Source organism: Pollicipes pollicipes, unplaced genomic scaffold (assembly GCF_011947565.3).
Source record: "Pollicipes pollicipes isolate AB1234 unplaced genomic scaffold, Ppol_2.1 Scaffold_2555;HRSCAF=2994_pilon_pilon_pilon, whole genome shotgun sequence".
Lineage (NCBI taxonomy): Eukaryota > Metazoa > Arthropoda > Thecostraca > Pollicipedomorpha > Pollicipedidae > Pollicipes > Pollicipes pollicipes.
Window position 1 is genome coordinate 7,784,045 of NW_023596136.1, and position 131,615 is coordinate 7,915,659.

At 55.1% G+C, this 131,615-nt stretch overlaps 4 protein-coding genes across 6 annotated transcripts in view; 2 read left to right on the forward strand and 2 right to left on the reverse strand.

Moving 5' to 3' along the window:
• The window catches only part of LOC119108097 (uncharacterized), a 21,573-nt gene extending 3,917 nt beyond the window's left edge, over window positions 1-17,656 (forward strand). Inside the window, exons 3-8 of the mRNA XM_037231677.1 lie at window positions 1,300-1,419; window positions 14,114-14,223; window positions 14,657-14,789; window positions 15,321-15,445; window positions 15,815-15,931; window positions 16,527-17,656. Coding sequence (XP_037087572.1) covers window positions 1,300-1,419; window positions 14,114-14,223; window positions 14,657-14,789; window positions 15,321-15,445; window positions 15,815-15,931; window positions 16,527-16,668 — 747 coding nt within the window. The 3' untranslated portion in view covers window positions 16,669-17,656. The remainder of the gene's footprint in view (window positions 1-1,299; window positions 1,420-14,113; window positions 14,224-14,656; window positions 14,790-15,320; window positions 15,446-15,814; window positions 15,932-16,526) is intronic.
• Window positions 17,657-19,928: 2,272 nt separating this feature from the next.
• LOC119108106 (scaffold protein salvador) lies at window positions 19,929-30,262 on the reverse strand. Its single transcript, XM_037231687.1, has 13 exons — window positions 29,921-30,262; window positions 29,144-29,249; window positions 27,161-27,237; window positions 26,646-26,893; window positions 26,102-26,231; window positions 25,432-25,596; window positions 24,939-24,971; window positions 24,381-24,575; window positions 23,783-23,882; window positions 22,820-22,994; window positions 22,329-22,492; window positions 21,592-21,757; window positions 19,929-21,051 (listed from the first exon to the last, which is right to left on the reverse strand). The coding sequence occupies exons 2-13, from the start codon at window positions 29,226-29,228 to the stop codon at window positions 20,850-20,852; spliced, it is 1,740 nt and encodes a 579-aa protein (XP_037087582.1). The 5' UTR covers window positions 29,229-29,249; window positions 29,921-30,262; the 3' UTR covers window positions 19,929-20,849.
• A 2,731-nt stretch (window positions 30,263-32,993) lies between these two features.
• Window positions 32,994-59,751, reverse strand: LOC119103889 (serine palmitoyltransferase 2). The gene is made up of 10 exons (XM_037227576.1): window positions 59,456-59,751; window positions 48,603-48,773; window positions 47,727-47,881; window positions 40,503-40,648; window positions 38,887-39,105; window positions 38,406-38,569; window positions 36,917-37,078; window positions 36,095-36,360; window positions 34,174-34,303; window positions 32,994-33,371 (listed from the first exon to the last, which is right to left on the reverse strand). The coding sequence occupies exons 1-10, from the start codon at window positions 59,546-59,548 to the stop codon at window positions 33,276-33,278; spliced, it is 1,602 nt and encodes a 533-aa protein (XP_037083471.1). The 5' UTR covers window positions 59,549-59,751; the 3' UTR covers window positions 32,994-33,275.
• Window positions 59,752-72,911: 13,160 nt separating this feature from the next.
• On the forward strand, window positions 72,912-118,386 carry LOC119102483 (cell surface glycoprotein 1). Of its 3 annotated transcripts, XM_037225858.1 has the most exons (14): window positions 72,912-73,116; window positions 80,430-80,552; window positions 84,513-84,545; window positions 85,567-85,752; window positions 87,219-87,305; window positions 88,919-89,013; window positions 93,180-93,331; window positions 93,501-93,662; window positions 100,010-100,125; window positions 101,164-101,947; window positions 104,860-104,914; window positions 114,062-114,167; window positions 115,406-115,498; window positions 117,610-118,386. In XM_037225858.1, the coding sequence occupies exons 1-14, from the start codon at window positions 73,015-73,017 to the stop codon at window positions 117,760-117,762; spliced, it is 2,247 nt and encodes a 748-aa protein (XP_037081753.1). In that variant the 5' UTR covers window positions 72,912-73,014; the 3' UTR covers window positions 117,763-118,386. The 3 variants fall into 3 exon arrangements, with proteins under 3 accessions (XP_037081753.1, XP_037081758.1, XP_037081766.1); XM_037225863.1 differs by lacking the exon at window positions 87,219-87,305; XM_037225871.1 differs by lacking the exons at window positions 104,860-104,914; window positions 114,062-114,167; window positions 115,406-115,498; window positions 117,610-118,386 and adding an exon at window positions 103,614-104,792.
• The last annotated feature ends 13,229 nt before the right edge of the window (window positions 118,387-131,615 follow it).

Consider the following 131,615-nt stretch of genomic DNA (forward strand, 5'->3'; position numbering starts at 1 on the left):
GGATCCGACTCAGTGTGATCGTTAAGACTGTTCACATAATCGCGTCCCATCATGTGATATGATGTGACGCGATGTGATGTTGATGTTAGAAATCCCAGTTCCTATGCGGTTCCCGGGTCCGGATCTGTGCATGTGGCCTCATGGGCTCCTCCCCCTGCTTTGCGGGCATATCACCTGACCGACGGGCTGTTCCAGTCTTCTCATTAAAAGTTGCCCTTGTCGCAGTTGTGGGAAAACGATGTCTACACATATCGTAATTCAAGCTCTGTTTCACTGGATATGAGCAAGAAGGCACCTGAGGTGCTGATTTTTCAGCATTATGCGTTCAGAGTTCTCATGCTGACAGTGATCGGCATTGAGTATGCTATGGGGTGCTGGTTAAACGACGTTAGCAATGAATTATTCCTTATATGAAAACATTACACCAATGTTTGCTTGGAAGCGTCGTTTCACCAGTATCTCCTAGCATCATGAATGTCGACAACTCAGCATAAGAAGTCCAAACTCATATTTCTGTCGCGCGTTGTAGCCATCCAACTTTTGTCTGTGTGCTTCATATCCGGATCTGGATTGGTGACATCATAATGCGTTAATCGTATTAGGAGTCCGGTGATAGTTTTGTCACAGATTGACACTGAGATGAACTCTTTGCAGCGGACGGGAACTATGTGTCGCAGATGGGACTCTGTTCAACCTCTTTGTGGCAGACCGGGGCTGGTATAAGCTTTGATTTCTGGTGTTACATTCGTACCGCGAAATATCATTGGCGACAGCTTTTTATCGCACATGTGGGTCATTGTGATCTATGTATGACAGATGGGCGTCATTATGATCTCTGTGTGACAGATGAGTACAGGTATGATCTCCGTGTGACAGGCGATCTCTCTGTGACGGATGGGTGCCGGTATGATCCCTGTTTGACAGAAGATCTGTGTGACAGATGGACGCCGGTATGATCTCTGTGTGACAGGCGATCTGTGTGTGACAGATGGGCGCCATTATATCTTTGTGACAGATGGCTGCAGGTATGATCTTTGTGTGACAGGCGATCTCTTTGTGATGGATGGACGCCGGTATTATCCCTGTTTGACAGACGATCTGTGTGACAGATGGACGTCGGTATGATCTCTGCGTGATCGACGATCTCTGGGTGACAGATGGGTGCCGGTATGATCTCTGTTTGACAGACGATCTGTGCGACAGATGGGCGCCGGTATGATCTCTGTGTGACCGGCGATCTCTGTGTGACAGATGGGTGCCGGTATGATCTCTGTGTGACCGGCGATCTCTGGGTGACAGATGGGTGCCGGTATGGTCGTGGCCGACTGGCGGGCGGACGGCGGACTGAGCCACGGCGTGTTCTCGCTGCCGGGCCTGCTGGTGGCCGCCGGCCTGGCCTGGAACCCAGACACGCCCACCGTGAGTACGCCACCGCACCGAGCGCGTGCGGCGGCTGTGTGCGGCTCCACCGCTTCAGCCGGCCGCCCCGCCGCCCCGCCGGCATGGGAAGGCCCCGGCCTCTGTAAACAGGGCTGGCGTGTTTATGCCGCGGGCCAGGCTGCACGGCTGCACAGGCCGACGGCCGTCACCGTGCCGCCCTGCAGTGGTGCGGCGCAGGCTGGGCCTGCAGGCCGCGGTCATGACGGCGGCGGGCTGGGGCCCGTCAGCCGCCACAGTGTCTGCCGCTTCCCACACGCTCTCCAGTCAGGGCCGATGTGGCTGGAGTCTGCTGGTAATTGGTCACCACTGATCGTTTCAGCAAGGATGACCCTTATGCGCGGGGTCTCGCTGCTTTTGCTGCCCTGCGTGCTTTCCGAGCTGAAATCAGCGGAGCATCTTGCAGGCTCGCTGCAGCCTCAGCGCTGCAGTGTACAGGCGCCCGGGTTTCCCAGGCGTGGCCCTTGGATTCTGTGCGCGGCCGGCGTCTGTTGCCGAGAAGTGTCGTGGGAGCGTCACTGCCTTCCACATTGGCTGCAGACACAGATTGGTAGATAAAGGCGTTGTGAACCACATGAACCTGTCGGTTTAACTAGTTGGTTTTCTCGGGGGTCTTTCTTCAAGCCGTTGCGTGTTGGGTTGATTGATGATCCTCAAATTGACATCGGCCAAATTTGGGGTCGTTTTTCCAACACGGTCGTACTTACGTCTCATTGCATTCCGCCCTGCCATGCCATCAACCTTGGCTTCCGAGCTACTGGGGTTGCGGTGTCTGGCAAAGTGCGCTGTGTACAGCCAGAAGCTCAGGCTCGTCAGATGGGACGGATGTGAGACATTTGTACGCTAGTTTATAACTTTTTGAGCGTGTTTTTCGTGTTGTATCGCGAAAGCATTTGTGATTAGTGATATAGCGATAAAAACATACGTGCGCACTATACGGCAGAAATCCGCCTGTGACACTGGCGGGCCGGCCACGGCCGCACGTTTGCAGCGGGACCTCTGTTTCCGTGAGTCGCACGCACGCGTGCATGCGGCAGGCTTGTCTTGATGTATGCGACCTGTGGCCAGAAGCCCCAGTACCCCCGAGTGAGGCCCGTGGTCGGTCGCCGAATCGAAGGGTCTGTTTGGGGGCAGACCGTGCCCGTCGCCCCGACCGCTGGCTGGCACGGCAGTGGTCTGGTGACGGTGCGACAGCCCCCACCCCGCCCCTCCCTCCCCCTGCTGCCACATCCCGGGCTGAGAAGACCACCGAAGTCAGCCGGCCCGCGCGTCAGCCTGGTGGGCAGCTGAGCCGGGCTCCGCTGGAGGGAACTCATGTTCGACGCTGTTCTCTTAGCTGTAGTGTATATCAACGTGTTTATCATTATAACGAGCGAAATGGCACGTGTTTTGCGGCGATTGGCAAGCATCGTCTTGGAAATACTCCGTATGATCAAAGGACAGTGTTGTAAATATTTATTTTGGGACTATCACAGAAAATCACAAAAAATATTTGTCCATCTCCCCCACAGCTCTCACAACGACTCTCACTACGATCAACGAACGTTGTATGGTTGCAAGTCAACTCTGGCGTCCACTGGCCAAAAAACAAAGATGCAGACGGCTCTTAAAACTGAAGAATGTTCATCACTGACACGTATGCAGTACGAAAAATCCCGCCTCGGCCCCTTTATGCGGGGAGGTTTCCTTCACTTATCGTAATCACTTGTTCGCTCACATGCAAACTGTCTTCAATCACTCCTGCTACGAACAGATGCTTGCGTAGAGTCTATGGCTCACATGATCCGCACTGTGTTCTGTGTTATCTGCTGGCGCGACATAGCATCTGGAGGCATAGGGTTTTGATAGTTCATCCAAAATGGGTGGACGCAGCCGCCGTGTTAGACTGGTTTCAGCCGACAGTGCCGTCCTGGTCTCTGCCGAGCATGCTGTGCTGATATCTGCCGAGCGTGGCATGCTGATCCCAGCCGAGCGTGCTGTGCTGATATCAGCCGGGCGTGCCGCGCTGATCCCAGCTGAGCGTGCTGTGCTGATATCAGCCGGGCGGGCCGTGCTGATCCCAGCTGAGCGTGCTGTGCTGATATCAGCCGGCGTGCCGCGCTGATCCCAGCTGAGCGTGCTGTGCTGGTATCTGCCGGGCGTGCCGTGCTGATCCCAGCTGAACGTGCTGTGCTGATATCTGCCGGGCGGCCGTGCTGATCCCAGCTGAGCGTGCTATGGCTGATATCTGCCGGGCGTGCTGTGTCTCTCCCGGGGCGTGCTCTGCTGATTCCAGCGTAGCCTGCTGTGCTGATCTCAACCAAGGTTGCGAGTCTTATTTCGGCCGCCGCCGCCGAGTCCGTCCAGTTCCTTGTTGACGCAGCGCCCATCTGGCGTCTCGTGGAACCCGGCCGGGCAGAACTCGCGCGCCTCGGGCACCGCCACCGTGCGGAAGCCGGACCGGAACTTCTGGAACAGCTCCTCGCGACACTGACCCTGGAAGTCGAGCATCGAACCCGGCGCGCAGCGCACCTTGGGCAGGTCGAAGATGGCCGTCAAGCCGAGGTGCACGCACTCCAGCTGCAGTGTATCGACGCCGACGATCAGCCGTCCGTCCGCACACGGCCGGTCGTACTCGTTAATTGCAAAACAGGCGGGCTCCGCCGCCTCGTCCTCTCTCCAGAGGGCTTCGTCGTCGGCGCACGGCGTCGGCAGGCAGCGGGCTGACGTCTGATTGGCGGGCAGCATCACGTGTTGGCCGGCGGCACACGGGCCGCGCCGGAACACCTGGAAGCAGCGCCGCTCGGCCGGCCAGTACACGTGCAGCGCGCGGCAGTCGCAGAAGCCGTGACCGAACTCGTCCAGGAAGACGACCATGCCGGCCGGGCAGGAGCCGTTGGCGTCGGCGCCGCTCGGTCGGCACTGGCCGGCAAACAAGCGCCTGGCCGGCCGGGCAGGGCCGCGGCCGGCAGCCGGCGTCGCCGCTGTTGCGGGTCGACCACGAACCAGTAGCCGTCCGGACAGTTGTCGCCGGTCCACCAGCTGCTGGCACTCGCCGGTGGCGTTGTTGTACGCCTGGTAGGGCTCGCCGCCGCAGCGCGGCAGCGGCCGCAGCGGCGCCGCCGGCCCATCCTCGAACGTGATTGCCGCCGGGCGAGGGCCGCAGGCTGGCTGGCCGTGGCGCTGGGGTGTCCACAATCACGGCCGGCGCAGGCGCGCGGGCCGCCTCATCGGGATCGGCGCTGGCCGCCGGCGGCTCGGGGCGTGCGCTCGGCCGGTGCCGACGTAGGCCGCACGGTCCACCCCCACCGACGACGGTCGGGGCGCGGCGGCGCGCGGCCGGGCAGCACGGCCTCGTCGCCGCCGCTGCTCGGGCCGCGTCCACTGTGGCTCTTCGCCCGGGAAGAAGAAGCCGCCGTCAGTCGGACGCGACAGCCGATGCTGGCGCCGGCGCGGAAGGAAGCGCGGCACCACCGAGCCTTCCACCACGTCGCCCGGGAAGAGGATGTCTTGGGCCGGGCCGGGCGTGCAGGCTGCCGGCGGCCACCAGCAGCGTGCCGGCCAGCAGCAGTCGGCGGGCCAGCACCATGGCGCGCGGTGGAAGAGCGGGCGCGCGCGTGCGATGAGACGCGACTGACGCTTTTCGCAGGCGGGCGAGCCCGGCGCTGGTGGCTAGGGACGGCTCGGAGGCGGCCGCGGGGCGCTGGACTTCGATCTGACACGGATCAACGGCGTAATTGGCAGCCGGAGCTGGGCTGGCTAGTCGGCCGGTCGGCACTGTACACGTGTGCCGGGACACGCCGGTCGCTGTCGAAGCTCGTCCCCGCTACACGCGTGTCGCGGGATACGTCGCCCGCTTGCGTCGTCCGATCACTGAGACGCCAGCGCGCCTACCGCCGATTCATATACCTGCCGGCGGCCGCCATTCGGCAACTGACCAATGAGAACAGAGCAGGTGTGACGTCAACGACGCGACGGCCCTGCCGCCGGCGCTGTCGTGGTGTAACGTCATACCTGGCTGGGTTTTCAGAGTTCGAAGAATTGCTGGTTTCCCCACATCTTGAGCACACAGTATGGTAAGCAACAACCCACATCGCTATCAGATTACGCGCCTGGGATTTTAATAGCCCTTGAATAAACTTGTCATTAGCTTACATTCTCCAGGCCGCTCCATGGCAAAATTCAACATTTCTGAAGAGGCCTGCGTACAGGACTGGATTGATGCCACGCCTGCTGTCACCTGAGAGATTGTCAAACAGCGGCCAATGCGCCGACCGGGTCTCCGCGCGCGCCTTCCAAGCATCAATGCGCTGGCTCCCATTGAATGGCGAGATCGACAGCCAGGCGCTGCCAGGGCAAATTTGACGTAGCTGCCGACGGACCGACCGAATGGATGATGCGCCGTGTACTCTCATTGGCGGCCTCCCAGCGCAAATTTGACGTACCTGCCAATGAACCGACCGAATGGATGATGCGCCGTATACTCTCATTGGTGGCCTCCCAGGCTGCCGCACGTACACTGCCGAGTGGTTAAGGGCAATACGGACGAAGTTGTAATTTTGGCGACGAGAGAGAGAAACTGAAAGCCTCGGAAGACCTTTCTAGGTTTGATTTGACTCACATATCAAACTTGACTCTCATGCTGCATACACCTTACGGCATACTGTCGTTTACATTACGACCCATCGGTCTGTATACAGATTCAACACAGCTGCTCTTGATGCTCGCATCTGTCGATAATTCATGGCGACGGCACTGGAAGTGCTGGAAACGTGGTCCTAGTGCAAAAGAGCTGACAAGCATTGCTGTTAACAAGAGCTATTTCGCTTTATGGGTAGTTTCATAGCAGGGGGTCAGCTCACGATTCTCTACCTGGCCTGCGGTTATTCCATTCAATTTTTCTAGCAATGTTGACATTCTGGCCAGATGTGGTCGACGTTTCTTACGCGGAGAGCGTCGCCAACTCAATGGAGGCACCCCGTCTTCGACCCAGTTAGTAGATATTGTTTGCAATAGAAAAGTCAGTGTAAGCAGATGGCTTGGAGCGCCTCGTGAGGCGATTCCGCACCACGCGGCTGAGAAAAGGGCGATGCGTCCGGACGGCAATTTGGCATAGGTTTTCCGGACGGGCATTGGTGAAAGGCTTGGGATGGGAGTCCCAGGTGAGTTGGCTTGCGAAATGACCTCTTTTGAAGGGAGTGTTCCACATTGATATGAGGTTTTGAAGTGAAATAGACAATTTTTAGCCATCCAAATAATTTCACCATTCGTCGCATTTTTCACTGCCCATCTATTTATTGCCTGCCCTTCTTAAGACCTAAACCCTTCGAGTTTCTGAGCTATATACTCACGAAGTTATGCAAATTGATTCGGAGACTATTTCAAAGTTGCTCAAGCGTCCATGACTTCATGATAACGTCATTCACATCGTGGCATTCCATTGGCCTTACAGCGACCAAGACCAAGAAAATATAATTATCGGGTCGTTCATATGTGGCGTTCGTGAGCACAATCTCCGGAGATAACGGCTGTCAACTGGCTCTGATATGCTGTACAAGGTACAATGATGTATTCAAACAACCAAACAGGGGAATTGTGTTGTTCAGAGCAGACTTTTCCACTAAAAAGTGTACCGGTAGTTATAAGCGAGCTTCTTTCGTCATATCTGATGGCCGATTCACTACCTTCCGATGTGGAACATTCCCTTTAAAGACACTGAAAAGTACGCCATTTAGCCATCCATAGTATGGAAGTGATTGTGTGTTCTAGGGTGATGCGGCTTTTGTGGCTCGCCTTGGCGATATCGTTTACAAAAGCACGTGCTGCGTAGGAGCAAAGGGTGCTCTCCTGGTGCCTTTCGGAGAATCCATGGGCGCGCGCGCCCCTGATCGACCCCCATGGTGTAACCACCCGGGCAGTAACACCATGTGGGCCGTGGGGAGTGTCTCAGACAACTCTCAGAATGTGTCCTCACAACCTCAAAGAGGCCTAAATTGTCGAACGCGTGTACTCGTGTTTCAATGAAGCGGAGTAAAAGCACAGCTTATCACGCAGTGCTTAACTTACTTGACGCGACGCTTAAAAGGCCGTGAAAATAGCGAGCCGAGCCCACTGCACGCAGGTCCTCTGAATGGGAAGCTCCAGGCTCGGCACACGACAGAGGTCGCGCCCGCCACTTCGGCTCCTCGACGCATTTCCCGCCGCAACAGTAACGTATCGCTTCGTGCTGCGTTTGTCATTAGTTATAACGATGGATGCCCACGAGACAAGCGGCAAATAAACCTGATGGCTCCCCCTGGCGCACCACAGACAAGCAAATGCACTTGATGGCTCCCTCTGGCGCACCACAGACAGGCGAATAAGCCTGATGGCTCCCTCTGGCGTACCACAAACAAGCAGATACACCTGATGGCTCCCTCTGGCGCACCCCAAACAGGCAAATTGCCGTTGAGTGTCACGAGGAAGCTCAGTAGGTGATCAACGATGCGAATGCCGATCACTTTTGAAGTTGGATCCATTATGCGACTCAACCTGCGAACCTGGACCCAAACTGGTCCTTCGGTCTGGACCCAAACTGAGGACCAGTCTGGACCCAAACTGGTCCTCAGATCACTTCGGAATTGTATGTAATGTACGTCATGCACCCCGCTGGTGCAGAATGTCGTGCTTTGCTCTTATAGAGAACAATGGTACACAAAATCTATGCCACTCGCTAAAAATAATTGCTTTTTAGAGGATGAACGAGGCACAAACCCCATGTTTCTAAGGTCATAATGGACGAAAGGTTGAGGTCAAACAGAAGCTCCAATGTACGGAGCGAACATAGAGCACCCACGGTCAATCCCATGCCGTCCCACAAATTCAAAAATAAGTACCGCTGGCCATTGCGGAACTTGGTCTGCTTTTCAGCTTCAATACGCTGGAGTGTCACGACACCGTGGGGCTCTTAGTGTGCCATCCTGTGTGTTGAGCAAAACTATAAATGGGGGGGGGGGCGAATTTCGACCGGTCTCGCATGTTGTGCAGGTTCCATTCAGTCTGTTTCATTGCAGGGAAGTGTGTAGGATTTTGCAGTTACATACTCAAAGGTTTGGCAACAATTAATAAATATATTGCCCGTCGTAAAACAATATTGCATGTTTTCAAATGGCATATTCTAACAACATTATCCCGATTTTTCAATGGCCGTCAGTTATGACATGCATATGAATACGCCACAAATTTCATAGGGTGTGTGGCACGTACCAAGTATCCCCCCCCCCCCCTGAATATGCTCTCGGTCCATGGTACCTCTGCCGGTCTGCTGATATTTGTCACTGGCCGCCATCAGCGTTGTCTGCTCCGCTTACATAGATACAGCAGACCCATTTCGTACTGAATGTGGCGGCGGCCGCCAGGCGCCTGCAGAACGGGGCCTGACTGGAGCCGGCCCAACCCCGTCACGTGGCCTTAGGGCAAGCGGGGAGTGAGACCTCAGTGTTACGCACTTGATCGTTTTTGGGTCGCTAAAATGTTTACCGGAATTCCCTATTGTAAGGTTCAGTTCATATAAAATGGCGGCAACTCGCCAACAGAAATTTCATTACGACCCATTGAGCACTTGTTTGCTTGAAAGGAAATGACGCAGGCTTGTAATGACTGGTTTGGTGCGTGCAATAGGCGATTTTTTTTTACCATGGGTTTGAAAAAGTGCGATTGGTCCCGCCAAAGAGTGGTCAAACACCATCGAAACCATCGAAACAAGTAATTCAGGGCCGGACGATTTGTGATCAGCGCTCGTAGGGGGTGTTCTTTATGTCCGGCTCTGCTCCGCTCTCTTCATCGACGTCAGACGTGTGTCGTGCAGTGACACCGAGCGGCACCGAGCGGCGCTGGTTAATGTGCGCTGGACGTCAGGCGGGAAGCCTGCGACCGCGCCGGCCGACCATAGCACAGCCGCGATTCGCGCCGGAAGACCGCAGGGCGGGCGCTGTATTTCCCGCGCTTTTGACAGACGGCACCGGAACCGGTGTCCGTTCGCCGAACTGAGCGGTCAGCCCGCCCCACCTGCGTCACATGGCCACAGACGTCGGCCCGGGCCGACCCCTTCTGGGTCTGATCGACCCGCCTCTGGACTGCGGCCCTGATCGATCCGCCTCTAGACCGCGGCTCTGATCGGCCCGCCTCTAGACCGCGGCTCTTACCAGCCCATCTTTGAACCGCGGCTCTGATCGGCCCGCCTCTGGACCGCGGCTCTGATCGGTCCATCCCCGGCCGCGGCTCTGATCAGCCCATCTTTGAACTGCGGCTCTGATTGGTCCATCGCTGCCCGCGGCTCTGATCGGTCCATCCCTGGACCGTGGCTCTGATCGGTCCATCCCTAACCGCGGCTCTGATCAGTCCATCCCTGGTCGCGGCTCCGATCGGTCCATCCCTGACCGTGGCTCTGATCAGCCCTTCTTCTTGCAAAGTTGGCCTTTCAGCCAGCTGAAACCAGTTCCTGACTTCTTGGCTTTTACCGTTTTGTACCAGTTAAAACTAGTGTTAGCTGGCAGAAACTCAGAAAGCCGAAGAGTTCCTCTTTTTACGCATGCCACTGCATTGTAGCTGAAATAGTTTCTATCCAGTGAAAATGTCGAACGTTCCATGCTAGCACAAGGACAGGATAAGAATATATGGCACATGCGCTACACTAATTGGTGCACCTCTAGTGATGCTTGAATGCATAGATATATGACACCATGGAAGTTTAACTGGGATGACAATGTGCACAATTATATCTGCTTTAAGTCGACAGTTACTAGCCGATGTTTTAAACGCTATGTGCGAGTGTTATAGTCGTAATACAAAGTGATGATGCATGCAATGTTGCTGCCTTTGTGAGATGTGCATGGCCTAAATGAAGGCCAGGCACTCCCTCGGGCGTACCAGGGCCAGTGTGTCATGACGTGTGTTGGGCACCATCCAGGCCGGCCACTCCGATCAGGCGTACCAGGGCCAACGTTTCATGACATGTGACATGTGTTTAGCACCATCCGGGCGGCCACTCCGATCAGGCGTACCAGGGCCAATGTGTCATGACATGTGACATGTGTTTGGCACCATCCAGGCGGCGCACTGTACGTGCGAGCACGCCGTCACAGGTCACGTATCTATCAAGACGCATGATGTACGGGCCAGACTGCGGTCACTGAGGTCACGCCAGCTGGCGTGGGCGCCAGCTGGTGCGACGCTTGTTCTGACCGGGCGGCCTCCTAGGAGGACGGTAACGGAACACATGGGATGTCACGCCAGCTGACGTGGGCGCCAGCTGGTGCGTCGCTTGTTGCGCCCGCGCGGCCTCCTGGGAGGACGGCAGCGGAACACATGGGATGGTGGAAATAACAGGGTTTTCTGGCTTTAACATGTGTTGATGCAGAACTGAGGTTTGAGCCTTCTCCCAAATTGGATGCTGCATTTGCCTCGGTATGATTGCCGGCAGTTTGATGCTTAGTCGGTGAAACATTGAATGTCGGCCATTTTGTGGCTCTTGTTGACCAGCACGTGATTGTCGGCCGATCATGCTGTACCACTCTTACAATGCGCCGACTGAGTTGCATGAAAAATCGACCGACTGCATTGCTGGCATATTGGTAACTAACCATTTCGTGGTCTTTGTACTGATTAATTTATCTGTGCCGCTTGATTTGTGTAAACTGCAGTCTATTCCATGTACCTCCCTAACATTCTGTGGCATCCTGCAGTGTATGTCAGCCAGCCATTATCCTCGTTGTAATTTTAGCCCTGCTCAGTGTACCACATAACGCTAGCAAGGATCGACACGTAATGTTCGTGTCATTTTGCTGTGCCTCTTTAGTCCTTTCGCTTGTGACGTGTTCTGCAGTACTTGGCTTGTACCACTTTTTGCCACCTGTAGCTGCTACCAGCCGGTTTTAAGCCGTGAAGCTGGCTAGCGGAAAGCAATGCAGTTGGCTGCTGCCAACCTCTCCTGTGAACCGCGGCTCTGACCGGTCTCAGCGCCGCGGCTCTGGTTGATCTCAGCGCCGCGGCTCTGGCTGATCTCAGCGCCGCGGCTCTGGCGGTTGGCTGACTGCCCATGTATGGTGGCGCGTGCTGCCGCCGCCGCCCGCCATCACAGCCGGCTGGAGCCCGCCAACCCAGCCCGCCAACCCCGCCGCCCCGGTCTGGGTTGCACCGAGTCCAATCGTGTCCCAGTCTGGGGTGACGCCAAGTCCAGCCCGTCACGTACGCTCCGCGTAGAAAGTGGGCTCCCGGGGATCCCTCGGCCTCGACACGGGATGCCCAGTCATTTGGCTCCATCTGTGACGTCACATCCGTGGTCCAAGCGTCTACAAATAGCCAGCGGGCTGCCTACTTTGCCGGCAGATATTTTACCGTATATAGCAAGTGCAGCCGAGGAGATTGTGTGATAGTTGCGATTTTCCACGGAACAAAAAGTAAAAACACAACTGCTGTAAAGTATCGTCATTGGTATGGTCATTTGCAATGTGTCTCATTTGCCTAATGTTTAAACCCTCTGCGCATTTTTGCGCTATATTTCATTTATTGAAGCAAAACTACGGCGAAGTTTCGGTGTTCACAAATGTATCCTATGTAAATGTATGTATATGTGTGGTGGAATCAGATGGCCATTGTCGGTCGAATGACTAGTGGGGGCCAGTCGCAAATATTCCTCTGTGTGATCAGGCGAACCAGCACAAAAGGCGACGCTTCTGTATGCATCTAGTAGTCTTAAATTCAACAACAATTTTGTTTGCTCCGAATCGCGGCAGCTACACGTCACCGTACAAACGCTGCAACCCATCTTGCTAATGCTTCAAGAGAAAACGAATGGCATGGTCTCGTAGGTCGCATAACCGGGGCGTACAGTTGGCGGCGTTCACCAGCACAGACGGCAGCCTACAGATCATGCCTTTATCTACTTATCCTGTGATCCTACATTTTTGGGAAGGGGAAACAACAACGATTTAGCATATTGAGAAAGCTTGGGCATCACGTGTGGCGTTGTCTGGGGTGGGTTCTCGTGCGTCCCGGCGTCTGCCGATGCCTCGTGTGCCGTAAATGTGCCACCGCTGATGGCATTAGGCTCATCGGTCACTGTTATCTGTCACTGTCAGTGGTCACTGTCACTGTCTGGCGCTGTGTCAGTGGCGGCAGTGAAGCCTTGCGGCCACAGCTGTTCGCTGTGACGTCCGGTAGTGCAGCCAGCCGGAGTCGTGTTTGACGGCGCTGGCGGCGGAGTCGCTGCCGGTGGCCGCTCACTGCACCGTTCGGTCCGTGTCGTGCGCTGTGACCTCTGGTGACCTCTGACGGAGGCTGATCTGTGCCTGGCAACCACGCTGTGTGCGGAGTTGCCCGGCAGTGGTCGTTGCACTGATTGCACGTTACACGTGCGCCCGCCACTGGTGACCTCGGGACAGCGCGCTGGAAATTTCCCCGCGCGCGCCGCGGAATTACCACCGGATTTAGCGAACTGAAGCTCACTGACCATTTAGTTAATGTGCGCGCGCATAGTGATGCAACATGGAACAGAACAGCCGCCATGAATCACCAGGGCCTGTCAGTGTGGAGTGTAGCTGGCGTCGTTCGTGGAAGGAATTTATTATCCATTCGCGTGGTGTTCACCGGTTTTGGAGGAGGGGAATTTATATATTATGTTTATGATACGCAAGAGTACTGTCGTGTGGCCGGATTTAGCCAGTCCCGCCTCAGCGGAACCAATACCGGCTTCTGGTCGACGTGCGTGGAGTTGGACCGAATCTGATCCGCGGCGGTGTTGTGGGAGATCCGAGTCGATCACGATCCTAGCTCAAGTGAGCCGGTTCCACTGGCAGTCACTAAGAACGTAAGTCGATTGGATGAGTGGACTGTGCGTTCGGCATGCATCGGCATTCACTGCAGACTTCGCCCGTTTCTGCTGCGGATTCGAGGCTATTTGTCACAGTCTCGTGCGCCCATATTAGCTCCCGCGTCCGAGGTCTGCCGTGTTATCTGATCGGCCGATGAAAAATGTCGTATTTCGCAACTGCATTGGATTCAACGGATGGCCTGACTGGTGGAGGCTGGCCTGCATGCCGTGCTGGTTGGTGGGTGGCTCGTATTAAAGCGGAGGCGGTAATTTATTAGTTACCCATCACCCTATGCGGCGTACAATCCGACAACCATGCGGGAGACATTCACGCTATCATAAGTCATTACATGAGTGACCACATGACAGGGAGCACGAGTGATCATACGCGCAGCTTGAAATGTTGAGTATTTATAATATAACCTAGTGCGTTTGGAAGCGTCGTTCTCCTGGGTTATTGAAGACCGATAACTGCTAGTAATGAAGGACTCTGAATTGCTCAGTCCACGTCCTTACAATGAGGTTTGGTTCGTGTGTTTAGCGATGACAGTTATTCCGCCGCACATCGAGCACATGGTGTGTTTGATTATACACATGGGGTCAATGGTGTGTTTGATTATACTCGTGGGATCAATGGTGTGTTGGATTACACACATGGGGTCAATGAATGTCTACGTGGCCATTTAGGTGCATTTGCGCAAAAGACAGATCCTTGAAATGTGGGTAGTTTAATGTGTGGTGTAACCTACGCAATAATACAATTCGTTATTAATCGGGTACTTGCCCACGTGATGAGGGCAGCCGCCGTTGCGCTCGGGCGGCGCTAAACGGAGCGCCCTCTGTCGGCAGGAGTTTGTACACAGCTCGCTGGCCGACCTGCTCAGCTGGCACGTGCTGCGGGAGCCGGAGGGCGTCCTGGGACGCGCCGTCGTCGAGCTGGGGCGCGCCGAGACATTCTGGTGAGAGGCTGGGGCTGAGGCTGACGTTGGGTTGGGGCGACGTCGTTCACACGCCGTGTCATGTCTTGTAGGGTGGCCTGGTCAGCGCTGCCGTGTGTCCGGTGCCGGCCGGGGACGGGTGGTGACGCTGGCCCGTGGGTTTGTGTCTGCCCTGGCCCCGCGTTCAGGCGGGCGCAGGGCCCTTGTGCCGGCCGGTGACGGGTGGTGACGCAGGCCCGTGGGTTTGTGTCTGCCCTGGCCCCGCGTTCAGGCGGGCGCAGGGCCCTTGTGCCGGCCGGTGACGGGTGGTGACGCAGGCCCGTGGGTTTGTGTCGGCCCTGGCCCCGCGTTCGGGCGGGCGCAGGGCCCTTGTGCCGGACAGCGGCGACAGTGGTGGTAGCCGTATCTGTGTGGGGCCGGGCGTGTCGTGATCCCACTTCCCGGCCACCCCCAGCCTGAGGGCGGCGCGCGGCCAGGGCCCGACCAGCGCGGCCGACCTGCCGCCGGCCGACGGCAGCACGCTGCACCGCCTGCTGGCAGATCCCGACACCGTGCCGCTCGAGAGACTCAGTCTGGAGACGGTCAACGTGAGTCTGTCCGAGTCTGAGGGAGAGTCTGAGAGTCTGCCAGCGCTCGGCCGACGGCGGGAGAGTGCTGGCACGCCAACGCGAGTCTGTCCGAGTCTAAGGGAGAGTCTGAGGGTCTGCCGGCGCTCGGCCGGCGGCAGCAGAGTGCTGGCACGTGGCGACAGCGGCGGCGTCGGCTGCCAAGCTTTGAATTGGTGGCGGCGTGCTGTGGACAAAGGCAACGGGGGGTGTTGGGTGACGGCGCGTTTGAATTGAGGTTGCTGCAGTCGCATGTTCATTCATGGGAAGCAGCTCCAGCCATGTAGTGTGCAGTATCACTCGTTGGCGTTGTGTAGTATCGGATTTAGGACGGCTTAAAAGCGGCTTTGTCAGTTTGTTCCTGTCCACTGCAGTAGACGGGTGAGGGTTGTAAAGACAGCCGATTGGAAAAGCCTGGCGTCAGCGTGGCGTCACCATCGCCCGCACCATGCGCTGATGTGGCGGAGTGTCGATGTCTGGCACGGTCTTATAGCACGCGGCGGTGTCCCCCAGAAAACGATGAAGCGCGTTCGTCACTGCCTGAACACGCTGCCGTCGGCGCGGCCGGCGCACCCGGAGGGTGACAGTCTGGTGCGTGAGGTGCATCTCACCGCCGAGCTGATGGTCACAGCCGTCAGGTCAGTGGGCCAGCGCCGCCGGGCGAGGGGCGGCTGGCACGGGGCCGCCTCGGTCGATCAGGTGCCGCCAGACCGGCGAGCGAACGGTCTGTGTCTGAGTCTGACTCGGGAGCAGGTCACTGCGGACGCGTTGGGCGGGACAGCGGAGGGAAGACGACGTGACCGCCCGGACGGCGCGTGTCGGGGCGCTGCAGACACCGAGGCGGATCGTGCACCAATGAAGGCGTAGTGTCTGTCTCGGTGGTCTCGGCATTCGACAGATGTCTTAGAGCGTCAAGTGTGTGTCATAGCGCTAGGTCCGGCAATGTCCCTCCCGCGATAAGGGTGTGGCGAGGCGCCCTGTCAGAGGATGCGTGTTGAACGCCGCAGGATCTGTCGGGCGCTGGTGTCGGTCGGCACCAACCCGCACAGCAACATCGGTTTCTCCGTCATCAACGTGGGCGTGGCCAACCTGGCGCCCACCTTCTGCACGGACACGGCCAACAAGTGAGGGGACGTGGCCACGCGGCCCGCAGCGGTGCCGCCGTTGCACCAGCGGCGGACGGGTTCGGAGGAAATTGACGCCTGCTGTTGCAGCGAGCGTGCCGTTGCGGTGCCGTAAAAACGGCCGAGAGCGAGCGGACAGATCAATGTACTGGCGCACGTAAATGCACGGGGCGCATATATCTGACCGCGTCTCCGCGTTCCCCGGTTTATTTGCAAGTGGGATTGTCGTTCGATTTCTTCTGGATGTAGAACGGCGTCGAACTTTGGTGTTGGCTGTTGGTGTTTGAGAGTGAAGCACGCGAGTGCGTTCACGCCTGTGAATTTCGACACAGTGTAGTGCACTGCTTCTCTGGCTCCGTGGCCCGTGAGGTCGTTGTCCGCCGTGGTAGACGGCCTGCGTGACCTATGCCAATGACGTGCGTCCCTGTAACATGTGGCGGCTTTGCTTGTGCTACTGCCGCCTGTGCCAGCTGTGCGCATCATTGTGATCCGGTTCTAGTCACACGCGCGCGCGCGCGTATGTGTGTGCGCGCGCGGGCGGGTGCGTGTGTGCGCGTGCGTGAATGTATGTGTAACCGGTAGCTCTGGCTGGCAGGCTGCTGAGCCTGGTGGAACAGTACCGCACGCTCTGGCTGGACCATCACCAGCCGGCCGGCCTGCAGGCATCGCTGCTAGTGCTCACCGCCCTGCTGCAGAAGCTCATCCCCGAGACGGCGCAGACCGGCAGCCTGCAGTAGCGCCTCTTCTGCCACCTGGTGGCAGACTCGATCGTTGGAGGTTGCCGACGGGATCACTAGAAATGGTTGTGAGCGCAGTTCCGTAGCCCTCGAGCGGCCCATGTTCTCCCATGGGGCGCTTCGCCACATTCCACGTCAGTGACGACATCACCTGGAATGAACCGCAAAGATCGCTGGAATTGGAATGGAAAGAGTGGATTGGATGACGCTATGGGAGTTGTCAATGTCGTTCAGTGCCTTTTGTTGTGTCGTCGCCTTTTGCACTATATTTTATAATCCAGTGTGCGACTTCCTTGCTACCATTTGCGGGTGGCTGTTAATGCGTTACTGGGTTCTGCTGTTGGGTGTGTGTGTTATCAATGATGATGGCAGTCGTTTGGCTATGGGAGTGCGTGTGGTGCTGGCGAAGTTGTTACCCGCCGTTTGGGGCAGTCTCGATCGGTGACCCAGGAATTAGGTGATTTGCACGAAATCACTACGGAGGGCGAGCGAGGTTTTACCAACAAATTTGCAAAGTGCATTGCGAGCTTGTTGGCCAAGGTGCTCTATTTGCACACGGTTACGGACTCGGTATTCCAGCACAGGATCCAAGCACGCAGCACTGTTGATGTGGCTTACATTCCGTCTACCCCATGCCAGCTTGCGGGCGGTGTCGGCCGGCCCTGGTCGCCCCGCTGTCGGGCCGCTGCTCGGGAATTCCGGCTCCATCTGCCTTCGAGTCCCGGCCTGCGGTGGCGGGCTGCGTGATATCCGCTGTGGTCTGTGGCGGCTGTGGCCTTACTCCCGGTGGTGGCTCTGTACTGCGCCGTCCGCTGGCTCGCTGGCGTGGTCGGCACCCGTTGTTATTCACTTCCAAGTGTAATTGCAGATTTTTGTTTATTTATGCCCGTTGGGAGGTGCGTTAGCCACTGTTAACGCTTATCACCTGGCTGTCTCTCTCTCCTCATCTGCCGGTGGCGTTCTGGTTTGTAATAAACTGTCGTGGGAGTTACGCGCTTTCAGTGGACTTTGGAGTCTGGAGTGTCACCATAAGACATGGACGACTCGTCACTGACGACGCTGCGTGCGTTTGCCACCTGTCTGGCTCCGTCCAGCCGTGTGGATCGACGATGCAACGACCAGCGCCCGTCACTGCCGCCTGCCAGGGTCGGCGCGACCGTGGCAACGGTGGAAGCTCAGGTACTACGCCAGCCGCTGTCTTCACACGCTGATCCTGTGCGCTCCAGTTGTCGAGGGGTCGCCTGCCTGTCGACGAATGCGAGCTACCATAACATGGCTCTCGTTTTGAGGCCGACAGCACGCTTCGCACCGGCGGACATTTCCAAGTTGTAATTCATTGCTGACATGGATGGTGGGAACTATTGCATCATAGATGCTGCAAACGCGGGGATCCAGGTATTCGTTGGCGCATACACCAAACAGTACCGCGCCCGAGCCATATGAGGTGCCGATTATACAAGGGCTCGCGAGCCAGCCGCTCGGGAGATCACACCAGCATCGCGCCACAATCACGTGACGGTCATGTGCATCGAACGCTCCAGAAATGAGGTCGACACTGCTGCAAATGGATGGCAAATGCAAAGTGTAACTGCACCGACTAGTTCAGTAACAACGGCGTGCGTGATGAATGCAATGGCCTTCAGGTGCAATAAGCGGGTACTTCCCCCCTCCCCCCCCCCCAAAGGCAATCCATCTCTTACATTCGCGCCTGGCGCTTTGACCACCGTCTCTTCTTCGGCTGCCGATGTTCAGTGTCTTTGGGAGCGGAGTGTTCCCGCACACATCTCGACGCCCCTGCACTCCCGCGAATCGGGGCGTCCAGGAAAGTGAATCTTATTACCTGCACGGACGCGCGGACAAGATGGGAAAGACGCGTGCTACACTGACCTGGTTCGCCAGCTGTTGCACTGGCAAGTTCAGGCAGAAGGGGAGCGTCAGCTGTTGCACTGGCGAGTTCAGACAGAAGGGGAGCGCACCACAGGTCGCAGCTGTCCATCGAGCCGCGCCACACCTTCGGTGAGTGACTGCTACCGGACTAACCTGAGGACGCCGCACAGCTACGTGGCCGGTGAGCGCTGGCGGCTGTGGTCGCCTTTCGCCCCGGCCATATCAACGTCACCCTGCCCTTCCCGGCGAAACCGCCCTTAAGGAGACGGTCGCAGGGTAGTGATGCCGCTGGAGCAGGTTGTGGGTGTGCTACAGGGACGCAGATACGAGTGGGATCAGTCGCTGCAGGAGCGGCGGTGTACGGACCGGCCACGGCAGTCAGCGGGTCGGAGTGCGAGGACGCACGCTCTCACCGGCATCAGCCGACTGGTGTCGCGGTGACCGCCGACCGCGGAGGCCGGTGTCCCCCGCCCCCGGCGCTCGGCCGCGGAGGCCGGTGTCCCCCGCCCCCGGCGCTCGGCCGCGGAGGCCGGTGTCCCCCGCCCCCGGCGCTCGGCCGACTGGTGTCGCGGTGACCGCCGACCGCGGAGGCCGGTGTCCCCCTCCCCCGGCGCTCGGCCGCGGAGGCCGGTGTCCCCCGCCCCCGGCGCTCGGCCGCGGAGGCCGGTGTCCCCCGCCCCCGGCGCTCGGCCGCGGAGGCGCCTACTAGTAATGCATTATAGGAGAATGGCAGGCATGTTTCTACCCTTCGGGGCGTCAATATCACAGCCCCGGAGAATAAAAATGCTGGGTGACCGGATATGTGCGTGTAAGTTCCAATACGGACAGCCTGAGGTCATGTGGATTCGGCAGCCAAGCTGATGGGCACCTGCAATACACTGCGAAAGTTCCTTTTTCACCAAACGAGTGCTGTGGGACAGCGACACTTGAGACGACCATCCAACGCGAGGAACGAAGGAAGCCAGTTTGAGCCCTGAGTCGTGTCGTCAGTTTTCGTAGTCCAATGGGCGGTCCCTGAGCGCACCCAAGCCCTGCCCATGCCATCAACCGCGGCTGTTTGGCGTAGCATACAGATATTACAATGACGCGTCGGTGGCTTCTTCCTCGTACAGTCACTCCGCCACTCCGTAGCAGCTCGGTACTTGCATCGCCGCCCACAGTGGCGATGCACCGGCCGGTGGCCGCACCCACGAGCACGCCAAGCTCTCCGAAACGGAGAGATCGAAAGCAGTGGCTACCTCTCAGCGCGGACTTATGGCCAAGATCGCACAGAGGCGCGTGGGTGGTCAAACCAGATACCAGGTGGACCTGTAAATTATTTAGAACTTTACAACATCGATGCACAGGTACACCAGACATAAAAACAAGCAGTACACATTAAAAGCATTCCGTCTATTCCCATAAATCACAAGTATATCACAAGTGTTATCATTAAACTACACTTATCTAAAACACTATTTGCACGGGCGGCGATTCATACTGAAAGACTGGATCTGACGCCCTGTCCACATCCGTCCAACTCCCGTGGACTCCGAGCTTCACGCACGACCGCAGGTTGGCGACGAGTCCACCGCGCGCCGCGGCACACCCTCGTGACGTCACAGCGAACTCGCCCCGTCCGCCTGGAGCCGGCGAGCAAGGCGCGACGCAGCAGGAGGGGCGGCCGACGGCAGCGGCGTCAGGTCCGCGCCGCGGACATCCCGGCACAAACACGTGGTCCTCGCGATTGGTCATCTCCCTCCACGATCACCCATTAATGCCACCAAAGCTCTGCCCGCGCTCGCAAAACTCCGCCGCGCATTGGCGGCCACGCGGCCGGAGACGCGCGTCCCCGGTCCGGCCGTCAAGAGCGGCGCACAACCATTCGTAAGGCTCGACACGGCAGTTCAATGGCGTAAAACGGCCGGCGCGGCGATCGCCGGGTTACAAGGCCACAACCATGGTAGGCGACCCCCGCCACCCCGCCGCTCCGACAGGAAGACACCGTAACTCAGGCACGGAAGCAATGTTTACAGATTTGGCAGCCGGTTAGAGGCAGTTGAATGGCCAGGGGGGGGGGGGGGGGAGGGAAGGCGCCCATCGGAGCGCAGGACCGCGCCCGCGGACGAGCTCGCCCACCCTGGGCGCTCTTCCGTGGCACTGGCCGAGTCGGCCGACGGCGGCGGCTCCGGACAAAGGCACTACGGTAGCTGCGCACCTCCCCACGCCAGTGCGCCGCCACCGCGGCGCTGGCACACACACTGCCCCGGGCGCTGGCGCTGGTCACAAGCCCCGGCCTAAGCACGACCCGGGCGTCACACCTTGCTCTCGGGCGCCTCGTCCGACTCGAGCAGCTGGCGCTTGATCAGCTCGGCACTGCGCGTGGCACTGACGCTGGAGCTGGAGCTGACACTGGCGCTGGCACTGGGGGCGGGCTGAAGCGCGACCGATGCCGGACCCGGCTGCTCGGCCGCCGCCGCCAGCTGCCGCTGTTCCATCTCTCGAGCCAGCTCCATCCTGGGAGGGGGGGGGGGGGGGAGCGGTACGGCGTCAGCGCCACAAACGCGACGATCCAAGGACTGGCGGGCCTGGGCCAGGCAGCGTCAGGGAGCGTGGTGCCATCCACGCAATAGGAGAGGCCTTGAGGACAAGTCATTAAAGCCTGGCAGGACCTCAAGCTACATATGCAGGCAGCACGCATGGCAAATGGTGAACACCACGCAATGCAGGTGCTGGATAAACCTTGTCCCAAGCCAGCACAGGCTCTTAGGATTATAAGTGAGCAGCTGAGCGGCAATACCTTAGCAATGGAAAACACGTACGCAGAGCACTATCAGCTACAAACCGATTTCCCTTCTGCAAGTGATGAAACTGTGAGACGAGTTTTCGTTGGAGCTGAAAACTAGTTTGGATATTTCCGGAACTTCCAGTATCGCACGCAAACCGCAGTGAGCGGCGACTGATGAGAACGACCACCAACTGTGCCGCCATGCCCGGCCGGTGACCGCCGCTGGCGCTGACGGCCCGGCGCCGCCTCCGGACGCGTCGGCCACGTACCTGCGCGCCTCGTATTTCATCACGATGGCCTCCAGCTCCAGTTTGTGCAGCCGCATGATCATGGCGTCGAAGCAGGAGAGCTCGCTGAGCCGGAACAGGTCCCACTCGAGCTTGTGGTCGTGCTCCGGCGATGCCTGGCTGTACACCTTGAGCCAGTGCGGAATCTCTGCGGCAGGTACGGGTGGGCGTCAGCCGGCGTCACCGAACCGACGTTACCCACCGGACAGCCTCGCGACGCCAGCGCCACGCCATCTCACCGGCCCCACGCGGACTGCTCTGTCCGTACACAGCACAGCGAGGCAGGCCAATGGTGACTCCACACATTCGTGGTTGGGCAACTAGGCCACAGACTCTATGGCGGTAGTCTTAACACAGTTTCACACTGCTGTTTGGACGCCAGATCGAATGATATGCAGTTAACTTGCTTGCGGCCAAGCGAGTGTTCAGCACCCGAACACGCTGCCGGAAGTGCTGTTCATCAGCGCATGCGCCAACGGTGGCGAAGGCCATTCGTGGCCATAGCTGCACCAGTTGGCCGCTGCCTGCCAGGTGCTGTCTCTAGCCGTGACAAAACCCCCTAATCACGTACAAACGAAGATGGCGCACGTCACAGCACGGTGCAACGCGTACAGCTGACGTTCTGCGTCCGCAGGCCCCGGCGGCGCCGGGCCCGACCCCAGCGGCGCGGCCGCTGCAGCGGGTCAGCGATGCCGGCCGGACTGCGGAGCCGCACTCACCCTCGAGCAGGTAGGGACTGGCCGGCACGAGCGAGTGCGACAGCTGCGTGGACGGCCGCTGCGGCACGGGCAGCTGCGGCTGATGGCGCGTCTCGGCGTGCAGCGGCTCGGCGCAGTAGCGCGGTGCCGACGGGTGCTCGTACTGCGTGTGCTGTGTGATGTAGCTGGCGGCGCACCGGGCGGGGGGTGGGTCAGGTCAGGTCAGGTCAGGTCAGGTCGCCGCTGGTAGACGGCACGCGCGTGCCGACGGTGGGGGCGCGGCCGTACGAAGTGATTATCTCGGCACGTCGCAGCTGACGTTGCCGCATATAATACAGCGCTTACAAAGTGTTGCATGCACAGGTACGAAGCACGATACGCAACCCAGATCCAGAGTCACCCCGCCGTGATGTACAACAGCTGACGTAGCATGCGAGGCGGGTTCGGCACACCACCAGACGAACGGGCAGTTTGGGCGACGATTATGATGAACGGGAGCTGCCGCCACTCACTTGACGTAGTAGGTGCCGTACTCCGCCGAGTCGACCCGCTGCCAACCGGTGGGCAGGCCCTCCTTCTCCAGCGGGTGCGACCAGTGCGTGGTCTTGGTGTTGTGGTCGATGTAGTAGTGGCGACCGTCGCGCGTGTAGTCCACCGACCAGCCCGGCGGCAGAGGCAGGTCCAGCTCTGGGCGCACACAGACACACAGTGTCACACTCTGGCCGCGCAGTGCCTTACACAGGTAGCTCGACGGCCAAGGCGGGAGCAGCTGTGAAGATCAGCAGGCACGCCATGTCAGACACTGCACAGACAGCCGCGTTTCACGCCAGACACACAGCAGGAGTCAAGCCCGCGTACCAGAGCCCCAACGTCTGACGCCGTACACCGCAACTCACGGGATTCACCGCGTGTGGCCGGCCACATCAGCATACGCCGCGGCACAACCCCCCCCCCGCCCGTGAGCGGCCCAGCTCTGCCCGGAGCGGGTCCCGACCGCAGCGGCCCCGCTCTGTCCGGAGCGTGTCCCGACGACAGCGGCCCCGCTCTGCCCGGAGCGTGTCCCGACCACAGCGGCTCCGCTCTGCCCGGAGCGTGTCCCGACCACAGCGACCCCGCTCTGCGCGGAGCGTGTCCCGACCACAGCGACCCCGCTCTGCGCGGAGCGTGTCCCGGCCGCAGCGGCCCCGCTCTGCCCGGAGCGTGTCCCGACCACAGCGACCCCGCTCTGCGCGGAGCGTGTCCCGGCCGCAGCGGCCCCGCTCTGCCCGGATCGCTGTCCCGACCACAGCGGCACCGCTCTGCGCGGAGCGTGTCCCGACCGCAGCGGCCCCGCTCTGTCCGGAGCGTGTCCCGACCACAGCGGCCCCGCTCTGCGCGGAGCGTGTCCCGGCCGCAGCGGCCCCGCTCTGCCCGGAGCGTGTTCCGACCACAGCGGCCCCGCTCTGCGCGGAGCGTGTCCCGGCCCGTCGTCTCACCGGGCGCCTGGACGGCCAGCGGCTGCGGCGTGAGGCAGCCCTGTGGCGCGGCCGCCTGCGCCGGGCCGCTTGCCAGCAGTTCCGCGCCGCCGAATGTGTACTGAAACAGCGCGGGCACGTGTCTGAGCCGGCGCCAAGGGACCGCCGTGTGTCCGCCGTCCGCACCGGCGAACACACAGCCGGCCGGCACGATCAGCGAGCTCGCGCCGACACGGCGGTGCCCGTGTTGCGGAACACCGGTGGCCACCAGAAGCTCGCTGTCAGCGCACCGTTGGTAATGAGCATTGTTTGTGAGCAATGAGCATGAGCAATGCATCATTACCACATACCTTCGTGTAAGGTGGAATGGTAATTTGACGCGATACCTAGCTCGCCAGCGCACACCATCGAAAAGTTGCTCAGCTGACAGCCAGGATACGTAGACGAGAATTAATGGCGTACCAGGTTTGGAACGTCAGATTTCGTTACATATTTCCAAAAGTTACGAGCCACCATAATGTCAACACAAGTGTTTTCGACCCATTGCTGGGTTCTGAATAAACTCTTAATGTCCTGTCAGTTTTGGTTGGCTGGTCCTCGGAACTCTGAGAACGCATACCATCGCTTGTTGTTGCTGTTGCTGTTGTTGCTGTGGTGTGCTGCTGGAGTAGGTGCTGATGTACTGAAGTCGCTGCTGGAGAATATGCTGCTGCTGCTGCTGCTGGTGCTGTTGTTGTTTTTGTTGTTGCTGTTGTTGATGCTTCTGCTTCTGTTTCTTTTTCTGATGCTGCTGCAACTGCTGCTCCTCCTCCTCCTGCTGCTGCTGCTGCTGTGGCTGCTGCAGTTGCTCCTGCTGCTGCTGCTCCTGTTGCTGCTGCTGCTCCTGCTGCCACCCCTCCTCCTCCTCCTGCTGCTGCCGCTGCTGTTGCTCCTGCTCCTGCTGCTGCTGATGATGCTGCTGCTCCCGTTGCTGCTGCTGCTCCTGTTCCTGTTGCTGCTCCTGCTGCTGCTGCTCCTGCTGCTGCTTTTCCTCCTCTTCCTCTTCCTGCTGTTGATGCTGGTGCTGCTGCCATTGATGCTGATGCTGCTCCTTCTCCTCCTCCTCTTCCTGCTGCTGATGCTCCTGCTGATCATGCTGCTCCTGCTGCTGCTGCTGGTGCTGGTGCTGGTGCTGGTGCTGGTGGTGGTGGTGGTGCTGCTGCTGCTCGCGCTGAAAAGACATCGGCCACACATAAGGCGACAGTTGGGCCACGACAGCATCCAGCGGAGCTCACACAGAAAACGCCATCAGAGGCCGCAAACCTGAACGCACAACAGGCTTGCGTTGGCAGTCCGATGCCATTAAGCAGTAACAGCTAGCTGCACGGCCACAAAATACTAGAGCGTCAAATGGCGCGGCGGTGGCGCCATCTTTCACTACAATTTGTCAAATTTTGTTTTTTTATACTGAACGGTTCTCGTTCCAGCAGCAAGTTTGCCGCATCAATGTATGATACGTTTCTCTACGGTGGATCCGTACTCAAACATATATCGTCAAAGCACTTCCAACAGTCGTGCAGCGCGACAATCCCACATCCCCAACAAAACATACCGCCAGCGGTCCTTTTGCCGCAGACCCAGCCGGCGGAGGCACCATCACGCTCTCGGTGTCGCGGCCCCGCCCCACTCACGTGCCGCTGCAGCAGCTGGCGGTACTCCTCCAGGTTCTGGTATACGGGCTCCGGCGGCGGCTCGCCGGCGGCCGTCGGCGGCGGTAGCGGCGTGTCGGCGGGGTAGTACTGCTGGCGGGAGGGCTTGCGCGCGCCGTGCGGCGACGCGTGCCCGCCGGGCGACTCCTGCCGGCCGGCGGCGGCGCGGTCAGACGCGTCGGGCCCGGTCAAAACCCGCTGACTCACTAGCCGATTGTCGACGAACGCCTACAGCGGGGGCGGCGGGCTCGACACCGGCGCTCCGCTGTGACTAGCAGTGGCTATTGACTGGCGGTCGGTCGGCCGCTCACCTTACATCAGCCGGCAAACGTGCCGGGCTGCACTCCTGCACATGCGACGGAAGCCAGCCGGCATCAACCACGCTTCACGTCAGCCTGTGAAGAAGGCGATCATACCAGCGGCACGCCGCGTCGCACCAGTCGTCACACTAGCCTGGCTTTCTGGCCCGTCCTGGCCGCAGACAAGACACCCGCCACGCAACGCAGCCTCACGTCACGATGCGAGCGCCGTCCATGTCTGACAGACATCTCCCCGGCCGGTGTCGCGCGCCACGCCCCGGCGGCGGCGGCGGCGGCGGCGGCGTCCGGCAGCGCCAGGCGACGGGCGTGGGCCGCGGCCGGCCGGTGCTCACCTTGAGCCGGTCCAGGTGACAGTCGGAGCCGGCGTAGTAGTTGATGTAGGTGTGGCTCATGGCCTGACGCATGCCCCAGTGGTGCTGCGCCGCCGACGAGCGCTTCTCACGCAAGCTCTGGTTACCGATCCTGCGGCGCGGGCGGGGCCGAGCTCATCTTACCAGGGCGGCACAGACATCGCTGCCCGCTTCGAGAGGCCGGTACAAGTGGAGCATTGACAACCAGAGCGAGGTCCATTCGACGAAAAGTCGCTTTCGTTCGGACTTGGGCGTCGTGTAGTTCAGCTAGCTTTTTCGCAAGTCATCCAGGAAGTGGACGATCTGTGGATAACTGCCTCCTCGCAGATAGTCCTTGGCATGAACCGCACGTGAAGACGGTACTCATGACATAACAAAAGAAGGGTACCTGTGACGAGACATCCGAACAAAAGACGGCACCCAGTCGCTGACCCACCCTGGCGGCATCCGCTGACATGTCACACGCGTGGAGGCGATCATCCACGAGCGCCCCACACGAGGCGCTGCCTCCTGGCGCGAGACCCACCTGGAGGTGAGATCGGCCGGGTGGTGCTGCACGTGGCCGGCGTGGTTCAGCTGGGAGCCGTGCGGTGAGTGGGCGGCGACGGCGGCGCGCAGGCCGCCCGGCCGCGGGCTGGCGCCAGCCGGCGAGGCCAGCGCGCCAGGCCCGGCCGCCGAGTGCGGCGTGTAGGTGCCCTCGTGACCGGTGGAGACGCGCGCCTGGCTACCGCGCGCCACACCACGAGGCACGATGCTGCCAGATGAGCCCGGCGGCTGCAGAGAAACGGGCGTCACACGGATGGCGCGGAGATACAACTGCGCTCAGGAGGACCTCGCGACACAGATTGGCAGTCAGACGCGTCCCGCGAGACGGACCAGTCGTCAATCACACCCTAAGACATGGACCGGTCACCAGACGCACCCCAGGGGATCGATCGGTCGTCAGATACGTAACAGTGAATGTCTGAAACCACCTAGAGTTACGTCCAGATCAGTACAAAATAAATTTGGTTACAAAACAACATCATGCCCCGCGCGTACCTGGCTAGAAGAAAGCGACATTTTCTTCTTCCAATCATTCTTGGGAGGCTTAGGTTGCTGCGTCCACACATTGACGACTGAAAGTGCGCATTTGATTCGTTACGTGCCAAAAATACACGACATACATTTGGGATATGTTGGACCAAAACAATCACTAATAGCTTAAGTCCTTGCGTGAAGCATTTGATTTGATGCGCTGCACGTTTCCCTAGCCAATTTCGTCGGAATTTACCGCACTGGTATAGAGCTAAGCATACCACGTCGGCGTAGCGCAGAACCCATGTGCTGATAAGTGACAAGACCTGTATACAGCAGCACAAATTGACACAAACCAGCAGTCTTGACAGCACTCCCGTCCTGACCGCGCACTCTCTCACAACTTAAAGCGTCGCGTCGCCACGGCCAGTTCCGGCGCGTGGGGAAGTGGTTCCCATCCCGAGACCTACATGGCCCGGACCACCTGGTCACCTCCTCATCCGTCGAGCTCACAGCGATCGAAACGATCTGCGAGAAACGTCGGACGTCTCAGAATTCGCGAAAATAAAAACCCGAGACGGGCCCACCTGCCTCAAACCTACGCGTTGGTTCCCTGGAAGCATACTCATGTGGAACCGCGTTCATCAAGAGCCATGCAAGGGCTGCATCGGTTAGGTCGGTCAACAATGACGGCTCCGGGGAAACCGGAGCGAGGACGAATACAATGGAAGCAGCTCTGCCTTGGCTCGCGCTGTCGGTTCATGCACCTACACCCGCACTAGACAGCTGGCGTTACAGCGAAAGTCCAGCTACGTCTGCAGGATAGAAGACTGCAGCAGGACTAGCGTCCGTCTCGGTCGCTGCTGTCCTCTGCGAGCTGCGCACTAGTCCAGAGACCAAGGACGCTTGCTGAGACACAGACTGTGCTGGACCGTGCAGCGCAACCCCCGCCGACCGGGCGAAATCCGAGGTAAACCACCCGCTGGCCCCGGGCAGCCCGGCGAGACGAAGGGCACGCTCAAGACGTGCGCCCCTCGGTGAAACAGCTTCCCAGCAGCGGTCCGGTGGTGGCTGATTGCCTTCTTCAGAAAGGTTCGCCAATGTCGACACCACATCTCCATGTGGCTGGAAGGTCCTGGGCACGCCGGCACCGATCCCAACGTGAAAACGGACCGGCCGGTGTTTTGGGGTCAGAGGGTAGACGCAGCACCGCTCCAGTGGGCTCCGACGTCATGAGGCCACGTTCACAGAGCAAGGGGGACTGATTACTGGCTAACCAAGGTTGACAGCCCAGGCAGTAACCTCCATCGTCGGCATGAGGGTCTGTGCCGAGCTTGTGCTGGCGTGGTGTGGCAAGAGAACGGCCAGTCGGTCGACCCGAGGGACGACACCTCCGAAAACACGAACTGACGTCTAGACCATGTGATGCATCTGAATGAGGGGTCTATCTCAATTGTGAATGGACCACTGCCATCCAACAGTAGTAAACTGCTGACTATGACCCAGATGTCACCAGAAAAGTGTTGAAAAGATGCATGACAGCCTGGCGCAAGCCTGGAAACACTGGAGAGAGGGAGGGAGTCTCATAAGACTAGAGGCCACCCATGCTGTTAATCAGTTAGCAATTGGGTGATCCCTGAAGTCAGCTGGTGCAAGCAGACAGCAGGAAATTACAAAATGGTGTTGATTGGATGAAATACTCTTTCCACAGACTAAGTTTCAATGTAGGGGTGAAATGCCTTCTATAATCTTTGCTCTTTAGCTTCAGACACTTAAGAACTTTCAACACACCACAACACCAAGCATGCACAGATATAACATCATATGGTCATAAGACATCCCATGGCATTCATATCATGCAAGATGTGTTTTATGGATTATGAGAAAATCGTCGAGAGGTTCTGAATATTTCTCACAGTACTTTTGTATTCTAACATTATCATATCATCTTTGGACAGTATCCTCACATAAATATAGCTATCTTAGTTTTCTATAATACTCTCTCACTTGAAAGTTCTGGAGGTGCCTCCCGCTTGACATATGTTCCGCTCACTCCCTCAGTGATGGTTGAGTCTTTGTGCTTCCTTAACATGATGCCAGGTCATTACCCAGCCTGTGGAAGATGGACATATAAGTTTGGCAGGTAGTAGTCAAACATTACCACAGTTACATGGATAATATATATATATATATATATATATATATATATATATATATATCATGCAGTTTTCACTGTACCATGGCTCCAAAACATGTCATACATTGCTGATTTAAGCCTTTGCTTTTCTTTTCATATCAGCATCTATTGCAAAAGTTGTGCTGGACTCATGCAACATATACACATTGGGACAACATTCCTGACAAGTTAAAATAGCTTTGAGACAATCCACAATGATACCTGCTATTTGAAATGTCCTTATTACCATAGTTAAAACTAGTACACAGTTTTCTCAAACTAGAATGTGATGCTCTGAAAGGGCTGATTTTTTCAAAGATATGATGCAACCAATTCCTCACTGGTACTAGTACAGATTGTAAAATTACAACAACTGTGACTGGCATACCAGCAACAATTCTGTCACAAGTTCAGTATATGTACACAGTAAAAGCCAAAAGTGTAAACCCAGGTTTAGCACACAATTGTGATCAATTTCAGAGCATAGCAAAAGTTTCAAGAGATTGTTGAGTTGTGAGTGTGATTTAAGGCAAACATTAAAAAGTTCAAAAATTCAGCAGTTAAGCCTGGCCGGAATTCAACGCGCGCGAGCACGACTTTCGGCGCACCATGTCACGAAGACGTCCAACGCAGCGGATGATTTGCTGTCGGCTGGGCACTGACTACCACGAAACCAATTAAAACATGACCACTATTCGTGCAGTGCCAACAAACCTCAATACATGTACACCTGCCACCCGACCCACGGCAGGTGCGCTTTCAATGTCGCTTGATAAAAATCCCTCAAAATGGCAGAAGTAACGCGAGACATAAGCACATCCATATCCCCAGAAGCCAAAAACAGAAACAGGACCGTCGTTTCCATTTGTGACGCATGCAAGACAACTGGAGTTTAAGGCTACCAGATTCAGGAACCAAGAGATCGGTGGGCAGCAAAATCGGCAGATCGTCCATAGTTGCACCAGATTTTCCAATGCAGTGACCGTGGGAGCGACGCATGGATTTGGAGCACGGCGGACCAAACCCAATGTGCGGGGAAGGCATACTGGTGCAGGCAGAGAAATACCGTTGACTCTGAAGATTGCACAATCAAAACAATCGGATAATATTTGGTGGCAGGTACTTACTGTCCCCTCCGGACGGAACAAGCAAACTACGGATCCGAATTGCTGCCCGGATGGGCGGCAGCAACTGCCACGAATCATTGGCACGGGTAGTTGGAACGGCGGGTACATGACATTGGGAACAGTATTCAGTCCTCTATCGGTGCAACATGAGAGCAGCACACAGAAATAAACCATTGTCTTCCACATCAATGCGGGCTGGTCCACCTAACCGCTTGAAAGTTCTAGATGGCGCTTCGGTCGAATCTTCTGAACTACTTCCATGCATAAGACAAAGTTAATGCTAAGCTCGTCCGAGAGCTGCTGACAATGCCTCCCGCTGATACGTTTACCCTCACCCACCTCCCTCTGCACTTAACAATGTCCCGTTCTTTAAGACACCAAGAGAGTATCCATGCTCGGGCGTGCTAAATCAACATGGATGCATTCGGTTCTCAAAATAACAGATTTCGATCTGCAGACCTACCATGCCTGAGGCACTTCGCAATGCTATGACCGCTTCGTGTCTGCCGCGTGATTCTTCGGTGGTGCATTTCGACTCGACTTTAGATTTGGAGCCTGGGCCGAACCCCGACACCTCGAGCGGCTGATTTGGAGCCAGGGTCAAACCTTGACACCTCGAGCGGCTGATTTGGAGCCTGTGCCGAATCTTAACATCTCGAGCGGCTGATCTGGAGCCTGGGCCGAACCTTGACACCTCGAGCGGCTGATTTGGAGCCTGGGCCGAACCTTGACATCTCGAGCGGCTGATCTGGAGCCTGGGCCGAACCTTGACATCTCGAGCGGCTGATTTGGGGCCTTGGCCGAACCCTGACGCCTTGAGCGGCTGATTTGGGGCCTAGGCCGAACCTTGACACCTCGAGCGGCTGATTTGGGGCCTGGGCCGAACCTTCACACCTCGAGCGGCTGATTTGGAGCCTGGGCCGAACCTCGACACCTCGAGCGGCTGATTCGGAGCCAGGATCAAACCTTGACGCCTCGAGCGGCTGATTTGGAGCCAAGGTCAAACCTTGACACCTCGAGCGGCCGCTTTGGAGCCTGGGCCGAACATTGACACCTCGAGCGGCTGATTTGGAGCCTGGGCCGAACCCCGACACCTCGAGCGGCCGCTTTGGAGCCTGGGCCGAACATGGACACCTCGAGCGGCTGATTTGGAGCCTGGGCCGAATCTTAACACCTCGAGCGGCTGATCTGGAGCCTGGGCCGAACCTTCACACCCTCGGGCGGCTGTATTCAGCAGAAGTTAAGCACATAAAACAACACGCATTTCGCGACACTGAAACAAGGCGGGCACCCCGCAAAATGTGTTACCGACCGGCGCGACCATGACTTAAATGGCGCGCGGCGCGACGCGCACAGAGGAACTCGCTGAGACTGTCTTCTTGTAAGTCGTGCCGCACGGGCGTTGAGCGTCCAACAAAAGCGCGCAAAATAATAAACGGCGCGGTCTGCGAAACGTCTAACTCCGGCAAAAACGTTTTCACTTAAGCCCAGTGACTGACGGCACCGAGCAGGGCCAAACCTCGCGCAAACGCAGCCGGCGGCAGGCAAACCAAGACAACACACGCGCCACGAGCGATCATCTCCGCACACCGCCACACTGATGGCAAAATCAATGGAGCATAACAAAAAGGCTGGATCTAATCAGCCCGCGTGTAGGTGGTCTACGAAACGAGTCCGGCAAGGTGACGTGCTTGATATGAACAGTAATCACCACAAATCACTCACAGTTACATACGTTTTCAGCATAGGCACGACCATGTCAAGAACAGTTTCACAATAGCACTGGCCATTTATCGCAACCATACCGAAAATGTTCTCCAACGCATCTAACCCGCACTAACGTTCAACCTCGCAGGAACACTGTAAAACTTCATCACAAGCAGATACTGACAAAAACACCTTTGTGGACAATGTGACAAACAAAAGTGCAAGTGATGAAAGCAGCAAAAAATCTTCGTTTACGTAACTGCTCCATAATTTCCGAGGATACTTCGGTGCTCTCAGAGGCACGCGCAGACATGAAAATCCAAGTCACGCAGCTAGTGGTGAGGCATGGCTGCGTGTCAGGGCAAGACCCCTCGGACATCCGGGCACCACCGACCGTCTCGCGCTCCTCTCCGCCGCCCGACAGCCCGCGCAACGGACTCACGACGCGCACACTTCCGCACAGGCACTCTGGAACGGCCAGACCACGACAGCCGCCACCCCCTCCCCTCCCCCATACTCAGCGGCAGTTGGCCGATTTGTGTCCCCCCTGCCCCCCCCCCCCCCCCCACACACAGAGGCACGGACGGGTATCGCAAGCAGCCTTTGTGCAGCGGCTGGACAGACGCGGTCGGCCGAGGCCGTGCCGCGCTCAGGCACGGTAAGGCAGCATGTTGGGACGCCCAGGCCGGGCTGGCCAGTCTGCCCGCCGCTCCAGGCCGGACGACGGCCGCTGGAGGAGCCCAGAGGCGCACGCGGCGAGAGGCGAGGCAGAGGCGCGGCCGGCCCGCCGCTTCCGCCCGTCCAGCGGGGGCAGGGCCGCATCGGTGCACCGGCACACGACCGGCACGGCACGGGCGGCGGCGGCGGCGGCGGGGCAGGGCGGACGACAGAACGGGCCGGGGCGCCACCCGCCCAAACACGCGACAGACGAAGGCAGCGGCGACAATGCGCCAGGAGAAAGCCGCGCGCAAGGGGCGTTCCCGCCGCCTCAGCTCAGCTGCGCCTACCCGCAGTATCACAATAGGTGGGCAGCCGAGCGGTACCCAGCGGCGCAGCCGGCTCGAAGCCGAGCTGACGCCCACCGCTCCGAACGACCGGCACGGTCGGCGGCCGCTCCGCTCTGGGCCCGCTAGCAGCGGCCGTACTCGATGTGGACGTTGGAGCGAGGCCGGCGCGAGTACTTGATCTCCAGCTCGTCCCCGACCTTGTCGATCAGCTCCAGAATCTGCCGGACAGAGACGACCCCGTCAGCAGCCGCCGCTGGTGAACACGCTCGGCCAGAGGGGGACGACGCCCATCGGTCGTCAGCCAGCGGCGCTGCCAAGCAGGGACAAAGCGAGGCGTGAAGCGTGCACCTGACCCGAGCTGGCGAACGGCACGGAGCGCCACAAATAGGCCGCGGCGCGCGTGTGGCGTCCAGTCACGGCACGTTGAAAGCCAATGAATGCCCCACGCCGGTACGCTAGTCTGCACGACGTTTGTGGTGAATTGAGTTCGCCGCCGAGGTAATTGAGTTACGGACCACGAGCAGCAGGCGCTAAACGCCACTGTAAGGCCTATTGCGGTAGCTGGCGACCTCGTACATTGAATGCACCTCCTTTCATGCGCACTGCGTTCGCACCCAAAGACACAGCTCGCTTTTCGTTCCTTCTGGCCAATAGAGGGCCAGGCTGTCATCGGAGGCCGCGCGCCGAAGCGGCGTGACACGGATATATATATATATATATATATATATATATATATATACATATATATATATATACATATACATATATATGTATATGTATATATATATATATATATCTATACATATATATATATATATATATATATATATATATATATATAAAGATCCTCGCAAAACTCTGCTTCGCACTGACTCTGATCCGGCGAACATCGCCACAAAACATCCGACGCACATCCAGCCAAATGACATCGGCACTGTGGTCCCACATGGCAAGCTCTCCAGCCGGCCGCGTAAGTCCGCCGGCGCCGGCAGCGGCGGTGGCGAGGCGCGCGGCCCGCACCTTGTCCAGCATCTCCTTGGTGTGGGCGGCCGAGATGCAGAAGCGACAGCGCACAGTCAGGATCGGCGTCGCCGGGAAGCCCACGATCACGGTGGCGATGTTGTGCTTGAACAGCTCGCGGGAGAACGCCCTGCGGTCCACGCGCACTAAGTCAGGTCACAGCCACGACGGCACACGACAGCCGGCCACCAAACGCCAGGCGCAACACAGCGGGTACCATCTACGCACAGCCGCCACGCTCCATCACGAGCACACGCTGCGAACGGGGAGTGCGATGAACGATAGGCTCAGATTTACGTGAGCAACACGTTACTCAGCACGAACCGACTGAACACGAACAAAACGCTGCACAGCCGACACTAAGTCCAGCTCCATCGTTAGCTCCGCTCCACACACGCGGACGGCAAGGAACGTATGTGGCGTACGCGGCACGCAAAGGCAAACGATGCACGGCTGGCGTGGTCACTTGCAATGGGTACTGTAACGCCACAAACGACAAACGCATGTTGCCCGGGCGCTGTGGCGCGGTCAGGTACAAACATCGATCATTTGCAATGGGCATTGTAACGCCACAAACGACAAACGCATGTTGCTCGGGCGTCGTGGCGCGGCCAGGTACAAACACCGACATGCCATGACCACATCAATCAGACCCATCACGCCCCTGACGCCGGCCCACAGACCGCGCGTGATATGCATGTCACGTGCTGACGGCCGCGAGTGACGCATCACATGAGCAGCGCTGCCAGGCGCGGAGCTGCGGGAGCTGCCGGCTGAGCCGGCGCCGGGAGCGGGGGCTGCCGACTGAGCCGGCGCCGGCGCCGGGAGCGGGAGCTGCCGACTGAGCCGGCGCCGGAGCAGGAGCCGCCGACTGAGCCGGTGCCGGGAGCGAGAGCTGTCGGCTGAGCCGGCGCCGGGAGCGGGAGCTGCCGGCTGAGCCGGCGCCGGGAGCGGGAGCTGCCGGCTGAGCCGGCGCCGGGAGCGAGAGCTGCCGACTGGGCCGGGCCGGCGCCGGGAGCGGGAGCTGCCCACTGAGCCGGCGCCGGGAGCGAGAGCTGCCGGCTGAGCTGGCGCCGGGAGCGAGAGCTGCCGACTGGGCCGGCGCCGGGAGCGGGAGCTGCCGACTGAGCCGGGCCGGCGCCGGGAGCGGGAGCTGCCGACTGAGCCGGCACCGGGAGCGGGAGCTACCGACTGAGCCGGCGCCGGGAGCGAGAGCTGCCGGCTGAGCTGGCGCCGGGAGCGGGAGCTGCCGACTGGGCCGGCGCCGAGAGCGGGAGCTGCCCACTGAGCCGGGCCGGCGCCGGAAGCGGGAGCTGCCGACTGAGCCGGGCCGGCGCCGGGAGCGGGAGCTACCGACTGAGCCGGCGCCGGGAGCGGGAGCTGCCGGCTGAGCTGGCGCCGGGAGCGGGAGCTGCCGACTGAGCCGGCGCCGGGAGCGGGAGCTGCCGGCTGAGCTGGCGCCGGGAGCGGAAGCTGCCGGCTGAGCTGGCGCCAGGGGCGGGAGCTGCCGGCGCACCCCTGGCCTCACGGTGTGGGAGCCGCGCCTCACGTGATCGCCCAGTTAGGGGACAGTCCGCCACCGCCCGCGCGTCAGGGAAGCGCGGGAGCCGCGCCAGGCGTCCCGCCCGCTTCCTCCACCCGCACTCCCCCGTTAAGGGAGCGTGCGGGCACCTGAGAAGCTCAGAGCAAAACAACGCTGCGGGAACGAGCGCCTTCTCGACGTCAGGCGAGCAGTCCAGTCGTCTGGCCAAGGGAGGTCATTAAAGCGAGCGCGAACAATGCGATGCCGTGTTTCGTGTTCTGAGAGCGGCGCCTCCTCAGGTGCCGACCCGCAACCCCAGAGGCCCTACGGCCGGCATCCGCCCCCGAGCAGGGCCACCGGGGGGGGGGGGGGGGGGGGTCCGCCGTCCAGCACACTCACGCCGCCTTGGCCGGCAGGAAGATTAGCAGCGGCACCACCGGCGAGTCGTCACTGCCGTACAGGATGAAGCCCATCTGACTAAGCCGCTTGCGGAAGTAGCGCGTGTTGTCGGCCAGGCGCCGGATGCGCGCCAGGCCGAGGCCGGTGCCGCCGCCGCGACCCATCAGCTCGCGCACCACAGCCGATATCTGGCCGGCCACCGGCGGCGGTAGCGTCGCCGCGTAGTGCATGCTGTGGCTGTGCCGGCGCACGTGTGCGATCAGCCGCTACCGGGAGGGAGGCGGGAGGAGGTCAGAGTTGACGCAGTGTGACGCAGACGGACACGTCACCGTCGGGAGCACGTGACGCAGCGTCACGTCACGGCAGAGCTCGCGGCGCGCTAACCAACAGGGCCTCGTCAAGAGGCGCCCACATCGCATGCACACACACACACACACTAATAACCGTCGGAATGCGCTACTCAGCACACTCGACGGCTGAAACAGCCGCCAGTTGTATGTACAACAGCGGTTAACAACGGCACAAAGAGCGCCGTCATTTGCTTGCCGACTTCATCGAGAGGGCGCGGCGAGAGCGTAATCAGCAATTCGTCCAGGCGCGACAAAAGCGTCTTCTGACGTCACTGATGACGTACCAACCATCGGCCACCACACCGACCTCTCCACCTTCTGACGTCATTAACAACGTACCAACCATCGGCCATCACACCCACCTTTCTGTCTTCTGACGCCATTGATGACGTACCAACCATCGGCCACCACACCCACCTCTCCACCTTCTGACGTCATTAACGACGTACCAACTATCGGCCATCACACCCACCTTGCTGCCGGCCATGTAGCCGCCGACGGCGCCGAAGCTCTTGGTGAAGGTGCCCATGAGGACGTCGACGTCGCGCGCGTCACAGCCCCAGTACTCGGTGACGCCACGGCCCGAGCGCCCCAGCGCTCCGATGCTGTGCGCCTCGTCCAGGTACAGGTACGCCTGGCCGGCGCGGGTCAGGTCAGGGGAGCGTAACGAGGCACGAGCAAGGCTGGCGGCGTCAGGGTCGTACGCTGCTGAGGAGGGCACGCGGAGGCACACGTGCACCTAGGGCGAGACCAGACTAGGGTCGCACACAGCGGTACAGACGCAGGTACGCTTGGCTATGTCAGGTCAGGGCACACTGGGTACAGCCACAGGTGCCGCGCCTGAATAATGGCAAAGGTGTGGGAATGCAGGTGCGCGAGGCGGCCAAGGTCGGCGTGGACACCAGCGAAGGTGATTCTGGACACGGGGAATGACTCGGGCAGCAGCCACAAGTACGAACGTTTACGCGAGACCCGTATTGTCGCGCCAGACAACCACCAAGAGGCACAGCGGCGGGATGGATGTGCTATTTTGGACCACACATTTTTGGAAAACCCGTCCCGACCATCCCTTAAGTTATCTAGCCACAGGGCGATCAGTCGGCGCCGCAACCGCAGTCGTTAATCCTCAGTTTCGAAGGTATTTTCTTCTTCTGAATGGCAAGTCAGTCAGCGACGACACAGGACCTATAAACAGCTTTATGACGTACGTATTTCATCTAAATCCGCCGCCAACGATCGCCGTAAGCCATCATGCACGAGCCCGGTACCATTGTTGTTGACTGGAGTTTCAGGGCGCGCCGCCCGCTATCATTAGCCCCGCTGAGACGCAGATGAGTCCCGGCTGTGGACCAGCCGCCGACGCGACAACATGAGCCAGTCACGGACAGCCTCGCACGAGAGTCACGAGTCGTGAGCGGCGGCGCGCCGGCGCCCAGATCACACCCAGCAACTGGGTCGCGCTGGGCTGAACCCGCCGACAAACACGGCCCTATCTGATAGGGCGCGCACACCGATCGCTGCGGCGCCCCCGCCCTCCGAGGGTAGCTGACGTATCCGGTGGGCATGCCGCACGACTCTGCCCTCTCATGAGGACGGACGTCCGAGGCGGGCAAGCCCATCGGAGCTGGGGCCGCCCAGCCGAGGCCGGCCGGGCGGGTGTCGTCGCCACTGTCGAGGCTCAGAACATTCGCGGAGGCACAGCTGAATCCGGGCATTGTGAGCACAAACGATGTCTTGCGCGGCACAAACACGACCCTCGGGCGATAACGTCATCCATGGCCTAATTGACATGGGGAAGTCCCACAAATTTCCAGCGATAGGCATAGAGGCTGCACGCGAGTTTCAATCTTATCCACCAGTCTCCTCCTTATCGCCGATGCGACAGGGTTTTCCTCAGACAGAGGTACTGGCTAGTGCCTCACCGCAGCACTCCCTCACAGAGGTACCGAACAGCGCCTCACCTTATACTTCTTCTTGAGTTCGATTATTTCGGGCAGGCGGCAGATGGAGCCCTCCATGCTGTAGATACCCTCGACCACGATCAGTATCTTCTTCCACGGCCGGTGCGTGCGCGGATGACCTTCCACGATTGCACGCCGTAGCTTCCGCTCCAGGTCGTGCACGTCTACGACGTGACATCGCACGTCAACGGGGCACGTCCGGCGGGAGTGCGCCGGCAGTCGGCGCGTCTCAAGGCCACCCATGAGGGCGGCGTACCAAGCGGGTCAGCAGTCCCCGGTGACGCCCCGCCGCAGGCGGTGCCAGCCACGCCATCGGCACAGCGCGGGCGGCGTGGTCAAACGGTCGGGATGCTTGCGCACGCAAATCATCCATTAACACAGTGACTGTAAGGCCCAGCGATTTAGACTTGAAACTAATGCAGCTTCGGATCACTTCACAGTCACGGTCACCGTCTGCCGTGACGGCTGCGCGCCGCCGTACCGTTGTGCTTGAAGACGTTGATGGTGGCGCCGGAGAGGCGCAGGCCCAGGATGAGCGAGGCGTGGTTCAGCTGGTCACTCAGCACCAGGCAGCCGCGCCCCACCAGCGTCGGGATGTTGAGCGCGTTCGTGGCGAAGCCCATGGCGAACGTCACGGCCTCCTCTACGCCAAGAAACTCGGCCACCAGCGACTCTAGGTCGTGCTGGCACTGCTGACTGCCTGTCCGAGGGAGGCGACGATATGGGTCACGACGGGGCTCTGGGCTATCCTGACACTGCTCTCAATCGAAGAGAACAGTACGGGGGTCACACGAGACACAGGAATCGGCGGTGCTTCTGTATCAATGCGTCTCATCACCGCGGAAACTGGCCCCATCCAGGCTTTGAGGTATGCTCCCCACTCACATTTACGATAAACGAAATGCTACATTGGTGCCAATGTCGACACCCCTAATGTTTTCTACATTCCGATTCAGTGATGTACGCACACATCAGGTCCAGTCCGCCTTTACCATTCGTACATTTTCAACCTTTGGAATCTCCACTCCCCAATGCCGGCTGTTCGCGGCCACAGCCCACCACGTAAGCTTGTTCTCACGCTCGAACTGCAGCGACTTGCATATTGTCGAAGTCGCAACACAAAAAAACCATTAAGTGGAAAGCCAGGTCCGCCCGTCCAATGCATATCATGTTGCGGGTCACAACACAGTCACTACAGTCGCCTGCAATGCCACCATTAACCTCGCCCAAATCAAGTCCAATGCATGTCAAGCTGCAGTTAATGAAGACGTCCTTGCATAACGTTTAAACGATGTCGGTAAACAACCAGCCTGTAACGAACACGTAGACCAATGCTGACGCACATTGTCGATTGGGGGAGTACATAACGGACCGCAAGCTACACAAACGATGACGACAATAAGCGCCGAGTCGGGGGGGGGGGGGGGGGGGCGGGCTGCATACCGCACCGGGGACTACATACCGAGCCAAGAACTACATGTCGCGTAGGGGACTCACACCGCGCCGAGGACTACATACCGAGCCAAGAACTACATATCGCGCAGGGGACTCACACCGCGTCGGGGACTACATACCGAGCCAAGAACTACATATCGCGCAGGGGACTCACACCGCACCGGGGACTACATACCGAGCCAAGAACTACATATCGCGTAGGGGACTCACACCGCGCCGGGGACTACATACCGAGCCAAGAACTACATATCGCGCAAGGGACTCACACCGCACCGGGGACTACATACCGAGCCAAGAGCTACATATCGCGCTGGGGACTCACACCGTACCGGGGACTACATACCGAGCCAAGAACTACATATCGCCCAGGGGACTTACACCGCGCCGGGGACTACAAACCGAGCCAAGAACTACATATCGCGATGGGGACTCACACCGCACCGGGGACTACATACCGAGCCAAGAACTACATATCGCGCTGGGGACTCACGCCGCACCGGGGACTACATACCGAGCCAAGAACTACATATCGCGCAGGGGACTCACATCGCGCCGGGGACTATATACCACGTCGGGACTATACGCCGCATCGGTAACTACACACCGCGCCAGGAGCTATACACTACACCAAAGATTACATACCCAGCTGGAGCCGCGTGGCGCACGAAGAGACGCCATTCTGGCGCAGCAGCCGCTCGGCCGAGTCGGTCCAGGGTCCGCTCTTCTCGGCGAAGCCCAGGTAGTTGTAGGAGCCGAAGTTGGTGCACCGGTTGAGGGCGCCCGTGCGTCTGAGGGCGGCCGGCGGCGGGTCAGAGGAAGCGTCCGAAGCGCCGCAGCCGGCAGGCGCGGCAGTGACACGACATAGCCCCTCTCGTTCGGGGCACGCGACTTTTCGCAGCAAAAATCGTCCCGCGCGAGCTGCGTGGCGTCCGTGGGCGATGCGACCGAGCTGGGGCTAGGACGGGAGAAAGCCAGCACACAGAAAACAGGGCTTTAGTGGCTACGTCGCAGCTGGAGCCGGCGGAAATCCCGAGCTCCCGCCGCAGCCATACCCACGGCTTCCAGACATACACACGGTGAGCGGCACACAAGTGGGTGACCTAAGATGATGGAACACCTCGTAAAAGACCTGTGCGGCGCGGATATGTATGCACTTACACTATGGCTTTGCGCAAGACCGTAGTGAGTACCCACACTCACGCCACGAACCCTTTGCGCTCGAGCGACAAACGCATGCAGCCCCCACCAGTCCATATTGCACCGCGTGCTCCACGCAAACGGAGCGCGCGCTCGTCACGCTTCGGACCGACCCGACGGCGGGCGGCGTCGGCGGCGGCGGTGCACGGGGCGCCGGCGCGTGACGTCACCCGTGGCGCTCCGGCACCTCCTGAACATCGCGCCGTAAACACGACGGCGGACGGCGCTGAGCTCCTGGCAAGGCCGGCGTCTCGCGTGCTTTTGCTGGTTTGAGACCTTGGAAAACTCGTTCTCGAAACACCTCACCGCGGATGTTTTGGTCTGAGACGCAGCAAAGGAGCCTGCACACTACACATGCAACACACCTTAATTTTGTCAGCAAATCCATACTAATCGTACGGATTTGTACGATTGGAAATCCATCATCAGCGAGCGAACAATCGTTGAACATATTTTGTTCTTGCTGCCATTGCTGCCAAGTGCCAGTGCTTGAGGTATCTTGGGGCCTCAAGAGCGTCGGACATATCATGACTTGCTCAACGGTAAGTATGTGGAGGTATTCAGGCTCAGCAATGGATTGTACGTGCGTGGATAACTCTGGAGTGTGGATCGAAACCCAATGAATGGCATCGTTATGTTTTTTTTTGGGGGGGGGGGAGGTGGAGAGGAAGGGATGTTATATCTTTGGCCGGTCTAATGCCAGGCAGCAGGATATACGACTATCACTTAGTGCTCAAAATATAAGTATAACAGGTTAAATCAACAAATGGATCAAATAAAAAGAATTACAAACGTAGAGTAATATGAATACATGTGTACACGTACATATACAAATATGCACACACACAAACACACACACACGCACACACACACACACACACACACACACACACACACACACACACACACACACACACACACACACACACACACACACACACACACACACACACACACACACACACACACACACACACACACACACACACACACACACACACACACACACACACACACACACACACACACACACACACACACACACACACACACACACACACACACACACACACACACACACACACACACACACACACACACACACACACACACACACACACACACACACACACACACACACACACACACACACACACACACACACACAACACACACACACACACACACACACACACCACACACACACACACACACACAACACACGCACACGCACACGCACACGCACACGCACACGCACACGCACACGCACACACACGCCCCCCACGCACGCACGCACGCACGCACGCACGCACACACGCGCACACACACGCACGCACGCACCCACACACACACACATGAATATATATATATATATATATATATATATATATATATGTATATATATATATATATATATATATATATATATATATATATATATATATATACATTGTCACAAAATATAACCATGACATATATATCTAAGTCTAATTTTAGCAAATTTGAACACCTTCAAGTGCAGCATCAATGCGTGTTTAAGTGTAAATCGCGCGACCCAAACCCCGCTCCATGCTCCGGGGCCCGGCGAATCGCCGCAGCCCGCGGGCGACCGCGCCACCCGAGCGGCTCCGGTCTGCGGCCGGGGCGTCCGGCGGCGGACCCGGCCGGACCTCGCTGCGTCGTGCCGGGCGGGGGCCGGCGTGCTGAGTCAGCCCCGGACGAGAAGGCGCGACGCTAACCACGTGCGGCTCCGGCCGGCACCGGCGTCCAGCCTCCCCGCCCCTGCGGCCGCCCGGGAAGGCCGGCCGCATGAGCCGCAGAGAGACGCAGATGGGATTTCGCAGCCCCACCGCCCATCGGCGAGACAATTCGTGACGAGGCTTGAAGCCCGACTGCAGACGGTGACGTGGTCCGCAGTATCACCCCGGTGGCTGCCACCCTCGCGGGCCGCCGATGGCTGCCACCCTCACGGGCCGCCGATGGCTGCCACTCTCACGGGCTGCCGATGGCTGTCACTCTCACGGGCCGCCGATGGCTGCCACTCTCACGGGCCGCCGATGGCTGCCACTCTCACGGGCCGCCGATGGTTGCCACTCCCACGGGCTGCCGATGGCTGCCACTCTCACGGGCCGCTGATGGCTGCCACTCTCACGGGCCGCCGATGGCTGCCACTCTCACGGGCCGCCGATGGTTGCCACTCTCACGGGCCGCCGATGGCTGCCACTCTCACGGGCCGCCAATGGCTGCCACTCTCACGGGTTGGATGGCTCTCTTACCGACGACAGCAGCACTATGTATGACGTCAGCGATATCCGTTCCATCTCGAAAGTCTCATTCGCGACGCGAGTATGTGACGATGAGTCAGTTGTTTCAAGCAGCCCCGCCCCCTCCCCCTTCCATTTGTCGATAGCACACCTCACGCCACCCGAGGCCGTGTGACGCCATTTCCTAGCAACGGCGTCCCCACAGACGTGACGTCAAAACGTGACGACCGTGTCGTCAAGGACGCGGTTCGAACCGAATGCTCGTTGAGCGGTTATCAGTTCTACGAAACCGGTCCCCATACCAGCAACTCGTGATCAGTCCCAGAGCAATGGAACGCGCACGTGGAGCTTGACATCATCATGGTGAAGTTATTTCCAGCAATTTCGCAACGTATGCTTCGAACGCCGTTCCAGACCGTTTAAATAACTACATGCACCACCAGCATCGCCCAATCAATGGACACATAACTTTTCGAAAGTTCCAGCCAGAGCCAGCGACTGACCCACGATTTGTCTATCTGTCCTCAACCCCATCCAGCGCAGCCACAGCCGTGCACCACTCGACTATTATACGCCTCGCACGGTCCCATCCTCGTTCCGAACGCCAAAACCACCACGGCGGCGCTAGCGCCGGCGCCGCCGCACAGGGAAACCCCGGGACCTCCTCGGGACCTCCCCGGGCGACGCTGGCCCAGCCCTGATCCGCCGGCTGGCCGGACCCCGCGCGCGCGTGACCTAGTGGCGTGCGTCCGCCCGGGTCCGCCCGCCCCACCGAGTGGCCTCGTCTACAGCCCGGCACGTACAAATACACACGGCGCGTCGGCAGGGGGAGGGTGAGGGGGGCTGTGTTGCAGACTGAGCCCGGCCCGTTGCCCATCCGACCCGCGGCACGTGAGCGGCGCCGAGTGGATTGGGTGTCAGTGACCGCATGCTACCCCTCCCCTCCCCCTGGCTCCCGCCACCGCCTCTGCCTCGCCGCTCCAGGCCGGCTGTCCCTCCCCCCCCCCCCTGGCTCCCGCCACCGCCTCTGCCTCACCGCTCCAGGCCGGCTGTCCCTCCCCCTCCCCCCGGCTCCCGCCACCGCCTCTGCCTCGCCGCTCCAGGCCGGCTGTCCCTCCCCCTCCCCCTGGCTCCCGCCACCGCCTCTGCCTCGCCGCTCCAGGCCGGCTGTCCCTCCCCCTCCCCCTGGCTCCCGCCACCGCCTCTGCCTCGCCGCTCCAGGCCGGCTGTCCCTCCCCCTCCCCTGGCTCCCGCCACCGCCTCTGCCTCACCGCTCCAGGCCGGCTGTCCCTCCCCCTCCCCTGGCTCCCGCCACCGCCTCTGCCTCGCCGCTCCAGGCCGGCTGCAATAGCCGGTTGTCGTCACAGCGTGACGTAAGGTCCACGCGCAGCGCATCGATTGACCTGCGCGGCGTCCGGTCGCCTGCGACTGATGCCGCGCACGGCGCGGCATGCCGCGGGGCTTTTTTTCGGGGCGTAGGGGACCCATCGCGCGGAATTCGGGGCGCAGGGGACTTATCGGACTCGGAGCGCAGGGGACTCATCGCGCGGGATTCGGGGCGCAGGGGACCCATCGCGCGGGATTCGGGGCGCAGGGGACTCATCGTGCGGGCTCGGGGCGCAGGGAACTCATCGCGCAGGCTCGGGGCGCAGGTGACTCATCGCGCGGGACTCGGGGCGCAGGGGACTCATCGCGCGGGACTAAGCACATCGCATGGCTCACTCGGATTACGGCACACCCTGCGCGAAACACCGGGCGTGGGACATTATGCAACACGCTGCGAGCATGTGGCGGTGGCGCGTGCCACTGGGGGTGCAGGAGTCCGGACAACGGTCACGGCACAGGGATCCACACAAGGCCGGTCACTGAGACCGTGCCGTGGCTGAGACGCACGGCACGCGGGGGTGGCACCAGCCGTTCGGAGCCCAGCTCGAGGCCGTATGAACGCGGGACGGGCGGCCCGCGAGCCGCGCTGGCCGCAGGCGGGCCATGGCACGCAGCACGCGCGAGACAGGACACGGGTCGACAGTGCATCGACCTGGCGGCAGGCGATACCAGGTGGTGCCGCCCCGACCCTGGCCGCAGCGCCCGGTGCCCCTGACAGCCGCGGACTAATGGCGCGAAGGTGGGTCTCACACAAACGGCTATATTTCCACAGACATACGCGGCATACGCTGTTACACACAAACACGAGCGCGGGCGGTTGAATGCACATCGCATTGTTTCCATCATTATTTTCGGGCCCTTGCGACTTACTTACGAGTTTCAAAACAAACCGGCACTGGCTGACACTCAAAGCGGCGACGACCACAAAGGTGTAAAAATATAGCCTTTGTGCGGTGTCTGAAGGTAGATTTGAGCTGTTGTCGCCTATCACAGCTTCGTCGGCCACACGGCTTATATAAGGCCTCGCGGGGCCAGCCCAGGGCGATGCTCGCTTCGATACGATTGCATTCACACGGCTGTCAGCTGATCTATGGCTACCTGGTGCGAAGCATCCTCAAGTAATACCTGCTACGGCCAAATGCGTGTGACGTTGCACCAAGCACGAACGAGATCATCCACAAAGTTGACGCCGACAACGTGGGCCACCGATAACGACAACCAGCCACTTTGACAACGCCGAGGGAGCGTCTGGTTCGTGCCGCCGACACCATGCTATGAGGCTCGGCTCTGACGGTGCATTAGCTCCTGTCAAAGGTCGAGGAAATCGCCCAAAGCGGAGGGGGGAGGGGCGCGTTTCGCCAGTGTGCCATGTTGACGCAGATCGGCCTGTGACATTCACTGAACTGGAATGGCTGTATTGTGATAGTCAAATGTGCGCTTTTTTAAATAATTTGCTACGGACCCCTGGATTGGACGAGCTTCTGGAATCGCCGCCCACGTTGGCCAGTGTTTCTTGCCACAGTCCTGGGACACCATCTGACCAAAAAATTATGGCTCAATTGCAAAATTTGGCGGCGAAAACTTGACTGTCGCAATGCTTGGCACGCTCCGTTCTGCCCGATGACGTCACCCGACTTTTTCAACAGTCGCTGCCACCGACCCCAAGCCCGCCCAGACAGCGGCAAGAGCGAGCGCTGAAGCGTCCAGCTCCCACCCAGCCACGGGTGAGTGGACCGGAATGTAGGCGCTCTAACCGGTCCAGATATCGGCACGGACAAGCATGGGACATTCAAAAGGCATGACGCCGAGTCCAGTTGTGCGGTAAGCGTGGGCGCGGGATCCGCTGCTGCGCGGCGGCCCGCCGTCGCAGACAGACCGAGACAGACTCTCGGCCATAATCTCCATGCAACGTGGCTGGTGAGCGTTACGCCGCTGGGCCCGACTCTCCACCTGCGGGCCCCGCGAATGCACCGCCACACAGCGCCCACCCGCCGTTCCTCCCAGACGAGCGAGGAGGCGACGCCCGGGACGAGACGGCGCCGCGATCGTCGGCCCGCCGGTCACGTGACGTCGCCGCGCCGCGCGATTAGCGGCCGTAGTCGTCGCCTTATCTGTGTGTGTGTATGTCCGCCGGCGGCCGCGGCGCGCCCGTCTGGCCGGTGCAGCTGCACCGAGCGTCCGGTCGGCGGCTGCCCCTCCCTCCCAGCGCCGGCGACCGCTCCGCACGCGGCGGGCGGCTCCAGCCAGGCCACGGCCGAGCCGAGCGCCGCCAGCAGCCTGCTCCAGCTGCGAGTCTGCACGCGTGTGAAGGTCGGCCACTGCGTCGACGTGGTGCTGCGGATCTATCCGCGTGCACCGCGTCTCGCATACGTGCTCAGAATTCGGGCGGCATTCCGTGCCGGGAGGGCGGCGTGGTGAGCCGGCGGCGCGCTGTGCCCGCCTCCACGGTGGGCGGTGGGGCAGCCGGACCGCACCGTCGGGCCACGGATCCCAGCCGGGGACGGGTCCGGTACAGCGCGCGACCACGCGAGCCGACACGCCATGTCTCATCAATGACGACCGCGACGGCTAAGCGCCGTGTCGCGCCGGAGCGGCGTGATAACGACCGAGGTCAGCCGAGCATGGCGCGCCGCGTCCCGCAGACGAGCGGGCGGGCCGGCGTGCGGCGCACGGTCAGCAGCCGACCCCAGCCCGGTCCGACAGCGTCGTCCTGTGCCGGCCGCTCAACGAGTCAAGTCTTACTGGGCCAACGACGGCGTGCGGACCGACAAACTTCAAACACACGCGGCATGACGATGAAAGCACAGCATGTGCTACTTCTCGACCAGAAGTGAGGCAGCTCATGCAATGACGGTGGGCAGAAACACACACACGGAGCTCAAGCCCAAACACGTGAGCCTACGACGGCAAGGCAAGACTTGACGTTCCACCGGCGCGAACACGGCGCTGCCAGAGGAGTGCGGCCCCGCCCGAGCAGCGCAGCGACCGCCGGGGCGCGCCGCCCGCCCACAGCGCCCACCTGTAACTGAAGCCGTAGTCGAGCGTCTCGCGGACCTGGATGTCAATCTCGCCGCCCGGACAGCTGGCCAGCGGGTTGTTGAAGCAGTCGGACATGCGCCGGTACACGTTGCGGATGTAGAAGCTCTCGAAGCTCGAGTACAGCGGCGTGTAGCCCTGCGCCGGAGCAGCGGGTCGCTAACTCCACCGGGTGCGAGTGACGCATCGCACGGCACGCGCACGTGACGCACACAGCGCGGGGACGGCGGCGCGGACGGCCACAGGCTTCACAGAACGGTGACGAGGGCACGTGGGAGGCTGGCGGGGCAGAGCCACCTGCGTCGTGTTCAATGGGCACAAAGCTCACAGGTGTTTTGAAATGGATTATGGAGAGCAGTACGTGATGGAAATTGGGGCTGTATGGCCAAGGGATGATGGAGAACGATAGAAGATATCCTTTTAGAATGCACAAGCTCTTGGTGGGGCCTTGCGATGCATATCACTGGCAGATCAACACGAAGTGGTAGTGCAAGTGCACTAAACATACGTAGCGACAAGAATCGTGAAGGACAAGACTTAACAACATGCGTGCCATTTCTGAGGTAGTCTCGCTTGTGAGCACTGGTCGTAATGGGACGTAATGGCTCAGCCCCTGTCACTCACGCATTCAGATGCAACCTTGATCACTATCGCTCAGCTTTCGCATTACGTGATACGACAAACCGCGATACGCGGCGCTAACAACAGCCTAATGTATTCCGTCTGCCCGGGTCGACCGGTGAACAATCGCCGTGTCCGGATCACACTGCCAGGCCAGCCAGAACCGCAACCCTGATCACGCCGTGGCGCAGCCGGCGTCTTCTCGGCCCGCCGCAGAGCAGCCGGCGGCCGTGCCCACCTGCCTGTCCTTCTCCTTCTGGTGCACGGGGAAGAAGAACTCCTTGACGTAGCCGACCGTCACCAGGATGAAGTAGGCCAGGTAGGTGATGAAGGCCACCCACAGGGTACACTCCTCGATCTTCTCTGTGGAGCTGGGTCGCGGCCGGGCCGGCGGCGACGGTGGCGGCGCCTGTAGACAGCGGTACACTCAGCCCCGGAGCTGTGCGCCGGGCGCTGTGCAGCTGACAGGCAGCCCGTCGCATCAGCTTCGTGTGTTTAGCGGCGTGAGCCACAATAAACAGGTTTCACACCCCTTCAGGTAATGCATTGTCGTCGTGACGTTGCCTACAGCACGCAATCAGACGCCATGTAACCTCCAGCGTCAGGGGTGGCGAGCTCTCCAGCGTCAGGAGTGGCGAGCGCTCCTGCCATATTTTAAGTGGGAGGTCGGAAATGGGTGTCCAACGCTTTGCACCCAGCAATTCAGAATACCAAGTTAGCGCGTACAACAGTGTAAAACCCATTCATCGTGCTTTCCGAACAGGAGACACTCCAAAACGCAAAAAGTAAAACGAAGCCAATTCCTAAGTGTGATTAATAGATACGCTATTTATTTCAGCAAGGCTCTGTTCGCGAAAATAGTGGCAATACTTGAATACAACAAAATCGAAACGCAGAGGAATCGTCACATATTACTAGCGTTTGCACTGAACAAATCGCAGACCGCAATTACTGCCTGCAGTCAGTAATCCTGCCAACATGCGAATTCCAGAGTTTATCAGCACTAATCTGCGCCACGCTTCGATGTCTGCAACGACACGCAACGGAGTGATCCCCGAATAATACATAGGGCCTTCAAAGCAACAGGAAGTCTCCACGTACACAAGTCTGTCGTCACTTGGTTAGGTAGCCTGAACCAACCGATAGCGGTGTAGATAGTGGTGGTACTCACGCCATCTTACCGATGAAACTACGGGCGTCAAGCTCCATTGTCGGACGACACTAGTTCAACTCTCAGGCTGTGTTTCTACCACACGCGCTTTCCGTACGCGCTTATGCGCTTAGACACGGGCTAGCTAAGCGCTTTCCGTACCGCATGCGCTTAGACATGTATGTTGTCCACGACCGATTCAAACAGGCAAGGAATAGCTGCTTTGAATGGAACTAATGAACCTCAAACAGAACTCCTCCCAGGAGCAACCCCACGGACATGTGCTGATACGCTCAGCTCCTGCATGCAGACACGGTTTGTACGGACGGAATGCTTATAAATGCTGGGGTAGGGCAAACAAGGCCTAACACAATGGGCACCGTGATCTATTGGCCGAGCCCATGCAAGATCATTCACGAGCCCATGTGGATCATGCAAGATCCACACGTCCACAACCGGACGGTGCGGCTCATGCCGACCATGTAAGATTCACGTGTCCAAAACCGGGCGGCCCATGTGGCCACTGGACACTTCCAATCGGTTCCAGCGGCCGATTGCACGAGCAAGCACTGCTGACTGAGTTGGCGCTCGGCCAGCCGAGGCGTGGCTGGCAGATATAGTGCAGCCGAACCGGCGGCCAGAGTGGGCCGGCCTCGCAGCCCGGCCCGGTTGACAGCCAAAATACACCCGATCGCACATGCCGCGATCTGGGCCACCTGGAGTCCGGGCAGACCGATCACACATGCCGCGATCTGGGCCACCTGGAGTCCGGGCAGACCGATCACACATGCCGCGATCTGGGCCACCTGGAGTCCGGGCAGACCGATCGCACATGCCGCGATCTGGGCCACCTGGAGTCCGGGCAGACCGATCGCACATGCCGCGATCTGGGCCACCTGGAGTCCGGGCAGACCGATCACACATGCCGCGATCTGGGCCACCTGGAGTCCGGGCAGACCGATCACACATGCCGCGATCTGGGCCACCTGGAGTCCGGGCAGACCGATCACACATGCCGCGATCTGGGCCACCTGGAGTCCGGGCAGACCGATCACACATGGCCACGACGATCTGGGCCACCTGGAGTCCGGGCAGACCGATCACACATGCCGCGATCTGGGCCACATGGAGTCCGGGCAGACCGCCCGCCGGCCGGCCGGCCGGTCACGGCCAGAGCGGTGACCGGCTGACGACGTGAGAGCCGAGCGTTGGGACGCCGGCCTAACCGCGCGGCGCAGACAGCCGCACGCACAGGAATGGGATGACGATTACAATGCTTGCGGCTCAGGCCGTACCGACAGCTAACACCGCTAATGCCAGTGATGCGTGTGTCGGCAAGTGTATGCCATACGGCGGCCCCTCATCTGACGCGCTCCACAATGACTTTCCTCTCCCATGCGATCTGCCAGAGGACAACAGTCCATTGTCTCAGTTGGGCCGCTCCATCTAACTCCGATTATCGGCTGTCCGCATCACTGTTGCTGTCACTGCAGTTGCCACTGATAAGCCCCGTCAGCCTCGCTGCACCGCTGCCCACGCGCGCGAGCCGGGCAGCAGCAGGCGACCACGGAGCGCTGGCCAACGGCGCCCTGTTTACATCACACATTCCGCTGCGCAAGACGACTGGAGCGGGCTAGTTTACGTACGGCCATCTACTGAACTCCTCTGGCATTCCTGTCCGTCTGGCCAGCAGCTCGGCCGCCGGCACGGCAAAAGTAGCTCACACGGACGGGAGCTGTTTGAGCCCTGCATTCCACTACTGCCATGTACGCTGAAAATGCAGAACAGTTTAGGCTGCCTGAGGGGCAGACCGAACCTGTCCAAACCTGACCGCTGGCTGCGGCAGCGGAATAGCACAGACTCTGGCTCTCAGAGCCGGGCAAAAGAGCAGGTACGACTATGTCACTGACGACCAGAACAAAGTTGCTCAAGCGCCGTCCCGATGAGTCCGGAGCCAGGGAGAAGCGAACACAATGATAAACCTGGTCCGGGGCGGCCCCTGGCAAAAGCGCTGATCTATTAAGGTCTAAAGAGTTGGAATCGGCTCATGCCGGGCGGTGGGTTCAAGATGCACGAAACAAGTCCTACTGAGCCCGTGTTTGGTACGATCGATAGCGCGCACCCAAAGCCACGGCAGTGTACTACAGTCTCGTGGGATTTTGACGTTATCATGTCATGCCATTGTGGCTTTGGGCGGCATTCAACCGCTCAGGCTGTATGGCGTCGCCTGCCTCTCACTCTGGCAAGGACGGCAGGCACCGCGTGGAAGCGAGTCACGTACCTCTGGTTTCCCGGGAGTGGAATCAAGCCGAGGACCTCTGGTTTCCCGGGAGTGGAATCAGGCCGAGGATCTCTGGTTGATAAATTACTACTTCGCAAAGGAGGGCCAGGTACTCATAAGCCATCCACTGGCAGAAGACAACGTAACTACGGATCAAGTCCAGAAAAGTCATATTGAGGAGCAGCGTACTAACTAAAACTTCTGGAAGGCTAAACGGAGGTATGTTTTACACATCTGGCTTCATAAAACAAGATGAACTTATACTCATTTGCCGAAGTACACACCAACAACTCAATTCAATTTAACGGAACGGCAACGGCGGCAATTCTTAGTTCATCTAAATTGCATTTCGAACAGAAAGGAAGATGTTAATGAACAGGACGGATTGTTTTCAACCGGACGCGATGCTTTAATATCACGTTCCCTGGTCGTATCACAGTTAACAAATCTTTCAGTTATCAAACAAACTAAAGTGCGGATTTCATAAACGCATAAAAAGATGATTAACCCCATTCATTGCGTGGCAATGTACCTTCCTGATGGAAAGTACAGGACGCATCTTCCGAGGTTCCACGCGAGATAATGCGACCAGCCGGCCACGATGCATCAACCCACAACCGTAAAACTAGGGCAAGAATGCATCGAACACGATTAAAGAGTGCATGAAAGTCTCCAATCACCCGCGAAAAATCGACGGCTGTCGCACGGAACAGACAAATGTTTTGCCCGCTTTTCACATCCTTCAGAGCCTTCAAATAAAGTCGGGGTTACTTGATCGCCTTCATCTTGCCAGCACTCTCAGCTTTCATGTCCGATGAACTTAACCCAATTTTCGCAGGTGAAAAGCACACTGCGTAGTGGACGGAAGCATCGGAACCACGACCGATAACCGTTCCCAAAAACATTAATCTACTAGCGCAGTGACATTTACGAGGATCGATGCAGCAGTTTTACAGGAAGGCGCGGGTGCGAATGGACGTTTAATAACCGTCGGGTTAGGTATCGATCCGTTCAGCCGCTGATCGACTGCGTACCAGCTTGCAGCCTTGCTGACCGAGTGCCGTGATGGGGTCATTGAAATGAACAGCAGCCCGATACCGAGTATCAGGCCTTTGAGGTGGAGGCGACGCTCCGAGCAGACCGCCTCAGGACCACCTGCTCAACGTCAAAACGCTAACCCCCAACGCACCGGTCCACGGCTGTACAAATAGCACGCCGAAGTCAAGGACCCGGCGTCCAACGGCGCCCTAAACAGTGACATCTCAGTAAACAGCGGTATTTCTGAGCGAGCGCAGAGCGCGGTATTTCTGACCCCATCCTAGAGCCAAGCACCGGTGCGTCGCTGACCAGCTGTTGCGGAGCCGAGCTCGGCTCGACGTGCCCGGCACGCACGCTGGACGAACTCGGCACGCGCTGGACGGATCGTGGCGGCGTACGTACACAGTGCCGAACGAGCGCCGCTAACTGGGACGAGCCTGGTCGGCCCGGCCGGACTGGGTCCTCGGATACTCCGCCGGCGCGCGCTGCCGCACCAACCGCCGGACGGAGGTGCTTTACAATAGGGCGGGCACGGACAGAAACAAACATGTTGTTCGTCGGAAATTTTGGATGAAAAATCTATATTCAATTCGTTCTGCTGCGCGCGTGCGCTTCTGGGACCCGAAGACGTCGGCCAAAGCTGCCTTATACATCACGTGACTTCAAACTGGCAAACTGTGGGGACAAAATGCGTGATAATACTTCGAGGAGAAGTTGTGGGATAGTGATCGCCGTAGAAATGTCCGAATGTCCTGTTTCAACACGACAATCAGGTTTCGCTGACTGCGGCATTTCCGCGGGCTGACGCAGCCTCCCAAAAAGTCGGTAACAAAGGATGTTTCCGTCGTCTCCAATGACAACGCCCGCTGCAAAGCCCATGACATTAGCGTCGTGCCGCTTAATCGACCGGCCGGCCGGCAGCAGACCGGGCCCGCTGCACCGGCCGGCGCTGCGACGGTCGCGGCGGGTGCCTGCCGGCCCCGGCGGCGGCCCTGACCGCCCGCTAACCCAGTCGACGACCCGCGGCCGGCGCCGGTGGGGAGTCGCCAGCCGCACCGGCAGCGGTGTCCCGCGCGGCCACTGGGTCATCGACCACTCCCGGCCGGCAGCCGGACGGCGGCGGCGTATTGACTGACGGGCCGTGTGGGGTGGCCACTGCGGCCACCCGCGGGCCGTGGCGTCGTGCGGGGTGACGCAGCCGCGCTACCATGACCTACGCCTGTCGCACCAGCCGCCCACCCAGCCACATCCGCCACGCCACACATCCGTCTTCAGTAAGCGGACGGATGCTGGACTCCGGTTTGGTGGGGCGGCCACAGAAAGGGCAATCGGCAGCGTTTCCCTCCGTCGTCTGCACACATTCGCGCGGTTCGTCCAGCTGATACCCATCCTGCATCGACCAAACCCAGTGTCTAGTGGTGATGTCTGTAGTGGTGAACGGGGCGGGAGAGGTCCGTCGGGAGCGACGGACGGAACGGGAGGGGTTCAACAGGAGTAGCGGACGGGACAGGAGGGGTCCCTCGGGAGCTGTGGACAGGACGGGAGGGGTCCGACAGGAGGAGCGGACGGGACGGGAAAGGTCCGTCGGGAGCGGTGGACGGGACGGGAGGGGTCCGTCGGGAGCGGTGGACGGGACGGGAGGGGGTCCGACAGGAGGAGCGGTGGACGGGACGGGAGGGGTCCGACAGGAGGAACGGACAGTATGAGAGCGATCTGACGGAAGCGGTGGGCGGCCCGGAAGCGGCCCAGCGGTCCACCTAACAGTACCACCACCAGCGCCATACTACTGGACAGCCCGATCCAGCGCAAGGCGTCTTGCGGCCGGCCCCGCGCCTGACACGGCGCCAAACACGGCCCTCCAGGCCGACCTCTGCGTCATGCGCACCGCACGAACTCCCATGGCGCCAGAACCAGAAGCCGGAGGCCCCGGCGGCACCGCATAGAAACAGGCGCCTGCAAGCGCGGTCTGTTGCCACGCGCGTGCGCCCGCTCGCGACAACGGCAGTGCAGTGCCTCGTCCGGAGGCGTGGTTCGGAATACATTCCAAAGCTCTGTGAATCATTTCGATCGTCTCTGAACAGCTGAGCGCCGTTCAAAAGGGCGCGTAGCTGCATCACGAGCTCATGGCATCCGGCTACGTAACGAGCTTGTGCTTGATCTGCAGGATTCACACCGGCGTGTTTTGCACTAAACCGGCATTACGAGCGTCTCGAGCTGCGTGGTAAGCCGCATCAGCACGCTCTTCTATCATGCGCCAAGCAGATTACGATGAGTATTTCCATTGCATTAGCTGGCGGATTCCTAGCCAAAGAGCCCAGTGCCAGTTCTGCCGAGCGTTTCCACGTTAAGCCCTTCGACATAACAAAAATCCCGACTGCCATTGGTATTTTGGTCACACAAGGGACTCGCTGTGAATGTCCTAGGACGCCAAAACAGCACCCAACGGCCCTCGTCGTGAGCAATCCCCTTTCCATAAACGGGGTGCTTACCCGCCGCTGCAGTACGCGGGCACCAGACAGGTCCGCCGCGAGCACGTGGGCGGCCGGGCCGGAGGAAGGCGGCCGGTTCCGCCACTGCCACCGCTGCGGCGGCGCTCAAGGTCGGAATGCGGGGAAGCTGCGCCGGCTGGGTCAGACCAGCTGACCTATTGCGAAACGCGCGTCCGCCAAGCCAACTCTGCATTCAATGATCACCTGCATTGGAAAACTCCCACAGTTGCACTTTCATGCTTGGAAAGCAAGCATCCTACATGTAACAAGGCAATGTCTGACACACAAATAGCCGGCTAGTTATTCCTTTGCTTAATATTGTACTTATTTGTTGGAAAGACATCAGCATGTGGGAATAGATTTAACTTCTTTTTGTACTTAAAAACCTGAGCAGCAAAAAAATAACAATGGTAAGTTTGATTTCTTACAATTCACAGGTTATAGACCTGTGAATTTGTCACCAGAATTTGGTTTGGGCACACAGGTAATGAGAAATAACAGGCACTTGGTTTCAGGCTAACTAAGGAAGCACATAGCAACACATTTCAATGAAGTTATAGATACGATTTCTAAGAAAATTTAGCACAATTTCATCCCATCACTGTTTTCAAATTTAAATGCAGGGTTAAGGCAACTAAACATCCTATAATTATTCATACTGACCAACTTTCGCTAGGCCATATAAATGTCAAAATATTGCAGCCATGACAAATCTTGTCAAAAATCGCATAATTCATGCTCGCATATGTAACAAATCATGTCTGTACTGTTAGGTGACCAACACTCATCAGCTCCCTTTTGTGGTATCTTTTGTAAAAAAAATTCATAGTCAGTAAGTCAACATGCAGCTTTTAGTATTACCATCTTGATCTGAAGGAGATGACTGCATGGTAAATCAAGTTTACCTTTTTGACCTTCATGTACCATTTAATTTTATATTGTGAGCTAAATAACAGATAAAAAATGACCTGCCTCTAGCCCAAACCAAACCAGAGCATCCATATGAAAATATTATTCTAAAAGCACTGTCATTAGCGTGTGTTTAAAACGGAACTGTGTAGAAGTATTTTCAGACATTCCAATGTGGTGAGAAGCATATTTTTAGTCAATGTGCATAAAATTGTAGACTAATGAAACTCAGTACCTGCACAGCTAGAACTGTCACTAGCAAAATCGTTTACCCAAAAGGTTTGTCAATTTTCAATGTAAGCATCATTATATATTCACAACTCAACTGTCTAACATTTACAGCAAACTACGCACAACAAGTTACTCAGACTGCAACACATGCTGCACATGAAGCACACAAGTACCTAAACATAATCAGCCCACAGGTGAGCCATCCCACATAGTTGTTGTTGCTTTTTTGGTAATCATAACATGTCACTTAGACATTGCTAGCAACATAAAATCTGGGCAACGCCGGCGCAGGCCTTGCACTAGGTAAAACAGTGCGCACCATCTAAACCCAGCAAGCAAGCCATACACAATTGTCACCAATACGTGCGCCAGATATTTATTAATTCCTCTCACACCTTCATATAGCTCTAGGTTCCATACAATGCCAGTGAATTACGTCTTTCCTTACGTCTATCACTCATGATGTCTACAACCGGGCGTATGAACCGGCGGTGTAGCTGTCACCTAATCGTGGTAAGTTCGGTAATACTTCCAGCTGATCGTACGTTGACGTCACAAAGCCACAAAATCACTGCCGCCCCAGCGATAGTTTGCGTGTTTAAGGCCAGCAAGTCAATGGGATGGGACCTGGGCGCATCCCGTCACGAAGCGGTCCCTACCAGTCACACAGCAAACAATGATTGAAAGTTGTGTGCTGTAGGAGAAGGCCCATGGATTACTTTGCATGATCTTTGAGATGAAAATGAGATCCCGCCGGATGGCAACGGCCGAGATGGATAGGACAAGGCCACCCTATGGACGAGGCCGGACAGGACCCGACAGGAAAGACCAAACCAGGGGAGACCGGGCGTTCCAGACAAGACTGGGTGAACAAGACGAGACCGGGCAGACTGCACGGATGCAGATAGGACCCGACGGGATCAGACATAACCAGGCGGGATTAGACGGCATCCGAGGGACCATACATGACTGAAAGGAACCGGACGGGGTGGAACATACAGGGCGGGACCAGGCGGAACTGGACAAAATGTGATGCGGCCAGACGGGACCGAATGGGATACGACTAGAAGTTACTGGGACGAACTGGACATGAACGAATGGGACCGGACCAAACTAGACGGGACAAAACGACCGGGCGGAATCAGACAGCATGGAACAGTATCTTAAGTGACTGAAAAGAATCGGGTGGGACAGAATGGGACCACACAGACTTCGACAGGGTCGGACCGGATCAGACAGAGCCAGATATAGCATCATTAATGGAGACAGAACCGGGGGAAAAACCGACCAAATAAGGGGAAACCAGGCAGGACGAGACCAGACGGGACCGGATGGACCCGGAAGGGACCTGACATGACCGTGCGGGATCAGACGGGACCAGGCGGGACTTGCCGACGGAAGTCCCGCTCTTCGCCACTGTTGGCCACTGACCAACACATGGCCCCTCATTTTTCAGGTGCCTCATAGAATACAAATCGCGTACCCGGCCTCGCTGCTCCTCGTGAAATGGTCCCCTGAGCTGAGTCCAACACGGAGTTAACTGTTGGGTGCCGGTGATATCCGGCCGGACTAGAGGCGCACATTCCCCAGGACGATTTCAACCGATGCAAGGGTCCATCTGGTTGACATCTGAAGTCCCGGCCCAACGGGCTGGGAGCCCGAATGTGACCTACAGCCAGCTCTTCGGGCCCTTCACCCTTTCTTTCGGGCCTTTGATCGCCAGCCTCGATGGGTATTTTGGGCCTCTCTTTAGACACCCTCTGCCACTGCTCCGGTCGATTCGCGGCACTTTGCCAACACAGGGCCCTCTGTGGAGTTCTGGCCAACCCGGGTCATGGGCTCAGAGGCCAAACCAATGTAAATCACGGGCCACAGTCTTGTGCTTATTTAGCGAATTGGTCCTCAGGTCCCCACCGACGCGGGCCTGACTGTTCGGCACTGATGCTGCCTGAGCGACATAGGGGATCCCACCGACTCGGGGGGGGGGGGGGGGGCAGTTGACGGAAAGGGCTCTCTGGCTGGCATTTGAGAGTCCGGCAATGCGAGTCGGGTCGGGAGAATGCGTTCATGCCGCTGTGCCCTTCTTCTTCCCTGCATCGCTGCCCAGACAACAGCGTAAGGGCTACCGAGTCAAAGCAAAGAAACGATGACAACGTGGAAGACTCCTTACGGATCGGATAACCCGGTAAATGACATATAGGGCCACTAGCAAGAGCGGTTCCCGGACAGCATAATGAGCCTCAAAATTTCACTTTCCTCCCTTAATCAGTGAATAAGTATATTTGCCTGCTCATTGGTATTTCACTGTCGCTTGCGACTCCTATCGGTCGCCTGAGGGCCTAAGGGCCTAGGACCTGCTAAAAACTGCTCCCGTTCTATGGGTCTATGGGTCTCTTGGGGCCACAAGAAGAGCCTTGGTGCTGTGACTTCCTCTCTGGATCCTCTACTAGACACATGCGGTCCCCTATGAAATTGCTAACAGTTTCTAAGCTGTTAACAGTTAACAGTTTGTTAACAGTCACCGTACGAAACTGTCACCAGTAGCAGCAGTGATCTAGTACTCTTATGACGTCATCGTACAATTAGCTGGAGGTGTTAGCGAAGTTCACTACAATCAGCTGGCAGCTGCACCGCCGATTCCTACACCCTGGAGTGAAGACTGGATTGGGCGACAGACGTGAGGGAAAACGCAATTAACTGACATTATATAGGCTGTGGAGCTATATGAAGGTGCTAGAAGAAATTCATAAGTGTCTGGTGAGTGAAATGATAACTTTTTGTATCATTTGCTTGCTAGACTTAGCTCATAGACCACTTTACTTAGTGTGAGGCCTGCATCAGTGTTACCCAAGAATCAATATGGGCAAACAACATACCTAATCAAGCAAACTGAACATACTGCTGATGACATTAGCACTTACTATCGCAGTGTACAGGCAATTGTTTGAATGAGAGTATAGCAGCAGACATAAAATATCCACATTCATTCTTACCCCATTATGGAGACTATGTGTCGCGTGACCCTTGACGTGACCGTTCTTCACGGGCTTCACTTCAAGTCCATTTCTCTTCTGTTCAGCCGTCATTACGTTCAAAATGGAACCGCGATTTGCCAGTCGCTAAAGAGCGAAGTATCGCAAATTATTTCTGAGCCGGTCAACAGCCTCTTGACAATCACATACCACGAGGCACTTGAAATACTAGAGACGACGATCACAGACGAAGGTGTAACACCACTGACGATTATGTTTGTGAATATGAAAACCGAGTGTGCCCCCGCCCACAAACGCACGCCCGCTACCACTGCTGGCGCCGCGCCGCCGTCGCCCACTCGCATGGTTCGCCCCTCCCTCCCAGCAAACATGTGCTACCAAATACGGATAAAGGTCACACCAAATCTGGCGTATTTTTCAGCAAATGTCTCCAAACACACCGATAAACTCGTTAGATATTTCGTCAGCATTAAATGACTCAAAGATGTGATGGAATAGGATACGTTTCATCGCGTAGGATATTGGATGGTGGCACGTGGCCAGCCCACTCATAGACTCTGCCAGCCCGCTTGCGGACTCCGCCAGCCCGCTTGCGGACTCCGCCAGGCCACTTGCGGACTCTGCCAGCCCGCTTGCGAACTCCGCCAGGCCACTCGCGGACTCTGCCAGCCCGCTTGCGGACTCCGCCAGCCCGCTTGCGGACTCCGCCAGCCCGCTTGCGGACTCCGCCAGCCCGCTTGCGGACTCCGCCAGCCCGCTTGCGGACTCCGCCAGGCCACTCGCGGACACCGCTACCTCGCCGCCGCCAGCAACATCCCTCCCCCAGCCATCAGCGATGGCGAGAACACATGCGTCAGGACGCGGCGCGCATGTCGGGCGCGACCGTCGAGTCAGGCGAGTTTGTGGGGGTCAGAGGGACGTGGCTGACAGTTTTTCTGCTTCAGCTGGTGTAGCTCTAGGGGAAGAGGTGGCCGGCCGAGGCGCGCATTTTTATCGGCCTTCAAGAACTGGCCCGGGAGTGTCTTCAATGCCTGATCGCCGAGAGGAACGTCGCCCGCCAAATCACGACTGAATATGGCACATTATAGGTGACAGCTGGCCTTGAATCGTGTGCTATCGCGTACACGTGCATGAGCTCGTGGTGCTCGGAAATCGAACATCAGCCCGCTCGACTGTCCGTTGCTCTGGGAGTGCGCGACGCTTGGCGCTGGCTGCACTTCGCCGCTGATCTGACGCTGCGCGTGAGCGCGGCACCGCTCGCCGTGTCCCGGCAGCACTGCAGCACCACCTGGCACACTGTGCAGCTGCGGCTGAAGCGCCAGGCTCACCGGCTGGGGAACACCTCCGGAGCGTGCCTGCTCCTGCGTACTGGCGGCTGTCGCGGCCGCAGCGACGCCACCCGCGGCCGGGCGCTTTGCGTTGAGGCTCATATTCCCGTGCTCCAGCACTTTGTCTTGTGGTGAAATACAGATGCTCTTGTGTGGAGGTGCATTTACTAATACATTCAAGCACATCTTTTCACGATATCGAAGCAGATCTCTTAACGCTAGTGAAGCGTATTTCAGTCATGTTGAAGTCTAGGACAACGAGCCACAGCATGAGGTCATGCGGGTTGACGTGCTGGCGGGTTGTTCCCGATGATGGTGAGCGGGGATAAACCAGGAGGGCGAAATAATACACCATGCAAATTGTGCGACTGATGCCGTCTGGCACATGGCACATCCATTCATGCATATTTTTTTGGGACGCGTGTAAACTCACTCATCAATGCATCTTATTAGAACAGCTCTGCTGCTTAATCCATTACAAGGTGTATATGCACAAAATGCTGTTCTTGTGTAAGTCGGCTCAAATCTGAGTATATTTACACATGGAGTACTCTTGTGTAAGGCCACTTGTGAGTACATCTACCTAAATGTGGCCCCGTGAACAAATCGACTCACGTCTGAAGAGATTTACACGGAGTCCCATTTTGAGTACATACACTCAGCAGCGGATGTAAGCAGACAAGCTTTTCTGTGCAAATGGGCTCATGGCGTAATATACACAGAGTCGCCATTCTGTGTAATTCCACTCTGTGAGTGTGAGTAATTCCGTGAGTGTGAGTGTGAAGGGGAATATTTCACATCTGAAGATATTGAGGCAGGCATCAGATGTCATGAAACAGACCCACTTGTTACTATTAATACACTTGTAGGCAAAAAGATTTCTCTGTTTAGCAAACATGCTCCTCCATACGTCATTGTTTGATTACGTCATCATACCTGATTTAGAGTCGGTGGACGGCCGTTATTTCTAGAAATCGTGCTTATGAACTCCATTTATGAACGTCTCGACCACTGTATTTGTGTCGGCCTTGATCGCTGCATTGCTCATGGATTGACAGGATTTGAATGACGATATTATGACGTCATAAGTGCCAAGGTGACCTGGAAATACTCTTCCCGAAATACCGTCCCCGTTTTCGCGGATCTGTAGCTCAGAAACTAGAGGGGCTTAGGTTTCAAGAAGGACAGGGCCGTGGACTGCACTGAAATGTTGTCAAGATAACTACTTGAGTTCACAGCCCCGCACAAATGTGGAACGCTCCCACGCAGACGAGCTGTTCTGAATAGATGCATTCAAGACGTAGTTTTATTTGCACTCATTCCTGATCGAAAATATCAGCCCTGCCTGATGATGTTCACAAGACCCTGATCTTGACCCAGACCTCAGGCTGCATGCGGCTATGCTGCTATGCACGTGTTATGTTATAGGGGCCGGTCTGCAAACTATAGCAGATTCTGACAACATCTCGTTCGGGTAGATGTGGAGCGTAACTCTTAATTTCAGGCTGCTCATCGATTTATTTTTTTTTGGGGGGGGGGCAGACATCACTGTATCGGTTCCATGACTTCATTCATGTGCTATTAAAAAGGTACATGCCTTCAGTCCTCGTGGCTGGCACACCCATTCAACTCCAAAAACGTCCGGGATTTGAAGGGCTGTTCAGGTGCGCGTTGGTGTTGCTGCGGTTTAAAATGGAGGTCAATGCGCATGCGCGAAAGTGGCGTCGTAAGTCTGACTCGATATAGACAGAAGCGCAATTTTGTGTAAGTCGACTCAAAACTGACGTGATCTACACAGGGAAACCATTTTCAGTAAATCGACTCATCGGTCGATAAATACGCCATCGATTTTTATCCACTCATTGCCAGGCTTCAAACACAGCAAGTGCCAGCCTGATGTTTTTAAAGAAAAAAACCGTTGCAGAATTTTTAAAAGCGTGCTCGTCCCTCTACCGGCTCTCAACGCAGTCGCCATCGCACCAGGCCTGGAGCACGACCGAAGCGTGTCCAGGCCTGGTGCGATATGTGTCTATTCGCTGATGCTAGTCGCCATCGCATCAGGCCTGGTGATATATGCGTCTATTCGCTCCTGGTTGTCTTCGGCCACCCGGTCGTTGCAACCAGGACCGACATGGCGGCGTGATGACTGCTGCACCTGGGGCACGCCCACAGCCTCCAACCACCTGTTGTTGAAACCCTCTGCCCTTTCCTCAACACCGCTGTGAGGGATTGCATGATCGTATGCGATGACCGACACAGAAGTGTAATATAATTTGGAGTGCGTTAGGAGGGCCCCCATCTCCTCTGTGCACATCTTCCGAAGCTTGACCGCGACGCTCGTGCGGTTTGGCTTTGTGCTCAAATGTCGCTGCGGGTTCGCCCGGTCCTGTTGTTGGTCTTCATCAGCCATGAGAGTAACGGGTACACAGGGTCACTGGCTATCATGAGGAAACCTCGGTACCCCCGGCGCGCATGGATCCTTATCCTAAACAACATGTGTTATTTACCTATTCGCCTCCGCTGAATAAATTCCGAAGGCAATAGAAGCGACGCAGCCGACAGTCCTTGCGAGTATTTGAGCGCTGCCTGTGTTTTAAGCGCGACAATGATAACTAGCAACAGCGTTATTTTTTTCTTGAAACAACGTTGACAATATTGCGCGGACATAAATATTCAAATCAAGCATCTGGAAACATGTTTACCACCCAGCCTACACAGGTTTTCCCAGCTAACAATTTCTTGTGGCCCTGGCTGGGCACACTTGTATAGCAGCACGGTGAGGTCTGGATCCTGCCAGGCCTCACTGTCTTAAATTACAGATAAGGGATTAAGTTGCGGATTAAGCTGCGGTTTAAGATAACGGGCTAAGCTGCGGCTCTACCCAGGAACCCAGCTTGTACCAGGCTGGGAGCTTACCGTGCTTTTTGCCGCAAATGTCGTTGCAGGATGCCAGTGAGATATGGCGGGGCTCGGGCGGATTCCCCAGTCGGTCTCGAATTATGGCGCAGTACTTGGTAGCGGCCGCCCCACAGTTGCGTGTATGCGGTTGGTGGTGACCCGCAGCTCGTGCATGCGGGTGGTGGTGACCCACAGTTGCGTGTATGCGGGTGGTGGTGACCTACAGTTCGTGTATGCGGGTGGTGGTGACCCACAGTTGCGTGTATGCGGGTGGTGGTGACCTACAGTTCGTGTATGCGGGTGGTGGTGACCCGCAGTTGCGTGTATGCGGGTGGTGGTGACCCGCAGTTGCGTGCATGCGGGTGATCATGTGGGTATTGTGGGTGTAATAACGCGAACACATAATATGTAAATTCGGAAACGAAGTCCGAGTGGGATAAGCCGTACAAATATCTAGACCTGCTGACTGCGTGCTTGCTAGGACACTTGTTGTCAAAGTAGAAATGCATGAGGCAAGATTATGTGAGCTCAGGCATCATGGGTATTTAAAGTATGCACCCCCAATATGGTTAGGGCAAAAGAACGTATGGGAAAGTACGCTCGGCTGAAGTGCGTACCGAATTGTTTGCAATCACTTATACGTGAGGCATAAAGTTCGTATGGTGGAAGTACGTTCGCCAAACTTCGTACTCAAAAGTTTTTAAGCAAATGTTCTCATCGTATAAAGTGTGCATGAATATATCCGTACTGATAAAAGCTTATCAGGACAAAAGTTGGTGTGAAAAAGTTGGTATCCTTAAAGGACGCACGCAGTTATTCGTAAGCAATTAAACGTAAGCAAATGCTCGTAACGGATACGGCTACCTTAGCAAAAGTACGCACGCAAACGTTAACGAGCAGCAAGGGCATAGGAATTGGGGTCCGTGGGTGTCCCCCCCCCCTCCCCAAGAGAATTTCCAATGACTCTGAACATGGAACTTATGGCGGTGCGTGGGGAGAATTGATGTGGGAATAATGAATAGTGCTCCTATGGGGAGTGTCCCAGGATAGATCGACCACCCCGGCACCAAATATATGCACCAGGGCCCCTATGCGCCGTCAGCTCTAAATTTTTTTCACAAATTTGGTTTCCGGGAGTGACCTAAGGTATAAATTTGAGTGAGCACTTCTAACTTTTATCAGGCGTACACGTTTAGAAGTAACACTCTCGGGCTATACTAAGTCGGGTACAAGCAAGGCCCTACTCGAAGGGGTGCATGAAAGCGGATTTGTCACCCTCTCTGGATTCAGATTTGCTTTACGTGAGCAGTCGTACACCGCTTGCCACCTGCGCGCCTGCCCGCTACACTCCACAAGCGAGTTGACTCTCGCCACGTCCACCAGCTGACAGCACAGGCGCGCTCAGGGGGGGGGGGGGGGGGGGGGGGGGGGTCAGGCGGAGCCGTTGACAAAGACGTCGTCGGGACGATGGTTAAAGGAGGAGCACAGCACACTCGGCGGGTAATTCCCGGTAAATAATTTACTTCTTGATGTTTTAAACCTCCAGTCCTCTCCATCCCAGGCTCACCTTGTAGTAACCCAAATGGGTACCCACAATGATCAGCTCCATCAATTTGCTATAAACTAAACTATGGATTTCTTTTTTCTGCTGTGAGACTAGGGTTAAGCACATTGATTTAAGCCATCATTTTCCGTATGCATAAGCTCTGGGTGTTTTCAAACGCCTCGGAAGGCGACATATCAATCGTGCTCATCCTGGGATCCATTGATCGTTTCACATCCACCACTTTAGACTACCAGGCTTAGTGGTCACTTGCCTATCACTGGCTCGGTCAAGAGTTTCTTCACCATCGGATCTCTTGACCATTTTACCACGTCCAAGGGTGGCTGGCTGAATGCGAAGAGCTAGAGTGAGCGTCAAGTTGGCCGCCCTGGCACCTTAAAATCGAGTGAGCTAGAGACACCAAATTCAAAGTGTAGGTAGGCCTGTGCGTGAACTCACGTGCCAAATTTTAGATCCCTAGGTCTTAAACCTCGGGCCAGATAAGGTCAAATAAGGTCAAACTCTAATTAGTATCCCAAGTGCCTTCAGTTCTCCCCATGCAATCACCTGTAACCTAGATACAGTTTCGATCAAAAGGTCACTAGTATTCATCTCCGGTCAATATCTCACTTTACCTTCATAAGGTCAAGCTAGCTGAAGCTATCGGGCTGTTCTAGTGTTTCAATTTAGATAAGCGTCAAGTATTACACTAGGGAGCGTTTTCTAAAAAAAACTGATCCGGTCATGTCAGATCACCGACCTTTATAAGGTACAAATAAGATGACTGTATACCGTTCCTTTACCTATAAATTCGAAATAAGCGTCAAGAAACCCATAAAAGCAAATCTGTCCGTGACAAATCAGTTTGCTTTTGACCTCGGTCTGACCTTCATATTTCAACCAAGTCCATGCAGTGAGTCGCAATCCTAAGCTGCTTCCTTGATGTTTACTGAGCTATCTCAAAGTGCAGCTTGTCTAACATCTGTTGTTGCATCAGTTGGAACGATTCCCTATGAATCGCTTTCGCTGGCAACCATGGCTTAACTTTTACCTATCATAGGCCAGCAATCTTACAATACCGTCTATCTTTAAACTAACGATCATCTATTCCATTGCCTATATTTGCAATTAAATTGCGCGGCTATGCCTCGCTGTTCCGAAGTTATTTCGGAAACACCTTCGGGATGCAATTGGCCCCACCTAAGCGCGTATCAACACGAGCTCGAGCTAATAATGCGTAGCTTTAAGCGACTGAATAACGGATCTTTTAGTGTAACAAACTGAATGTACCTTGCAATGTTAGTGACCTATGGCAGGTCAAAGTCAGGCCATAGTTGTTATCGAGGGCCATTTGTAGGGAATGGTCAATCCGACGCGATAACGGAGTATCAGACCGAGCAATATATCTGAAATAGATTATTAGGTAATAAAACATGGATTTAGCATTTCAAAACTCATATACACTAAGATGATGGCATCAAGTCGATGCCAGCAGTTTGTTTTGCATTATACCGAACAACTGCATTTTAATGTTTCTTTACCTTTGGGAGGGAAAAAGTATATCTTTGCGGTCGTGCAGTTAAGTGCAAACACTACCAATATTTTAACAGTAATATGTTTACCCGCCTTGTTTGTCTTGATTAAAGTAAACAGCCTGCATGGTACCTGATTGTCGCGCCGTTTGTTCTATTATGATTTTCTTGGTCTTTGCTCTCTACCTGCTCCTTCGCTGATAAAACAAACTTTTTCAGGATCCTCACAATATACAGCGCCATCTAGTTACTACAAACTACTTTTATGGTTCCTAGGTGGCAGCTTATGCTCACAGGCCTGATAAGTGACCGAGATCGTGTTCCCTTCAAAACACACGCATTACTCATTGCTATCCTTCGGGATGCTGGTTGGAATGTCGTGGGTTAAATCCAGCTATCAGCGCTCTGAACGTTCTAAGACACATGGCCCTTACGTCAGCTTCAGGAGTTAACGGCAGGGCCCCGCCATCAAATCACTGCCACACAGTGATGCAAGTTCTTCAAATAATTTTGGGTAGAGATGGGAGGACAGCCACAAGGGACAATGGATTAACAGACTACACTGGCCATTATGCCTCCCTCACTCGCTGCTGCACCTTTAATCCTCGCACTCGCGCAGCCAGTGCCACTCACTGGTGCAAGCGGCGGCCATCAGCAAGGATGCGAGTTGGCAGCCGTTCTGAAGTGAGCCCCGCCTGATTTGGGCGTACGGTTCGTGACAAAGGTCCCTGTGCAGGGTAAGGCTCGTTAGCGGAGGTCTCCCACCATGGCTGTGGAGCTGCTTCACCAATTACCTATATCTCCAGTCCATATCCGTAAAATGACCGTCTGTGGTAAAAAAAAAACTCTAATCCAATCCCCCTGCGTAACAAAACAGGCGCATATTCACATAACATTACTAGTTATAATGATTAGATCTACGGAGTAACACAGGCACAAAACAATAATAATGAGATGATAAAATGGCACGTCAAAGATTTATGAAACAAGCAAACTTATACTCTGCATTACTCACCTGCGTCGTGAATATACCGGCAGTTGAGTGTTTCCTTACCTGTGCGGTGATGGTGTGCTGGAGTAACTTGGCTGCTGCTTAGGTGAAACACTCGATAAGTTATTTCCCGTTAGCAGTTTGACAAATGCAGAACTTGCCAAAGAAGCCGTGGACGTAAATGGACTTGTGAGTGTTTTCTGTCTGCTGAACGTCCCATGTCTGACCTTACCTGCTTCTTTGGTAGCTTTTTCTTAGTTATCAATGCTCGAAGTGCCGGAAATACTATAACGCGTAAGTGCAGTCTCGCAGAGCCAGCTTTGAGCTTTCATGGCTGGGGTCTAGGGCTACAACACCAACAACAACCCATTAGCCTCTGCGAGCAGCTGAACGGAGTCGCGAAACGATCAAAGGGTCTTGTATCGGAAGCCACCAAACGTCACTGAGGTTCGGAGCTCCCAAGATGCTTAAACAACATGAGAAGGTCAGAATGTCCAAGATTATCACCGAGGTGACAAAAAATATTACATGATGATGCAGATGAGGCGAGGATTAATACCAAGGTAATAAGATACCAATAAGCTAAGATGCACAACTAAAATTGTCAAAGGTATCTGGCATGATACGATTTAAAATTGTATTCGGCCTAGAGTGTTCGCGTCTGCAATGATCCGACAGTAGCCTGCGGCGTACATGCAGCTGGATGTCCTAGCCTATTGACATTGTCATCCCCTCGAGCCGTCTCGGTGGCAATTCCTGCCAGCTGCTCTCCGTACCAAATGGTCGTGGGTGGGTGCTCTGTGGTGACCTTTGACCTGTGCTTAAATTCGCATCTGTTCGTGGACCTGACAACCAGTCAACCCTGGCCGGAGCGTGGACGAACGGAAACAACCCGACTTTACAATGGGTAGCGAGTTCGAACGCTGCAAGATGTTTGCAAGGTGGCCAAAATGCAACATGATCGGTGGTTCAGAAGCATCTAATATGAATAGAAAACTGACAGGAGCTACAAGCGGTCATTAAAGGTCCGATACATTCAAAACTTTCGGGGTGCCCTTCTCAGCATGACATCGCCAGATGGTTTGGCTTAAAAGCCTTCACGGTATGGGTAAGACCATGGGTACACACACAGGCTGGGTTATCGGCCGTGCTCTTCCCAGGTGGCAAAAAAAGAAATGACAGGTATAGGGTATGAGTATGGGTATGACGTTCAATATATGCCAACGAGATACTTTAAATTATGCTACGCAATGCTATGTGTCGTGCTTCTCTGAGTTACCGTTGATCCGTTGGCTTCATCGTACTGTTTTTGCCAAAGTTGTCTATCAAAGCAGAATCATAGCTCCAGGCGTAAAGGTTAGCAATCCATTAACAATGTAGGTCTCGGACAATATTAGAGGAGAGACGGCCGGCCGCCCGGTCCGCTGTTCCATGAGATGGACGGCGAGAATGGCCACCACACAGCTGCGAATCACAAGATTTGTCGCTGAGCGAGGCGGGCAGGGGGAGATTGTGCTCAATAAAGGTCCCGCCATTGGCTTGCTAAGCCTAGGGGGGGGGGGGGGGGTGGGTGATAGGTCTCCCTTTATCATATTATGGGAAGGGACATAACCCCTATCTCATCAACCATCTTGCAGAATAAGTATATGACTAGTACAAATCCTTACTAAGGAGCCCCTATCTCCGGTTTTTACCATCATGAAGCTTCCTCATACCGGCAGATTTGCATTGCTGCAAATACTGTCCGATGCTACTATGATATCCAAAAGACGGTATTCCTCTATAGTGGTCGAGTATATCTAATGTCTTCCGAGCCGCCGTGCTTAGATTTAAAGGCCGGCTAAGCAGGGGATTTCAACATTTTCATGTGCCTAGCGACCTATGAATGTCACACTAATGTACGGCATTAACGGCATCATCATATCTTTGAACAATCGCCTTTTCAGCGGTTTTGGTGTGATTTAAATTTGATATTGAATCAAGACAGGTTCTCGCCTGGGCTCTGTAAGGGGATGGAAATCCACTTTTGAACGAAGTGACACGATTTTTTTGCACCTTTTATGTGATTTATTTGTACACGGGCGCATTTTAACTTTCCCAACAGGTCACTACACTGGCCGAATTCAGTCTTGGGTCAAAATCTAGAAATTTTAACCCCATTACTCGTTTATGTGAGACAAAATTTGGTGAATACCGCAAAACTCTCCCTTATGCGATACATCTGCGTTCACCGGTTTTGCTGCATTTTTTAGCATTTCATGGCCGTATACTTTGTAGCGAAATGGCTTTAAGCGCGTATTCCGCCGGCGGCTGCGGCCGGAACTAAGTGACTGGGTCCGTGTTCCCTGCAGCAATGCCTATCAAATACAGTCATAATATTCCGTAAAATGCTAAGTGCATTTGCGAGGAGCATTATGCCTGCAGATGAGACAGCATTAATGTCCTTACTCCGCGTAGACTAAACAGGAGAGTGGAGAGACAGATGTGATATTTCGGGTCCATGCCCTTATTGAAATGAATGTTCGCTTCGATAAAGGTATTCTGCCGAAATATTCCATTTGTGTCTCCAATCTGCTGTTTATTGTACGAGGAATGAGGTTCTTAATGCCGTCTCATCTACATTCGTAATATTCTTAATATATTTATATTCCTGAAACTTACTGATATAATGAATCAAAGCAGTTGAACAAAGCGTCTTATTCGTAATTAACTTGGTAAATGCATGAAAATAAAAAGCAGGAGTTTTTAAATCAGGTCATTTGACTTACCTCTTGCTACGTAAAACAAATACAGAAAGTCAAGGGGATTGTGGCCCCTGAGCGAAGAGGCGCAACACTGGGCACTAGGTGATTTCACAGGAATTTAGTCCATATTCGCAGGACTTCGTATGACATTTGGCATTTGGTCCCGTTAGAAAAACGTTTGCTTTGTGCCTGAGGAAATGGCTCTGAAAATTTGGTGGACATTGCGTCATTTCATATTCACGATGTGCTTGAAATTCTTTAAGGGAGTTGACGAATGCTCCCCAATCACACCAGTCGGACACGGGTTACGCCGTACAGGGCATGAAGGCATGCAAGTTGGCAGGTTTTGCGTTTTTTAGTCTATAACGTTGTAGCGTGTCGCTCATGTAATCTAAAGATCCCCTTCACCCGTTTCTTCCTTTTTCAAGATCGTTACCATCTTATTCCTGGCGGCGCGAAAGCTGCGCATGCCAACTGTGGCCGCCGTTGAAGGGCGACATCGCTTCAGCGGCACATGGCGCACGACATAAAGAGCGCTGTTTGTGGCGCGATATGGTAGCGACAGATGGCGGTCATGCTGGCTCATGCTGCGGGCGCAGGGCGTTTGAAGGTGGGCGGCTCTTGTGGCGCCGCTCTGAATGTGACCAGACCAAGATGTGCCGGGGACGCACCCGCATACGTACAATAAAGCAGCAGCACCAAAATGGCGGCTTCGAAGTGGTTAGAATGAGCCGTAGTCATGTAATGGCTGTTACATCAACCCTACGGAGGCGTGCAGGAGCAGCGCCGCCGGAGAGGCAAGAGATCTACCGGTCCCGATTTACTAAGGGGCACATATTTCTCCCCTGTCCGTTCTCCGCAATGTGGGGCACAACCCGCGGGAACCCACCCATGAAGTCATCGGGCTTCTGCGTCCTCTCATGACCCTGCCAGCCAGCTCAACCACAGCTGTACGCAGACTCCCTGCGCACGACAGCGACTGAAAACTTTCCCCGCGTGATGATGACGTGTAGGGGGAGTGACGCAGCACCAGCGAGTCACGAGCATCGCCGTCACCTGGGCGACTGAATCCAGCTGTTGCCGCAGTCGCTTTGCCAGGATAAGCGCGTCGCAGCAGAGAACGTGTGCTGTTGCCGCAGGCGCTTTTGCCAGGATAAGCGCGCTGCGCCAGAGGGCGTGTGGTCGCGCTTACGGCTGTACCATAAACGTCGTTAGTGCAAAACCGGGACCGAGTGTGCGAGCTCTATGATCCGCACACTGCGCGCCGTTGGGATCATTTCATTACCACCGTAATTCATGGTCAAATTTACTTCCACTTCATGTTTTTCTATGGGCAAACAAAGACGTAGTTGAATGGGGCGGTCAAGCAACAGCGCAGCTCTGGGTTAATAATATACGAAATGGTATCATGGTAAGCTTTAGCCACTGGAAATACATTGATTTTGAAAATAGAGAAATACTGTGATTTATACGCTGATATGGCCAACTGGCCTAGATGATGGCTGCAAATGTCTCCTTAACATTGAACTCATTGCAATTCCACCTAGTGAGTGGGCATCAAACGTTTTATCGCAGTTGCAATGCTTTGGACACATTTGGGCAAGGCTGTTTTTGTATTAAGTTTGAATCGTTGCTATCGCGGCCACCACATAATTTTATTATTGTATTGAAATTCGCATTTAAATCCAATTTTGAAACGCTGGCGCCTATCTGAGTGTGTCTCAAATGCCAAGCAACACCACCAGTGATAAGATGCCACTCTCCCATCATACAACCATGAGCAACAATTCCCCTGTCTGTTTAACGCCTTGCTGCTAAAACGGCTTGCACCGTGTTCATTGGTATAACGTACCACACGCAGCTTGCAACAATGCCAGCGTTCGACGCTCCGAGCGGCTCTCCCGACCGCAGCGCTCCCGGCTGGTCTCCGTCCAGCGACATTTTGTGAGGAAGACGGATGTGGAGCCACCGTCTCTCGCCTCCAGGCCTACTAACCCTACATCTCACCGCGCGCTGTCAGTTGTGTATTTGGTGGGTGGGAGCTCCCCGCCGGCCGGGTGCCAGGCTCGGTTGGCAGCCGGCCGCCCGGTCCGGATCCTGTGTTGACTCCGCCCTGCGGGGTCCGCGGCCGTGACCCGGGTCGCCGCCGCGGACCCCGTCGACTCCGACGTCGCCGTGCTGCACGCGTGACCCGCGGCGGCACCCGCGCCGCCCGCGCGAACCCGAGCCGTGCCGGCAGCGGCGCTGGGATCCTTCCACATCGACTCCAGCGCTCGGTCGTCGTCACGCGGGCGGCCGTTCCAGCGGCGGCAGGGCGGGGCACCGTTGGCACCGCGTCTGACCTGTCGGCCCGCGCGGGGGGAGGGAGGGGCGACTATTTCGGGCCGCACCGCTGCAGCGGGGCGCCGTCCGGCACTACCCGCAGTCACTCGGCGGTGGTCAGACGCGCGCCAGGTCACCGGTCAGGCGAGGTCAGGTCGCGTCAGGTCGGCTCAGGTCAGGTCAGGCGTCTCGGTCGGCACCATGAGCTACCCACGCTACTCCAGCAGCTACAGGATCGCCAGGGATCCGGGCGGCACCACCTACTACACCAGCTCGTATGTCACACCGACCTACTTCTCCCCGGTGAGTCCCTCCGCTTCAGCACCCACCGGCAGCTCGCTGGCATGCTCTCGACAGACAGTATTGAACAGAAGTCCCCGGTGCGGTATGGCATGCATAGTTTCTCTGTCACACAATGTATAGAATGCAGAGTAGAGTTCTGCCAACGACCGGTTGATTTTAAATGCAAGTGAACAAAAGATCAAACTGATCAAAAGAGCGTGTACCTCCGCGAGTTTCACAAAGATCCCTTGATTGACCTCACACTTTTAGCATCTGAAAAACCGCTGAGGTGCCAAATATCACTTTCAATATGCAATGGGTCTGACGCGGAGGGAAGACAATTCGAATGACAGGATGAATGAAGAAAAGCTTTACGAGACGTTCCGATTCTTTTTGTTGTCATATCTTGAGTGCCGTTTAATCGTCGAGCTCAGAATCATTCAACCCCTAATTTATGAGAACGCGCTGGGTGCAGCAGCGAGTTGATAATATATATAGAGCTCTTAACGAAGAGTTCTATTCGAACAGAAAAGACACAAAAAAACAAATGCCGTTCAAAATCAGTCATTATGGTTAGCAATGCCAGCTCAAAGCGGTGCCCGAAAACTCAACGCTCGCACCGGTCCTCGCCCGGCAGCTGCGTGAGGCTGCTCCCAATGACGGTCGCACGTCGTCAGGGTATCACCGGGCGTAGACCTGAGCTGCGTGAGGCTGCTTCCAACGACGGTCGCACGTCGTCAGGGTATCACCGGGCGTAGACCTGAGCTGCGTGAGGCTGCTCCCAATGGCGGTCGCACGTCGTCAGGGTATCACCGGGCGTGGACCTGAGCTGCGTGAGGCTGCTCCCAATGACGGTCGCACGTCGTCAGGGTATCACCGGCGTAGACCTGAGCTGCGTGAGGCTGCTCCCAACGACGGTCGCACGTCGTCAGGGTATCACCGGGCGTGGACCTGAGCTGCGTGAGGCTGCTCCCAACGGCGGTCGCACGTCGTCAGGGTATCACCGGGCGTGGACCTGAGCTGCGTGAGGCTGCTCCCAACGGCGGTCGCACGTCGTCAGGGTATCACCGGGCGTGGACCTGAGCTGCGTGAGGCTGCTCCCAACGACAGTCGCACGTCGTCAGGGTATCACCGGGCGTGGACCTGAGGCTATTCAGCAGCATCCCTTCACCTGGTTCTTGCACTAGAAAATTCAGATGTTTAGTGACAGGAGCAGGCAACTGTGGCAGCACGCATACAGGTATATTGGCCGAGTTCTACTCTGCGTGCGCCACGCTCACTAAATCCCACATGGTGCTGTCACTTACCATTTACTTATTTCCATACACCTAACTGCTCGACTATGGTCGGGGTGGTAAAAACGCTTGGGAAAGTACGAAAGGAAGGAAACGTACGGAAGTACGAAAGTCACGCACTTCTCGCTGCACTGTGTTGAGGCAAAGTAACGCCAGATATGACTTCCAGCTTTGCTGGAAAGACGACCCAAACTTATTACAGCAGCCAATGACAAAGGCAGACAAACGAGGTCTTCGCTTTGGAGTCGCACGCTGCATCGGAGACAGGAGTGAGGGCACAATACATCACCGCATATCTAAGTAACGACCAACATCCGCAGAACGTGTGTCAGAGGGCGCCTCCTGCAGGTGAGCTCTCTCGGCCTCTGGGGGCGGCTGAACTCTCTCAGCCGCCGGTCACCGGAGGGATGTCGTGCCTCACATGCTCAGCGTGACGAGCTAGGCCGTATTGAACCTGTCAGTTGAGCATTAGCAGCGTGCCCACAAGACGGACTAAGTCCGTCGGGTAGGGCACGCTGCCGACGAGCCGACTGTCCAGAGTGTGTCGTTACCGGGAACGCTGCCGACGAGCCGACTGTCCAGAGTGTGTCGTTACCGGGAACGCTGCCGACGAGCCGACTGTCCAGAGTGTGTCGTTACCGGGAACGCTGCCGACGAGCCGACTGTCCAGAGTGTGTCGTTACCGGGAACGCTCGCAACGAGCCGACTGTCCAGAGTGTGTCGTTACCGAGCACGCTCCCGACGAGCCGACTGTCCAGAGTATGTTGTTACCGGGAACGCTCCCAACGAGCCGACTGTCCAGAGTGTGTCGTTACCGAACACACTCCCGACGAGCCGACTGTCCAGAGTATGTTGTTACCGGGAACGCTCCCAACGAGCCGACTGTCCAGAGTGTGTCGTTACCGGGAACGCTCGCAACGAGCCGACTGTCCAGAGTGTGTTGTTACGGGGAACGCTCCCAACGAGCCGACTGTCCAGAGTGTGTTGTTACGGGGAACGCTCCCAACGGGCCGACTGTCCAGAGTGTGTCAATACCGAGCACGCTCCCGACGAGCCAACTATCCAGAGTGTGTCGTTACCGGGAACGCGTCCATCTGTCCCCACGGACAAATGCCCCAGATGCGCAGCTAAGGTCAGAGGGCAGAGGCAGTCATGCCGGCCGACACACGCACGCAAAATGGCCGTCGACAGTCGACCGACGTGGACGGTCCGGTAATGAGCGAGATCATCCGTACATCCGCGGTCGGCTCGGTCACGGAGCTGGTGGGGTGCGCGACGGCGGCAGACGGTGGTGAATCACCGTCGGTGCCACCGGCGCGGCGGCCGTCGGTAGGCGCCGCCGCCCCGAGACGCGGCGGGCGCGCGCCAGCCCGCGCCGCTCGCGTCCTCCGGATCGCCACAGAGAAGAGCCGCATGATACAGAGAAGAGCGCCGTCATCCGTCAGAACACGTGTCCGGCTGCGATCCATGTTGCGGCGGCCGCTGCTGAATTATGCAGCCGGTCGTGGGTAATTATGCAGCCGGTCGTGGGTAAATGATGGTCCACGAGTGGCAACTCGCATTAGGCGCAACCCGTGCCGCAACTGAGGTCTGGTCACATGGAGAGAGGGGTTCCATCGCCTCTCCCCTGGTTGGCCGGGCCGCGGAAGACAGAGCCGAATGCGCGCTGGTTGTCGCTTGTCGGTGCAATCGCTTGTCGTCGCTTACCACCTCCAGACAGTAGCACGCCCTGCCCTGGAATTCCAGTCGGCCAGCGCGTCTTGAACAGCGTCTGTAACACAACCAGCGGCGGGGTGGCCTCCATATTCTCACCAGGTCTGGCTGGTTGCCAGGCAGCGCCGCTGCCAGGCGCGGCTCTGGCTTTGGCAGCCCAGCGTCGATGCATTTGCTCCAGGCCAGGCGCATCGGCGGCCATTTTGTGAATCGAACGTTTCCATGCAGTATGCAACATGAAACCGAAAGTGCTTCATTGGGCATTGATCGGCAGCTTAATCTGTGCGGCGGTCTTAAATGCTAGTTGATCAGAAACTGGCCGTTAATTGAAAAACAATCCCTTTAGGCCCATGGTTAAATGACAGTGAGGTCATTCGTGGCTGAGCATGATCGTAGAACTTGAGCGCAAGGGCTGAGGTCGAACGGATTCAGTTTGAATGGGTAAAGCTACAGCTTCCGTCAATTTAGGGGCTAGAAAAATGGTAGTGCTTAGACAAGGGCAAGTCAAAACGCTCAGCAGTGACGTCCCGCTTCCTTCCTTTGCCTGTTGAACATACATTACGGTGTCTCAGCGTTTCGGCACGGACACTGCAGTGATATTTCCCACGGAGATGAGTCAGTTCCGCTAAAAAGCGCCTAACTGGACACGTTGGTGCATAAATATTTCTGAGCCAATCTCTCTGGCTTAGAGTAATTCAAGACATAGACGGATCCTGGGGGGAGGGGGGGGGGGGCACGGGGTCATGGCCTTCCCAAAAACCTCTGAGAGTATGTTTTGGCCACCCCAAAACATTTCCAGAACATCATGAAAGCTTCGTCCACTTACCGTCTGTTTTAACTTAAACTGTTTAATTGCTTTGTTTTAACTTCTGTTTAAGATTCAAGAGCATTTCGGTGTTTTTTTCGGTTTTGAATGGTGTCCCTACTAGGTACTCGCGAGGGGTACCATGCACTGGACCTCGGATCCCACACCAGCCAGCTGGCGACCAGTGGTTGCCCCCCCCCCCCAAAAAAAAAACAAACAACAACTCCAGGCTAGATCCACCCCTGATTCAAGAAGCACATATTTTTTGGCCAGACAGTCCCTGTCCCCGTTGCCCAGCGGTAAAGGACGTCCTATTCACGTATAGTTCCCAATCAAGAACAATCGGGAAAAAAGATTTGAATGATAAAGAAATGCCGGTGCAGTAGTTTTGTCGCAGGCTGACAGTTTCTGTGGCGAACAGCACCCTTTCGAAACACTCGGAGACGCTCAGCAATTTAACTGGTCTGAAAAGGAAAAGACATCGATTGCACATACATTTCTCCTCTGTCCCCTGTCAGAAAAAGTACTTGACGCACCGTTTGTGTTCGCCTTGCATCATTTTTCGTTGTCGACAAAAAAAAAACAAGTCGATATTTCTAGAGCTTACACAAGTGTTTACCAATAATCTGCACAAATAATCTTCCTGCTGGTCATTGCCTTCCAAGCCAACAACGATGTAGTCATTTTATGATATCGGAGCTGATTGAACTCCAAGCTGGTTGAACCAAAAAGGTTCAGCTCATTTGTGTTTTTCCTCTGAACAAAACGCGTACCGCGTGGAGTGTAATTATGTGATTCATTGGCAGTGTCTTTTATCCAATCTTGCATAATTTACAAAAGAAGTGAATGAAGAGAACTGTGGCAAATCAGGACAAATATCAACATTTTGTGCCATTTTATGGCGCATGCGCCAAACCTTTGATAAAATCGTTAACCACTCTCATTCCCTCATTGACGTTTTGCGATATATTGTTAGCTAAGCCGGCTCGCTACCGATGGCATACGCGTACATATAAGTTCACTGCACCCGTGAACAGTTTTATCCATAAATCCTGATGATTTTTAAATTTTTTTAAAATAAATTTATCCCGAATGGTTTGTATGGGTGGCTTCGGATTCAGAGTACCTGCTAAGCATAGCTTGTTGCGTGCACCCCGAACACACCACCCAAGCGTGCCGTCCAGTTCAACAGCTAATTTTGCCTCCGCCCTTTCGCCAGACAGGAATGCGGAGGGTCTTACGCGCCGCACAATGCTGCGACACGACCGCCTCGGATCTGGGTTGAACCTCGCTGGCCAGTTGCCAGCTGGCCTTTCCATTTCAGTCGGGTCAAACAATGCGCCCACCCTGGGAATCGTATCCAGTGCCGCTGGGTACGAGTCCAGCACCCTTCCCCTAGACCACGGAGGCGGCAAGTGATGATGATGATGATTGTGGTTTTAGGGCGCGTCGACTTCTAGAGTCATTTTGCGCCCACTCCATAGATCCTGTTTCTCTTGTCAATTACGGAGCTAGACTCGTCGAAAGACTGAGGTGTGAGTAATACGTTACGCCAGAAAGACGTAATCACAGAATGCACAGTTTTGCAGATAGGCTTCCTTCCTCCCTTCAGGCAAGGTTCCGTGCCCTTTTTGGTCACAACACTGCAGGAAATTAAAACCATACACTTAAAGATGCTCTGACCAGTGTCAGTGGTTTCCGTCTTTGAATAAAAACATCTGGTAAAAGTAATGTGACTCGGATTCAAAGGATAGTTGATCCATTATCAGATTCACACCACTCTTACGGAACCTTTGCACTTAGGAGAGAAGAATCACTGACACTGCTAAGCGTAATTTTTTCATAATCCAATGATCGTAGGCTAGACACGTCGCATTTTACCACGCAACAACCAATTAATAAGCTCAGAATACCATAATAATCCCAAGGCCTCGAATACTGTTGAGTTGTTCCAACGGCAATACATTTGGGATCCCAGCTGGCGCGCAGGGCGTGGTTGCACTGCCCGCTCAGCGCAGAAGCTACTGAGCCCCTACAAATCAGCGATGGTGCGTTGTTAGCTGGTGGCTGCCGATGACGGGGACCGGACGTGACCGGGCGAGAAACCGATTTCGGATCAGCGGACCCCACTCCCCTTCGCTGGAAGGGGAGGGGTCGTGACATTCGAGACACGGCTGCTCGCGTGCCTCACTAACGATCTGACCTCCGTTATTCGTCTCGGAATATCGACCTGATCGTCGCAAGGAGCTGGCTTATGGCCGATACAGGGCCAGCCGGCCGATGACCCAACCAGCTAGTCAGCCAGCCCATTAGTGACATGGGTCCAGTCTACTAATGGCCGACATGGGAGCCAGGGTACTCACTGCTGACATGGTGGACCGCTGATTACCTACATGTGGTTAGTCGACTCATTGGGCCAGCGGCCCATGGCCCACATGGTGCCACCTAGCCCATTACTGACGTGGGCCTACTTGACTCACGGCTGACTTTGAGCCATTCGACTCAGGGCTGACATTGGGCCAGTCGGCTTATGGCCAATACACCAACCAGCCCACCAGCTGGTACGACCAGCGACCAGTCGACTTCTGCCCACGATATGTATGGTAGGCCGAATAATGGTTATCACAAAAGAGACGACTCATAGCAAGTATCGCGTGATTCGAACATGGTTAGCACTGAGCGACTAGCGGTGAACACACACCAGCTAACTCATGACTACGTCAGGGACAGGTTATGAACTGGCCTCTATATATACCCGTAGGCCAATAATGTGAGGTCAGGCGGCTCATGGTTGACGTTGAACCGTCTAACGTATTGCAAACATAAATTCAGCCGCTTATTGGCCGCGTAACGGTGATGATGTTCTGTAGCCTTGCAGCCTCGTCTGCAGCTCGAAATGCTGGTGATATTCTGTAGCCTTGCATCCTCGTCCGCAGCTCGTAATGCTGATGATGTTCTGTAACCTTGCAGCCTCGTCCGCAGTTTGATAACTGACATGCATCGCATTTGTTGGCCGAATAAGCATCTTTTTGAAATGTTCACAAAAAAAAACACTCAACCCATGCGAGCATTGTGAGAGTGATTTCATTGCATTCCCAGCTGCCCGCGGCCAAGTCTTTGCACTTAACCACTGTGTAAACCAACGCTCTCTTAAAAAACAAGTTCTACGTATTTCTGGCCACTCAATGAAAACCTTAACGCGTTTTTTTGTACGAGGAAATAAACAAAAAGACCAGAATGGTCTGTAACGCGGACTCCGCTTATCGTACCATGAGCGAACAAGTTTTAAAATGTAAGAAAGCTGTTATTTGAACTCTGCACGCTGGGCGGGGATAAGCTGAACCACGCGTATGTCCCTGGTTGGAAGGAGCCCGACGGACGGCATGCCAGGAGCGCACGCCCGTGTGTGTGTGTGTGTGTGCGTGTATTAGACCGAACCGGGAGATTAGCTCTTGCCGTCTGGCCGCAGAGATTACCCCGGGCGTTCAATGCACTGACCTTAGATGTGACCTTTGCCGCAGGGTCGGACCTACACATACACAGTGCCGACTAGATCCTACAGCTACACTCTGCCCAGTAGAACCACCTATTACACGCAGCCAGCCCGGACCTATTACAGCTACTCACCAATCTCCTTCCCGCTGGTAAGTGAGTGACGCCATCATGACGTCACGTTTGGCCGGCGGCCAGCGGTCGGTGATTTGTGTCGGGTGCCAAGGTGGATCATGCGCCACCGTCTTATCCTGTGACCTCGCAGGAGCACTCTCCAGTCACCGTTGCTCGCCAAGCTCCCGTTGTGTGAGGTGAACTTTCAGCATGATGACCTCATGTGGGCGTTTTCTGTACTCTGGAATATGTTAACTGCACCTTATTGTACCAGCTGTCGTTGGTTCAGTGAATGCTATGCATAGTGGCACTTGCGGAGCGGGACCTGTATAAATGAGGTTGATGCCAAGATTTTGTCTGCTAAACTTTTTGCATTTCACCCATTACATCAAGGCACATACAATCCGTACCATGCAGCCTTCCTCTTGCTTTTTTACTAATGGGCAGCCCTCCTGCTTGAGAACCTGTAAGAAATAATAAAAATCTAAGCATTAAACACCGTTGACATGTCATATACGCCTGATGCCCAGCTGAAGTCAAGCTATGGTTCACTGAAATAACAGCTCGCTGGAGCGACGCCGGGCCTGTGTTTCCTAGCCATCCCTTTTCCTCTGAGGGAACATCTGCTTCCATACCACTGCAGCTATTCCATTTCGTTCAGTACCGCTAAAAACGCAAATGAATTGGAAAAAAGTTGTTGACGTCATAATAGTCTTGAGAGTGTTGGACAATATCCAGCCACGTTCGCCACTTTTTAATCTTCGGGCCTTGACGGGCGTCGAAATTGGCTGGAGTCGGATCGAGTCTGTCCCAAACACCGCATATGATTACCAAAGAACCGGCGACTTCTGAGGGTGTGCGCGTTGTAAACTAGCAACTCTGCTGAAATTTGAATTATTGAAATACACACCTGCGGGCGAAAAAGGAGTAGGCGTCATTCACATAACATATCTGTGACATTACTTCCGAAGATTGAGATTGTGCGTGTGGCTGTGAGGTGCGGGACGTTCTTGCTGTGATGCGCACGGCGATGTGCGGGCAGTGCGTATTATTCAGAGCAAATTGATATGAGGCAATAGGGCTGCTTACGAAACTTACTGTAATCCCATCGCGTTTGATTAAAGTGAATCGGCGATAAAGCACCTTAACAGATGTTCGAGCTCGATTGGATGGCATTAATTTTGACAAATACCTTGCATTTCAAACACGTAAAATCAACATCCTAAATTTGTGGAATAAGATCAGTTTAAAAAGGTTTCAACAGGAAATGTCCACGTTTTCGCTTCAATATTGTTCGTCATGTTTTTGGTGATTTGGTGTAATGTAACACACAGCCGGGTGACCCGTTGAAGGCGATACGCAGTGTAGCCCCCGAGATATCAAAAACTGAGAGAGGGAGAGTAAGAGGCACAAAATTCACGAGACAAGTGGCCTTTTATGTGAACTCATTTGTATCATGAATAACTTCAGACAAAGCAAAACTTCAGATCAGTGCTTGAAGTGCCCCCAGGCGTCATATGCAACGATATTTAACCTTAATAACTTTTTAAGCAAAAGGTCGCTGATGCTCACATCATGTCAGTAGCCTTATTTAATCTTCAGAGGGTCAAGGTGCCGAAAAACGCGGAGGTTGTTTCGATATTTGGACTTTAAATCGGCGTCAAAAACGAAAAGCAAAAGCAAAGCAAAATAATGATCGAGGTCATTTTAAGTCGGAGGCCTCCCTGAACCTCACGAAGCCCAAATAAGATTTCTGTTGACCCCCTGTTGCCCCCTGTGATCAAGGAATTCGAAACGAGGGTCAACAACTATCCCATAAAGCAAGTTGCCCAGCAATAAAGCGGTTTAGGTCTGTCTTTCACCAGTCCTTCATAGCTAACTCAAGGACAACGAAATTTATCGTAATATTAAACTAATTGTCTAATTGCCATAGACACCATATCAAAGCTGCGTGACTTCATATAACACTCTGTTCTGGCATCAGATTGAGCGATTCTCTAGGAATGTCCTCGCTGACAGCCATGGCCTGACTTTGACCTGCCACAGGTCAGCGACCTTAGGAGACATGGATTTTGGTGTGCGCAAGATGAACTATTCAATTGCCTACAGCTATACAGAGAACATTCGCGGCAAGCTACGCCATTTGAAAACAAGTCTGAAAAGCCCTTCGTGGTGGTGGTGGTGGGGGGGGGGGGAGGGGGGGGGGGGGGCTTAATTATTATTTAAGCGCCTCACGCTGACCGTATGCGATGTCCGTCACCACCAGGCCTTCATAATTGGCACATCGGAAATTTGACGACTCAGGGCTTCTTACGTATGTGTTTGCTTACGTATTCAGGAAAGATCTCTTCCCAGACTTTTTATCCCTGACGCTATGAGTGGAGTTATTATGCAGCCAAGATAAATGCTCATTTCTTTCATCGAGTTGCGCACTTAACCTTAATCCTTTTTGGTTTCCTGTGATTAGCATTTTGGGTTAGGGAATATGCTTGCTTACGTCCGCAGTCACTTAACCTCTTTCATCTCACAATGTCGCACCGCATCCTAGCCATTGACAATGCTGTCCACATTACTCCCGTTTTGGCTTTTTAAGTGCATCATTCAAGCGGTGACGTTAGAGGAGTGTGGCTGAAACATTGCTGCCCCCTCATGTAATATTCAAAATGTCCTTCAGCCAGGCCACATGGTGCTCCTCCCCCCCCTCCCCCCCAGCGTCCCGGCCGAGCGATTGCCCGGCGCGGTAAGGTCGCACACTGACGTCACGAGCAGATCACCCGCTGACCCTTGGTCTGACCCCGTGACACTCCGGTGGTCAGAGCACGTGATGACCGTTGGGAGCGCCGCCACTGAGGACGTCTCATTCTGCCTCCCACAGGGTGGCGATCGGGTTGTGAAGCGAGTTGAGCGCGTCGTTGAAAGACGCGCGCCCGTTCGCCGTTACTATCGTTACTTCTAGCCCGCCCCCTCCTGTCGCCGCTCCTTTGCCCAGGGTCCGGCGTTGGCTGCTTCGCTTCCCGGGCGGCGCCTGTGGTCGTCTGTAATCGCCAGCTTCGTAGCGTAGCCTGCTGCTCATTACCAGGCGTGTTGCTTTTGCTCCTGTGGTCTTTTGCTCCGCTAGTGTAGGTTCGGTCTCGGATGGGGTTCGGGCCGCCAGAGTTGTATGACGACTTCTAGATGTGTGGGGAGGGGAGCTGATCTGCAGTAGGGCTGGGTTGCAGGAGCCCCGGCCGTAGATTTGTCTATTGGAGTTTCATGTAAAGCTCGCGTCCCACAGCTTATCATGCGGGATGGCACGTGAATCTGCTGAGCGATTGGCTTCAAACTGAGGCTCGAATTCTTCGACGACACAGAGCAGAGTCGCCACCAATCATAAAATGGTCCGCACGGAATAAAGTTTAAAAGGAACCACTCAGTCATCCGCAGATTAGCTGTGACGCGACCCGAGTTCAGTTCGGCTCAATATTGATACTTAAGTCGGTTAATTTTTCCCGTTCATTTTACATGGCTTTGCCGTGTGGGGTCTAGCCACAGTTAAGTTAGGAGAGTCACGAATGAATTTTTGTTTCCATGCCAAAACTTGGGGTGCTTAGTGGAAGCTATAAAAGCATAAACAATACAACTAAAGGACATAAACATGACGTTTTCGCTGTGCCCTTAACTGTTGTTGGGTCATGTCCGTGATCCCGATAGCAGCTAAAATGCATCGCTTTCTTGTGCACGCTCACGAGTCTTAACATGTTCCTCCTAAGACAATGTATGCCGGCGCGAGGCATGCCCTCATCGTCTAACGTTTCAGCTTAGCTGTCAGGCTCTGGCATGCAGCTCAAATTTAGTGTGTTGTCGCACGAAGTGAGCCAATAGGCTTTCTGGTCCACTCCTGTCCCCTGTTCCACTCTTGTCTGCATCTCCACCGGTTGCCCGCCATCTACATCTCAGTTTCCGTCTCTTTCTATCCCATCTATGGTTCCCCTATGTAACCTGGGCTTGTGTAACTGCAGGGCGCAGTCCTGGAGCTCCCAATAGTTGGCATGGTAAGTGGTTGCCCTTCTTCTGCGTCGCAGCTTTGTTTGTTTGTCGGTTTTGGCTGTGTGTCCTCCCTGGCGAGGGAAAAAAGGAGCAGACACCCAACTCTTGGCTGGCCGCGCCTCTCTCTCTCCCTCTCTCTCTCTCTCTCTCTCTCTCTATCTCTCTCTCTCTCTCTCTCTCTCTCTACTCTCTCTCTTCTCTCTCTCTCTCTCTCCTCTCTCTCTCTCTCTCTCTCTCTCTCTTCTATCTCTCTCCTCTCTCTCTCTCTCTCTCTCTCTCTCTCATCGTTCTCTCTCTCTCTCTCTCCTCTCTCTCTCTCTCTCTCTCTCTCTCTCTCTCTCTCTCTCTCTCTCTCTCTCTCTCTCTCTCTCTCTCTCTCTCTCTCTCTCTCTCTCTCTCTCTCTCTCTCTCTCTCTCTCTCTCTCTCTCTCTCTCTCTCTCTCTCTCTCTCTCTCTCTCTCTCTCTCTCTTGGCCAAACCCCATCAACCCTTTGCTGCCGATCCGCTTTTTCAGCTCTGGCCTTCTGCTTCACGGCTGTGTTCTTCCCCCGCCGAGCGAGAGTGACATTTTTTGTCGCTGAGTAAGCTTTTCAGGCGCTTCTTTTCAGAAGGATGCTCACTGTTATGCAGGCATAGCTTCGAAAAATGCTGCTCCGGTTGATCTTTTGATAAGCTCACAGCTTACGCAAGGCGTGCTGCATTTCATAGCGATTGATGAAAGACAAGGCTGTTGTCCAAGGCTGGGAGGTGGCTAGCGCTCTCCTGAAAGCAGATACCGGAAGCTGTTCAGCAGTAACATCAATTATCTACTTTGCCTGATGTTGCGAATCCGGCTTTCGCAGCGAGGACAGCATGACTGTAAATATTGCATTATGAGTATTATTGTTCCAACGCAACCCGACGTGTTCAACGTATCGCAGTGTCTATCCTGGCAAGCGGTGGCTGGTGCAGTGCTCGCGCATCTGGCCATGGTGGTCCTTGTCCCGAGAAGGCTAACCTGACCTAACCTAAGCCGCGGCGCGCCAGGGCCGTACCTACAACCCGACTATGTCGCTGGACACGCACGCGCGCGTCAGCCGCGCCTCCGAGCCGGGCCACTCGTTCACCAAGATGCCGGTGCTGCTGCGCGACCCAGAGACGCTGGTGGTCATCCCACGCCGTCGTCAGCTGGCGCACGTGTACGACGCCTTCGACGACGACCCGATCATGCAGGTGAGAGTGGCGTCCGGCTGCATGAGTGTCCGACGCTCCGTCAGGGACCAATGGCATGAAGCGGCACCGAAAATGGCAGACTCCCAAATTGAGCCACGTGGTACATGCCTCCTCTTCATTGACACGCGTAAGGCGTTAAAAGCGTCACCAGAGTCTGAAGAAGAATCGATCCTGTCACCTCGTCATTTGCCCCCTCCATCCTGACTCGTCGCACCACCCTGCAGCCTTGCTCGGCCCCTTATCTCCTGGCCTGAGCCAGGACTATCTGGCGCAGGCCTCCCACGGTGGTCACAGCACCCTTATCTCCTGGCCTGAGCCAGGACTCCCTGGCGCAGGCCTCCCACGGTGGTCACAGCATCCTTATCTCCTGGCCTGAGCCAGGACTCCCTGGCGCAGGCCTCCCACGGTGGTCACAGCATCCTTATCTCCTGGCCTGAGCCAGGACTCCCTGGCGCAGGCCTCCCACGGTGGTCACAGCATCCTTATCTCCGGGCCTGAGCCAGGGCTCCCTGGCGCAGGCCTCCCACGGTGGTCACAGCGTCCCTATCTCCGGGCCTGAGCCTGGGCTCCCTGGCGCAGGCCTCCCACGGTGGTCACAGCGTCCCTATCTCCGGGCCTGAGCCAGGGCTCCCTTGCGCAGGCCTCCCACGCTGGTCACAGCACCGCCCCACCACTTATACCTTTTCTTCATCCAAAAGGGTGTTAAACGCAAACTTTCAAACAAAGTCCGGCTCCATGTGCTTCTGCAATGGGATTAAAAAGTGGCTGCATCTGTTGTTGTGCTGTATGAAGCAACCTTGGGGCCACTGGCAACTTGATGGCGTCTGGTCATGTAAATGGCCGACCCGTGCTGTTCAGTGACTATGCTATGTTGCTAAGCGACACAGTGCCGGCTGGTATGTACAAACGCGTCGTCATACGCCGCTGAGTGACCGAGTTAGACTATTCATTGAGCTGAGTTACTGGTAGGTCACAGGTTTGATCCATGCACACCGTCACCAGGGTGCAGTGGCGGTGCGGAGCGGCGGGCGTGCGCTGAACACGGTCTAGTGTTGTCGGTGACCGGCGTGTGAACTTCGAGCCGAGAATGCCCTGTCACGTGCGGGTCCCTAACCGATGGTTTCCAAGGACAGCGCATGCCATTTGTGTCGCAGTCTGAAGCAAACCGTGATCGTCCTTCAACTTAGTGTATGATCGCATTGCAGAGACCATATTTCCAGTCGATGGGAATGACTGACGCAGTCGTAAAGCCATCGTTTGAGACGTCGCTATTCCGCTGTTCGATGTCCTATCAAGCGGCCGTTGGCCGCGGTTTGCAGTTGATTGAGATCCCAACAGGCCCACTGAGCAGCTGCTGATTGGTCAGCTGCGTGGGCCGACTCGGTCGAGGCCGGAACTGTGCCCCGAGCGAGCGTCAATAGCGATGTCTAACGCGATGTGGCTGCGCTGTTCCATCGACCCGGCAGCTGCCGCCCCGCACACCAAGATACTCAAAATGCGGCTGGGCGGTTCCCAGGGTGCCCTATCATAGTGTGGCCTGTGGAGGTCCTCACGTAAGTCAAGCCACGCCAGGGCGCCCCGCAATAGGTGAAGTCGCCATCGCAATGCCCGTGGGTGGTTACCAATATCCCTCGCCACCCAGTCGCGGCGGCGGAATGTGCGGGGGTCGTTACCAATATCCCTCGTCACCCAGTCGCGGCGGCGGAATGTGCGGGGGTCGTTACCAGCACCCCTTGTCACCCAGTCGCGGTAGCGGAATGCTCGTGGGTCGTTACCAGCACCCTTGTCATCCAGTAGCGCGGCTGTGTGGTATTCGCCCCCTGCGCTCCCCCGACCCACCTCGCTTTGTGACAGACACGCTTTAGCTCCCGAATGGCGATTGCTCCTGTAGCTTGGCATGGAGTTGAACCAGCTCAGCAGCATATCGCTCCGTCGGAACAGGCTACCCGAGTGCCACGTGTCGAAGGGACCGGAATCATCGGCCAGCTTAGCTTTTTATTTGCTGCAGTTCGAAGATCATCTCGAGCATTGTCCTGACGTTGTAGATCCGTGAGATTATGATGCATGACCCTGTACGCATGTGACGACAGTTGACTCCATTTCTGCCTTGTCTCTAAAGCGCTTCCTATCATGTCTCCCAGAAGCTTGAAAGGAAAGAATACGTCTTGGAAGTCACTGAACTCGTCGTAGCGTCGGAAAGTTCTCGCGGCATGTTACGTGATTCTGACGCGCCGGCACTCATTCTATATTTATGGCTGGCTGTAAAGTTCCCAAATCGGACCAGAACAGCGATACTAGAGGGTCTGTGGTTCTCGATCACAAACGGAGGAGAGCGGTTGTGCAGCCCTGACTGGAATTCTGAGATGATGATTCAGTGGACGCCGTTCAGGCTGGGATCAGCTTCGGCCGGCATTGACCGGTGATGCTGGGCCGTGGCACGGACTCGCCCGACACCTCGTGCTCAACACGGCCCGCGTGGCGTAGGTAAACTGCACGGTGTCACGCTGCGCTAGGTCCCCGCCGCCCTGCCTCCGGGCCCTGACCTGGGCATGACCTGCTGGCTGGGGCCACCCCGATGAATTATTTTAGAGAGCAAGTTCGGTTGAAGAGCCCAGCTGTAAATCTGGCGCCAGCTACAGCAAAATCAGGCACAAAATAATACTGATCCGGTTGTTTTCAACCATCTTGGGAGCGATCCTGGCCCCGATCGTCCAACTGGATCCGCCCCTGGTCACTGGACAGTAACACTAGTCTCGCGCTCTGGCGTGGAGCACGCGCCTGCCTCCTTTGAGGCTGACGGCCGCCGGCCGCCCGCGGACGCCGTCGACTCCGCGGATGCCGACGCCGTCCACAGTGACAGGCGGCGCCATTAGCGCCGAGCGAGCCGGGAAGGCGACGGGGGATGAGCCGACCGGCCGGCGGCCCAGCTGGGGTACTCGGAAGCCGCGCGCCGCCCGCCGACGGACCGGCGCACCCATGCGTGTGACTCATGCCAGCAGCGGACTGCCTCCTGCTCCGTCTGGTTCGAGGAGACGAGAATGCCTTGCGGGCAAGATGGTATTGATGTTTTTGAACGGAAGCCTTACGGAAATGATCTAAGTATTTGGTGCGTCCTACTCTCCCTGACAGGAAACTCTGATACTATTTCGTCCATTTTTTGTTATAGTATTACGAAGACCGCCTGTACGAAGCTGGCGAGGAGGTCAGCGCCAACGCAACCCGACGTATGGCCGAGATTTGCTCACCAAATCCAGCGCCGAGGTTAGTATGCATGTCGGCGAGCGGTCATAGCCGAGAGCACGTGAATAACATCGCCGGTACATATCGACAATGCACATGTGAGTTTCTCCTGTAGGGTCTCGTTACGGATAAACTCCCTCCCGATCTGACACCCATGGAGCCAAAGGAAACGATCGCTGTTTGCCAACAACTCACTGGCATTGGTGTAACCGGTGCCCTGAGAGACGGACGGGCAGTGCGGCTATTCGGTTACCACTTTAGGGCGCACGACGTGCAGTCAGGGACGTTGACGAGCCAGGTTGTGCGTGAGGGTCTTCTGGGTTGACAGGCCATGACATATGTCGTACATCACACAGTCGTGGCTAGCATATACTTGTGAAGACCGCGGCCTTAAACTTAACCCCACATTTATATTAAACAGCACCATATGCATGCCTATTGTTCAGCTGCAGCTAACAGATGTCAGCAGTCAGCAGCGCGTGGTATTCTGGCCAGCTGGATTCATTTTGAATAAAAGGCTGCGACCAAGCCGCCTAGTGCCCACGTCAGAGTACTAGCACTCCGGGAGCGTTGGCCCTCCGTGAGCACTAGCCCTCTGTGAGCGTTGGCCCTCCGTGAGTGCTGTCCCTCCGTGAATGCTGGCCCGCTTGAGCTGTGGCCCTCTGTGATTGCTGGCCCTTTGCGTGCCAGCTGTAAGAAACAGCCCGGAATGGCTGCACTGATGCACTAGTATAATGAGTGTCGCACACTCAATAGACAATGGAAATGACACATACGACGTCGGCGGTATGTAAAATTACGTTCGGCAGTCGCGTGTAAAATATCACCGGCGCATATTCGACTACTGCTCTAAGGCGAAGGCACCAAAGGCAATTGGGCCGAAACCTGAGTGATCATGGGTGCCACGGGAGGCCAACAAAGTGGCTCCCGTCAACAAGTATAGGATCCTCAGAGCAAGCAAAAAGAACCCAAGACCAACGTGTTGGCCCCTAAACGATCGGCAGTGTCCCGACCAGCTGACATATGTTGCCCCACCCAGAACACAAGACCTTCTGAGCAAAGGGAAATTACCCAAGACCATGAATTAATACCCCTGTGCGATCAAAGAGTGTACGAGCACGTTAACAGAAAGAGCCTCGATGGAAGTGAACAGTCCTCCGCAAGTGAGATCAAAGGGAAAGATCCCTCGATCAAGGTAGAGGGCCCCTGAACATCTAGTGACTCGGCTGTCTTACCTTATAAGGGCTCCAGGAACGGCACAAGGCCCTCCAAGCAAGTGCAAAGAACCGGAGGCTCATGTGAAGGGCCACTGATCAACTGAGTTTACCCCGGCATATGGGGCCCCGGAAAAGCGTATAGAGCTTGCCGGGCGAATGGGGAAAATCCGTGAAGGAAAACCTGATCGATCAACAGTGCCCAGGCATGGAAGCAGATAACGTCCGAACAGCAGCGTTGGGTCCTGCGAGGAAATGCAAAGAGATCAAAAGCAACATGGAAAGCTCCTTAGCGATCAGACTGACCTGGCAAGTGGACATATAGGCCCCGTGCAGCAGCATAAGGCCTTTGGGCAGCGTAATGGGCCCCAGAATTTTCCCCCAAGCAACACCTTTCCAGCGAGGAAAGAATTAGCTTCGTCTGCTCATGAACTCTTTGCTCTTGCAAGCAATTATATTTGGTCGTCTGTAGGTCCAAAGGCGTCCAATTTTGTTCTTAAAAACCTGCGTCTGTTCGGCCGGTTATGGCCCCTTCGGAGCCTCTATGTCCTCTCGGCATGGTCCATGCGGACATGGCCACGTGCCTTCCCCCTTTTGCATCCACCACCGGCCTGAGCAACTTACTAGATAGGGCTTGCCAAGAACATAGGGCCATCCATTCAAGTAAGGAATAGTTACGACGGAATATGTGGGGCTCCCAACGATCGAGCGTGCCCGAGCAGGTTAAAATATAGGGTCCCCGTCAAGAGCGTAGGGACCTCCATTTAAATAGGAAGTGCCCAAGATGCACCGTGGAAAGCCCGCGAATGACCGGGTGTGCCAGAGCAGATCAACAGATAGGGCTCCCGACAAGAACGTGAGGTCCTCCATTCAAACGGAAAAAAATCCAAGACCCTATTTAAATCGCCTCTCTAACGATGGAATGTGCCCGAGCAGGTTATCAGAAGGGGCCCAACAATAGCGTGGAGCCCTCCATTCAAATGGGAAGTACCCAAAACCAAGTGTGGAGGGCCCCCGAAAGATAGAGGGTACCCGAGCAGAATATCGGTTGGCCTCGACAGGAGTATAGGGTCCTAAATTCAAACACAAAGACCCAATATACAGGGCCCCCGAACAATCCAGTGTAACCGAGGAGGCAAACAAATGGGGCCGCCGACAAGTGTGTAGGGCCCTTCATTCGGATTGGAAGTACCCAAGACAAAATGTGGTGGGCCCCGGATATTCGAGTGTGTTCGAACGGATGGGGCCCCGGCAACAGCGTAGGGCCTTCCGTTCAGATATGAAATACCCACGACACAATGTAGATGGCCCCGAATGATCGAGTGCGCCAGAACAGGTTTAAAGATTGGGCCTCCGAAAAGAGTGGAGGGCCCTCCATTCAAAAAGGAGGTGCCCAAAACCAGATGTAGAGGTCCCCCACGATGGTATGGGGCCGAGCATCTTATCAGAAGGGGCCCTGACGGGAGCGCAAAGCCTTCCATTCAAATAGAAGTACCCAAAATCCGTTGCGGAGGGACCCCGATAGATGGGGTGTACCCGAACAGGTTTCAGATGACCCCAATAGGAGCAGAGCGTCCCAAATTTAAACATCGAGAACCAATGTGCGTGGTCCCCGAGCGATCCAGTGTGGCCGAAGAGGCGAACAGAAGGGGCCCCGGACAAGTGCGTAGGGCTCCATTCGAATAGCACGTGCCCAAGGCCCAATGTAGAGAACCCCCGAACGATCGAATGTGCCCGAGCACGCAATCAAATAGGCCTCCCAACAAGAGCGTAAGCCTCCCCCCCGCCATTCACAAAAGTAGTACCCAAGACCCGGTGTGGGGGTCCATAAACGACTAAGTGTGCCCAAGCAGGCCATCAGATGAGCCCGGACTAGAATACTAGAATGCAGGGCCCTAAGCAAGTGACAGAGAATTGAAAACATCCTAGATCAATGTAGAGGGCCTTTGAACATATCGCAAGTGTGTCGGTAGGTTAACCGAGACCCATGTGAAGGACCTCTGAGCAGCCGAGAATACCCCGGCAGGTTGAGATATGGGGCCCCGGCTATAGCTCACAGGGTCTCTCTGGCGAATGGAAATAATCCGTGGCAGGGCCCGTGATTGACAAGAGTGCCCCGGCACGCCAGCAGGAAGAGCCCCAACAACAGCGCAGGGCGCTCCGAGCAAATGCAAAGAAATGAAGAGCAACATGGAAGGCTCCTTAACGATCGAAATAATCCTGCAAGTGAGCATATAAGTCCCCTGGAAACAGCATTGGGCCCCTAGACAGTGTAATGAGGCTTATTTTCAGCTCACAGCTTTTCCTATCATTGAATAGTTTTTGGACTTCTCACAGGCCTTTTACTTTCGCTTACGACTGTTTTTAGCCGCCTGGAAGTCCAGAGACACCCAGTTTTGTTGCGTTTTGTGTTAAAAAACTGCACATGCTCGTCCGGCTATGGGCCCCCTCGGAGCCAGTGAGCCCCTTCGAGGCCCAAGGGAGGCTATGGCCCCGTGCCCGCCCCTGGATCCGCCCCTGCCGGTGAGTGCTGTGGCCGCCCGTGGGCTGGCCGGCTGACACCGCCGGGCTGCCGCTGTTAGTATTCATGACCACCGACGAGCGAGCCTGCGCCGCGCCAAAATAGCGCCGCCGACGGAATCTAACGAATGCATCGGCGAGTAAGCCCAGGCCGACAGCAAGCCGCTGATCAGGCGCGTGCGCAGAGGCTGGGCAGGCGGGAGACGGGCGGAGCGGACGCGGCCGATCTCGGACCTGATCCTGGGAAATACCTGCGGGGTCTGTCCGGCCTGTGTAGCTGATTACTGCCTTTGGTGGGATTCCGCGTTCGGGTGCTCATCTGGCAGCGAAGCTCGGCAGCTGTCATGTAAAGGTCGCCTGTTGACGTCGGAGGGGGAGGGGGCGGGGGATCTGGCACCGCGCCGCGGCGGATCGAGGCCCGAGGTGGCGCGCTGATGAGGGACGCCTTTTCAGGAAGTTCTATCCGGCGGCTAATCTGGACTGGAAGCCCAAGAAGTACAAGAGGACCATCAGTGATGAGCTGAAGCCGATACGACGCAATATCGCCATTCGCTCCTTCTTCGACCGGGCGAAGGACGCCGCCGACAACGACACCAAACGCATAGGTCAGAGGCCAGCGGGGCCGCCAGCCACAACCAGAACGCCGAAACTGAACTGAAACTGTACAGAAGCGCTGCCGTTGCCGGCGAGCTCTGACCACCGCATGCCACTGTGCAGTCGGCGCGCTGCAGGAGGTGCGCGGCATTTGGCCAATCTGGTGCTGCTCCTTGCCAGGGTCCGGCAACGTCTCGTGCCTGAACTTTGTCGGTGGCCGAGTCACTTCAAAACGACCGCGCAACCGTTTCTATGACAACGACAAGATCAAGACTGAGGTCGACCTGCTCTCCCGCTATGGCCACGTGCGGGATGACCTGGACCTGCACCACTACAAGAACAGTGAGTGTCTTTGCCCAGCGTGACGTCACGCGCTGTTCGCTGACGTCAGAGCCTGTCCCGCGGGGTTTACTCGGGTGGCGTTTTGCTGGAGGTGGAAGCCTCCAATGGACACTAGTGTTGCCATAGCTCCCACTGGCTTTACTTTGATTCATTACCGTAGACATCATAGGTTAACGAACATCCTAAAAAGAGGGCAAATCAAAAGATTTTGAAGTCAGTTTGTTCCAGCGTCGCCACAAGGTTTTTGCTCAGCATTTCCGGCAAGTGGGGTGCTATTGCACCCACGTTACCTCCTTCCCACGCTCAGAGCGCGCACAACGCTGAATCAAGATCCCATCACATTGCAATATCACAATGCCGATTTTGAGGATTAAATACTGGGGTAACGGCACCGAAACCATGTCAGTAAAAGGATTCCGCGCCCGATCATCGCAGCACATGTGATGTGGTATGTTTCTGTGTTTGTGTCAGCACTGCGGCATAGCTCAGCCGGCTCACACTCATCCGCTCAATGTATCTAATATCTGTGCTGCTATATTTTGCTGGCGAGCGATATTTTCGGTGTGTTTATACGTGCGTGCGGAGCGGCTTGATCACGAGACATTGCGGGCAAGGTCTCGTTTTTCGTGTTCCGTGTTCCGTATACCTGTATCCAGAGTACCTGAGTGCCTGTATCCGTACATACAACTGCATCCAGAGGAATTCCCTTGTGAGTGTGCTCTAAGTATGCCCAGCTGGGTATACTGTGAGATTGTTCTGAGTGCATCTTCTTTCTTGTTCCTTTGCATCGTCGACATATCGTCGGGCACCTCCGCACAGCGGCGCAACGACACGGGGCTTAATCTGATATATTTTAGAGGATCGGGATGGACTGACGGCTTCGACATCTAAACAGGCGTTTAAATCAGAATCCCATAAACGGGAGGTGGCGCCGACGGCTGAGGAAGTGCGCCCAGCGGAGAACCAGGAGGCCCAGAGTACGTAAGCGGGTCACCACGCGCGCCGCTTCGCCAGTCCCACTCACCACTGGAAAGCCCAGATGGAGCCATGTGACCGCTCTGCTCCTTACTGGGGTGGCTCGTGATCTGCCCCGGCCTTCGCTTAGTCTTTGCTGGGTTTGAAGTGGTGTTCTACACGCCACTCACACCGCCTTGCCGTAAATTCTCTCTGGTGCTGTATGGTATGGGTGTTCTGGCGAACATTACGGACACCTGATCATATACCAAAGACAGAATATTGTCAAGGATGTTGCGTGCTGTTCTACGCGTCTGTGGTTTGGATCCCATAACGTCATTAATCAAATTAATTTTTAGCAGTCTTCAAAGATGATCGTCACGGCGCACGGAAATGGCGATGTCAGATGCCTTTCCAAACAATTTATGTAGATCGTTAGCATTCTCTCCGCATCTTGGCCTCTTTCCGTCCTTGCCATGCATCTGCCCCATTTTGGTCCGCTCTTCCACGCTGTCTAATTTTCAGGTGTCAACGCCGATCAGCAAGTCTAAGGCAATCCCAGAGCTAAGCGGTTATCGCTGGCGCTTTCTCTCATCCCCAAACTCAAACGCAAGTGCAGCCACTGAACTTCAAACGGCGAACGGTTTCCTAACGCACTCTCCGCAGAACCACAAATGGGCGAAGTGACTACATGGACATTCTGTCAGCTAGCACTCGCAACAGGCTTCAATAAACGCACCAAAGCCCCGCCTCGCGGCGTTAAAACGGCATCTAAAGGGTCAATCACATAATGGGATCTCGACTGCAGACCTTGAGTGTGCGAGCACGGTGTGGGCCGGTGTGTTCGGGCTCAGCGCGGGGCGGCCCGGCTCAGTCTCAGGGGTCGGGGTCAAGAGAGGTCACCTGGCGACCCGGGTTCGCCGGCGGCGTGAGTGCGCTGGCGGCACGGCCGAGTCGTGACCGGCCTGACTGAGACGTGGCGCACGACCACACGCTGCACCCGTTGGCGCGCACCCGCGCCCTGCACCGGTGTAAGTGTACGCCAGCCGTCTGAACGTGATCCGTCCGTGTGTCGGCATGTCCGCCCGCCCTTCCAGCCGTGTGATGCAGGCCCCTTTTGGCCTGCGCAGAGGCTCGCTCCGGTACTGACGTGGCTAACGCATGCTTTGCTCCTGCATGGTTCCGACCATCTTGCTTATGCAGCCACTGCTGCGGCAGCCGTAATGCACGTATGAGCAAGATGCGCTTTCAGTGGAATGCTTCTGCGCTTATGACAAAGCCACGAGTATTTTATTCTATACAAGTGTTCGCATACGCAAGGCTTCATGTCCATATCGCAATCATCACGTTTGTCTTGTTATGCTAGCACCTTGTTATATCATTCGCTGCCACGTTTTAGCCTTGGCATTACGAGATACTTACCTGTCGAACGAAAGTAGACAACTTCCAAACACTGGTGGTTCTTTCATCCACCTGAACGCGTCCATACACATCAAATCGACACAGGTATTGGGATATTTACCAACCTTTTAAGACAAATGGTGGCTGATAAAATAATAGGTGGCAGAGATCAAGAGCGGCGTAACACTAGAACACTGTCAAACGTTATTGGATTGGGAGCGCTTACAACTAGCTGGAGCCGCCGCTTTTGACTTGTCCTTGTCGCCGGGAGCGACGAATTAGCCGCTGCTGTTGTCTCTCACTGTCGGAGCCGCTTTCTCTTTAAGACCCTCAAGGCCGGATCGGACTGCCCGAAAGTCCGCTGGTTAATTTTGGCCTGCTTGGCTCGAATACAGTTTGAGCTCAGTGTTGTGCCTAGCAGCCCACCACCAGCCCATTCGATACTCAGTACCCCCTATTCGCCACCCGCCGTAGGCCGTGTCCTCCTCTGCACACCACTCTGTCCAACACCCAATCCCCCCTATCCGCCAACTACCCTGGGTCATGTCCTCCCCACCCACTTCTTCCTTCCCGCCCAAGACCCTCTTTTTCTTTACCACCCACCTCCCCTCACCGGAAACTCAATCCGCCTCTCTCCACAACCCATTCGTGTCTTCTTCCCCTACCCCTACTATTCCCCCACTTCACACTCATTTCTCTCTCTCTCTCTCTCTCTCATCTCTCTCTCTCTCTCTCTCTCTCTCTCTCTCTCTCTCTCTCTCTCTCTCTCTCTCTCTCTCTCTCTCTCTCTCTCTCTCTCTCTCTCTCTCTCTCTCTCTCTCTCTCTCTCTCTCTCTCTCTCTTCTCTCTCTCTCTCTCTCTCTCTCTCTCTCTCTCTCTCTCTCTCTCTCTCTCTCTCTCTCTCTCTCTCTCTCTCTCTCTCTCCTCTCTTTCTACCACCCACCCGGACTCATCCCTCTCTTCCCTACCGCCCGGTCATCAGTCCTGCTCACTCTCCGCCGCCCACAGCTCTAGCCCTCCGGAGACGCAGTCCTCTCTTCTGTTCAGCGCCGCTCCAGCGCCTCGTCAGCGGCTCGGCACCCCAGTTCACTGCTGGGCCCGCCGTGTCGGCCACCATTCATCCCCAGGCCGCCGCAGCCCCGGGGATTATTTCCAAAATCGCCCCATTCGGCCCGGTGACGTCATGGGAATTCTATTTCGGGCGCAGCCGGCGTGGATTTCACTGGCCGACGGGCCGTGCCAACACCAGCGCTCTTCCAAAACGCGGCCTGCCGACGGCCGGGCCGTCCTTGCCGGCTGATTCAGAGCCGCCGGCGCCCGGCCACTCTGAGTCACGAACCGCGAACGGTCGGCAGCCTAGCGGTCAGCCACCGCTGATCGCCCGTCAGTGCGGCCGATCTCGGCGCGGCTGTGCTCTGACGGGGCGGCGGCCCGGGGGGCGGCGACGGCAGGCAGTCGCCGCTTATTTTGGAACGCTGGCCGGCCGGTGATCAGATGCCAGCCGGTGGCCCGTCTGGCCGGCTGTTTATTGAGTGATTCGGCGGCGAGCCCGCGCCGGACCCGCTCGGAGATTCGGCGGCTCCGTCGGGCCGCCTACCGGTGCGAGCTCTGCCCGCGTCGACCCAGGGAGGGGGACGGCGGTGGGTGGCGCGGCACCGCGACAGCTGAACGCTGAGCAGAGCGCTTGGTGGGATTCGCGACGGGCGGACAAACGTCGACTTGGCTGTCAGGTCACGTTAGCATTCGACCAAACAATCAGATGCATGCAACTGGCAAACATTCACGTACAGTAATCAACTTTCAAATATTAGAAGACATGCGTATATGGCCGTTAACATTGCAGAGTGCATAGTATGTAAAGGCCTGCCTACTTTTCCGCCCGATTTTATTGTTTGGAGTATAAAAAACACAGTACTATCTGAAATAATGATCGTGGTGTCCAACCGTGGTCAACGCACGACAGCTTCAAGCCCGCTTCATTAGGAAATCTTCTCACTGTGCCAGAACACTGCAGTGCGAGGGCTGTGCCGCGATGCCGTGACATCATCGCTGTCTCGGGCCGATAGGTACAGCGTAGCGCACCGAATTGTAAGCACGTGGCAGCATTACGATCTAACGTCTGCTAGACGAAGTCGAGCGTCAGGCAAAGCAGGAGATGTACAATTTCCTGTGAATTTCAGTATCACATAACAGTTATGTTTAGCATCCACAATCTCTTTACGTTGTACTGTTGATAAATATGGCGCAAAAATGATAGACTGATGACCTCAACTTCGGCCAATATTCTTCTATTTGAAGTAGTTTGTCACGTGATTATGTCACGACCGCCTTTATGTTGACTGAATGACATTTCAACACTCTATGCACAACTACTCGGAAGGTTTGGAAGCAATGTTTCAATACTCTCGTCCGAATATTCAAGGATCGGAACCGTCCGGAAATCTCTGCTCTCTGAAGCTCTGGTCGTATCTCTCCACATGGCATGCGGTCGGACAGACTGTCAAACATGCGCGAGGACGCGCTGCTTTGACGTTTGAAGCGGTACAGAGCGAGCTACTATCGAGGTTTCACACTTCCAGCAATGCTGAGAGTGGCGAAAGACAGTTTAGGTGCGAGATGATCAGATTAGCGCACATCTGTGCTTGGCAATGTGCCATGGAGCCTGTCCAATGCGTAAGACAAGTTTCGAATAAAGCAAATTGACATCTTTAAACGGTCTGACGAAATTGGCTCGCGTAATAGCCTATCAACACTAGAAAAATCCCTGCAATGAACAGATCTGCACTGTCTACACCGTCCGCACTTGTCGCTTGATCCGGATTGCGCCTAAGATACTGGGACTTGCTCCTGACCTGCTTCTTGACCCCGAGTGACCAGAAATCGATGCCCGCATGTAGTTTCACCCGATCCCAGCTTTGAGTGAAACTTTTCTGGCACAACATTCACGCTAAGAAAATAAGCGGCCGCGAGCAGAAAGAGAAAGTGGCTGTTGTGCAGCCCAGCCAGTGTTGTTTTTCGTGCTGACTGACAGACAAAATTCCCAGCTGCCGGCCAAATAACAGTTGGCCGTCTGTTTGATAGCTGTTGCCATAGGAACATGCAGCGTCTCTCAGAGAACTTTTCAGACCGCCAGATTCATAGAGAGCAATGAGCTTATTTGGTAGAGAAATGAGCTTGAGCTCTTATACAGCTGACTAGTTTGCGGTTTTAGAGTTGTAGGATGGTAAATGGATCGAAGGGGGTGCGAATTTTAGCGTTCACCACAATCAGGTGAGAAGAGGGGGGAGGGGGCGGGAAGGATAAGAGGAAAAGTGGGATGCCATGCGTACCATAGACCTGCTATTGCGTGTGCTGCACTAACCAAGACTGCATCGGTCAGTACAGCACCAAGCAATAGAAGCGGTGAGGTACGCATGTCACCCTCTTTTCCTCCATTTCCCATTCTCCCCTCCACCCGTCTGATCAAAATAAAGTTCAAAATTCGCGCTCCCATCTCTCCATCTGAGATTCGCTCCGTGTGGTGCTCCGCAGGCTTCCAGCTGGAGACAGGTCAGATTGATGAGCGCTTTGAATTTTTTCCCTACCATCTCGCAGATAGTAGAGAATACATGCGTGGTCAATGAAGCCATATTCGCTTCAACCAAAACGTTTTATGTGAATTCACTCGCCCAAATGTCATGCTTTTAGGCTAGATAAAGGTTACACACGGGGAGAGACAGGTGATGGCGATTAACAGTGATATTTAAGATAACCATTGCACGGCTCTGTAGCCCCCAGCCAAACTTGGCTGGATTCTTAGACTGTCTCAGGCTATGTTTCGCCTTATACCAGGCAAACAGAGCGAGACGAGCCAGGACCATGGCCAACCAACTTAGGCGCTGCCAGCTAGAAGATTAGTGGCGAGAGACTGGCCCAGTGGCCGCCGCCGCCGTCGACCCGGTGCGCCTCGTACTCGAGAGGCCGCCGCCTAACGCATGTGTCTGGCTGTGTAGTGCGCCTGCAGCAGATGCCGGGCCTGCCAGGCGTCTACAAGCTGATCCAGACGGGGGAGCGACCACCGCGCCGAAAGGCTGCCTCCGAGGACCCCGAGCTCACCAGATACGCGCGGGTGAGAGGGAGCTCTGAGTCCAGAGCGGGGAGTCCCCGGGCTGGACCGGAGCCGCTCGGGTGAGAGGGAGCTCTGAGCCAGGGCACAGGGGGAGTCCCCGGGCTGACCGGAGCCGCGCAGTGGTGAGGCGGGAGGCTCTGAGTCCAGGGCAGGGAGTCCCGGGCTGACCCCCGGAGCCGATCGGGTGAGAGGGGAGCTCTGAGCCAGGGAGGGAGTCCCGGGCTGACGGAGCCGGCGGGTGAGATGGGAGCTCTGTGAGCCAGGGCAGGGCCCCAGTGACGGAGCCGGCGGGGGAGAGGGTGAGCTCGATCCAGGGCGGGTAGGTCCCCGGGATGACAGGAAGCCGCGCGGGTTTGGAGAGGGAGCTCTGAGCCAGGCCAGGAAGCCCCAGGGCTTGACCGGAGCGGCGGGTGAGAGGGAGCTCTGATCCAGGGCGGGTAGTCCCCGGGATGACCGGAGCCGCGCGGGTGAGAGGGAGCTCTGAGCCAGGGCAGGGAGTCCCCGGGCTGACCGGAGCCGCGCGGGTGAGAGGGAGCTCTGAGCCAGGGCAGGGTAGTCCCCGGGTTGACCGGAGCCGCGCGGGTGAGAGGGAGCTCTGAGCCAGAGCGGGGAGTCCCCGGGCGGACCGCAGCCGCTCGCGTAAGGTAACCTGCCGCACTTAAGTGCATGTTGAGGATGCTATTGTTTATTACGTGGTGCGAGGACGTGTTGAAGGAATGGAATCCACCAGGAACCGTTCTTGCTTTAAAGGTGCAGACAAGGTAGTCATACTTCCATCATGGCAGTTGCCTGATGTTCCATGTCGTTAAACCAGAAGGCGAAACGCAAAAGTAGCGATGTAGTAGCTGCTCTGGATTGGTAATGGTCGAATTAAGACCTGTACCATTGTACTCTCCACAGCAACATCATGTTTGAAAACGTTTTTGTACGCCAAATTTCTGTACAATTTAACATTACAAGTACGTCAGTGCGCTGCTCATCACAGACTGCACAAACCGCCACCGCATTGAAGTTCATGAACGCACCCGTGTCCCGCAGAGCTCAATGAACACAGGCGACCTACAGAACGGCCCGGTGACGAATGGGTACGCGGCCGAGGGGAGCCGGCCGACCCGCGCCGCCTCGCCGCCTCCTGAGCCCGTACAGGAGGAGGCCGAGGAGGAGTACGAGCCCGAGCCGGCCAAGGAGGCCTCTCCAGAGCCCGAGCCCCTCAAGGAGCCTTCGTCCGGGCCAGAACCCGAAAAGGAGCCGACACCTGAACCGGAGCCTATCAGGGAACCCACTCCTGAGCCCGAACCAGTGAAGGAACCCACTCCTGAGCCCGAACCAGTGAAGGAACCCACTCCTGAGCCCGAACCAGTGAAGGAACCCACGCCCGAGCCTTCTCCTGAGCCCTCACCTGAGAAGGAGCTGACCCCTGAACCCGCGAAGGAGCCAACTCCCGAACCTGAGCCTGAGAAGGAGCCCACTCCTGAACCAGAGCCAGAGAGGGAGCCGACCCCTGAACCAGAGCCAGAGAGGGAGCCAACCCCTGAGCCTGAACCGGAAAAGGAGGCGTCCCCTGAACCTGAACCCGAGAGAGAACCTTCTCCGGAAGCCTCTCCTCAGAAGGAGCTTTCTCCAGAACCTGTGAAGGAGCCGACCCCAGAGCCCGAGCCCGAGCACGAGCCCGAGCCGGTGCAGGAGCCAGAGCCCGAGCCCGAGCCCGAGCTCGAACCCGAGTCCGAACCGAAGCAGGAGTCAGAGCCAGAGCCAGAGCCGGAACCTATCGTGGAGGAGCCCGAGGATGACGTCATTGATGCGTCGGAACAGATGGAGTCAAGTGAGTTGAAGTGGATTGCTACGTCAATGGACATGCTATGTACTCTCCGAGATGACCATTGTCGCTGGGGAGGTAGCAGCAACGCCTTTTCCCTTACAACACATTGGTTTGTCTTTATGGCACGACTAGCCACCTATCTATGTTTTACAGTCTTGTAATTTGCGCCGTTTCTGATCGTTATATTTAAGACAGTAGTGATGGCCTTATAAAAACCGGAAGAATGGAGATAGGATACGTCTCCTGGTTTTTCTCCGAGGTGTTCCTCGCAAATTCACTTGACAACGTACGTTCCTGGTTGTTATGCACTGAATATGCTGGATAAGAAGCCTGATAAATGTTTGATATTGTGAAGGTGATTGACAACATGGCGAGTATATGCTCGTCGTATCAATGTTTCCAGAACAATTTTCACTGCTGTTTGAGAACCGAGCATTCTGATCATCTGGGCTTTGAATCACCCTGAATCCAGCAATTTGTATATTAATTTGTTTTTTGTCTGCTCAGCCCCGACTCTCTCCCTAAGTCATCAGACCACTAAACATGAAAGGATTTGACAATTTGAAGGGCACTGAGCTTAAAATTTCAAGGTTCTCTTCAAATCTCACTTGCAAGAGGTAACCTCAATTTTTAAAACCTCAGCCTTCGACACAGAGAAGCAAAAAACTAACGCTATTTTTGTGTTTTGGTATTGATGCTTTCGATCATGACATCACCAGGCGTCGACCTAACACTCTTCCGTGAAGCAGGTACTTTCTCGGTGTAGGATTCCCCACACGGCCTACCTTCCAACCACATTGCTCTGGTGATGCTATCGTGTACGGAGAGGGGAACTGGGAACACAGATTAGCATTACTGATCGGAAGAGCATTACGCAAAGTCTTGTGTTTGAATAAAAAACAACGTGTTCTTGGACCTGACGCTGAAATTGGAGTTGTACTGGAAAACGCAAAACGTTCCTATCAATTGTACACTGACGACCGCCTAGCACATTAGCTTAATTCATTTGCAGCAATGCCTCAGTCGTTACTTCATGGTAATAAATGATTGCATAACTTTCCACTTAAAACAAAAGCAATCATCGTGTAATACATTTTAGTCGCTCTCAGTGATTGAAACGAAATTATATGCTTCCACGCAGGATCTCAACAACTTTCTTGAACCAATCTTTACTGATGAACACGAGAAGCATTAAGCTTTTGGGCAGTCTATCAAGCAGGGCTGAGAGGTGCAGTTACGGGTGTAAATATTCAGATATGTATATAACAACTCGCATGCCATCATGGTTGTATGACCTTGGATGCGTGGTTCAAAGCAAATATAAAATCATCAGAGCCTTGCTCTGCGGCGTTACTGCCGTGGTCGGCTCAAAGTAACTAATGCTTTCGTCATTGCCAGCTTACCAGAATAATCGCAAATCTGACGTCATCAGAGCCTTGCTCCGCAGCGTTTCTGCCGTGGTCGGCTCAAAGCACTTAATGCTTTCGTCATTGCCAGCTTACCAGAATAATCCTTGCTGCTATAAATCGCATACCTCACTGTTTTAATCTAACCTGCGTTGTCGTATTTTGTCTGATACTCATCTAAATATATGTACCTGAATAGGCATCGTCGGTGCTTGTGTGCGTGATGGTCTCATGTGCTCACAGTCTACCTCACTCTGGGACAGAGCCTGCTCTGTTAAAATTCAAAAGCTGTGGACTCCCCGGTTGCCAGTGCCTGCTAGATTTAGACGAACTCGGCCTGACAGAAGGAGGTACTGTTGCCATGAAGCCAAGAGGTCGTGATCAAATGCTTGACACTTTACAGCATTCTATTAATGTTTTACTAGCACACGCTCCAGCAGGCAGAGTTCCTTGTCTCCCAGTGCTGAACATGCAGCCCTCAATGTTTTTGTCAGATTACATTGCTTTCATAACCTGGTCAAATCGGCAGCTATTGTGCACAGATATTCTTAATTCAAACATGTGTTTTTTTTAAGGTTAGCCATTAGCCAAGTACAGACACAGCGTCGAGAGCTCAGAAGTGAGGTGGTTGGATTGATCCAATAAGGAATCACGTTTCTTTGTTCTATGCTTCGGGCTATTTGAATCATAGGTTGCAGCCTTTCCAAAGATATACCCGTGCTCACTGCCGAACATGAAAGTAAATGAAACGAGCTTGTCACTGTCAAGCCCTATTTTGCAAAGCTACACTTCAAAGTGTCAGATATGCAAAATAACTCGGCTGGCCCCTGTTTCCTGAAGGATTATAGCGTCCGTGTCATTTTTGTTCTTTCCTCTGTTGCATCGTAAAGACACATGCACGATTGGGCAACGTTTGAACGAACATTCTCAGATGATCTAGATGTATTTCACCAGACTGATGAGTGATTCTGAATTGCATTGAAAGGTCGAAAAGTGATGGATAATAAATTTAACGTTAATGCACAGAGACAACCTCTGATATGTTGACAAACATACTTGACTTTTTTGCTGTTAGCCTAAATCCACTGCATGTAGCATAGACTAGAAAAAGTAGTTCGACGCCGGTTTTGTTCCTTAATAGACTAAAACTGTTTGATCTGACTTGCATCCTGATTGAGCCAGGGAAATCCGTCAGCACAAATGCACTTGGCATGTATTGGTCAACGTCGTACAAGGCCATGAAGCTGCGTACCATACATGTCTGTTATTTGCTTGGGCACGTTTCCCCGTTGGACCAGTGCTAGGCCGAAAATATTTATGATTGCTGTTATGTTTCCTTACCAGCGTTATTTACAGGCCGTGTCACGCGCAATGCGTGCTGAACCCGAGCTTGTTGCGCTTGTAACACCACCTCGTTGTTCGGGTTCTCGGCCTATCATGGCCAACAGAGGACCAATGACCTGGTCATCAGCACTGCCCGCCGGCCTGACGCGGGCGGTGCCCTTGCAGCGCCGGCGGCGGCCGCTGACCTGGAGGCGGCCGATGGGCAGGAGCAGCAGGACGGGTGAGTGCCGCCGCTCGGCCAGCTCTACGCCGGCTCACAAGCTCGCCGTACCACATAGATTGGGCGGCGCTGATTAATGTGGACTTGGGCTAATGATTTGCAAAAAAAAACGTGTGGCTAACGGACCATCATTAGTAGCTATAATTACCAGTTCACTCATGACGCACGCTATTATTGTGCCTGTTGTCATAAATCGTGCCCGTTGAAAAGTACTTCGGTTGCCAATCAATGGAATATATGTGTCTTATTCGTACAACCATAGAGGCATCAGCGGACCGGAACAAAACTATTGTGGCGAGATTTTTGGTTATTGGCTCTGAACCATTTCAGCCTTTCGCGATTCAGTAGCAGTGAAATGGCAAGCTATTCCAGTTTTCACTTAGTAGTGGAAACGACAGTCGACAGACCTTGCGATGATTTGAAGATCGCCAGCGAAGTTTAGGCCGCCATTTCTGGTTGCGGGGAAATAATGTTCCGCAAAACCGTGCGGCACAGCATACCAGCGCAGGCATGGTTCGGGTTGACGGACGTGGCTCGGATAAAGCGATGGGTAACGCAGACATACAGATCCTTTGAAATGTAGGCAGTTTCAATTCAAAGGGATGGACCCCATGCAAAATTTTCTTTTGGCGTGCATAGGAGGCTGCGGCACCTGGTCCGTCTGGTGTTCATCGAGTTTTTGCAAATTCTATCTTCCCTCGGAAATACTAATGCAAAGATGGGCTTCAAAATGCGCATTAATAAACGGAAATAACTACGCTATTGTGGTACCAGCGTTGCGGCAGGACTTAATGGCCTGGAATTACATTGCTGCTTAATCAAGAAGTTCAAAAATGACTATTTTGCTGCCGTTTCGCGCTCGGTCCTGTCTCGATAAAAAATGCAGGGTTATTGTTGTAGCTCCGTCCAATACACATCTGGAACTTTGATATTAGCAGTCACATCTTAGTTCCAAGAACGCCATCAGCCATTGCAGGCAGGAATGGGGGAGACTATACGAGATAAACTGTGAAACCGTAACGAAACAGCCGCATCAGGGACATTCCGGGACGTTCTAACCAGAAGCCTCACACGGGAAGTACTCCATCGCAGCGGGGTCGCTGGCAGTCTCAGTTCTTTAGGCACAGCAGTCAGAACTGAGACGTTTGCATAGATCGTGCGGTGTGTGACTGTTCGAATGTCACATTTCCTGACGGATATGCTAAACATGAGTGCATCGCAATACTGCCAACACTGCAGTCGTGCTGATCACGGGAATAGTGGCCCGCAACTAAAGGTGCTACGGCGCCTCAGGTGCAGGAATATTGTGATTCGGGGCATGTCTTTGACACTAACACGTTTTTTTGTTCTTTTGATTGAAAAACGCCCAGTGTGATCTAGTTTTGGATACGTATATTTTGGTGCATTTTGCTGAACCTTTTACCGTGTCATTATGACTAGTGTAAGCGTCGACGGACATAAACTTAGGTATGCGATTCCTTAGCCAAACCATGTGATGATCGTTAAACATAGCTATCTAAACAGAACGTTTAAAAAAGGAGAACAGTAGAAGACCACAAAAATCAAAAGACACCCAATGGAAATGGCATGCAAATTACACTATCTATAGATCTTTAGAACTACACTGAACATTTTTCCGATCAAAACGAAGCAACAATTAGTTTGTCTTATACGCTGGTGTTGAGTTTAACATTACTATTGACTATTGGAACAAAATGCTTGCTTAAAAACCACAAAGGCACAGAATGTGAAATAACCATCGCAAGCAAAATACGTTGGACAGGGGAAGTAAGTATGTTTATGTCCGTGAAGTTACCGATTTATTCAACGATTCATTCAGCGATAAGTTCCAATTTCTCTGAAAAAGGGTTTCAATGTGAATTATGACACAAAAATATCGAACATGATTTTTATTTTGCAATATCATGCGACCTAGGACATCAGAAGCTGGGTCAAATGACCGGTAGCTCGATATCACGCAAAAATTACCGACCGATTTGCAAGCTACAAGCGTAGAAATATTCACAAACGCACACGCACACACAGCTAGCGTCCGTCAAAAATTCCTGACCTCTCAAGGTCACCCTTCCAGGTCAAACGCGGGCTTAAAGGACGCAGAACTCATTATCACCCAAAAATTACCGGCCGATCGCAAACTTTCAGACCCCAGAATATTTAACACAGAGAGAAGGAGCGTCCGTCAGAAGTCCTGACTTCTCAAGGTTATCCTCCAAGGCCAAACACCCGCTCAAAGGACGGAAAACTGAATATCACCCAAAAATCTCGGGCCAATTCTTACCTACAAATATCAGAATATTCCGCACAAAAAGAGCTAGCATCCGTAAAAAAGTCCCAACTTCCTAAAATCACCCTTCAAAGTCAAACGCGGGCCCAAAGGACCGGGAAATTTGTATGATCCAAAAATTACTAGCCGATTTTAAACTTGCAAGCATCAGAATATACACCACAGAAAGGACTGGTCTCCATCAAACTAGTTCCCGTTTGTCCGCTCGCGTTTGACCTTGAGGGTGGCTTTAGGTCATAACTTTTTGACAGATGCTAGTTTTTCTGTTGTGGCAAACAAAGGTTACTTTCGATGTTCTCGTGTCATAATTCAGATTGTGCCCTTTTCAAACAAATCAGAACTCATCGCTGAATAAATCGCTAAATAAATCGCCAACTTCACGGACATCAATTTTTTGTTCCATCAACGCCCCTGAAAAATCAAATACGCAACTCATCGAAAAAGGACAGCAAAACCTGGACCAGAAATACTAAGTGACGTTATAGCTCTATTTTAATGGTCGCCACGTGCATAAGCGTACCCCATTCACATAAGATACGAACACACCCAGGGAACTGTCAAATATAAAACACATTTACCTGAGCATGAATAAGCTGATCCATACCTCTGTTTTTATAACTCAACAGCATTTCCTCTCTTACCTAAGGTTGGGACTTCCATTGCACGTAGGTCGGGAAGAGGTCCAGGTAAGGTAAGTTACTGTGTTCAAAATGTACCTCATCCGTTTTCAACAATTGGCTAATGCTCCCAAACGTGTAGTCAAGTCACTGATTTTGTCCTGAATTGTTGGTCCGTTCACAGAAGCTCGCAAAACACAAAATTTTGAAAGGTAGAATACGTTTCTTTGCGAAATCCACATGGTTTTTCCTAGTTCTAACTGTGTTGTCCAGCTAAAACACTCCTTTAGTTTGTCAGAGAACCGCCTACATGGCTTGTAACTGAGAAACAAAGTGCCTTGAATAAATTCACACACATGGTTGCTGGTCATGACGTTTTCAAATTGTCATAAGTGTGGCAGTCAGAATGCCTTTGCGAATGCGATTATTTTGCTCTAAAGCATCGTTATCGATCAGTTTTCTGATCTGTTACTCCAAGCTACGAAAATGCACTGTCATTTGCAACAATGCAAGCTGTTCAGTTTCATGCATTAATGAAACTAACAATTTGCGCTAGCTTTAGACATAACCACAGGTGTATAATCACCCATAGCAGCAGTCATGCACAGCTGATTTCAGCATGTGTTTTATCTTATCTTAGGTTTAACCCTCGATGGATACAACAATAATCAGCTACTGATCACAAACATATAAATCTCAATCTTTCTTAGGCATATTATCCCAAGTTTCTCTAGAATTTATACTGCTACAAACAATCAGGATTTTTGAGCTCGCTAATGTTCGGGTGACGATCGCTCAAACCGCAAACAATCTTGCTGTCGGCATGCTCCTGGATTACTAAGAGCTACCGGTCTTGCTCGTCTATTCGGGGCTGTCTTTAAAAGGAGCGGCCTAAGAAAAGAGTGAAGTCATTGGGCACTTACGACATTCACCTGTAACGCCAGGTAAAGGCCCACAGCGAGGAAAATTTGCGAAGGGCAGCAACAGTGATAAAAGTCTTAGGGCCTTCTCAGGCATCACGGGCATCACTGAGCCCTAGAGGTGCGTAGCTCCAATTCATCACAATCGAACGCTTGCAAGTTGTTCAGTGCATTCGCGAGGTACATTATTCACATGGATAAGACGGTAGTAATAGCCTTATTCCTCGGAGCAAAACCAGGAGAAAGATGGAACGGATTTATTTAGCCAATCTTTTTCTCTAATCTCCTGGTTTTTCTCCGAGGAATAAGGCTATGACTGCTGTCTTACGATCAAGCGTTTGTCAAGCGATGCTAAAATTTCAGAAAACCACGAAATCATGACCTGATCGGACCTTGCAGGCACCTCACCTTCTGGAGCGGTCCAGAAGACCACGACCCCCACCGTGGCCAAATATGGACCTCTGGTGTGTTCTACATTGACTCGAACTTGCGCTCTCCTGCGGTTCTTGGTTGGTCCGGGGGACGTCAACATCAATGATTGACACCGAACAATGAAGTTCTAGAAATGGAACGGCATATTAACTAATTCCAGTGTACCGACCCAGGCTATGCACTTAGCTGAGAAGCAGGTCAATCACGTATGTCCAATCCATGCAGGTGAATAATCTCTGCTTGACGTGCAGTGAAGCAGTGACAACGAGCATTTTCGAGCACTTCACTGCGAACAAGCATTTCCAGCATAGACGCTTCCGTATCTTTGGAGGCCAGTGCATCCCGACAAGCAGCCCTAGTCGGACCAGAGATAGAAGTGTCTTCTCCGCCCACAGCGTAGCCCGGCCAGCCCACCCAAGCGTGACACGAGTGGTATGGGCTCGTCTGTGATGAGTTCGAACGCGCCCATTCGTCCCGGCCGCCGTTTGCCAGCCGGTCTGAACCTCCAGGCAGCGTTGGCCAGCCGGTCTGAAGCTCCAGGCAGCGTTGGCCAGCCGGTCTGAAGCTCCAGGCAGCGTTGGCCAGCCGGTCTGAACCTCCAGGCAGCGTGTTCGAATTCAATATAACGGGCGAATATGATACACGGACGCTTTCCGTCCCTCAGTTCTGGACCCCTTCGTCATTTCGGTCTCCCATTCATGGATATGTTGAATTTTCCGCCGATTTCGATCACCTTCGGGACTTTAATGCAGATACTTAGGTCTCTATGGCACCTTTCGCTGAAACGACCCTGCCCCACTGTCTCCAGCGGGGCGAGGCAGCAAAGCCAGCAGTCTGGGTGACTGACAGTCGCAGCCAGTGCTCGAGAGACGTCTTCCAAGCGGTGGCGAGGAGACTCGTACGCCGCTCGCCGCGTGTTCGGCGCTCGGTGCGCGCACGGCAGCCATCGATTTCCCGCCGGCGCCCGGCCAGCGTTGGCATTGCCTCCGGAGAGGCGGGCCAGTCGGCAGCGACGTCCTCCCGGCGCACGCGGGCCTCCGCCAGACCTGGAGTGCCTCGCTCGGCAGCGCCGCTCTTCGACGTCGGACTCGGCAGCGTCGCCCCCGGCGGTGCGAGGCGCCCCGCGGCCGGAACCACGGCAGTGTTGCCGCAGGCTGTCCAGGCACCTCCGCGTGTTAGTCGCCCCGGGGCCGGAGCACTCGTCGCTCAAGACGAGCGTGCCACCCAGCAGACGTGCGAGGCATCCCGCTCTGGCGCGCGCGACCTCGGACGGGCGCGGGGTCGAGACGGCCAGTGTTGGTTTGGTTTGAGGTAGGACGTCTGTCTCAGCATGGCGACAGCAGCGCCGATTCCGTCTCTGCCCCAATGGTGAGCAGTGAAGCTGTCGCCCGCGTGTCACGTTTCGTTTCTCCTTTCATCCCCGACAATTCACGTGGAATGGCATTGGGCTGCCGGTGACGAGTTGAATCATTTCAACTATTGCTGCAATCCAACGATCCAAAAAGTCATCAGCTCCGTTAGAAGAATCGCTCTTATGTGCTGTCGATGCCCACGTGTCGCTAGTCTCAGAAACACTTCAATTAAAAGGAGTACACGGGGTTCCCCATAAATGTTAATATGTGGCTTGGAGCGTGCACTACTTCACGAACGCACCGATTCAATCGATGGGTATCAAATGTTTTATTGAACACGGTTTAGTGTGCTCACAATGGTGCCTCAGAGTAAAAACTATTGATAGAAAGCACTGTTAGCTGTTAAGCTTTTCCACCTGTTCAATTTTTCTTTGGTCGTAGGTCAATTTTTCACAGGACACGAAGAAGTGATGAGCAACATACCCAACGAAATACGTATATTTTTCCAGAATTACTGAAACTGAAGATGACCCGTGCTGTTACTGATAACATTGACACCGAGGTAGGTATGACATCACTGTAAGATATTTTACACCTTATGCAATTGCAGAACAGCACTCCTTGCCACGGACGACACCCGTGCGCCCCTTTCAAAGTGTTCTTCGACAAACTTGTGATAAAACACGTAAGCCACGTGATTGTTAGCACGAGTGGCACTGCATCGCAATCTCCGCCAAACACCACGCCCCGTGGACACTGACCCCGCCGCCCCGCCGGTCCAAATTAAGGGCTGGTTTTGCCCGCCCCTCATGTCAAACGCCAGGGAGGATTGGAACGCGCCGTGCGGTGCAATAACACGACTACCCTGTGGCTTTTGTTTTTTGTGATCCTTTTCGGTGACATAAGATTTCCTAGCTGGGACCCAAGGCACACCCCGTTGTACCTCGTACCTTGTTGTACCTCGAGCCCAACAGGTCTGCCGTTCTCTACCTGACAAGAGAACGGCTTTAAAGGTTGCGGCAGGGTACAGATGGTGAAAAATAGACGAAGTCAAGCCGCTGACATGGTCTCTAAAAGCAGCTGCATTGCAATACAGTCTAGTCGATATGAGCAGCAAAGCAACTAGTCGTTTCGTGGCGTGGTAAGTTGAACGATCTAATTCTGACAATAATCAACTTCCAAGGTACGCACACACGGACACACACACACACACACACACACCCACACACCCACACCCACACACACACACACACACACACACACACACACACCCACACCCACACACACACACACACACACACACAACACACACACACACACACACACACCACACACACACACACCACACACACACACCACACACACACACACACACACCACACACACACACACACGCACACACACACACACACATATATATTATATATATATATATATATATTTATATATATATATATATATATATATATATATATGGGAAATGCATGACATATGTCAATAAGCCATGCTGTTTGCAACATGTACATTTGTTTTCGAAGTACAGCCCATTATGTCAGGCATCATTTCATTGAACGCCTCCTCTATCGGTTGCCTTTTGCTCTCAAGAAATGCATCCAATTACGTGTCTGCCATTGCTCAAAGAAGCCTAAGCCTTATAAAAAAATATTAGCGTGCTCCTGTTATTGCTCATGTCTCTAAAAAGCCTTCGTCTGAGACTCGCGGTACCATGTAACATTTTCTAACAGAAAAAGAATCCCAGCACGGTCTAGTCCTGGCCTTTAGCCGTAGGTGGATAATAGCCAGCTAGAATGATCGCCGCAACTTTCTCGCTAGCTGCCCAGCAGCAAGGACCTTCGAGCGGATTTCTAGGACCCAGATCTGAACGATTCTCATGAGTGTGTCTGTCTGCATGGTCGCCGAAGCTCAACTTTAAGACCGCGGTCTACGGTGGTGCTAATCCAGTGCGGGCGCGCTTGCCTCTGCGTCGGGCCGCGACCCCGTGCACGGGTGACGCCGGCCGGCCGGGCGGCTGTGTCCGCCGCTGGCCAGGCCGCGTCCCCGCGCACGAGTGACGCCGGCCGGCCGGGCGGCTGTGTCCGCCGCTGGCCAGGCCGCGTCCCCGTGCACGAGTGACGCCGGCCGGCCGGGCGGCGGTGTCCGCCGCTGACCGGGCCGTGTCCGACCATGCCGGGCGACTGTGACAAGGCCGCCGTCGACCCGGAGCGCCGTCGAGCAAACAGCCATCGACCCGCGGCTCGATGGCGGCCGCATCGACGGCGAAATCCCGGTCAGCACGCCGCCTCTCCGTTTCACAATGGGACGTGACCGCGGCTCGGTGGTCGGCCGAATTCGAGCACGTAAAATCGTGCCTCAAACTGGCTTGGCGTGTGGGAGGGGCGACGAGTGGCGGTCGCCGATTTGAGGACCGCTGATGGAGGTCGCCGGGGAACGCGGACTTGGCGTCGACTCTGCCCCTCCCCTCCCCCTAACCAGCTAAATCCTGCATGCCGTCGGGTCTGGCTCATAACTTTGGCCGATTCGGCGTCCTACTACGCCAGCAGCCGGCCAGTGGCTACCTCAAACTGCGCTCGATGATCGCAAATGTTGAAGTGAGCAGTGCTGGGTTAAGGCCGAAATTTGATTATTCGTCATTAATTTGACCACCTGTGCAATTAAGGGCGTTTGTTAAGTTCACGCACTATTATCGGATGTTTCACAACATTCTGTTTTCTTTTCTTATCAGCATGTCCCGCCTCAACTGCAACATGCTCGGGCGGATCTATAGCGCCTTTTTGTTCATATTGTGGACACGAAAAAAAATCAAAATGCTCACACGGATTCGTCTCGGCTGTGGGCAGCACGTGAGTCAAGCCAACGCGATATGTAGATTGCTCAGGTGGCGCTGAGTCCTCCTAACCCTGATCCGGGTGATCCTGGCAACACAAATTGAAGTGATAAGACGCAATAACGCCGGAAAATTGCGACATGGTATGAGGACAGTGTGGTGGTGGCAGAACCGCGCCATGTGCCAGTCTGCACACACGAGAAGTGCGAAGCCGGATGCCGCATTGTTAGGGCGGCGGTGCGGGCTAGACTATAACTCGCATGCAGGGCTGGGTGGTCGCTTATGCAGACCATTCCGAACATTGCTGATTGGCCACTGGTGTCGGCGACCAGTGGCAGGTGAACGTAAGGGAAATCGTCCTTCACTACCCTGCTGAATCGTATTCCATCCACATTACCCTATCACCCTGATTGCCATGTTCAGTAAGACCCTCAGCCATTCTCTACGCAGACATCCCGTAACGCGTCGGCGGTCTGCCACCAGTACTGGTGACAGTGGCAGGACAGGTGACACCAGTGGCACCAGGACGCCGCCCGTTGGTGGCCGGAGGGCGCGCTCGCTGCCTCACTGTCGGCGATCTGCCACGACTGGTGACACCAGTGGCACCAGGACGCCGCCCGTTGGTGTCCGGAGGGCGCGCTCGCCGCCTCACCGTCGGCGCTCCTGACCGTTGCAGTATCGTGGTGGACCAGGCGGACGCGGCCGGCGACGCGGCTGCACCGGAGGACGAGCCCCGCAGCGACGCCAGCGAGGGCAGCCGCGCCAAGCTCTCCCAGATGAAGGTGCGTCGATCGCCAGCGGCAGCAGCGGCAGCCGAGCGCGGCTGACGTGTCGAGTCCAGTCTGGTCCGGAGTCCCCGGCACGCTCCACAAGGCGCGGTGCACAGCCGGCGATGTGTCGCTACTGGTCAAGTCTGGACACGGTGGCCTGGGCTCACCTAACATTGGAAGAGAGAGAGGGGGGCGGGGGTGTTCATTAAGCACGGCCTTCGAACACTGATGGTTTCAAAACTGGGTAATCATCCATCGTGATCGGAGAAAAGACAGCTCATCCCTTGTATTTTTTGAACATTTGGATCCAGCGACTAGCGCCAGCCACCTGAAAGAATGGTTCCAACTGGGGCCTGGGTCACATATCTCAGACTTAGGCTGGGCCCAACAGTAACCGTGACCGGACTGCAATAAATCTATTCTGACTTTTTTACAGTGGTCACCTTTGAGAATATATATATATATATATATATATATATATATATATATATATATTAACATATACATATGCCTATATATGTATACATATATATATATATATATATATATATATATATATATATATATACGCATGACGTCTTACCGAACACAAGTTTTCAAAGATGACCTGTAAAAAAGTCAGTTAGAATAGATTGATTGCGGTCTTGTCACGGTTACTGTTGGGCCCAGCCTAAGACTGAGACATGCGACCAAGGCCCGGTCGGATATATATATATATATATATATATATATATATATATATATATATATATATATATGCACCAGAGGTGGCATGTAGGGACTTCCATGCAGTTACCAGCGATTCAGCTGCCGACACGAAGTTAACAGCAAAAGGCTTCTGCGAATACGACCCAGGTTTTTGGCATCTCAAAGCTAGGTGAAATGAAATGGTCGCCAGGATTCGTAGCAAGCGACAGAAGTAGTCCGTTTTGTCGGGCGGTATGCTAAACTTTTCCGAGATTAAATTGCAATCGCGGTGACGGTTCAGGAAAACACGGACCGAAATATAACGCAATATCAAGAGCTTGGAAGAGGGGAGAACGAATCTGAAAGCATACTGAGAAGGAGGGAGGGAGGCATATAACTTACATCCACGTCCAGACTGACATTCGTCTTCAGACACAGCGCTGTGACATTCCGTGACATACACCCCGGTCTTTAAAGCTTCTCCCAACCCGCAACCCCGTCGCCGCCCCGCCGACACGAGGCTCCATGACCTCTGGCACGTCCCGCTGACCCTGGTCTTACAGTCGGAGGCGGCGCAGCGTCTAGATGACCTTGAGAAGCTGATCGACGAGCACCAGGAGATAGTACAGGAGCTGAAGCGGACGGAGAGTAGCCAGGTGGGCGTCGCCGCCGCCTCCGTCAGCACTGTCCCCGCCTAGCCACATAGCCGTAGCGGCCTGTCGCTCAATGTTCGTGTCGTGTTGACCGCCGCAGGGGGAATGCCCGCCGCACCCGCTGCACGCTGCACCCCAGTTCCAGGCGAGAGCCGTGCTACAAACGACGGCTAATTCTGTCGTGAAGGTGTCTCGACCCTTTTTGAGAAGTACGTATAACGCAGCCTCGTTCGCTACCCCCAGCTGACTCGATTTGACCGAGATGCGACACAGGCCGCTCTTCTCTAGGAGGGCGGCGCGTGACGGGGGGCGGTGACCGCCCGCGTGACGGGGAGCGGATGACCGACCGCGGGCGATGGGCGCGGATGACCGACCGCGGGCGAGGGGCGCAGGTGGGCGGTGATGCGGCGCCGGGGACTGGAGCGCCACCCAAAGCTTGTGGGTATCGGTGCACAGTGGTGCCTGATTTAGGGGAAGAAGCACCAGTGACCTTTTTTAGCTCAACAAGTAAAATATTGAAACGGAAAATGTGGTGAGTTCTAACTGAAGTTGATTTAACCAGTAGCAGTTTGGTTAATCTGTAAAGGAGGCCGCAAGACCCCAAAGAAATTCCTGCTTCTCGGGCTTTGTTAGGCGTCTGATAACGGTATGGTAATTTGTGGAAATTCAAGAAATTTAGGCTCTTAAACTGGATGGATAAAGGTCTTGAGGTTTTGTTACATGACGTGCTGGCTGAGTCACTCCACTCAATGCAAGCTTATGGCGGCCTACATTTACATTTAGCGGGAGGGAGCGGCACTGCCAGTTTTAATAAGGCCTCGTCGTTTCAAAGGGCGCTGTTTTTCTGGCCAGTGGAAAGTTATTTTTACTACTAGGTGTCGTACACTTCAAGTCCGTTTATGATAACCCAGATGCGACTATTCGTACCTTGATCTTAGGGTGAGGAAGATAGTAATGAAGGTTTCAAGCGATCCCATATGGCTGAAATTACCTAGAATGCTCATTCAAATAAACACTGAGAGGAGCAACAGGATTGCGTACTGAACAATTCTTCCGTACATGCTGATTGTGATAATTGTGATAATAATTAAATTCCAGCCATGATTATGGAAAATGTCTCTAGGAACACTGTTGCACGTCAAAACTGAACTTAAATGAGTGCTCGATGGTTTTCTTCTGTTTATGCCGCAATCATGTAGTTACGGCTGTCCAAGCTTTAAAACGTTCGTGCGCTGCACTGCGGCGATGCCGAGCCGCACACACACACACACACACACACGCGCGCGCGCTCCTGTCTGTCGACGGAGGTTCGGGCGGTCCGGCCATCGAGGCCTATGTCGGCGTCCCGTCTCCGCACGGTCGCTACGGTGCTGCTTCCGCGCAATGTCGCCTCCTCGGTAAGCTAGACCGCCTGTGAGCAGTGGCGCTGTGTCGTCGGCCGTCGGCTGGGCTGTGCTTCTGCTACGGTGCCGCTCGGTGGTGTGTGGCCGTGATCAGGCCCGTCGCATGCTGGGTGTATGCCCCGTCTGTGTGTCGTCTCTGTTGTCCCCACGTGGCTCATGCGTTGAGTTTTGGTGAAGATGCCGGTGAGGCCTCGCGTTGGGCCTCCGGTGATGTTCGCAGTCGGCGGTTCAATCGTGACCGTTGCTAACGCGGTGCGAAATATGTGCCGGCGCTGTGGCATGTGCTCTGTGTCGCAGCGCTGTTGGACTCATGATCATGGGCTGGGCTCCGCCATTCCGTCACATGCGCATTGTCACACCATTGACCGGACTCATCAGCGGTACGCGTTCCCTCCAAGTGGAACGGGATTTGCGTGGTGCACAAGGTACCGACTCGTGTCTTTCTTCGGTGCTTGCAGCAAAGGCATCTCCAGCGCCAGCAGCAGGCTGTCCTGCCACAACCTACCACAGCAGTGTCTGGGCTCACCGGCTAGGCTTGATGAGTCTCGGGCCGGCTGTCGTGGCTTACAGGAGGACATTGGCCTCGCTGGCGATCCCGCGGTACCGCACGCCACCTCCGCTCTCAGACAGTGCTGTCCGTGTCCCCTGTCCGCCCGCCGCCGCAGGGCAGCCTGGCTGTGACCCTGATCACGTGTCCGTCCGCCACCGCAGGGCAGCCTGGCTGAGATGGGGGCCAAGTCGCCGTCGCCGTCGCCAGCGGTCGGCTCGGACGCCGGCGGCGAGGCCGGCTCGGACGTGCCCGAGACGTCGCCGCCGCCGGAAGACGGCGCCTCGGACATGGCCGAGGAAGAGGCAGCCGAGTGAGCAGCCGCGTCGCTCCGGCCCCGGCGCCGCCTCAGAAGGCACGCGGCGGACTCGAGGCCCGGCATCGGCCACGCGCCGCCGCCACGGCGCGGGCGGGCGGCACGCTCGTCGCGTGTCCGTGCTTGTGTCCGTCAATGCAGTCTCCGATGCCCAGGCGGGAAGCAAGACGAGACGCTGCGCGGCACCAGGTGCCCTGCGAACAGGTCCGGCGAAACGCGCAATGCGCATCGATGTCGATGTGAACTGCTGCCTGTCGCAGGCAGTACGGGAACCTTCTCAGTTCACATATCTATACATTCTATTCCAGGTTTCAACACCTTGTCTCCCGATCGAGCGCCCCTCCCCTCCCCCAAAAACGGCAGAAACGGATTCTCGTCTAAAGCGCCCCTATAGTGGATCGCGGCGCGTCAGCTAATATACCTCTCCGTCAGCGGTGCCTTTGCCGCGACTCCAGCGAGCGTTTTCACCAGTAGCGCCTGAGGAATGTTATCCGACAACAATCTGGGTCGGGGTCGCGGCCCGGAGTGGTTCGCTGGCGACGGTGGCGCCGCCGGGCCGCCCAGGTCGCGGCCCCCTCCCACTCATTGGCATCATTCGTCGATAATATATCATCATCCGACACAACTGGCGGTGTTTGTGCTGCGCTGCCTGGGACGCGGCTCCTGCGCGTGAGCCGACCTGATGATACCAGGAGGAGGACCAACGTCTGAGGTTATCTGAGCGCGGATCCACCGGACGCTGGGGCTGAGGTTGGGTGAGGATAGCAGGCACAGGGTCCGCCAGAGCCAAAGAGCACGATATGAAAATACACAGATGGCAGCTTCACTGTTAATGGGCTATCCGAACTCGCCCCGGCTATTTTTGGAGCTAAGACGCCGGCGGGGGAGGAGCCGAACACAACCCGGATCACGTGAAGCGAGCGGAGCCGGTGACGCTGTCGTATCCACGCGACTCATCTGCCGCACCAAACACTCTGATGAGGCCCTTTCTCAGCAGCGACAGCAGTAGAAAGGTGGAGCAGATGGTGAAGGTCTACGACAGACGTTACTGGTGGACGAGGGGCATCACTTACGTGCCAGCTAAGCGCCGCCGATGAAGATTCCAACGGCATCCACGCGTAGTATTCGAATGGCAGCAGGGGTGGATCCAGGATTTCGTCAAGGGGGGGGGGGGGTATACGCAATATTGTGGGGCCCCCTGGAGTTTGGGGCCCCATCCAAAAAACATCCTCGCATTTCGGTCACTACATTTTAAGAAAAGTCTTATGTAACACACACACACACACACACACACACATACACACACACACACACACACACCACACACACAAACACACACCCCACACACCCACACACACACAACACACACACACACACACACATATATATATATATATATATATATATATATATATATATATATATATTATATCTATATACATACACGTATATATATTCATGTGTGTGTGTGTGTGTGTGTGTGTTGTGTGTGTGTGTGTGTGTGTGTGTGTGTGTGTGTGTGTGTGTGTGTGTGTGTGTGTGTGTGTGTGTGTGTGTGTGTGTGTGTGTGTTTGCATTTACTTGTTAATTCATTTACTAAATACAGAAACCCATCTTACCGTGCGCAGTCCTATAAAGCAAGGCGTGCTACGCATGCATATACATATACAAAGAGCTCACTCATTTTTACGAAGCACGCTAAATGCTGTGATTTTGAGGCTACGTGTTTCGGAACAACAGGTAAAATAAACTTGAGCTAGCTGCCAACAACCACCAAAACCAATCATGGACTTGATTCCTAGCTTATGTATTTACGACCAGCCGGCTGGGCGATGTAATCAGCTGATGACTGATGACCAGTGCATAATTCTCTTTTGTTATAAAGGGGTGCAGCATGTCCTGGTGTCCAAATATGTTAAGAACGTGAGTGTATCACACACCCAATAGCCAATGGAAATGACACATACGACACAGGCGGCATGTAAAATTACGTTCGGCAATTGCGCGTAAAAATTCATCAGCGAATATTCGACTACCGCTCTAAGACGAAGGCACCAAGACCGGTAGGGAGGCAGCCTTAGCGGTCATGGGTGCCACGGAGGCCTACACTTTCCCGTCAACAAGTATAGGGCCCTCAGAGCAAGCAAAAAGAATCCTAGAATCCTAGACCAATGTGGTGGGCTCTAAATGATCGGTAGTACCTCGGCAGGCTGACATATGAATTCCCGGCCGGAACATGTCCATGAAGTTAGCGATTTATTCAGCGATTTATTCAGCGACGATTTCCAGTTTTTTTTCTAAAGAAGGTGTCATGGTCAATTCTGGTACGAGAACATCGAAAATTAAACTCCATATCACCTCCATATCACCTATATCAGAAACTCCATATCATCCAAAAATTACCGGTCGGTTGAAACCTGCAGATGTCAGAATATTCAACACGGAAAAAACTAACGTCCATTATAACGTCCTAACCTCTCAAGGCCACCCATCAAGGTCAAACACGGGCTCAAAAGACGGGATATCACCCAAAACTTAACGTCACCCAAAAATTATCGGTCGATTAGCCTTGCAAATGTCAGCATATTCAACACAGAAAGAAGCAGCGCCCGTACTGACTTCTCAACGTCGCCCTTCAAGGTTAAACGTGGGTTCAAAGGACGGAGAACTTGGTATCGCCTAAAAATTACTTGCCGATTTTAAGCTTGCAAACATAAGAATATTCACCACAGAAAGAACTAGCGCTCGTCAGAAGGTCCTAAGCCACTCAAGATTGCCCTTCAAGGTCAAACGCTGGCTCAAAGGACGTGAAGCTCTACATCACCCAAAAAATACCGGCAGATTTTAAACTTACTAACATCAGAATATTTACCACAGAAAGAGCTAGTGTCCGTCAAAAAGTCCTGAACTTTCAAGGTCACCCGTCAGGGTCAAACGTGGTTTCAAAAGACGGGGAATTCAATACCACCGAAAAATTGCTGTCCGATTTTGAACATGCAAACACCAAAATATTCACCACAGAAAGAACTTGCATCCGTCAAAAAGTCCTGCCACGCGTTTCACTTTGAAGGGTAATCTTGAAAGGTCAGGACTTTTGGATGGACGATAGCTCTTTTTGTGCTGAATACTCTGATATTTACAAGTTTGAAGCCCGCCGGTAATTTTTGTATGATATTGGGTTCCCCGTCCTTTTAGCCCGTGTATGACCTCGAACGGTAACCTCGGGAGGTTAGGGCCTTTGACGGACGCTATTTTTTCTGTATGGAATGTTCTGACAGTTGCAAGTTTAAAGTCGGTCGGTAAGTTTTCGGTGATATTGAGTTCCCGTCCTCTAAGCCCGTGTTTGACCTAGAAGAGTGACCATGAGAGGTCAGGACTTTTTGACGGACACTATTTCTTGCTATGCTGGTTATTCTGACATTTGCAAGTTTAAAATCGTCCCGTAATGGATGACATGAAGTGCCCCGTCCTTTGAATCCACGTTTGACCTTGAATGGTGACCTTGAGAGGTCAGATCTTTTTGACGCACGCTAGCTATTTCGGTGGTAAATATTGTTACGCTTGCAAGTTTGAAATCGGCCCGTACTTTTTAGGTGATATTGAGTTCTTGGTTTTTTTAGCCCACGCTTGACCTTGAAGGGTGATCTTGAAATGCCAGTACTTTTTGACGGACGCCAACTCTTTTTATGGCGAATATTTTGATGTTTGCAAGTTTAAAATCGGCCCGTAATTCTTGGGTGATATTGAGTTCCTCGTCCTTTCAGGTCACGTTTGATCTTGAAGGATGACCTTGAGAGGTCAGGACGTTATGACGGACGCTAGTTCTTTCTGTGATGAACATTCCGATTTTTGCAGGTTTAAAATTGGCCGGTAATTTTTGAATGATATCGAGATCCCCGTTCTTTGACCCAGCTTTGAACCTCGAAGATCACGATATTACAAAATAAAGGTCATTTTCCATGTTCTCGTGACATCATTGACCTTCAGACCATTTTATACAAATCAGAGTTCGTCGCTGAATAAATCGCTGAATAAATCGCTGAGTTCACGGACATGACCAAACGCAGGACCCTTCGAGCAAAGGGGAACTATCCGAAACCATAATATATCAAAGGGAGAGAGCTCTCGATCAAAATAGAGGGCCCCTGAGCACCGAGTGTCTCCGTGCCTTACATACAAGAACCCTAACAACAGTACAAGACCCTCCAAGCAAGTGGAAAGAACCCGACACTTATATGAAGGGCCCCTGAGCAACTGGGTGTGTCCTGGCATATAAGGCCCCAGAAAAAGCGCATAGAGCCTTTCGGGCAAATAGGAAAAACCCGTGGAGGAAAACCTGATCAATCAACAGTGCTCAGGCATGGAGATAGATGGCGTCCCAACAACACGCTGGGTCCTAGAAGAAAATATAGAGATCAAGGGCAACGTGGAAAGCTTCTTAGCGATCAGATTGATCCGGCAAATGGGCATATATGGCCAGGCATGCAGCGTAATGCCTCTAGCCAGCGTAATGAGCCCCAAAGTGTCCCCCAAGCAACACTTTCTCAATCAGCGTAGAATGAACTTTGTCTGCTTATGAACTTTTTACTTTTGCTAAAAAGTTGTTCTTGGTCGTCGGTAGGCCCAAAGCCATCCAATTTTGCTGTGTTTTTGTTGTAAGAACAATGCAGCCGTCCCGCCGGTTATGGACTTCTTCGGAGCCTTTAGGTCCCCTCGGCATGGTCGATGGGGCATGCTTTCGTACCTCCCTCCCCCTCCCCCTCTGCATCCGCCACCGGCCCGAGCAGCTTAATAGACGGGGCCCGCTTAGAACATATGGCCATGTATTCAAGTAAGAAATATTCACGACATAGTGTGCAAAACTCTTTTTCTGTTTTTCTTTAATGGACTTAACGGGCGCGCCGACTGCGGTGGTCATTTGGCGCCCGTAACGAGTTTTGTTTTACCTATCTAATGAGCCGCACAAATGGCCCCAAAGTTTAGAGCCGCACAAATGGCCCCAAAGTTGACGTGTTTGAGAAACAAAGAAGTCTGTCGAGATTCAACAAATTGTGAGATATGTCTCCTAGCATACCACGGAAGGTAAGGGGCGAGTCATTCTGGCCAAAGTAAAGGCGTTCTTCCACGAGGCGCGGACAAGATATAAGGACATGGCGAAAGGTGAGGACAGCGCCGCATCGATGGCAGATAGGTTTATCGGCTCTCTTCAACATATAGCCGTGGGTTGCGTACGTGTAGGCCGATACGTAATCTACAGAGGATCCACCTCTTCTCGCCCCATTTTGCGGAAACAAGAGAACCACTGACCCAGCTTACGTTTTATCTCTCTAAGCTTATTACCATCCATCCGATCCCAACAACGCTGCCCCTTGTTGTGTAGGAAGGCTTTTATTGCAGGTTAAAAGTCTCTGGCAGGAATAGAAAGAGAGCGAACACATGGAGCCGGAGCTACTCATCTGGCAGCCGCGTCAGCCAACTCGTTGCCCGCGATTCCAACGTGACTAGGAATCCAACATGGATTCCTACATGGCTACATGGACAAACCTTTGGAATATGGATGATCTTTCTTTCCGGCCTGATCCAGTTGAGTCAAACGTATTAAAATGTCCTGTATAAGGGGGCATGATGGATAAAAAGACTTCACACTCAGAACGCTGCTCAGTGAGTCCGTCAAAATGAGATGCAAAGGTTCGTCACCGACTTCAATGAAACATAGTGCCTTAGTAATTGCTGTGAGCTCCGATGTGAATACAGAAACGTTTGGGAGCAATGAAAACGACCGGATGACGCTACCGCTCACAAACGCACACTCCATACCATCAAAAGTTTAAGAGCCGTCCGTGTAGGTATGTGTGTAACCCTCATATAACGCTATGCACTCGAAATGCTCTGGACCTCGTTATATCTGGCAGCGATACATTTTTTTTCATTTCAGTCAGCTATGTGTCCATGGAGGGCGAGATCAAATGCCAGGGAGGAGTGCAGAAATGACCTGATCGCTTCACCCTTCGAATGGGAATTTCGTTTTCCCGCAGTAAGGCTTGTAGCTCGGAGCCAAAGGTCACAGGATGCGCCCGAGGTGCATGGCGAACAAAAGGCACAGCAGGCCGCGGAAGAACTGCGTGGTATGCGGGATGCCACGGGAACTGTCGCAGCTAAGTGCATACCGCATGCCGAGTATTTTCCTCCCAGCTGACAACGGCGGCTCGTGCGATTCTACCAAGAGGCTTCGGATAGGAGATGCTACGGAACCCCCCTGTGATGGCACGTGTAGCGGTGTGATGAATGCTGTCAATGATGCGTTTGGTGGATTCACACGCGCTGTCATCAATAAAACATGCATAGTCCAGCTTAGAGCGTATGATTCCTCGATACCACAGTAAAAGCGTGCTCCGATCTCCTCCATGCGATGTGCACGAAACACATTTCAATACGTTCAGAGATTTAAAACGGCGGTCACGTAGCTTCGTAAGATGTGCCTTATGTGTAAGTTGGCGATCAAAGTATACCCCAAGACATTTAGCCACAGGCTCGGTTGAAACGTATTGCCCACACAGACGGATAGACAGGTCACCGCATTGTCGGCTACGACAAAAATGCATGGCCACAGTCTGGCTACCTGAAAACCTGAACCCGTCCATGGTACCCCACTTCTCAGCACGGTCCACAGCCAACTGGAGTTGGCGCTCCACCGATGGTGCTCTTGCTGCGCTAGTCCAAATGGTGAAATTATCAACAAAAAGGGCACGACCTACAGACTGCGCAGCCCAATCCCGATGTCGTTAATCATAACGGCGAGCAAAGCTAAGCTGAGGACGCCGCCTTGGGGCACGCCGTTAACTTGAAGATGCTCCTAAGAGAGCGCGTTCCCAACACGGACACGAAAGGAACGGTCAACTAGAAAGTTTTGAAGAAAGGTGCCCATATTACCGCGTATGCCATACCTGTACAGCTTGAGAAGAAGGCCCTGACGCCATGTGACGTCATAGGCTCCCTCTATGTCAAAGAGCACCGCGCCTATGTGTCGGTTTGCTTTAAATCCCATACGAATCGCAGTGTCAAGAACTAAAAGATTGTCCAGTGTGCTGCGATTCTTTCTAAAACCACACTGGGCGTTGGTAAAACGCCGTGATGTTCTAAAAACCAAGTTAAACGGATATTACCCATCTTCTCCATTAACTTAGAGAGCGACGAAGTGAGAGAAATCGATTTATAATGTAAGGGATGCAGTCCACTTTTACCCGGTTTTAAAAAAGGAACGACAGTAGCTGGTCGTCTTGGAGGCTGGAAAGTCACCACTGGTCCGAAGCGCATTAAAGTCCGCTTAAAGAGCGCGAATCACGCAAGGTGGCAAATACTTGAGCATGTCGTGCACAGTGTCTGGACCTTCTGACACGCTACGAAGATTGGCAATCGCCCATTCCAACTCGACCAGGGTGAATGGATATTTATAGGAATGTAGTTCACTCGTCGAAAAGTTCACTGCGGATTGCCCACATTGCGTTAGATGTCGCGCAAACTGTGGGTTAGCGTTGACACCTACGCTGCGATGGGCCAGCGCCCGGGCAATTTCGTTCGCAACTTCCAACGGACGCGTCACGGCCTGTCCGTTCACACATAGCACCGGAAGAGCTATGGATGAAAACTGCCCCGATATGCGCGTGATCCGAGACCAAACCTGCGATGTTGACGTGAACCGGTTCAGCGTCCTCGCGTAATCATGCCAGGAAGCACGCTTCGCCTCCTTTACAGTGCGCCGAGCAAAGGCTCTCGCCTTCTTAAAGGCTATCAGGTCTTCTACACTGCTCCTGGCGTCAAAAGCCCGAAACGCACGTTTACGCGCCCGGATGGCGCTCCGACACCCCTCCGTCCACCATGGAACAGGAGTGCGTCGCGGAGCGCCAGACGTGAGTGGGATACAACTGTTGGCACACTCTAAAAGTCTGTGAGTAAAATCCTCAATTGAGGGAACCGTCATGTCAGGCTCAGCTACAAATGATTCTTCAAGCCGAGTCTCAAATTCGCACCAGTCCGCTTTCTTAAAATTCCAGCGTTGTGGTCTAACACTCAACGCTCAAACCTCTCTTAAACCGGACCCGCACTGGGAAGTGGTCACTTCCCATGGGTCATCTCCGACACTCCACTCGAGGTGTTGGACGAGTTGGGGACTGGAGAGGCTAAAGTGTAGCGCTGACGTCTGACCGGATGGCATTGTAAAATGTGGAAGCGGTGTGATGCGCATTAAAATCGCTTAGAAGCAGAAGTGGTGGAGGCAGTTCAGACAGCAAACATCTAAGGTGCACCAACGGAAAAGCGATGCCTGGTGAAAGGTAAAGTGAACAAACAGTGGTGTGAGGATGATTGAAATAAAGCCGCACGGCCACAGCCTGAAGTGTGGACCGCAAACTTAACCTCCTCGCTGGCACGCTATGATGAACTGCGAGGAGGACACCATCGTGAGCAATGCTCCCCGTCAACGAGTCGTTGCGAAACATCGCACATCCTTTCAAAGAGCGGAAATGTTTTGACGCTAGCTTGGTCTCTTGCAGCACCACGGCTGCAGGAGGGACCCTGCTGACGACAGCCTCGAGATCAAGGGCGTTCGCCCTTCTTCCTCTACAGTTCCATTGAAGAAACGCCGGCAAAAGGGCGCATCAAAAAAGCGTTAAGATGTGAAAAGTTAAAACAAGTCCAGGCTTAAAAGAACTCGGCTGCGCCAGTTGTAAGCCCAGACGTCTCAGACCGAGAGCTACGGGTTAACTCCGGGGGGCCGTGCCCCACCCTAGGAAAAATCCTTGGGCTCCCTCCGTCAGATGGAGAAGCGGGGCCGGCTGGGGTAAGCTTTACGCCAGCGTAACCAGTCCGGGGTGAAGGCGGGGAGGGTCCATCGGTGGGCCTCTACCGGGGTTCGAGGGACCAGTGGGGGCCTCCACTGGCTTCCGTGGAGATGGAATGCTGTTTCGGGGGACTGGTTCTTTGTCTGCCGCGGGCAGACGGCTTGCCGCCTCAGCGCGTTCCAGTTTAGCCAAGCGCGCTCGCTTGGCCTCGCGGGCGCGCCTGTCGGCTTCCTGGTGCTCCAGCGTCCCCTGCCACACGCTCACAGGCATTGGCAAGAGGTGGCTGTGAAGTGAATAGACCGACTGAGTCGCAGACGAAGGCACGGCCGACGGCACGTGGGGCTCCGACCATGCCGAGCCGTCGTCCAGCCGTCACCTGTTGGTGATCCAGCGCGTACCGAGGTCAGCAGAGCGGCATCTACCGACTGCCCGATCGGCGGGGAGGGAGGGGGGGGGGGGGGGAAGCTTGGAGTGCCGGCTGGGAGTCGGGCGTTCGGATCGAGGGAACAAGCGACAGGCCAAACGACCTCAGAAGTCCCACGAACTGAATTGCCGTCTTGTGCTCGATGACATTTCTTTGCGGCAACGAAGTTTTCACTTTGGACGCATACGATATTTTCGGGCGGCTGTCGTAAAGTTTACGAGCTTCACGGAAATAGATGTTTTTAGAAGTTTTAATCGATAGCTTGAGTGTGTCTGCCCAGACCAGACACGAGCGCTGCTAAACGGCAACTGTATTATCCCGCGAAGCGAGCGGGCGGCGCCGACTCCGGCGGGTGGCGCCCCAGGCAGTACACCGCCATTCGGGGCTGCGGCGTACCAAAGTGCAGCAGCACTGGCGGCGCGAGCAGGGGCGGTCTCAGGGGTACGCAAGTAACATCATGATACATCTCCCCCCCTTGAGGAAATGCAAATAAATGTATAATATATAAAAAAAACGCTTGCGAAACGAAATTATTGGCGACAGACTGCTGCTTCCCTGCTGCTTCCCTGCTGCTGCTATGCTGCTTCTGAGGCTGCTGCTTCCCTTCTGCTTCTCAGACTGCTTCTCCTCTGCTGCTTTCCTGCTGCTTCCCATCTGCTTTCCTGCTGCTTCTCTGCTGCTTCTCTTTGATGCATCTCAGAAAACGCGGCCACTGCGTGTTTTACGCGGACTAAAACTAAGCGGTGGCGTTGGGTCCTGTGTCTGGGGCACTTGCGCGTTGCAGGGCTGGGCCGCAGCTTCTGTCAGCGGCGGCAGCGACGGCGGCGGCGCCGCTTTCGACGCGGACGACGGCACAGCTGGTGGTGGCCGTGGCACTACCGATCGTGGTGCAGGCGCCGGTTCGCGCGGCTGCGGTTGCAGCAGCGCCGGTGGCGCTACCTCAGCATGGCGGCCAGAGAGGAGGTCTGGAGCGGGCACCCTGTGTGCAGAACAGTCAGCACGCCGCGCGGAACCGTGCTGTGTCAACACCTGAAACGGAGGGATCTGCATCAGATGACGTCGATTGCGACGATAGCGAGCACCCTTGAGCTCCACAAGGTAGCTGCGTCTAGAGAGCTTCTCTATGACGGTGGCGGGCTTGGACCAGCTTGCTTCCTTCTCCGTCTTGATCCGAACATGATCCCCGGGCTGTAGCTGCTGAAGATCGCGGGCACCGTGTCTCCGGTTGAAGCATGTCTTCAGCTTCTTCTTCCTCTGCCGATCTCGGAGTTTGGCATGCTGCCATGTCGCTTCTCCGGTTGGCTGAGCGATGGGGAGACGAGATTGAAGTTCGCGTCCCATCAGGAGACGGGCTGGGGAGTATCCGGTTGCTTCCACAGGCGTCGTGCGGTAGTTGAGGAGGGCGAGGTGGGGGTCCCTCTGGCGAAGTATCCACTTGGCGGTTCTCACGGCCCGTTCAGCTGCTCCGTTGGAAGACGGCGTGTGCGGGTCTGTGATGCGGTTTGTAAAGCCGTAGGACGCTGTGAAGTTGGCGAACGAGCTTGAAGTGAACTGCGTTCCTCCGTCTGTTGTCACGAGGTCTGGTATCCCCAAGCGGGAAAACAGGCGCTTCAGACGCTCGATGACTGCGCTGCTGGTGAGACTCGGGAGGCGTTGTATCTCCAGATACCTGCTGAAGATGTCCACCGTGACGAGCCAGTTGCAGTTGTTGAAGTGGAAGACGTCTGCTGCAACGTGCGTCCACGGTCTTGATGGCGTTGGGGTTGTCACCAGTGGCTCAGCGTGCTGGGCTGGCGCGTTCACCTGACAGAACGAGCAGCTCTCGAGATGACGCTTCAGGTCGATGCTGAGTTGAGGCCACCAGATCGATTCTGCTGCCCTCTGACGACACTTGTTCAGACCGAAGTGTCCGTCATCATGTAGTCGGGTGAGCATTTCATCTCGCAGACTCGGAGGGATGACGATGCGTCGCCCGTGCATCAGCAGTGTACCACACGTTAGGTACAGAACGCTCATCTCTCCCCGAGAGGCGAAGTAGTCCAGCAGGTCGGGATGCTTCGCTCCCTCCTTCCACCCAGAGAGAGTCTGCTGAACTACGCGTTGTAGGGGTTCGTTTGCTTGCTGCGCCTTGCTTATCTCCACCAGACGCTGCGGTGTGGCGGGAAGATCGCTGAAGATTCTCTCACAGAATCCATGTATGTCTTCTTGAAGCACAGCGCTGATTTCATCCTGCTTCTGGATGACGTGAGAGGAAGTCGGGCACCAGGCGCTGCTTTCCTGGAACGAAGACCGCTGTGGGGTTGTATCGCATCAAGCGCATGAGCATGCGCTGGCATCTGATGGGCGCATCCACGAGATTTTTCGTGTTAACCAGCGGGATCAGAGGCTTGGGGTCCAGATGCAGCTCGAACGACGGCAGTCCGGACAGGAACATGTGCATTTTCTCGCACGTCCACGTCGCGGAGAGTAGTTCCTTCTCAATCTGGGCCCATCTGGTCTCTGGGTCAGTCAGGCTTCTGCTGCAGAACGCGACGGGTTTGAAGACGGAGCCGTGCTTCTGGAGAACACATCCTCCGATGCCGAAACTGCTGGCGTCGGCGCTGACCACCGTCTCTCGTGCTGGATCGTAGAACGCCAGAGCTGGAGCTGAAGTGACGGCTGCTTTCACGTCATCCAGCGCCTGCTGCTGCTGTGGTGTCCAGATCCATGCTACGTTCTTCCTCACAAGCTCGTTCAGTGGTCTTAAACACTCCTGGATGTGTGGAACGAACCGGCCCAGGAAGTTGATTACTCCGAGCAGAGACCTTAGTTCATTGACATTCTTTGGTGGTTGGAGCTGCTGGATCGCTTCGAGCTTCTCTTCGTCCATGCTGATGCCGTTCTTGCTGATCTTCATCCCCAAAAACTTGACCTCGTTCTTCCGGAACTCACACCTTTTCCTGTTCAGCTTGAGGCCAGACTCGTGGATCCTCCTGATGACGGCCTCGAGACGTGCATCGTGGCTGGCAGCATCTCCGAACACCACGGTGTCGTCCATGTAGACGATGACTCCGGGCAGTCCGTCCAGCATCTCCTCCATCTTCCGCTGGAAGCACTGCGGTGCGAGCGAGATCCCCATCGGCAGTCGCAGGAACCTCTTCCTGCCGAACGGAGTGATGAACGTGGTCATCTTGGAGCTCGCCTCGTCCAGCGGGATCTGGTAGAAACCGGAAGAGGCGTCCAGCTTGGTGAAGAGCGTCGCGCCACTCAGCTTGGAGGTCAGCTGCTCCAGAGTAGGGATCGGGAACACCTGTCGCTTCACAGACTGGTTGAGTCTCTTGTAGTCAACCGTGATGCGGACACCGCTGCTCTTCGGCTTCGGGACGGGGACCAGCGCAGAGACCCAGTCCGTTGGCTCGGTCTCCGACGTGATGATGCCGTGATGCTCCATCTTCTTCAGCTCCTCTTCCGCCGGCTTCATCAGTGGCAGCGGGATATTTCTCGCAGTGGCAAGGGCGAATGGAACAGCATCTTCACGGAGCTGAATGCTGACCGGTGCTGTCTTCAGTAGACCTGCCTCTCCGAAGACGTCTTCGTTGACTTCACCTGTGAATCTCAGTACGCCCAGGCGCGAGCAAGCAGACGTGGAGAGGAGATCATTAGCTGAGTCAACAACGTAGAACACTTCAGGCTCGGCTTTGTTCTTGAACAGCAGTGTTCCGTGCATCTTTCCTTCTACTTTTAGCACGCTACCAACACTTGTCAGAGTATCTGAAGCATGTTGAGGCGGCGGCAGTTTCAGCTTCTTGTACGTTTTCAGCGTCAGAATGCTAACATCAGCGCCAGAGTCAGCTTTGGAAGCGACTCGTTGACCATTTAGAAGGACTGAAACTCTCCATGGCGCGCAAGCTTTGTCTACTTCGTCAACAAAGATGCTGGGCGGCGATAGTTGTTCAATGGACTCTGTCCGCGCACCCGCTCTGACACCGTTGGAGCGACAAACATACGCAAAATGATCCATTTTCTGACAGTTGTCACAGATTTTTCCCTTAGCAGGACAATCTTTCGGAGACGCATGACGTGCTCTTCCACAGTATCTGCATGCTGTTGAAAAGTCGGTACGCTGACTATGCTGTTGCCGTTGCGCGGTGGAAGGCTGCTGTTGACGTCTGTACTGCTGGTGCTGCTGGCGCGGCTGCCTGTGCCGCGCCGGTGCACAAACCCTACTGATATCAGGCGGACCAGAGCTGTCACGGCCGTTCACGATCTCGACATTACGCATCATTGAAATGACGGTATTTGCAGACACTTCCTCCTCTAGTGACTTTCATTTTGGCCTCGGGGCTCCCCATCCACCGCAGAGTCCAGCTGGGGGACGGTCTAACACTCCCCCGGAGGTGGTGGCCGCCAGAGCTACCACGGTGCTACACGGGGGTAACGACGCCTCCCGCACGGCCAGGTGTAACCGGAGAGACCTCTTCCCGTCCTGACCGTGGTTCAGCGCCGCCACCCCTTGACCCCTTAAGCCGCTGCGCACGGCCAGGCGCCCCAAGCGGAGACCCGCAAGGAGCACGGGACATCCAGCCGCAGCGCGAGCGACAAACCGCTAGACAC

Coding starts and splice junctions, on each gene's coding strand:
- LOC119102483 (XM_037225858.1), top strand. CDS start 73,015: ATGAGCTACCCACGCTACTCCAGCAGCTACAGGATCGCCAGGGATCCG. Junction 100,126..101,163: donor AGCTCACCAGATACGCGCGG/GTGAGAGGGAGC, acceptor CGTGTCCCGCAG/AGCTCAATGAACACAGGCGA. Junction 115,499..117,609: donor AGCGGACGGAGAGTAGCCAG/GTGGGCGTCGCC, acceptor CCGCCACCGCAG/GGCAGCCTGGCTGAGATGGG.
- LOC119103889 (XM_037227576.1), bottom strand. CDS start 59,548: ATGACGGCTGAACAGAAGAGAAATGGACTTGAAGTGAAGCCCGTGAAG. Junction 39,106..40,502: donor CGCCACGCGGCTCCAGCTGG/GTATGTAATCTT, acceptor TCCCTCGGACAG/GCAGTCAGCAGTGCCAGCAC. Junction 33,372..34,173: donor CCAAGGAGATGCTGGACAAG/GTGCGGGCCGCG, acceptor TCTGTCCGGCAG/ATTCTGGAGCTGATCGACAA.
- LOC119108106 (XM_037231687.1), bottom strand. CDS start 29,228: ATGTTAAGGAAGCACAAAGACTCAACCATCACTGAGGGAGTGAGCGGA. Junction 25,597..26,101: donor GTCACCTGGACCGGCTCAAG/GTGAGCACCGGC, acceptor GCCGGCCGGCAG/GAGTCGCCCGGCGGGCACGC. Junction 21,758..22,328: donor CAGTCCCTACCTGCTCGAGG/GTGAGTGCGGCT, acceptor TACCTGCCGCAG/AGATTCCGCACTGGCTCAAG.